Below are 101,072 nucleotides of genomic sequence, written 5' to 3'. Positions count from 1 at the left end.
GGCCGACACGCTCTGGGCACCTAAGTGCCTGTGCAAGGCGGTCTACATACTACTTTTCATTCCCGCCTAAATTCCTCCAGAAAGGATGTACACGATATCACGAAGCCAGGTCTCCCTTTTGAGTCCTACGCCCGGCACTCTTTTCTCTGGCATGTGTAAAATGGCTGGCCGCGCCCGCATCCGAAGCGCCTGCAGCAGGAAGCAGTTGAGGCCACGGACTGCAAGGTGAAAGCCAGAGCGGACCGAGGGGCGGCGAGTGGGCCGAGCCGCAACCCGCGCGTGCGCAGCGGGCTCGGACTTTACGACAGGCCGGAAACCGGCGCGCCGGGGGGGTTGTCCTGGCAACTCTGAGCTCTGAAGTTTGGAGCCGGTTTTTCCGCGCAGTGGAGGGAGGGGGCGGATCGGGGGTGCACTGCGCCTACCCCGTAGCCAGATCAGCTGTGGTCTCGGTTGGGAGCACTTTCTACCCGGCTGCCACGGCTGGGGACAGGCAACCGGAAGGGCTGGGGAGGTGAAGTGAGCTGAGCCCAGAGCGTGGACGAAGAGGGACTACCAATGCTAAGATGCCCTCCGCCCCTGTATTGGTTTTAGTGAAGTAACAGATGAATGCGCTGACCTTAAAGATTCTCAAAATAGACCCGCACATACATGGTAATTGGGATAAATAAAGCCCTTTAGTAGAGAAAGAATAATCGTTTTAGCAAATTATCTTGGAACAATTGGAAATGCAAACAAATGAACTTGCATCCTTACATGTAAAGGGTAAAAACGATGACTTTTCTAGAAGAAAACTTGGAAAGCTTTGTGACTGGGTTAAACAACAAGAGCCCTTAGATACAATACACTAAAAGTGTCATCCTTTAAAAATGTTTTTTAATGAATTGGACTTCATCAAAATTTAGAACTGCTCTTCAAGACACTTTTTAAGAAAATGAAAAGGTAAACCCACAGTCTAAAAGAAAATATTCACAAAACACAGCTGATTAAAAAGACTTCTGAAACACATAACAAACTTTCAAAACTCACTGAAGAAAACAATGAGAAAGCAGATCAAAAACTTAGTTCACAAAAGATATGGCAAATGTCAACAAAAAATTAGTCCAGCTAAGAAACGCATAAATTTATTCGAGCCAACCTGAGGATTATAATCAGGCAAGGAGTCTTTCAGAAAGCTCTAAGGATGGTCCAAAGAGGAAAGGGGTGAAGCTAGTATCTATGTGATTTTAAGTAAGGGGTAGGTGCAATCAAGGGTACAACATTGTAGAGGTTTATTGCTATTAACAAGGAACAGACATTTTAGTTAATGGTTTAGTTCTTTTCTAAGTAGGCAAGATATAAGAAACTGAATTCGTACAATTTTCTCCTGAAAATACCTAACTATCTGAGGGCAGTTCTGCCAGTCTTCCGAGAGCACAAAATGCCTCATCCAGATCTTGGCCCTGAAGTTCCTTCGCTGTGTGTTGTATGTAGGTCAGTGACTGTAGTGGCAAATGACTCAATTGTTGTAGAACTGGAAGGTGGGTAACATTCTTGGTTTTACAGTCTCCTCTCTTTCAGTTTTAATTTTGACCAAGGCTTGGAGACATTTCATGACCAGTTTGTCACACAGCAATAGGAATGTTCACACCCAGGTCAAGCAAGGATTTCACTGACAGGCCACTCAATGTGCTATTATTGGACTGTTTAACAGTAGCCAAAAGCATCTGGACCATCTTGCCTATCTCTCTAGTCTGTTATGGTTCAGGAAATGGTTTTCTTTTATTGCTTCTTCCCATATCTAGAGTTACACTATTACAGTCATCAACTTTGGGAATTTCCTGGTGTTCCAGTGGCTGGGAACAGAGGAGGGAATTCCCTGGTGGCTCAGTGGTAAAGAATCTACCTGCCAATGCAGGAGACATTAAGACTTGGGTTTGATGCCTGGGTCATGAAGATCCCCAGAGAAGGAAATGGCAATCCAGTCCAGTATTCTTGCCTGGAGAACCCTATGGACAGAGGAGCTTGGCGGGCTACAGTCCATAGGGTTGCAAAGAGTTGGACATGACTGAAGCAACTTAGCATGCACAAGTAAGTATTGAAATTAAGAACTTCCGTTAGGTGTGGCCCAGTATCTCCCTAGGTTGTCTGACCCAGTCTGTCTGCACAAATCGCTGTCTTTAAAGGACTGTTTATACTGGCCTTGCACATAAAGTTCACCAAACATACCTGCATAGTGACCCCTGACAGGATTGAGAAAGGAACATTATCTTCTAAGGAGTTACATGGCTGGTATTAGAAGGAGAAAAAGGAATCTTTATAGTTGAGCAGTTTTTCTGCCGCTGCAGAGGTCTGGTTAGTGCATAATGCAGACACATAATGCACACTTGAGGGGAGAAGAGGAAGCACAAATGGGGAAAAAACTGATGTTAAATTTTCCTGCCTTAAAATAATGAGTCTTGTTTTCTTACAAGTAATAAGCAAAGGAAAGGATGCTTAAGATTATTAGTCATTAGAGAAATGCATATTAAAGCACAAGATATCACTAGGCAGTTATTAGAATAGCTAAAACAACAAATCACCACAAAAACCCTGACAGTGCTAAGGGCTTGAAAGGATGGAGAGCACCTTGGACTTTCATACCTGATTGGTGAGAATATGAAAGTGTACATCCACTTTGAAAACAGCTGGTACTTCTTACTAAACATACACTTAACATACAGTTCAGCAATCCCTCTCCCAGGTATTCACCAAAGAGAAACGAAAACTACTTACGTTCACACAGAAACCTATACACAAATATTAAGAGCAGCTTTATTTATAATTGCCCCAAACTGGAGACCACTTGGGTGCCCCTCAACTTAGAAATGGATAAACACATGTGGTACCATGGATTACCATTCAGCAATTTAAAAAAGAAGCAAACTGCTGAAATACCCAAGAACAACGGTGGCTCTCCAGTGCCTTATGCTAAGTGGAAGAAGACAGAGACTCAAAATGCTTCATACTATTGACTCCATTTATATGACATCCTGAATAAGATGAAAATATAGAGATAGAAAACAAATTAGTGGTTTCGAAGAGGAGCTGGATACGTAATAATGTAATAATGTGTGTGGGGAGGGAGTAATGAAACTGTTCTATATCTCGTGGTGGTAATTACATGACAGTAGCTGTTCGTCAAAACTCATAAATCTGGGGCTTCCCTGGTGGCTCAGTGGTAAAGAATCTGCCTGCCAATACAAGAGACATGGGAGATGAGGGTTTGATCCCTCATCTGGGAAGATCCCATGTGGTTTTTAATTATAGGCATCCTCAAGTGTGTGAAGTAGTGACTTAAGTTTCGTTTCCCCAATGATTTAGGACACTGAACATCTTCTCATGTGCTTATTGACTATTTGTGTATGTTGTTTGGGGAAACATCTGTGCAAGTTCACTCATTTTTAAAGTTGATTGTTTTGTCTTTTTGTTGTTGAGTTATAAGAGCTCTTTTTGTGTTCTAGATACTATACTCTAATCAGATACATGATTTGCAAGTATATTCTCTCATTCTATAAGCTGTCTTTTCACTTCTTGAGAGTTTGTGCTTTTTTGCAGCACAAAAATTTTCAAATTTTATAAAGACCAATTTATTCTTTTTCTTTTTTTGCTTGTGCTTTTGTTGTCATATCTAGGAATCCATTACCAAATCCATGGTGATGAACATTTCTTCAAAGAGTTTAGTTTTTGTATGTGGCGTGAGGTAGGGGTCCAGTTTCATTCTTCATTCATATATTTTTTAATATTTTTACGTTATTAATTTTTTAATTAAAGGATAATTGCTTTACAGAATTTTGTTTTCTGTCAAACCTCAACATGAATCAGCCATTCAGTTCAGTTCAGTCGCTCAGTCGTGTCCGACTCTTTGTGACCCCATGGACTGCAGCATGCCAGGCCTCCCTGTCCATCACCAACTCCTGGAGCTTGCTCAAACTCATGTCCATTGAGTTGGTGATGCCATCCAACCACCTCATCCTCTGTCATCCCCTTCTCCTCCCGCTTTCAATCTTTCCAGCATCAGGGTCTTTTCAAGTGAGTCAGTTCTTTGCATCATGTGGCCAAAGTATTGGAATTTCAGCTCCAACATCAGTCCTTCCAAAGAATATTCAGGACTGATTTCCTTTAGGATGGACTGGTTGGATCTCCTTGCAGTCCAAGGGACTCTCAAGAGTGTCTCCAACACCACAGTTCAAAAGCATCAATTCTCCAGTGCTCAGCTTTCTTTTTAGTCCAACTCACATCCATACACAACTACGGGAAAAACCATAGCTTTGACTAGACAAACCTTTGTTGGCAAAGTAATGTCTGCTTTTTAATAAGCTGTTTTATAACTTTTTTTCCAAGGAGCAAGCATCTTTTAATTTCATGGCTGCAGTCACCATCTGCAGTGATTTTGGAGCCCAAAAAAATAAAGTCTGACACTGTTTCCAGTTTCCCCATCTATTTGCCATGAAGTGATGGGACCAGATGCCATGATCTTAGTTTTCTGATAGTTGAATTTTAAGCCAACTTTTTCACTCTCCTCTTTCACTTTCATCAAGAGGCTCTTTAGTTCCTCTTCACTTTCTGCCATAAGGGTGGTGTCATCTGCATATCTGAGGTTATTGGTATTTCTCCCGGCAATCCTGATTCCAGCTTGTGCTTCATCCAGTCCAGCATTTCTCATGATGTACTCTGCATATAAGTTAAATAAGCAGGGTGACAATATACAGCCTTGACGTACTCCTTTCCCAGTTTGGAAGCAGTCTGTTGTTCCATGTTCAGTTCTAACTGTTGCTTCTTGACCTGCATACAGATTTCTCAGAGGCAGATCACACAGTTTGTTGTGATCCACACAATCAAAGGCTTTGGTGTAGTCAATAAAGCAGAAGTAGATGTTTTTCTGGAACTCTCTTGCTTTTTCAATGACCCAATGAATGTTGGCAATTTGATCTCTGGTTCTTCTGCAGCCATAGATATACACATATCCCCTCCCATTTGATATTCCCTCCCATCTCTGTCCCCATCCCACCCCTCTAGGTTCATACAGAGCCCTGTTTGAGTTTCGAGCCATACAGCAAATTCCCTTTGGCTACCTATTTTATATACGGTAATGTAAGTTTCCATGTTACTCACAACATATATCCCACCCTCTCCTCCCCTCTCCGAATGTCCATAAGTCTATTCTCTATGTCTCTTTCTCCATTGCTGCCCTGTAAATAAATTCAGTACCATTTTTCTAGATTCTGTATATAGGCATTAGAATACGACATTCATCTTTATTGTTCTGAGTTACTTCACTCTGTATAATGGGCTCTAAGTTCATCCACTTCATTAGAACTGACTCAAATGCATTCCTTTTTATGGCTGAGTAATATTCCATTGTGTATATGTACCACAACTTCCTTATCCATTCATTTGTTGGTGGACATCTAGGTTGCTCTTCATTCATATCTTGTTATATCATTATCCCAGCACTCTTTGTTGAAGTGACTATTAGTTCCTCCATGGAATAATCTTGATAATCTTGTTGAAAATAAATTGTCCAGCGATGTATGAATTTATTCTGGGCTCTCTATTCTATTGGAGAAGGCAATGGCACCCCACTCCAGTACTCTTGCCTGGAAAATCCCATGGATGGAGGAGCCTTGTGGGTTGCTGTCTATGGGGTCACACAGAGTCGGACACAACTGAAGCGACTTAGCAGCAGCAGCTCTATTCTGTTCCACTGGTCTAGATCTCTAGTCTTGTGCCAGTTCCACACTGTTTTGGTTACTGTAGTGTTGAATTGTATATAAGAAGTTTTTAAATAGAAAATCTTAGTCTTCGAACTTTTTAAGGTTGTTTTTGGCTTTTGGATTCCTTTGTAATTCCATATTAATTTTAGGATCAGTTTTCCTGTTTCTGCCTTTGAGGCCGTTGGGATTTTTACAGGAATTGCATTGAATCTGTAGATCACCTTGGAGAGGACTGCTGTCTTAATATTAAGCCTTCAATCCACAAACATGGTCTTTTTCCATTTAAGTCTTCTTTACTTTCTTTTGTTCTCTAGTTTTTAGTGCTGTCTTGCACTTCCATGATTAATTTTATTCTTTTTGTTCTTTCCTAGTGTATAGAAATATAGTTCATTGTGTGTGTTGATCACGTGTCCTGAGACTGCTCAACTAACTTATTAGCTCTGATAGTTTTACTAGCTCAAATAGGTTCTTTTATTTCCTTTGAGTGTGAATTAATTTCTTCTCTATATAGGACCATGTCATTTGTGAACAGAGGGAATTGAAAAGTTTAACTTTTAAAGAAATTGTTTCCCACTTTGGTGATATCATTTTCATCCCCCCATCCCCAACAGTATATGAGAGTTTTGGTTTCTCCAAACCCTTCCTCACACTTGGTACAATCCACAGGATACTCCATGGCCTACTCACGGGAAAATGGATGGAAAAGTTAAGGGACCTGCCCAGTCACCCAGAACCACCTTCTTGGCATGCTCAAAGCACTGATACAGGTCTCACCATGTCTGCGTCCCTAAACGTTCATTTTCCACCCACTGATGAGGACAAGGATACCCCAAGAGGTCACCCCAGGGAGTGACTCCCCAGACTGCAAGAGCCAAATCTGTTTTGCATGCCTGTCCCAAGCCAGAGAGACCAGGGACCTTCCCAAGGTTCTGCCCCATCCCCTTGCCCACCTAGCACCCTGCCCCGGCTCTGTACATCATCCCCTGCCAAACCTGGAGGTCCAAGAGATGAGGGAGTCTTCCCTGTGACATCACAGAGCTGGTTGCCAAGGGAGCCCTGCAGACCCGCCTGCTAGGTGGCGGAGAGCAGAGCCCTGCTGCACAGGAGGCCCGGCCGCTTCGCCCCACCAGCTGGCCCTCCATGGAAGCCTTGGTCTGTGCGTTCTCTGAGCTGCGCATAAGAGAAGGTGCCGGGCTGCGGGGAGGAGAGGCAGGAGGAGAGATGCCCTCCTGTCCTGACCTGGGCCCAAAGCCACCAGGGTGGCCCTGGTGACATGCATGCTTGGGAGAAGGGAATGGCCACGGGTCCAGGCCACTTGACCCTGGACACTGGAATGCTCTTTTTAGGGCAGGGGACAATAGTGGGTGGCAGAAAGAGCCTGAAGTCCTGAAAAGGTCTTGGTGCTGAGACCAGGTTTCTCAGCCCTCCCTGTGGGCTGGGAGGGAGAGGAGTGCTAAGTTGGATGAGGCGGGTGGGAGGCAGGGGGCGGAGTCCACATGACAGACAGGTAAGCTAAGGCTCTGCAGGCCAGGGTGGGGCTCATCATGGGACTGTTCTCCCCTCATGGCCAATGGGGCCCCTCGGCCACACCCTTCTGCTCTCCCCTCCACAGATGCAGTGAGCTGGGCCCCAGGACGCACCAGTCACCCCGACACACCACCCAATATCTATGAGGGGGGGCTGGGGGCCCAGCAGAAGCAGTGCCCCAGTGCCCAGGGAAGCAAGCCCAAGAACTTCCGTCTACGCCACCTCCGGGGCCTGGCTCTCTACCTGCCAGGCCACCTGCAGCCTGCTGGCCAGTGTGAGAGCCACTGGCTGGGTCGGCTCCTGGCCGGGGGCTGCCTGCCACAGCCCGAGGGCCTGGTCTGGCCCCTAGATTTAGCACAGGGGACTGTGGGCCGAGGTAACAGCCACCACTCAGCCCTTCTGGAAGCTCAACTGCCCAGGGACAGCCGGGGAAATACAGGTGAGCCTGTCCAGGTGACACAGAGCTAGGGACAGGAGGGAGAGACCCAGGGCAGGGGTGGGCTAGGCACTCAGACGGACCCAGGTGGTCCCTCTCCACTCCTGAGCTGCCTGGGTACCTGTCCCAGCTCTCCACTCGATGAGGGACCTCGGGCTGCTTTCCCCCACTGGCTGTGCCTCAGTTTCCCCATTTGTAAAGTGAGGGGTGTAAGTTAGAGAAGGGTCTTTCCTGCTTGAAGCATGTCTCCCTCTTTCTCCTCCCCTGTGGGGTTTTCTTTAAGAACTGCCCCCCTCCCCTCTGGCTTGGAAGAATGCCAGGTTCAAGGGTCAGAGTGGGCTGGCAACCCCTGGGTCCCTCTGAACGACTCCTCTCTCTCCCTCTTTCCTCAGCTTCCAGTTCCAGCATGGACCCAGCCAAGGGTGCCCCCTCCCAGTCTGGTCCCCCTGAAGGCTTAGGGCTCAGGCCTAAGAGATCCTGGGGGGCCCCAGAGGAGACCACATGTCCCTTGTGCAAGAGAACCCGCTCTGGGGGCCTGGAGAGGCTGTAGGGATCCGAGTGCCAGGGCTGGTTCTCCCAGCTCAGGACAGGAGGGGAGAGGGTGGCCCCAGGAGCAGGAGGAGACAGGTTCGGGGTCGGGGGGAAGGGCTCAGCCCCCACCACACCGAGACACCTGGGCAGCTGCCCAGCACCAAAGCCTGGGCCAGCCTGGGGAAAGCTTGAGGGTGGAGGGAGGAGGAAGAGGTCCCACGAGAGGGACAGAGAAAAAGAAAGAAGCCGGGGCATGCCCCTGCAGCCTGCTTCAACTCACGTCAGCCACGGGTACTGGGGAGGCCAGGTGGAGTGGAGAGCTGGGCTCCTGAGGGGCCAGGGAGCCTACAGATCTAATGTCAATAAAAGCCAAGGCCTGCGCTTCAGTCCCTGGGTCTGTCTGTCGTCAGGCCAATTCGGTCAGAGAAACGGCCCCTTGGCATGTGTGCTCTGAGAGCTAAGTTCGGTGTCCCTCCCAGGAGAATCAGAGGTGCTCCCACCCTGAAGAGGGTGCTGTCTTCCTCTGGTTGGGCAGGGTCTTGGCAGGCCTACCAACAGGGCATGGTGTTCTGGGTGAAGAGGGCAGAGGACAGAGAAAGTTAGGCTGGGTTCAGGGAGGGTGTTGGGAAGGAAAGCAAGTTCCCAACCCGGTCAGAAATGTTGGCCCTGGCCCCACGCCGCCCACCACTGAGGCCACAGTGGAGTTCACGCTCCCTGGGGACCCCTGGCCGCCCTGACTCTCCAGGCAGAATGGGCACAGCCCTTCTCCGAGCGGGGCAAGGCTCCAGGCACCCAGGCATGGGCTTGCTGTACCAGGAGGTCCTCACCCTGCCCTTCTGCCATCTGGGGCTGGGCCGCTCTCTGTCTCGGGGGCCATCCTGTGTGCTGTAGGATGTCCAGTGTTGTCCCTGGCCTCCATTCACTGCATTCCAGGAGCGCCCTCCTCCTGGAATGTGGCACAACCACAGCCTCTGGGTGGCCTCATGTCCCCTGGGGGGCAGAATCACTCTGGCCGAGACCCCCTGCTCCACATCACTGGGCTTTGGCCTGTGGAGACTGGATGCGAGGATCCGGGTTTGCCTCCATGTTCCTCGCCATCTCTGGCTTCCTGTCCCGGCAGCCCGAGCCGGGCCAGGGCCCACCTGCCCCTCTCATGGGCATCTGTCAGACCACACGTGATGATGTCAAGCACATTCTGGACGTCGGGACAGTGGGCGTCCTTCCAGACACAAGGGAAGGCTCCCTCAGGCCCTGCCCCATCCCTGTATCCTCGGACGGCAGATTCTGGAGACGCTGGTCCCTGGTTGGGGTGGGGGAAGGTCCAAGTCGGGGCCACCAGCCCCAGGCCCTGTCCCGCAGGAGGGCCATCTGGGGGAGGAGCAGCCCTTGGGAACAACGCACCCAGGCTATGGAGGGGCCCGACTTCCACAGGCTGGGCTCTCAGGCCCACTGCTCACAGCTGTGTGGCTCCTGGGCAACTCCCAGCCCCTCAACCAGTTTTCCTCATTTGTCTGATGGAGGGACAGGCATGACCCGTCCCCAGCGAGGCCAGAGGCAGAGCCCCCGCCTGACCACTGCTTTGCCATCAGTTCTAGAGCCTCTTCCAGGGCTACATTCCTTAGCAGGGGAAGTTACAACTAGAATTGTAAAAAAAACAATCGCCCATTGAGCTGGAAGCCGGCTTTGGGACTTGCCAGGGGACAGGCACCTCCTGAGCCGCCCTCAGCCTCGGGGTGGGCCCAAGGAGCAGGGCCAGGAGCGCAAAGAGCCTTCAAAGACCGAATGTGACCAACTGAAGTCTATTTATTTGTTTGTAATGAGAAGAAACACTACAATCTGTTCAACACTGGGCTGGACACTGCAATGATTAGGGGGTGGGATGGAGGGGCAGGGCAAGGCCTCTGAGCTCATTACCAATGTCCAAGGCAGAACATTCTGGAAGACTCTTCCCTTACCCCAAGGGCCGGGAAAAAAAAAAAAAATTACATGGTCATTGTTGATTCAGATTAGGGAGGACACCTAGCTGGGCCTCAGCGTGAAGCTGATGTCAGCTCGGAGGAGGGGAGGCTGAAGCCCTCCTGCCCAGATGCCCTTCATCCCGGGAGCCCCCAGGCTTGGAAGTTCCAAGGGAGGGAAGGACGCGGTCACGCAGCCCCACCTGCCCTGTTCCCTCTCCAGCTCTTGGGCCAAGCACAACTCTGCACCACCCCGTCTGCTCCAGAAGGCAGGGCGAGCAGCGAGCAGCTCTAGGGGATCCGTGCACACTCCCCTCAGAGTCTCTGCTCCAGAGGCGGAGGGATCACAAGGCACGTGACTGCCCCCAGCCTCAAAGGCTGGGTCTCACTTGGTCAACGCAGTGTGCAGTGTCGTCCTCTGTCCCCTTTGTATCTGGCCAGGCCTCAGAGCTGCAGCTCAAGGGGCTGGGAGCCTGGGGGCGGGGGAGGGGGGCATGGACCCTGGGGATCCTTATCGGCACACGTCCTCAACCTGGCTCCCCACAGCAGCTCAGGTGAATGGCACGTCCACCGTCGGCCGGGCAGCTCCGGTCACCCGGGACAGAATGAAGCCAGCCCGTGGGAGGACTCATCCTCCTGGTGGGGGTGTGAGCATCCAGCCCGTTATCCTGAGGCCCATGTGGGGAGCAGAGCCTGAGAGTCGGAGCTCACAGTGTGGGTGAAGGGCCTCTCTGGCTGTCCCCCAGGAGCCCCAGCCCCAGGTAGAGGGATCAGATTGCTCCCTGCTCCCGGGCCTCTGGGGGCTGGCTCTGGACGAGGAGCTGGCATTCCCGGTATTCGACCCCTTGTTTTTTTCAGGCTCCTGTGTCTTTAGGGTCAAGTGTGTCCGTAACACTTGGGTTCCTCCCTCTGAGAAGTTAATTCTGGCTTTGGAGGAAGGAGCTGGAAGGAATGGGCTGAGGATGGGGGGAGGCTGGTGAGGGGCACAGAGAAGAAGCCCCTTCCCACGGCCTTGCGCCCGGGGCAGCAGAAAAAACAGACCACAGTGAACGCTGCCACCAGGGCCGCCCATGAGGCCGGTGTGCACACGCAGGGCTGGGCCAGGGCTCAGCAGAACTGAAGGTTTTCAGAGCGGGTAGGAAGCCTGGGAGAGCCTGTGGGGTAGACAAGAGGGGAGCAGGGTGAAGGCCAGGGTGGAAACGCTCTGCCCCCACCCCAAGGAACTGGCCTAGGAGCTCCAAGCCAGGCGCTGGCACTCCTCCAGGCCCAGAGTTCCTTCCAGGGACCACCAGCTCCCCTCGGTCCCTTGGTCCCAGCACAAACCATGGCACCAACAGGGGTGCCAGCCCAGGAGGCCACGGAGCCCTGCCATGTGGGCTCGGCCCCTGTCACAACCTGCTCCGGGTCATGTCCACGCATGAATGCATCCTGGTGTCCCCATAGCTCTCAGAAGTGGCCGTGTCTGGGCAGAGCACTCAGCCAGGAGCTCAGAGAGTGAGCAGGCGCCGCTGGCGCTGTCAAGGCCACGTGTACACCCAAGGAAGCACGGCCAGGGACACGGTGGCACCACGGCCTGGGAAGGAGAAGCTGAGCATCCGGGGCCCCGGGGGAAAGAGACTTGATCTTTCGGTAACTTTCAACTTTTGAACCACGTAAGTATGTTATTTTTTTAAAAAAAGGAGTTTAGGGCGTGAAAAGACAATGCTCTGGCCAGGGCTCAAGGACTCTGCTTTTCCTCCAAAAGTTTCCCAGAGGTGGTCAGGGATCCCCCTGGCCCTGGGCTCTGTCGCCCATGACCTGTGTGGCAGATGCCCACCTGGGGCTGCCTGTTCTCACTGCTGACAGCGCGGGGCCCCTCACTTCCCTGACCATCACCCCCTAGGCTCTCCTCCACTTCCCGCAACCCCTGCTCCGGGTACCTGGGGAGACAGGGCATGCCCCACGTTGCTCTGCTCCCGAACCCGTGTAGCACCGGCCTGCGGCTGGGGCGGGTCGACCAGCCCGGCAGGTGGCCACCAGTTCCTCTGCAGAGGACAGCCGCAGTCAGATGGCCAGGAAGGCGGCGCCCGCCAGATGCCGGGGGGGTGGGGCCCGGCGGAGGCTGCCTGGCTGGCGTCACATGGTCCGGCTGTACTCGATGCCGCCCTTGGTGGAGATGCTAGACCATGGCAAGAAGCTGCAGAGCAGGCTCTGGGCCTGGCGGTAGATCCTGTGTGGGATGGAGCAGGGGCTCAGGTTCGCTAGCGCGGAGCCCAGGTGCTGGATGTAGTCCGTGCGGCTCCGTTAAGGAAGATTCCGCCTGGCCTGCCCGCCTGCCCGCACGCCCTGGGCCGCTCGGTCAGCACGGTGACCCGCAGGGGCTGCCTGCACACAACACACCACTCCTGCGGGCGGCCATGAGCCTGCGTGGCCTCTGCAGGGCTGGGAGCCCCATCAGATGGAGGGGGCTCTGCTGTGCAAACACAGGACCTTCGAGGTGCAGCCCCACACGCCCGGACCCGACTGAGGCTGGACGCGACTGGGAGCCGGGGGCGGGGTCTGGTGGAGCAAGAGCTCCTGTTGCCCCTATGCCAGGCCCTGTCCTTGAGACGAGGAGGGGTCTGCAGTCCCCACCCCGTGGACGCCCACAGAGAGCGCCCCCCCTTCACGTGAGCCAGGCCTGCAGGCTTTTGGGTCACCCCTGTTTTTCCTGTTTATTTCCCTATGAAATGGATAAAGCCTGGAATCATTCGTTTAACTTCTGTCTCTCACATACACACATTATTTTGGGGGCCACTCCCTGTGACTGTTAGGAAGACTCCTGGCCTCCGTCGAATCTGTCAAGGGCCAGAGAGAATTGGCCCTTGAAGAGGAAGGTTGAAGAGGAGGGTGGAGGGCAGGGAAACCCAGCTGGGTCACGCACCCGATAAGGAAGGTTTGAATCCAGAGTTCAAAATCAACAAACCACTCTTTTCGCCTCCCGCGCTTGTTTTCTCCCGTCAGCACTAAAGCAGGGGTTTTTGTCTGCCTTAGTCTCTGCTGCATCCCCCTCGACCTCAAATAGGAGGCTCTCAGTAGATACTTGACGGATGGATCTTGGGCCAGGCTGACGTCCAGGGAGCACCTACTTTCCCAGCATCCACACCCAGACCATTATATCCTGTCAAGATGTGCTGGTCAGAGTTGCCCACAACACTTGGGTCCCATGAACTTGGCCTCAGGGATGCCACGTGAAGGCAACCGTGGCTTCAGTTGGCACACAGACCCCACTAGGAAGCCACCAGCCCTCACCCCCGAGAAAGGATATAAGATAGTCCAAGGGGGGTGGCCGCCGTTGATGTAGAGGACGTAGGTAAAGCCATCTTTGAGGACCCCGCGGATAGAGTAGTAGTAAGGGAGATAGTGGTGCTGCTTGAAGTCTCTGTTCTCGTAGAAGCTTATGGCTGTGTTGTTGGTGGTAAGGACGTGCAGGTAGATGGCTTTGCAGTGGTCCTGGGCAGTGGTTGATATGTGATCCTTTAGACTCTCAAGTAACAGGGACCCTGAGGGGTGACAGGAAAGGGGCGGTGGGGGGAAGGGAGCGTGAGGCAAAGGCTGATCTTCCAAAACCACCCACTGCCGGAGTCCCTAACGTCCGAACCCTTGGTGGGGCTTGTCAACTGAGGCTCGAATGTCCCGGACGAGGATGTAAGCCAGCCACAGTCCCTCCCAAGGGCTGGACCTACAGTGAAACTCACTGCCCTTCTAGCCCAGGAAAACATGGAGTGGAAGGGCCTGGTTACGAGGGAAGATCCCGACGCTCGCTGGCCGCGTGGGACAGGAGTTTGGAGCTGTGTGGGCGGCAGGGCCCCCAAGGGTGGCAGGCATCCGATAAACCATGGTTGGGACTGTTCCTTCAATTACGCACGAGAGGCACGGTCAGAAGGGCCGTTCTCTGATGAGGATGCCCAGCAGGGGTTATTCATCTGATCTCACCAGATCTGGGAAGGAGGCCACAGCAGAAAGACCCAGCGAAACGTGGAAAGAAGACAGGCTGAAGGCTGAGAGTGGGTGGGGCCGGCAGACTTGTCGGGGGCAGGGAACGAAGGAAGGGTGCGAGTCTGGCCCCAACAGAGGGCCGAAGGATACAGCAAGACAGAGACCGAGCAGGTCTTCTGAGATAGTCGGCAGGGAGCAGGGGCGAGCTGGGGGGACTTACAGGCCCCCCTTACCTATCCCGTGCTTCCTGAACTCCTTCACCACTCCCAGGCTGAGGATGTACGCGACCTGTGTGTCCACGGAGAAGCTGGAGGCCAGAATATCTCCGTCCTAGAGAGAAAGTCAGAGACCGCCGGGTCAGCAGTGGAGGCCCCGGTCCTGCTGCAGGACACGCACAGCTCCTGGGCCAACTTCTGGGACACACACCTGGGGGAACACCGGGGCAGGAGAACCCAGGACAGCGGGCAATGGAGAGCCACCCCAGCCCCATGGAAGCGAGAGGCTGCGGGCCCTTCTGTGAGAAACTGCTGCTAACAAGGCACACGCAAAGTTGCTTCTCTTGGGGCGGGTGGTAAACCAGGCGGGAGGGTTAGCAAAGCCGGACCAGAGCAGTCACGGTGGGAAGAAGCGCTGCTCAGGGGGCCCTTGGTCCGTGTCAGTCCACGTGCCAGGAGACAAGGCGGCCCCACGGGGTGTGGGCGCTGTAACTGAAGGATCCCACACGGTCCTATGGGGTCCTGGAGTACAGGGGGAGGCAGGTAGGGGCGGCCGAGCGACATGACACCCCACGCGGCCTCTTGGCTCCAGAGATGGACCACCGGACTGGGAGAGTCACGCCTCTCACCAGGACCAGGGTCTCATGTTCTTCTGCCTCACAAAGAACCGTAAGGCTCTGCCATGTGTGTGGTTTTCGCTCCCTCACTGGAAAGGACACTTGTGACTCGGCTTGTGTCCTGTCCCGTGATTGCTAAGTGGCTCCCAGGTGCTGGATCAGGGGCAGCCCGGCCCATTCTCACCCCAGCCTCCGCCCAGCAGTTAACCTGGACACAGGAGGACCCACCACTGGCCTCAGGGAGGAAGCCTCCTTCCGGCTCTTGTGACTCGAAGCCACAGGAAGCCCGTGTACCGATCACCCTCCTCCCTACTTCACGACAAGGGTCACTGTGAAGCCCACAGTCAGGTCGTGCAACTTAATGCATGTATGACTGTGTCACAAACACACAGAATGAAACCAACCACCTAGGACTCACACCTGTCCAGGCTCCCAAGAGGATGGGGCCCAGCGCAGGCAGCGTCCAGAGGTGTCAGCCCCTGAGCCATCGCTGCAGACACTCACCTCCTTGTGTATCTTGGTCCGATTCTTAATTTCAGCTACAATCATCCCCACGATGTCACCCCTGTAGGTCGCGGCGAGGGAAAAGAACTTCTTGTTGGAGGTGATATCACGATACCATGAGTCTGGGTACCTGAGGAAGAGATAAACGCACGTGGACTGGCCGAAGGTCAGGTCCAATCACCACTGTGCTTCAGAGTGGAACCACGGAGGACCCTTGGCTGCTCCGTCCAGCACTCAGGGTCTGCCCACCACCCAGTCTCCACCAAAGGGCATCACCCTCAGAGTTGCAACTTCTGATAGCCGTTATCTGTCCAGACGGGACCATTCACTGCTGAGTGGCCTTTGAGTTTTGGGCACATGAGGGCAAGGTGTGTCCAGAGCTGCTGGGGCTGCTCAGCAAGAACCCCGAGGGCAGCGGGGAACAGAGCAGTGAGGCAGTGCTGAAAAGGCAGAGTCAGCTGCAGCCCAGGAGACTCGGACAGGTGGGAGTGAGGGGTGGTTTCCTGACAGGCTAGGTTAGCCTGGGATTCCTTTCTTGGGACCAAGAGCAGAGGAGGGTCTCAGATCCCCCCTGGAGACCCAGGGAGGTGCTCTCCTCAGGTCTGCTCTGTAGAGGCCACTGCCCCACTGTCCCTGCCAGAAAGTTCCACAGAAGCTGAGCATCACCCAGCCTCCTCTCCTGGTCCGTCAGTCCCACCTTCTGACCAGCAGTGTCAAGCTGGCACAGCGGCCAGGAGTGAGCCACCACACGGCCCGAGGGGACTACAGTTCTGTCCACCATCTTTAGAACCTAAGGCCTCCAGCCCAGCCATCTCCAAGGAGGCAGGAAGGCCAGGCTCCTCAGAGGCCCAGAGACTCCGGCCGGTAAGGCTCCACCCACCCCAGGTCATCCTCAGCAGGGTCTACTGCACAGACTTGCTGGATTCCTGTCCAGCGGTGGGACTGCTGGGCTGATGGTCACTTTCTATGAAACCACCGCTAGCCCACAGCACACTCCAATCAGGGAAGTAAGGGGTGGATGACCGGCTTGAGCAGGTCTGAGGCTGAGACTCATGGAGACGTGATGTTGGCAGGATAGTGTTTATTTTCAATTTTTAAGAGTTTGTACTATTTTTCCTCACTATAAATGCTCTACGAGCACATTATAGGAAAATGCAGGAAACAGAGACAAGTAAAACCAAACAAAACTTGTAGTTGCTAATCATCCACCCAAAGAACTACCAAAAACATTTGCTACATGGCACACTTCCTCCTAAGCTTTTATCTTGTATATGCTTTCAAATAAAAGAGGGATTGTGGTATATCCTGGCTTCTCGTCTGCTTTTTTCACCTACTATTTCACACACACACAGACAAACATATAAACCTCGAGGACAGATTTCTTTGTCCCTGGCTGGATAATATTGTACTTCTGCATGTATATCCCCTGATGTAGGGAACCAATTCCTTTCTGTTAGGACACTTAGGTTGCTTCTCGATTTTCTGAATGTCACAAGCAGCACTGCATGAAGTGTCTTTGTAACTGAAGATTCTCTGCAAGGCCCTTCCCGATCTCTGTACAAGAACATGGTGAGGTGCAGAGAGACCAGGAGCGCCAGGGAGCAGGGCCTGGGGCCCCGACGGGTGAGGGGGCTCTCAGTCACCAAGGACCAACACAGCGAGCCCCCCAGCTTCAGCACTCTGTGCACAGACCCCCGGACACCCCCACCCCAATGCCCACCTGCAGACCCGCTGGACTTACTCGATGGGGAACCAGTCGCCGCACAGGTGCTTCACGGTGTCTATGTCATCGTGGCAGAGGAGGCGCAGGCTGACCTCGCTGAGCGCGCTGGACGGCACCGCCTCTGTCATTCACACCTGTGGGGGAGGGGCGTCAGGAGGGCGGCGCACGCCCCAAACCTCCTCTTCAGGCAATCTGCAGGGCTAGCAGGACGGGAACGCTCACAGTGGCCCCGTGGGTGGAGGGCCTCTCCCCTCATGAGTGTTCCCACACCAGGCATCACAGACACCCTACCCTGCAGAGAAGGCCTGGGAGGATGGGGATACCCAGAGGCCCCCTCCCTGCTCACCCGGGACGCTCCTGAGCCCTGTGGAGGGCAGCTGGCCTCTGTTCTCTCCCCGCTCAGCCCCACTGAGCTGCACACTGAGTGCCCACACCCACCCCGCTTCCCCTCACCCGCTGTTCCTCCACTGGGAGGGCACACGGCCCCGCCTCTCTGCCTGGGTCAGTGGCATCCTATGACCCAGAGCTCAACGGCCCCAGGGACCTGGTGGATTTAGAGTGGCACTTACGGGATGGGCTGTTTCTCCTCCCCATCCAGGAGATTAAGATTCATGTACAGAGAAAGACTTCAAGAGATGCCAGAAGTTCAAGTCAGGGGCCACGAGTTGCAACGACTAAATCAGGAAGCTATGCTCAATCCAGACAGGAGGGTCAAGTGTGGGCTCCGACGAAGCACCTACACCCCCAGGACCAAGCAATCGCCAAGGAAAAGCCGAACCCTGCACCCCCTGAGATCCTGCAGCCACAGGACCCCCAGGGATAGAGGCCAGGCTGCCAGTGCCTCCAGTAAAATACACAAAGCCCTTTGGTCCCAGCCTAAAGTGCTGGGTCTGAAGCAGATCAAGCCTCGAGGCTACCCGGTACACGGGCACCATGACATCTGACACACACAGAAGGGGTGGCATTCTACGTGACAGCTGCCTGCTCTCTCCAAACACTCATTGTCATTAAAAAAACAGAAGCAGACTGAAAGAGACAGGGAGACCTACAACCAAACATGATGTGCAAACTCCTTCTGGGAAACACAAAAAGTCAAACAGCATTTGGGAGAAACTTAAATGTGGGCTGGATGCAAGATGATGAATTTATTATGAAATGATTATGAACCTGTTACTGTCTCAGACGTGGAAGGTGGAGTGCTCCTGTAGACGGTCTTAGAGATGCTCTGCTGAAATACTTCAGAGCGAGGCATCACCAGGTTTAAAACTAAATAACTCAAAATTTTTTCAACTGCTTAGGAAGCAAATGTGACAAAATGCTGTTAGTGGTTGCATCTAAGTGGCAGGTTTATATAAAACAGGAACTGACTGTTTACACATTCCATTTTTCTATGTATTTGAAATTTTCCTTAACAAAAGTTGTGGTCAGGGCTGGGGAAACGATGGTTCTGTGCGGGGGCACTGCGAGGACCCAGGCAATGCCAGAGGCCAAAAGGGTGCCTGAGGCCAGAGCCCTCCTGCTGCTGGAAGTGCCACGCCCTCCTCTTGGGCAACAAGACTGCCTGCTCTCATCACCCTTGGCAGAGCTTCAGGTGTCTCACTGGTTGTGCCCAGCAGGTTCTCAACCAAGAGCTGGGGTGCTCTGAGCTCCGCAGGAGGAGGTACAGGACAGGAGGCGTCGGCTCACCCTCCGCAGTCTCTCCCCGGAGTTGGCAGGACAAGTGCCGGCGACTGACAACCCCAGCTGCAGAGCTGGGGGCGCAGTTACTCCGCGCGGCCGCAGGCAGATGCTGGGTACCTGGGGAGCTGGCACCACAGGGAGCACGGTACCTGTGGTACCTGCACCAGGAGGCTGACTACAAAGAGGCTGGGGTGGGCACTTCCCGAGGGGATGGAAATGTTTTGTATCTTGAGTTACGTACACAAACGTATATACACGTATGTTAAACTCATTGGGTGTATTCTGTTGTATGTATGTTAAACTTCCATAAAGTTGGTTTTAAAACATTTTAAAGGTTGAGGAGTGACAGCAAAGGGAGAGGCTGATAATAAACAAGCAACTTGCCCGTCCTGGGATTTATACATTTTCACCCTAGTGTCCTTGTGACGATGCTCTTGACCAAAGGGGCAGGATTTCCCTGTTCAGCGTTCATAAAGAACACTGGCCTCTAAGACACACAGCTATTTGTGGATTCTCACATCCCTATTAAAAGTACTTGGATGTTTTCAAAGGCCGTTCTTTAGATGCCTTGATTTAAAAATAGAGACGTGTCACATCTAACTAAGGGGAAATGTAGTATATTATTGTGCCTGATCTGCCCGAGCCCAACCGACAGGAGTGGAGGAGGGAGAATCCGGCACCCACATGCCAGAGAGAAAGGGATGTTTGGGGGGTGGGCGGGTGGTCAAGACGGAGGGGGTATGGTGGGCAGCGCTGGTCCACCACTGGGGGAGAGGCCAGGAGACTGACATCTGACACCTCTGGGGACCCCGCTTGTCCACCTGGAACCTTCAGCCAAGTACTGACCTCCTGTTGCTATGTGCTGCCCTACGGGCTTAAGGGACAAGGACTCAGAAGACTCACTGGAGGACAGAGGTGGCAGGTGAACCAGAGCAGAGCCCCCGGGTCAGCCCTTTGTCCTGAGCCCCAGGGGGCTGGAGCCGCAGGCACACAGGCCACCTTTCCGTGCATTTCCCTACAAAGACACAGACACACAGATCCTACGATAGCAGGGACGCACTGTGCAGGAGAAGACACAGTTCCGGCCTGCAGCAAGAGTTCTTCCGGGCTTGCTAGGTCTGCCTTCTGCCCTTGGCCTGCAGGGGTGGGCGAGTGGAACATTTCTAGAAGGGACAGAAATTGGATTCTCCAAGACGATGAAGGGCCAGCCCACTCACCTCTCCATCTGCCCTTTCTCGTCCCCGTGGGCTGTCTGCAAGAGTCATCTTCCTTCTGAGCTGAAATGACCTCTCGGGTCCCTGGGTTGATGCCATGCGGTGGCTGGGGGTGATGCCTGATCACCTGGGCGTGCGCTCCCAGACCCCACTTCCTGAGGGACTGCGCGTGCCCAACCAGAGGACAGAGTGAACTCCAACATCTCAGGCATATCCTCCACCCCACCCCCCAGCTGCCAAGTGCTGGGGATTCAGGACCTAGGGCCTCGGGATGGGACTGTTCTAGTTTCGGGAGGGGTTTCCTGGCACCATCACAATGCCCATGGGGCAGAGCACCACCCTGGCCTGTCCCTGCACTCCGGGCCCCTTCTCAAACAAAGCACGGGAAAGATCAGTGCATACTAGTCCACGGCACAGAGTTAAAGACCACCAGGGCCCTCCAATGTGAAATGCTGCAGGCATCAGGCTTATTGGCTCAACAAACCCAACAACAGATTCCAAGCTCTTGCCTTAAGGGTGGATGGCGCAAAAAAGGAAAAGTAAGCCAGTGACGGACACACGGCACCACCCTGCTCATCAGTAAAATGGGCTGAAGGGCTCAGAGCAGGGAGTGAGGGAAACCGTGTCAGTTCAGCTCATTTGTTCAAGTGAGCAGCCATCTGGGGGCGGGGCGGTGGGAGCTGTCTCTACAGCAGCCTGGAAGCCTTTCAAAGCCTGAGAGTGGGAGGAGAAATATGAATAATTTACAGCAGACAAGACACAAACACCCAGCACTGTGGGTTCAAAGCACCTCCCTCTTACAGTCCGCCACACGATGCCCCAAAGGGAGCCCACAGTCTCCTCACACACAATTTAAGACACAGCACTGCACCTGCGAACTGTTAACAGTGGGGGATTCCATTTGTGTGATATTCTAAAACTGGCTAAAGACACTGACGGTAAGAGCAATGAGAATGCGGCTGGGGGGTACAGAGGACCTCGATGGGAGGGCATAGGATGACTCATGGGGCCGGCGACAATGTTCCCATGTCCATCAGGGTCATCAACTGCGTTCACCTGCACACTTCAGATCTGCCGGCTGGGCGGCATGTGAACCATCTCTCGACTCCAAAACAAGACAACAACCAGTGGTCTGGAGCAGTCCCGGGGTCAGCCCGTGCTTCCCTCTGGGCCAGGGGTTCTATGACCACCGCCCCCATCGCAAAGAGAATCCATTCATTTATTTATCAAAGTTGAACTGAAAACCCAGGCCCCGCACTAGACACTGCGGTTGCAGTAAAGAGCAGAGATGGACATCTGTGATCACTGGCGGGGCTGGAGGGGGTGAGGAGGTGTGTGTTTTCTTGCTCTTTTACCTAAATACTCTCAGAAACGCTTCCTTTGCTTGAGGAATTCCGAGGCAAACAGCACATCAGTGAATACAAAGAATGCCATCCAGCAGGCTGGGCAGGGAGGGGTTAACACACCTGTCGGAGGGGATGCTCCCCTCCCAAGCCCTCAGGAGAAGGCAGGAGATCCCCTTGCATCACTCAAGGTGTTTTCCTTGACTATTTGATCCGCCTCCTTGAATCAAGAGTTCCAGGAGGAGAAACAGAGTCCTGAACTGTCCCACGAGCGTCAGCTCACGCCCTCCCTGCCAAAACCAAGAGGGACCACTGGCTCACAGTATCTCTTGCAGCAGTGGAGTCCAAGGGGAAGGCAAGGCTTCGAGGCCACACACACGCACTGTCCGGCGCCCCCCGCCACGTGCGGGCCCTGGGTCCCGGCAGGGCTGTGACGCGGGGACCAAAGTCCTCACAGGACATGTGCAGGGTGTCTGGCAGGCGAGTAAAAGTAAGCCTTCTACAAATGGGGCCATGACTGCCAGGTGCCAAGTTCTCTTCCAGGGACTAGTGAACGTGCAGGATGCGCACTTGAAACTCGGGCCGTCACCAGATTCTCGAGGATGAGGAGGAGAATGGATTCTTCCAGAGGCGGGCCCACTCAGCACTGCCCGGGTCTGGGGCTGGAATGGACGCCACTGGCAGCTCAGTTTTTAGGCGAAAAGCACAGCCATGGCGGTCTCGGATTCAGAAACCCTGCCTGCCTCTCACCGCTGCCCCTTCAGCAAACCAGCGCCCCCAGCCCTTTCCAGCGCTTCTGTGCTTTTTCCACCTGACTCTGCTGGGCTTTGTTGTTTTACATTTGACTTTTTAATCTCTGCGTCCCTGGGTTTGTATTTAAGATCCTTCAAAATCCAACAGATGTTAAATGTGAACGTGGGTCAAATTCGGTATAAATTAATACTTGACCATGTGGTTAACTTTCATAACAAAAATTATTTTTAAAAAGAAATTCAATCTCCTCTCAGCATTTGCCTGTGGAATTAAGGCAGATGTCTGTTTTACATCACTCACTTCTGCCTCATTTGAGTTTTCTTTTAAACAATGAGCTTGTTTTTATTATCAGAAAAAAATAAAGACTTCCAGGTGGTATGTGAAAATTCAGAACACATTTTTTATATTACAGTAATGTTTTTAATTGTAACAACTTGAGAATTTTATAATGTCTCTTCAAATTATAAGTAGAATGGTTATCCATTTTACCCTAAAATAGACTCTCAGTGCCAATGTTTAAGCCCCATACCCTTGGAATAGCACGGCATTTATGCACTGATGCCAGAAATAAACATTATAAACACAGACCCATACTTGTAATGAAGCAAAGAGGAGGCAGTTGTTAGTAAGAAAAATATTTTAAAGAGTTCCTCTGCAATCATTACAAAGAAAATTCAGTGGCCATATAAAAATCAATTTTAAAAATATTTAAAGGCTTCAGGACAACCATCTAAAAAAAACCAAAAAAGGTTTAAAAAAGAACATCCCCCATTTGTTAAATGCTGTTTAAAACTTTGTTCATGGTAAAATAAGAATCAATACACAATATGAAGCAAAAACTCAAAAGCCCCCTCCTCACTTTGTCCTCAGTAAAATGAAGGTTAATAGATTCTTGAGTTTCCTACTAGAAAGCAAACTTTTTACATAGGAGAGGGTTTACTGGGTACGGGGCCGAGGGGGCTTCTGAGGTGGGAGGTTTCACTGGTACGTAACAGCGTGATCAAATGTCAAGCAGAGTACTTTTCTATACGTTTCTACATATTTCCACAAAAAAGTTAAACACAGGAGGCCAGAAGAGAAGCAATCCTGTAATTTGAAGCTAAGAGTAGAAAGAGCAGCAAATATCTGGCCAGCAAGAGCTTCTGAATAGTTTACAACTAGAGTCACAAGGAAGCATCTAAAAAGAAACAAGTTGTTAGAAAGGAGCAAGCAACTCAGAGCTACAGGAACTATGGAAATACTGTTGTAGTAACACTGTCCAGATAAAAATCCTTTCAGCAGCTAAGGGACACTTACCCAGAGACTATTTTATAAAAAGAAATTGCTTTCTTCTCAGTTATTTTTAAGATGGGCTCAAATTTCACTACTTTTCTGCCCAAATACTTTGCTGTCCTATTTCAAGAATGCAGGAGACAAAATAGAGGAACACAATTTACTGTTTAATAACAAGAAATAGAACTGGAAGAAGTTCTTTTTTCAATGTGGTCTGTTTTCTCTGGTCTTCCTGTGGAAGCAAGCGGACAAACATTTGTTCTGAGTCCTTTTTCCCAATCAGTTCCTCTTTGCTTCTTTACAAATGCAAATCTTTTTTAATTTGGCTATGTGGCATATAGGATCTTAGTTCCCTGACCAGGGATCGAACCCACGCCCACTGCATTGGAAGCTTGGAGTCCCTACAACTGTGAATATTATTAGAATGTTTATGTCTGGCATCAGTGCACAAGAGCTGGGTTACTTCACGGGTATGGACCTTCAACGTTGACACTAAGCGAGTCTATTCACTGAAAGAGGCATTTTAAGGTCTCTACGTGGTCACACTCATAGGTGGCTCGCATCATCAGTATTCCAAGTGTTGGCCCTGCCTGAGCAGGAAGTCAGCCTCAGGTGAGGAGATGGGGAGTATGAGAGGCCCTCAGGACAGGACTAGGGACTGACTGGCCCTCATGTGAGGTGACACCCTGACCACCCAGGCTCCACTCGTGGGCACCTCGAGGTGACCGCCACATGTTGGCCAGCCTCTGCAGAGCTGCACTCAATGGACCACTCACTGGTTCAACTGCTGACACAGACCCCAAACCACTATGTGCAGAAAGCCCTGGCTCCCTGTTCAGATGTCTTCCCATCACTCCAGAGGCACCGAGCAAACATTTCAGGTTCGGAGCAGAGTGTCAGCCTACTATGCATGTGCTTACTGGGTTTTCAAACACACAGATCTCTCTTTAACCTCTCTTTAATCAGCACTGGGCTTCAGGGAACCCTGACCTGGCCTGCCAGCCAGTCTCGATCAGAAGTCATGCTAAAATCATCATATTTCGGGAAGGAGGTCTGATCCCAGAATTATCAGAGACACTTAGAAACATTTGTTGAATGAAATTCAACCTTTGATCTTGGCCAGAAAGAGACCCAGGAGTTCCAGCATCACTTTGCAGATCAGTGTTTTACTCGAAAGCGCTGCGTGTGGACAGAAGCAGGATGCAGGATCTAGATCCCAATCTTCTTTTCTGTAAACGAGGAACTGAGGTGGGTGAGCTAGGAGGACTCCGTGGGTTTCTTCCAGAAAGAGAAGTCAGGGAGGAGGTGGTGGAGGCGAAGATGTGGAGAGGGAGGAACCTCCATTTAAGAGAAGGCCTGGCAGCTGACAAGCAGCCAGCTTTCTGTTCAGGTAGGAGAGCCGTCAGCAGGGAGCAGAGACCTCGGGGCATTTTGGCAGAGATCTGTACTGCCCCAGACTCAGAGCTCTGAATACCTGTAGCTGCTGCCAGGTAAGGATTCTGGGTCCACCTGGTCTAAACACATCTCAGCTGCTAGAAGACAAACTGCTGCGAGCCAGTCCACTGAGGCTGGGACAGTCTGCGGGGCAGAGCACCAGCTGAGCAATGACGGCCCCACCCTTCTTAGTTCTAGTGTCTTCATTTCTCAAATCTCCTAACATCCAGGTATTTTCTTCCAACACAGGCAGAGGCCAAGTTGCCAAACAACATCAACAGGTCACTTCAAACAACATCTGAAGTCTGAGAGTGGGTGCGGTTAAAATAAACATTTTACAGTGATAAAGTCACTGTAAGTGATAGTGGGGAGAGGCTAAAGGTAAGACACACACACAGACCTTTTAAAATAATGTGTGTATTTTTTATTTTGGCCTGTGAACACCACACCATGCACTGACTCTTACTTACAGGTTTTAACCATCTTCATAGAAATCCAGCACTTCTGGAAACACAGTGAGATGGAACTTCAGCAAACTGTGGCCCAAAAGAGGAGCCCAGGCACACTGCTTCTCAAAGGGCCAAAGTGCACTTTAATTCTAACACACAAACTTCCAACAACAGGGGAGATGAAGACCTATGTCATGCTCAGCCATGACCACTTGTTAAACGACAGGGACTTCTATTTCAGCCACCCTTGAGTTTCTTCTGGCCTTGAACCCTTTCTTCTCAAACTGAGCTTAAAGCAATTCAGGGATTTTTGCCAGAAGAGAGGATTTGTTTTGCTCCAGCCCCTTTTAAATTCAGTGCTGTTCAAGACTACCCTTCTCCCTGCCTCACAAGCCAGTACTGTTGGCCAAAGGACTTCTAACACTTAGCTGTACATACAAAGTGCTTCACAGAATGTGGTATTTCTACCACTGACTTGCAGTCATACTGACTTTCCCGGTTCAGGCAGTTAAGCGTTAACATTAAATTTTCTGTCTTCTGTGCTCCAGTAAAATATCTGCACCCAGCAAAGTTATCTTCAGTTCTGACTCTCTGATTACAACCATTCCAGGTACCAAAGGGCTGTAGGGCTGTTATCCTTTTCCTTCAAGAGAAACTAACAAAATGGTATGGCTTAAGGACTGGGCAGAGTTAAAACAGACCAAGGAAGCAGCCAATGGCCACGTTTATGACAGAGTAACTCCTCCTCTCATCCCCAGACCCTGGGGTCCATCACCTCCTGAGCACACAGATATTTGTTGTTAGTGGTCCAGGGAAGGCGCTCAGCCTCCCTGAAAATCTTCCCAGGGGAACAAACCACAGAGGCTACAGATTCCCTCTGTTACATGGGAAGTGCCCAATCAATGGGCCAGAGCTCAGAGGTGGTGCAAGGGTCTGCACGGCCAACCTTTAAACTACCCCAAAACGTAAGGAATTGAGCTGTCTTAACCAAAATATACAGCTTAAGGAGTAAGAAGTGGAGACGACCGAGAAAGAGTTTCAGGGTTTCCAGAGTTCACGGGAGGGCAAAAAAGTCGCCAAGTAACTACAACCCATGCAACAAGTACCAAAGCAGCGATGGGGCCCGGCAAGGCAGCAAATCGCTGAACTGTGAAAAGGACGGGCCCGGCACCTCCCGCGAGGCCCGGCGGGCAGCAAGGGGCAGGCTGCCTTCTGCTTCCAAATCTCCCCCGCCAGGTCGTCCCGAGGCCTGGCACGGAGGCAGCCCAAGCAAAAGGATCGGGATCGCGCCCCTGGGGCCTCGGCCCCCTCCTCGGCCGGGGAAACGCGAGCTCTGTGATCGCCCTGAAACCCCGCGGAGATGTCTGGGCGCCGGCTGGCGGGGGCAGCTCCCCGGCCTCCCTCGAACCGACGGGACGTCCCACGCCCCGCCAGGGCCGCCTCGGGCCCCCTGCACCCCGGCAGGACCCCGCGACTGCGCTGCCGCCCCGGCCCGGAACTGCTCCCCTGCCTCCCTTGACGCCCGCCCTTGGCCGGGCCAGGCGCTCCGCCGCAGGCCCGAGCCCCGGGATGCCTCACCTCGGGCGGGAGCCGGCGGCAGCGGACAGCGTTCTAGGGCTCAGTGCATCCTTGGTTCGCCGGGAGCCAGGAAGTGGGGCCGCGCTGAGCCCGCAACCAGTTATGTAACCGGCAGGGGCCGCAGCCGGGACGGAGGCGGCGGCCCGAGGCACTTCCGCCTCCCGCGCCGGGCCGGCGGCACAGGCGGAAGCCCATTGGCCAGCGTCGTCCACGTGGGACGGCACCTCGCGACGCCGACGCCGCCATCTTAAGAGCGGGCGGGCCTCGCGCGAAGCCGGACACTGGAGTGAGTGGACACAAGAGAAGCTGAGACGTTGGCGGTGGAGCAGCGGAGGCACCTCTAGGGGGCGCGTCTGCTAGAGGCTCGCGAGGCTCTGAGAGACGGCGGAGGGGCTGGACAGGTCGGGCCGACCCTCGGGGCCCGAGCCCGGCGGGCGTGGACGCCGGGGGCGCGGTCCGGTTGGTAGCCGGCGGGCTCGGGTTCTTGGGCTGAGCGCTGAGGCTTGCAGCCCTCCACTTCCTGGCCAGCGGTCCTCTCGTTTGGTTTGGGGCTGGAGCTTTTCCATCCACAGCGCCTGACGGGGCTTCCAGCTAGGGAAGCGTGATCCGGTGGCCAACGACGGCTGGAGGGCAGCACCACCCGGCTCAGTGCCGGACGTCCGCGGCAGCCAGAGTCCAGTTTCTGCCGTGTAAAGTGGCAGGGGCGTCGGGGGGCGGGGGGGGGGGGGGGGGGGCGGGCAGGGGGAGGGGTGTCAGTTGCCCTCAAGTTGGAGGAGGGTCTACTCAGCGGTCCCCACCCCATTTGGCTCCAGGAACCGGTTTTTATGTTAGACAGTTGTTCCACGGACCAGGGATGGGGGGATGGTTTGGGGGTGATTCAAGCATATTTATTATACACTTTATTGCTATTATTATTACATCAGCTCTACCTCACATCATCAAGCATTAGGTCCTGCGGACTGGGGACCCCTGGTCTACATCACAAAACCTAACTCAAACTTTGTTACTAAGGGACTTGTGTTGAGCAAAATCTGATGTTAACTTTAAAGGATATATTTATCCTTTGCCTTCAAATACCTTTCACTGGTAATATGGCCAAAGGATGGAATAAGAAGGCTAAAATGATCAACCCTCAAAGGACCTAATTCACACCCAAATAGACATTATGACAGATTAAAACAGTCTAAAATCACACTATTTTATAAACGTTAAATGCATATTCTTTAACATTTTGGCAATGAAAAGTTACCTAAAGAGATTAGAAGTCTGAAAGGTAAGTGGTGTAAATAGATCAAGAGTAGTGTAACAAGGGGATATGTAACAACCCAGAAAGTCTATTGTCTACACAATAAGATGTTAGTGGCTGGTGGAATCTTGATTTGTGTAAAGCAGCTTATATAATATTTACATTTTCTTTTAGTAACAGTTTCTCTAAGTTCCTATTTTAAAAGCTGAAAAATTATGGACAAAATGAAAATATACAATTTACAACTCTGTAGAGTTACAGTTTTAAGTACAGGAAACATGCTGTTGTAAGCAAAAATGCTGTGGTTAATGTGCTTTGGTCCATTCAGGGCATTTCAAGCATTCTATATATTTAGTGTGTCACTATTAACTTATAATCAAACTTATTTAAAAAACTTTAGTGTGTCTATTAACTTATAATCAAACTTGTTAAAAAAACTTTAAATATAGAGTTCAAAATAACTATAAACTTTAATATAATCAAACTTGTAAAAAAAAAAAAAACTTTAGGATAGAACAATCAAGAGTGAGGAGGCTATAAAATGCATACTTGAAGTCCTACACATTTTCTAGAGATGGGCTGCAAATTTAGCTGCGGTCTTTCCAAAAATTCACTTTGAAGTGGGAACTGGTTGCAAGATCCAGCAAGTCAGTGTGTCAGAGTAATTGTCCCCTAGTATCCACTGTCTTCCTCCTCCTCCTCTTTTTTTTTTTTTTCCCCCTAATGTAGACCATTTTTTAAAAGTCTTTATTGAACTAGTTACAATATTGCTTGTCTTTTTTTATGATTTGGATTTTTGGTTGGGAGGCCTATGGGATCTTAGCTCCTCAACCAGGGACTAAACCCTTACCTTCTGCATTGAAAGGCAAAGTTTAACTACTGCACTGCCAGGAAAGTCCATCCTCTCCTTTCTTTTTTAAAAACAACTGCTTAATCACATTCTCATGCAGTAGTAGGACAGTACCCCCTTTAGCAGGCAAAGAGCTAACAAGTTAAGCTTGTATTTCTTAGCCTCCTTTGCAGCAAGATGAAACCATATGCCAAACTTTTTGCCAGTGAACAACAGTGGAAGTGATGTGAGCAACTTAGGTTCTCAAGCATGTCCTTAAGAAGAAATTGTTTAAATATTAATAACTGGTGATGCTTGGTGAAAAGTACATAGGTGTTTACTGCATTATTCTTTCAAATATTCAGAGGTTTGAAATTTTTAAATTAAAAAGATGAGATTTTAAATAAAGGAAAATTGCTAGTTTAGGGCTTTCTTGGTGGTCCAGTGATTAAGAATCCGCCTGCCAATGCAGGGGACATGAGTTTGATCCCTGCTCAGGGAAGACCCACATGCCGCAGGGTAAGTAAGCCCACGTGCTGCAACCGCTGAAGCCCAAGCACCCTAGAGCCCGTCCTCCACAACCCTAGAGCAATGAGAGGCCCTTGCACCACAACTGGAGAGAAGCCCCACTCACCACTAGAGAAAGCCTGTGTGCAGCAATGAAGACCCAGCACAGCTAAAAATGAATAATTTTTTTTAAAGGAAAGTTGCTTATTTTCCTCATCCTTTCTCTTGCCTTCCATCAGGTTCCTATCAACAGAATGTGGAGACAGTGGTAAGCCCTTTCAGTTACACAGGAGAGGCAAACCCTGCCGAGGTTCTTGCTACTCAAAGTGCTGTCTTGTGGTCCAGCAGTATTAGCATCACCTGGATGTACTTAAAATGCAGGCTCAGACCTTACGAGAACATGGGCAGGAAGGGGCATCTCCTGACCACAGGAACTGGCTCAGGGAACTCTGACTGGCACTGAGCTCAACACAGATTGGTCCTCTTAAGTCTCTGCCTTCCTTGTTTCTTTTTCTCTCTTTTTGGTATGTTTTGAGATATTTCTTCCAAGTGATCTAAGAGACCACTGGCTTTCTTTCTTTCTTTTTTTTTTTTTTCTCTCCTTCAATTTAGTTACTGAATGTAAATTTAAAAACAAAACGTGCTTTTCAGTTCCAGATTCATTTAAAGCCATGATGCACTGGGACTTCCCAATGGTCCAGTGGTTAAGACTCTGCCTTTCAAAATAAAGACAAAAAAAAAGAAGGATCTGCCTTCCAATGCAGGGGATGAGGCTTCAATCCCTGATCAGGGACCCAAGATCCCACATGGTGTGGGGTAACTAAGCCCGAGAGCTGCGACTAGTGAGTCTACACACTCTCGAGCCCAAGCTCCACAGCAAGAGAAGCTCCCTTGCACCCCAACTAGAGAAGTCCCTGCTCAATGCCCATGCACAGCCAAAATAAATAAGTGATTAAACAAATAAAACTATGATGCATTCTCTTGGATCACAATCTTCCTGACACCCAGGAAAACAGCTGGGTTTCCAAAACCAGACTTTGCAGGTAGACCTCAAAAACATTTTTCCAGGATCCTAGAAACAGAGCATGAACAAGCCACTTCATGGCAAGTTCTACAGACAGACAGCTTGCTGACCAGCATCTGCTTTGCCTGAGAGGACACGGGACTATCCTTGGAGCACTCCCAGGAGAGGAGAAAGGCTCCAGGAGACTGGCTTGAGGTGAAGTGGATTGTTCTGACTCATGGTTCTGATGGGTTTATTAACATTTGCATGGATCATACAGAAATCCACTGCACTTCTTCACACTAACAATGAAAGAGAGAGCAAAATTTAAAAATCCCTTTTGAAACTGCCCACCCCCCCAAAAAAAAATATTTAGGAATAAACCTGATTAAGGAGGTAAAAGGCTTAGATGTTGAGAACTATAAAATGATAAAAGGAAATTGAAGATTATTTAAATAAATGGAAAGAGATCCCATGCTCTTGGATTAGAAGAATTAATGTTAAAATGGTCGTGCTACTCAAAGCAATCTATGGATTTAATGTGATCCCTATTATTTAATTAACTGTGATATTTTTCACAAAATTAGAAAAAGTAATCCTAAAATTTATATGGAACCATAAAAGGCCCCAGATTACCAAAGCAACCCTGGGGGAAAAGAACAAAGCTGGAGGCATGATCCTTCCAGCAACAGTAATCAAAACAGTGTAGTATTTGCACAAAAACAGACATATGGATCAATGGAACAGAACAGAAAGCTCAGAAATAAACTACATAACTATGGTCTATTAATCTTCAACACAGGGGCAAGAATATACAACAGAAAAAACAGTCTCTTCACGAAGTGGTGTTCAGAAAGTTAGACAGCAGCATGTATATCAATGAAGTTAGAACACACCTTTACACTATACACAAAGATAAACTCAAAATGGCTTAAAGACTTAAATATAAGACACAAAACTCCTAGACGAGATCATAGGCAAAACATGCCCTGACATACATCGTAGCAATATTTTCTTAGGTCAGTCTCCCAAGGCAATAGAAATAGAAGCAAAAATAAAAAACAAATGGGACCTAATCAAGCTTACATGTTTTCACACAGCAAAGGAAACCATAAAATGAAAAGACAACTAGGAGAAAATATTTTTAAATTATGTGACTGACAAGGTCTTAATTTCAAAAAATTTACAAACAGGGACTTCCCTGGTGGTCCAATGACTAAGACTCCATGTTCCCAATGCAGCGAGCACAGTTTTCCATCCCTGGTCAGGGAACTAGATCCTGCATGCCACAGCTGAAGACCCCACACGCCACAACTAAGTCCAAGCACAGCCTAAAAAAAAAATTTTAATATACAAACAGCTCATACAACTCAAGCCACAACTAAGTCCCAGCACAGCCTAAATAATTTTTTAAAAATATACAAACAGCTCATACAACTCCACAACAACAAAAACAACCCAATCAAATGGGAAGAAGATCTAAACAGACATTTCTCCAAAGAAGACGTACAGATGGCCAACGGGCCCATGAAAGATGCTCAGCTCTGCTAATTATTAGAGAAATGCAAATCAAACCTATGAGGTACAATCTCACACAGGTCAGAATGACCCTCGTTAAAAAAATCTACAAATAAAAAGCCAGCAATTGCACTTCTAGGCATATACCTAGAGAAAACCGTACTTCAACAAGATACATGAACCCGAATGTTCATTGCAGCACTATTTACAATTGCCAGGATATGAAAGCAACCTAAATGTTCATCAACAAAGGAATGGATAGAACTTCCCTAGCTGTCCACTGGTTAAGAATTGGCCTGCCAATGCAGGGGACATGGATTTGATCCCTGATCTGGGAAGATTCCACATTCCATATAGCAACTAAGCCCATGTGCCACAACCACTGAGCCTGCGAGCTGCAACTCGTGTGCCTGTGTGCTGCAACTACTGAAGCCCATGCAGCTGGAGCCTGTGCTCTGCAACGAGAGAAGCCACTGCAATGAGAATCCCGTGCTCTGCAACGAAGAGTAGACCCTGATCACTGCAACTAGAGAAAGCCTGTGCGTAGGCAATGAAGACCCAGCACAACCAAAAGTAAATAAAAATAAATAAAATTTAAAAACCAGAGGAATGGATAAAGAAGATGTGTACCAAATATACGTCAGAATATTATTCAGCCATAAAGAGGAATGAAATTGGGTCATCTGTAGAGATGTGAATGGACCTACAGATTGTCATACAGAGTGAAGTAAGTCAGAAAGAGACAAATAGCATATATTAATGTATATATGTAGAATCTAGAAAAATGGTACAAATGATCTTATTTACAAAACAGAAATAGAGGCATAGATGTAGAAAATAAATGTATGGACACCAAGGGGGATGGGAGGTAGGATGAATTGGGAGATTGGGATTGCCATATATACACTACTGATACTGTGCATAAAATAGATAACTAATGAGAACACTGTATAGCTCAGGGAATTCTACTCAGTGCTCTGTGGGTGACCTAAATGGAAAAGAAAGCCAAAAAAGAGGGGATATATGTATATATGTATAGCTGATTCACTTTGCTGTGCAGTAGAAACTAACAACGCTGTAAAGCAGCCATACTCTAATTAATTAAAAAAGAAAAGATACATGCAGCTCAATGTTCACTGCAGCACTGTTTACAATAGCCAAGACATGGAAGCAACCTAAATGTCCATCAACAGACCAACAAGGACCTACTGTATAGCGCAGGAAACTCTACTCAGTATTTTGTAATAACCTATGTGGGTAAAGAACCTGAAAAAGATTCAATATATGTATAACTCAATCACTGTGATGTAAACCTGAAATTAACACAACATTGTAAATCACAAAACTACACAATTTGAAGTCTTTTTAATTGTCGTTGTTCAGTCGCTAAGTCGTGTCCAACTCTTTGGACTGCAGCACACCAGGCTTCCCTGTCCTTCACCCCGGAATTTGCTCTGATTCATGTCCATTGAGTCAGTGATGCTATCTAACCACATCATCCTCTGCTTTCCCCTTCTCCTTTTGCCTTCAATCTTTCCAAGCATCGGGGTCTTCTCAAGTGAGCCAGCTGTTCACCTCAAGCAGCCAAATAACAAATGTTGGAGAGGGTGCATAGAAAAGCAGAACCTCCTACAATGTTGGTAGGAATGTAAATTATGCAGCCACTATGGAGAACAATATGGAGGCGCCTTAGAAAACTAAAAATAGAGTTGTCATATGATCCAGCAATCCTAGTCTTGGGCATATATTACCAAAGGAGAAAGGGAATGGTGGAGGAATAAATTAAGAGTCTGGGATTAGCAAATACAAACTACTGTATATAAAATAAATAAACAACAAGGTCCCACTGTATACCACTTGGAAATATATTCAATATTCTGTAATAAACCACAATGAAAAGAGAAAAATCCATAAAATAGATCTGCATGGGCAAACAATCTCTCTAGAGAATTTCTGGTGATCTAGTGACTGGGACTTGGTGATTGGGATCAATCCTTGGTCAGGGAACTAGGATCCACAAGCTGGGTGGCATTCCCAAAAAACAACTACCACCACCACAACAAAAAACCAACAAAGAAGCCCCCACAACTCTCTGGATACATGTAAGTGTAAAGAAACAAAGACTTTATCACATTTGTATTGTAAAATAAGTGAAGGGGGAAAATTTGCATGGATCAAAGACCGTACAACCAGGAATCAAGTAAGTTGCTTCCAAAAAAAAAATTCCTTTGGCTGAAAAATGATGCAAGTGTACACTTGGATGACAAAGGATGATACTGATTTCTGCAATTAAAACTGAGACAGAGTCACTTAGAGAAGACTCTACACATGGACATCACCAGATGGTCAACACCGAAATCAGATTGATTATATTCTTTGCAGCCAAAGATGGAGAAGCTCTATACAGTCAACAAAAACAAGACCAGGATTTGACTGTGGCTCAGATCATGAACTCCTTATTGCCAAATTCAGACTTAAATTGAAGAAAGTAGGGAAAACCACTAGACCATTCAGGTATGACCTAAATCAAATCCCTTATGATTATACAGTGGAAGTGAGAAATAGATTTAAGGGCCTAGATCTGATAGATAGACTGCCTGATGAACTATGGACGGAAGTTCATGACATTGTACAGGGACAGGGATCAAGACCATCCCCATGGAAAAGAAATGCAAAAAAGCAAAATGGCTGTCTGGGGAGGCCTTACAAATAGCTGTGAAAAGAAGAGAAGCGAAAAGCAAAGAAGAAAAGGAAAGATATAAGCATCTGAATGCAGAGTTCCAAAGAATAGCAAGAGATAAGAAAGCCTTCCTCAGCGATCAATGCAAATAGAGGAAAACAACAGAATGGGAAAGACTAGAGATTTCTTCAAGAAAATTAGAGATACCAAGGGGACATTTCATGCAAAGATGGGCTCAATAAAGGACAGAAATGGTATGGACCTAACAGAAGCAGAAGATATTAAGAAGAGGTAGCAAGAATACACAGAAGAACTGTACAAAAAAGATCTTCACGACCCAGATAATCATGATGATGTGATCACTCATCTAGAGCCAGACATCCTGGAATGTGAAGTCAAGTGGGCCTTAGGAAGCATCACTACGAATAGAGCTAGTGGAGGTGATGGAATTCCAGTTGAGCTATTTCAAATCCTGAAAGATGATGCTGTGAAAGTGCTGCACTCAATATGCCAGCAAATGTGGAAAACTCAGCAGTGGCCACAGGACTGGAAAAGGTCAGTTTTCATTCCAATCCCAAAGAAAGGCAATGCCAAAGAATGCTCAAAATACCGCACAATTGCACTCATCTCACACGCTAGTAAAGTGATGCTCAAAATTCTCCAAGCCAGGCTTCAGCAATATGTGAACCGTGAACTTCCTGATGTTCAAGCTGGTTTTAGAAAAGGCAGAGGAACCAGAGATCAAATTGCCAACATCCACTATCATGGAAAAAGCAAGAGAGTTCCAGAAAAACATCTATTTCTGCTTTCTTGACTATGCCAAAGCCTTTGACTGTGTGGATCACAATAAACTACGGAAAATTCTGAAAGAGATAGGAATACCAGACTACCTGATCTGTCTCTTGAGAAATCTGTATGCAGGTCAGGAAGCAACAGTTAGAACTGGACATGGAACAACAGACTGGTTCCAAATAGGAAAAGGAGTACGTCAAGGCTGTACATTATCACCCTGCTTATTTAACTTATATGCAGAGTACATCATGAGAAATGCTGGACTGGAAGAAACACAAGCTGGAATCAAGATTTCTGGGAGAAATATCAATAACCTCAGATATGCAGATGACACCACCCTTATGGCAGAAAGTGAAGAGGAACTCAAAAGCCTCTTGATGAAAGTGAAAGTGGAGGGTGAGAAAGTTGGCTTAAAGCTCAACATACAGAAAATGAAGATCATGGCATCCGGTCCCATCACTTCATGGGAAATAGATGGGGAAACAGTGGAAACAGTGTCAGACTTTATTTTTGGGGGCTCCAAAATCACTGCAGATGGTGACTGCAGCCATGAAATTAAAAGATGCTTACTCCTTGGAAGGAAAGTTATGTCCAACCTAGATAGCATATTCAAAAGCAGAGACATTACTTTGCCAACAAAGGTCCATCTAGTCAAGGCTATGGTTTTTCCTGTGGTCATGTATGGATGTGAGTTGGACTGTGAAGAAGGCTGAGCACCGAAGAATTGATGCTTTTGAACTGTGGTGTTGGAGAAGACCCTTGAGAGTCCCTTGGACTGCAAGGAGATCCAACCAGTCCATTCTGAAGGAGATCAGCCCTGGGATTTCTTTGGAGGGAATGATGCTAAAGCTGAAACTTCAGTACTTTGGCCACCTCATGGGAAGAGTTGACTCACTGGAAAAGACCCTGATGCTGGGAGGGATTGGGGGCAGGAGGAGAAGGGGACGACAGAGGATGAGATGGCTGGATGGCATCACTGACTCAATGGACGTGAGTGTGGGTGAACTCTGGGAGTTGGTGATGGACAGGCAGGCCTGGCGTGCTGCGATTCATGGGGTCGCAAAGAGTCAGACACGACTGAGCGTCTGAACTGAACTGAACTGAGAGTTACTTAGCCTGGACTAACACAGGACAGTATATTGGGAGGATCTGATTCTCCATTTTTCTGTCAGTGTACCCTGAGACTGGGCTTACCCATCAGACTCACAGAAGAGTGAGGTTTAAACCAAATTCTGACTTACTTTCTGATAGTTAAGAGTTACTGGAATGCTCCTACTCCTGCTCCAGACACCTCTTCTCTTAGTGTTTCTGGGACACTAGATTGATAACCAGAAACTTGGTAAGCAGGGTATAAGAGGAAGGGAAACAGTCTTTTTTAAAAAAAATAATAATATTTATTTAACCTGGGGCCCCCACTTTGGGAGTGTGGAGTCTTAACCAGAGGACTACCAGAGAAGTCCCTCAATACATTTTTAATTATGATGGTATTTCATGCACAACTTGTATACAATGTATACAAGTTGTAGGTATACAAGTTGTATACATTGTATAAATGTATACAAGTTGTATACATTGTATAAATGTATACAAGTTGTATACATTGTATAAATGTATACAAGTTGTATACATTGTATAAATGTATACAAGTTGTATACATTGTATAAATGTATACAAGTTATATACATTGTATGCATTGTATAAATGTATACAAGTTGTATGCATTGTATAAATGTATATAAGTATGCATTGTATAAATGTATACAAGTTGTATGCATTGTATAAATGTATACAAGTTGTATGCATTGTATAAATGTATACAAGTTGTATACATTGTATACTTGTATAAATGTATCACATTTTAAAACTTACATTGGATACATTTCCGCATGTTATCAAAAACTTCTATATAGCATCTTAATTGGCTGCAATGTTTCCTCCTGCAAAAGAGGAAAAATACTTAGAAATTAAGTCATCTCCAATTTTTCTTGACTGTAATTCTTCAATGAACATCTTCATGTCTTCCCATCCATGTCCATTCATCTTTTTCCATTTTCAACATATCTCCATGGCACTTACTGCCAGCTGTCTCCAGAATCTGCTTCCTTCCTTTCTGTCACTGTAATAGCACTTGTGCTTTTTAGCTGGGTGTGAGCTGCCAGAGTACTACTAGCTTCCCTGCCTCCTTTGAGCTGGGTGTGGTTATGTGACCTCCTGACTAAGATCTAAAGACTGGAATGTGAACAGAAGAGATAGGTGCATCCTCCCAAGAAAATATATTGAGACGTACTCAGAATTTTCTAAGAAGATAATATCATCCGTGTTTTTGCAAACACCTTTGTAAACTGAAAACTTCTTTGTAACTGCCCTCTGAAGAGAGATATTCTGAGCTTTTATCACCTGGGGAAGGCAAACCTGTATTGATATACAGGCCAAAAAGTCACAAGCAATTAGTGCAGAGCTGCGGAAGGAGCTCAAATTTCTAATACCAAACGCCTACACTACGGCACCCAGTGCCAGTAAAGAGGATATATGTGGTAATGGGGCAAATCGACTGTGAAGTATTAGGTGGCCTACCATGTCCCTCGAAGCGATCGGATGGCTCTACTGCCGCTTGAGGCCCGTTGTGGCTCTGAGCTCAATCTGGGTCGGTTGGGGTGCATTCCCCGGGCACAATGCCCTTAGAATACTTTGGACATATCAGCAATCCCGCCTATGCCGACCTGAACTCTGCCCACGCAGATGATACCTCATTTACATTCCACCGCCTCGCAGTCCACCCAAGACACAGGTCAAGACTAGAACCCGTACTCCTGGCCACACAGAGACCTCACCCCGGCTCGACCGAAGTTTAGGACCCATGGGACAATGCCGGCCAAACCTACATGTCAGTACCGATACTCTTCGGGTACCGGATTCTCCTCATCTGCTTGCTCTCCTTCTTCCTTGAAACATTACGCCCCTCCCTCCGTGGTCAAGCTAACGTTCCACTTCCTCAGGTCGGCAGGTAGGGAGCTCACAGAGGAGACCCAGGTAGCGGAACCGGAAATGCTTGGGAAAACCGAGGAAAAACTATATCTCCCAGAATGCCCGGTGAGCCTCAGATCTTCTGTTAAGGCGCCCAATTGGTCGATATTCAAAAGGGACTATCCCCTCTGAGATCACGCTGGCCAATCACAGGGCAGAGCTGCGGAAAAGCACGAGGGTGGACCGCGTCCCCCGGCTTTCTTGGCGGGTCTAGCGTAAGGGAGAGTAGGAGCTTAGTTGTGCCCCGGCTCCTGGTCTCTAGTCTCAGCTGCGCGTCGCTTTTTGTTGCTTTTGCAGGCTTCCTGAGATTTTTAGTCTTGACGCGCTAGGTGGGCCCGACCAGCCCGGGAGTCTGCCTTTCCGAGGCTGCGCCCGGGAGAGGAGTTATCGCCTCAGGTCTTAAAGGGTTCAAGGAAGCGAGGGGGTGCGTGGAGGAGCTCGACAGCTGAATTGGCCCCTCCAAGGACTATTCTCTCCCCTCCGTTATCTGCCCCGAGGTCCCTGTGGCGACTGGAAGAAAGCACTACCACCACCCCACCCTCCCCCGCAAGATGGCATCCACACACCCTACAGCCGAGGCCCACGTGAGACCAGGTCCCCTTCTCTTGGTCCAAGGTCCGGTCGCTCCTTTCTGGCCTCCGCCTGGCCTCTTGTAGAAGAGGGTTAGGCATGCCGGTCGTGATGCGAGGGCTCCTGATCCCCGTGAGCCCTTTCACCAAGCTGTCTTTGTTCCTACCTAAGGCAGAAGAGATGGCTAATCAGAACCGGCCTTTTAGGACCTCCAACTGGGAACAGGGCCCATAGGAGACTACATAAGAGTACCTCCGAGTATTTCTGAAATGCTGCTCAAACCTAAACAGTTTTCTAAGCTTCATTCCACACCTGTTGAATGAACAGAAACAAACAGAAACCCCAGGTGATCTTAATCACACCAGAATTCTATAGATTTATAGAACTGGTGAACTTAGCAAAGGAGAAATAGGCCTGGATATGACTGCGCTTAACAATGAGTGTCAGGAGGAAGAAGGAGAGGGACCAGCAAAGGGAAAAATATTGGGAGAATCCTAGACCTCGTGTTCGCTTTGTGATTCTTCCTGGGCTGCTCACTCATCTCCTTTCTCTTAGAGCAAGGGTCCCCAACTTCCAGAATCTAATGCCTGATGATCTGAGGTGGAGCTGATGTAATAATAGATGTAGCTGCTGCTGCTAAGTCACTTCAGTCGTGTCCGACTCTGTGCGACCCCATAGACGGCAGCCCACTAGGCTCCCCCGTCCCTGGGATTCTCCAGGCAAGAACACTGGAGTGGGTTGCTATTTCCTTCTCCAATGCATGAAAGTGAAGTCGCTCAGTCGTGTCCGACTCTTCAGCGTCCCCATGGACTGCAGCCCACCAGGCTCCTCCATCCATGGGATTTTCCAGGCAAGAGTACTGGAGTGGGGTGCCATCGCCTTTAAATGTAATGTGCTTGAATTATCCCAAAATCCACCACCTCCCCATCCTCCCACCTCTAGCCCTGGAAAAGCTGTCTCCCACGTAACCAGTCTCTGGTGCCGAAAAGAATGAGTAGCGCTGTCTTAGAGCAACCCTACTTAACTCCCTTGCTGAGAGTTGTTCCCTCTATTCTCTTCTAACACACTCTTCCAGAACTTCTCAGGGTTTACCATTTTGGTCCTTATACTGCTGCCTCCAAAATTACATCTATTTTTACTCCCTCCTTCCTAAATCCTACCTCCAGCACTCAGAACCCACTCAGGACCCCACCCCAGCGCTCAGATACCTTTTCCAACAAGCTCTTGCCTCTGATATTTCTAGCTTTTCTCAGCATTCCCAGACTGAGTAAGGTAGTAGGTTTCTGGCTTGGCCTGAGATGGGCTGTCCTGTTGTTTCAGGGACCAGTGTTGTTTGAGGACCTGGCTGTCTATTTTTCTCAAGAGGAGTGTGCGAGTCTGCACCCTGCCCAGAGGTCCCTCAGCGGAGAAGTGACACAGGAGTGTTTCGAGGACAAGGCCTTGAGTGGTAACACAATTGTTTTTCCTGCGTTTTGGAACTTTCTAGGATTAGGATTGCATATCTCATCTATGTGTTGGTATGGGAGAGTGGGACCTATCCTTGAATGATTTATGTGGAAATGACAATAACTTGAATGAGAGTGTGATTTTCAAAGGGTGAGATGAGTCTTAGGCAAAAATCAGTAATTCCCTGGTGGTCCAGTGGTTAGGACTGCCCAGGTGGAGAACTAAAATCCAGCAAGCCAAAGGGTGTGGCCAAAAAAAAAGGGAAAAACCTGTCTATTACAGTGACTATGGTTTTGCATAAGACATGGAAGTACCTGGTAATCATTCCAAATATTTGTTATGATCAATTCATAATTTTACTTGTGAAATTCCATTAGTATGGGTTACTATTATTTGGAAATTTTTTAAAAGTTGGAAATTGCTTTAATCTTAAGGAAATGGTGTGCCTTTCTCACTTAAAAGGAGCTATATGTAGAAATGTCCTCATGCCCAAGTAGATTTTATCCTTGACTAGGGTTGACTATTTGAACTTTCCCATTACTCACATTTTATATTTTCTACTTCTTTTTCATCATGTTGTTTTCCTCTAACTTCTTGAACATGTGAGGCACATTTATAATAGCCCTTTAAATGTTCTTTCTACTAGTTTTGTCATCTGTCATTTCTGGGTCTGATTTTCTTGATTGATTTTGCTTCCAGTTACGGGTCATATTTTTCTGCTTCTTTCCATGCCCGGTAATTTTTGACTGAATGTTGAACATTGTGAGTTTTATGTTGTTGGATGCTGGTTTTTATTGTTTTTTTCAAAACAGTTTTCAGACTTTGGTGTGGGGTGCTAATTTAAGTTACTTGGAATCAATATGATCCTTTCAAGGCTTGCTTTTTGTTTTGTTAGGGTGTGTTCAGAGCAATCTTTAATCTGGGGCTGATTTGGCCTCCTGCTAAGGCAGTGTCTAAGGATACTGCCTGATGCTTTGTGCGGCAGGGACTGTCTCCACTTTGGAACATGAACTACTGAAGTGTTTTGTGAACTCTGGAGACTGCTCTTTCTATTCCTTTTTAGTGGTTCTTTCCTGGGCCTGGGGTTGTTTCCTCACATGCATGTACAGATTAATATGCAGCCAGAGTCTTAAGGGGACCCCATCTAGATGCCCAGAGCTCAGTGCCTGGACATCTGCCCTCTTCTCTGGTTTTTGCCATCACATTAGCTGCGTTGACTTTCCTGAATTTGGTCTTTTTGAATCAGCAAAACCACTGAGGACTGGGTTTCCACACACTGCCCTGCAGCCCAGATACCCTTTCTAGGCAGCGAACTGGGGCAATCATAGTGCTGTTGCTTTGGAAGGAAAAGAAAATCCCTTTTGGGTTGACATATTGGCTTTATAAATTATGAATATTTGGGAGAACACTAAAAAGGAATGATTTTTTTTTCTTTCTGGCAGGCCTGAGTTTTGTCAGCTATCCTACAACTTCCTGGTCCTCTGTGTAACTATCAATAGTTTGTTCTTACCCTAGTACTACTTGAGGGTGTTTATATTTTGTTTTGTTTTTATCAGCAGAAAATGATAAGATTGAGATTAATCAGCTGCTACATCTAGAATCTATGGGGCTTGAAGAGCTTGCCCTAGAAAAATGTTCCCTTGCTGTGCCCCTCATCTATTACCAAGAAAAATGCTCTGAGCATGGAGCTGGAAACTTTGAAAGGAAAATATCAGGTGGAATTTCTGCTTGCAAGAAAAGGTTCAGAAGCCTTTTAGTTACCATTGAAAACCACACCCCAAAGATAGAACTAGCTCAAAGTTTAAGAACCAGAGCACTTCCCAAAATTCTTCCATTTCCCAAAGAAGAAACCAAAAAGTCATACAAGTGTCCTGAATGTGACCAAAGCTTCAGTGGTAGTTCATACCTCGTTTGGCATCAGAAAACACATGTAGGAAAGAAAAAGTGTGAATGTGATGACTGTGGGAAGATTTTCAATCACAGATCCAACCTGAGAGCTCACAGGAGAATCCACACTGGTGAGAAGCCATATAAGTGCTTCTTGCCAGTGTGGAGTGCGGCACAGTGTGGCAGCAGCTTCCACCAGCCCTCGCACCTGTCTCAGCACAGGAAGACCCACCTGAAGGAGAAAATCCATAGGTGTGGCATATGTGGAAGGGGGCTCACGCAGCTCCGGGGACTGTCACAGCATCAGAAAACCCACACTGCCACAAAAGCCGGCGATAAATATGTCAGTCAGAAAACAAATCTGGCTTTGCCTGAGGAAAAGCACCGGTAAGCCGCCCAGCAGCTGTGCAGCCCCAGCAGGAAATGCTTTGGGCAGCCCTTGTATCCCTGCCCAGGAGAGGCCACAGGACAATCTGAACACTACAGCAATTGAGGGGAAATTTTGCTTTCATTCTCAAAATTCAAACCTTTAAAGTGTTCCACGTGTTCGAAGACCTTTCTTTCTGCCTCTGAGCTTATCTCTCATCAGAACATTCACAGAGGGGAAAAGCCCCATAAACCCAAAACATGCACGGAAAGTTTTATTTTGGACTCAGAGCTTACATGCCACCAGAAGAGTCACGTGAGAGAGGAACCTTTTAAATATACCAGGTGTGGGAGAAATTTCAGGTTGAAAACACATCTTACTCTCGATCAGCAAACCCATTCACAAAACACTGTGTAGATATAGCAAATTTTCATTAATGTTTGTGTTTCTCAGTATCTGTACTGAAAACTGGGGCACAATTACCCTTTATGTGCCAGGCACTGTACTAAGCACCGTACACAGATTCCATGTAATATACCATTTAATTTTCACCACAGCCTTGATTTAGACACCATAGTTTCTGTTTTATAACCAAGGAAACCTAGTTAATTTCACAGCCACTGAAGGAAGGCAGAATTCTAACTCAATTACTATCCAGATTCCATTTGTATGAACCAAAGAATGATACACAATTTCTAACTCTTGTTTAGTCTGCACACTTGATACTTTATGTTTATCATTTACTCTTCAGAATAAATCTGACAGAAAAGGACTATCCTCACTTCATAAAAGGGAAGTAGAGGGTAAAAGCGGTACTTTGCCCATACACAAAAATAGCAACGTACTGAAGCTAGCATTTAACCTTGGGTCTCTCAGCCACATTGTGTTGCAAGTTGGCATTTGCACCACGTGTTAAAACTGCAGGCAGCTGGGGACTGAGACAGGTGGGTAAGGATGCTCATCACGATGGCTGCCCTGTGCACGTGCTTCACTCCCTTAGCACTTCATCCCAAGCCTGACTTACATGTATGGTTACAAAGCAACAGAGAGACTCCCCAGGACTGCAGGTTCAAACCCCATCCCTATAATCAGAGATTGCAGACTCTACAGAGTACAGCCTTTAAGGTTTTAGTTGAGTTTTGGTTTTTTAAAAAAGGTTTTCTTCCTCACATCTAAAGGAAGATACATATAAAAAGTTGTTTAATCAAAATACTTGAAAATAAATAGGTCTCTAGATACTGTTGTTACCTATAAATACTGGAGCAAAATACTGTTATATGGAATGGTTGTTAAAGAACCAGAGGCTCTGAGCCCAAGGGGTTGAGGGAAGAGGTCAGTGTCCATCAGTGAGACCCATGCTGTTTTATGATGATGGCTTTTTTACCCTTCTGTTTACAGTGCTTTAACCTGGTGGCTCAGAGGTTAAAGCGTCCGCCTGCAAGGTGGGAGACCCAGGTTTGATCCCTGGGTTGGGAAGATCCCCTGGATAAGGAAATGGCAACCCACTCCAGTATTCTTGCCTGGAGAATCCCATGGAGGGAGGAGCCTGGTAGGCTACATTCCACAGGATAGCAAAGAGTCAGACATGACTGAGCTACTTCACTTTCTTTACAGTGTTAACTGACAGAGTCCACAGATGGTCATTAACTCAGAGATATCATTAGCCTACCATGTTAGTTTTAATGAATACTTGGATGAAAGTTAAGAATGAAAAACTAAGTGCAGAAGTTTATTACTAGGAACAATTGGTTCACAACATTTGCAGCATGGATGTTGACACATGCAGAGTGAAAACTTTGTACTGAGGAAATCAACCACTGAACAAATGCATTGGGTTTTGTTATTGATGTAGTGATAAAAATGTGTGTCAAACAAGTCTTTCATGTGATTGCTAGAATATCAGGTCTGTAACAGCCATCACTGATGAAAACAGCTTTATTCCAATAACATTCAGATTTTGTAATTGACATTTTGTAATTTTAAAAACTGTGGAATTGTTATTCTTGAACTAAAAATAATTTTGTTTACAGCTTTACTGCAGTAGGTAATAGTCTATTCACATCTCCCCATTTAACACAGAAAATGATTAATGCAGTAATTCAGGGAGTTAAAACTAAAAACAAGTGACATTTCACCACAAATGACATTCTGAGTCTGACTCTTGCAGTTCTGTATAATTAAGTAGCATTGTTCTGATAACTACAACATGTTGTATAATGATACTGCAGATTTTGCTCAAAGTAATCTGCCAATTTACTGCATATGTGTGCTAAGCAGGTTACAGTTTATCTGAATAAAGAGTCTATTTGAAATTGTTCATTAAACTTGTTATGCCTATAGGATTTCAGTTGCAAAGTGTTTTTGCTTGGACCATCTGTTTAAAAAGTGAATAAATGATCTTCATTAGAAATGTGTATATCCATTGTTTAGTTTTGCAGGTTGAGAAAGCTGTTGATCTAATATCAAGATGACTTGATATTTGATATCCATCCTTTCAGGGCCCAATCTGACTGCAGGTGTTCTTATTTTTTGACATCTTTCCTTGTGTTAGTCTGAGGAGGGTGGGGAAATGACATATGTTTATATAAACCTGAGAATATGCTGCAATCTCTAGTTCCTTTGGACCCCTTAGAAGTATGTTTGTTGGAGGCACTGGGCTGTTTAATATTTTGACTTTTACAGTTTTTGGTGTATTCGCATCAGTGCAGGCTCTCACTGAGCAGTGACTGTCTTATCTGATGTGCCAATTTGACATCTAATAAATGGTTTTTTTAAATGAACGTTGGCAATGAGGTGAACTTGAATGAAAAATTTTTTCTTTACACTTCCGTAGTTTTAGATGGCACTAAGATGAATTTTGAAGGCTGGCGGGATTGTGGTTTGCAGGGGGTTAACGAATGACTTCGGGCCATTTAATAATGGAGGTAAAACGGAAGTCAGAAGAAAATTCCAGAGCTACTCCAGGAAACTGCATTAGAAGTCAACTTCCTTTGCAGTCTCTGCTCCACGGCGGCGGTACCTCCGGCCCCGCAGGCCAGCGAAGACCCGCGTGGGCCTCCACCTGGAGCAAGGACTAGAGGCAAGACTCGCGAAGTGGGGTTCGCACGTGGGTTTGCGCGGGCTCGGAACAATCTTGCGGCCTTTGACTCGAGCCGTGCAGGGCGGTGGGAATACCAACGAGGCGAGACGCGCTAGAGCGGCCCACAGGCTGGGAACCGGACGTCGTGCGCTTACTTCCGGCGCTCTATTTGGGCGGTGCATTTTCGCGCTCGTAGAGCAGCCAAGAAGGCAATGGCACGCCACTTCAGTACTTTTGCCTGGAAAATTCCATGGATGGAGGAGCCTGGAAGGCTGCAGTCCATGGGGTCGCTGAGGGTCGGACACGACTGAGCGACTTCACTTTCACTTTTCACTTTCATGCATTGGAGAAGGAAATGGCAACCCACTCCAGTGTTCTTGCATGGAGAATCCCAGGGACGGGGGAGCCTGGTGGGCTGCCGTCTATGGGGTCGTACAGAGTAGGACACGACTGAAGCGACTTAGCAGTAGCAGAGCAGCCAAAGTGTGGGGAGCTGCAGGGTCAGTGGGCGCTTTGCCTGGCTCCCGGCCAACCCCTACTACCCAGGGAGAGGAGGCCTCTGCAGGGGCTGGGCGGCCGGGTGAGAGTGTTTGCCGAGGTTCATGGTGCCCAGGCCCCAGCGAGAGGGTTAGGCGGGTGTGACTGTCCGTCACCCCCGACCCCGGATCTCGCACGACTAGGCGCCGACTGCCCAGGGGACGGGAGAAGGAGCCTGATGCCACCTCCCTGGCCCTAACACCGTTTTGGCAACGCGAAGTTACGGGTTCGCCCTGCCTGAGTTGTCAAAGGCATACTTTGACCTCACTTGCCCTGGGTATGGTATCTTCTGCCAGCTAAGGAGTGTTGCTGCCTGTCCAGTGCTACAAATCTTGAGTGTTTAGACAGGGTAGTCAATGACTTTCAACAAGCCATGAAAGGAATTCAGGGTGGAGATCAGGAATTGGGCACTCGGCTATGGGGAAACTGGCAGAACAAACCTTCAGATAATTAAGACATTTTTAGGAGAAAATTCTATGAATCCAAATTCTTATATCTTACCGTACTTAGAAAAACACTAAAAACATTTAAGATATCTGTTCCTTTTGAATTAATAGTACCTTCTAAGAAGGGGTGTGCTGCATACCCCTGTGTTAAAATCACATATATCGTGACCTCACCTCTAATTTCTCCAGAACAGTTTCTCAGAGCTGAGAGGCTGTTTCCCCAGCTGTAGTCCTCAGTAAGACACTGAATAAACTTGATCCACAACTTTTAAGTTGTGTGTTGTTTTAAAAGTTGACACTTCTATCTAGAATTAATGCCAGTCTTGCATGACTTCTGTGTGCTCCCAGATGACTTCTAACATGCTTCTGGTTTGAGTGTATCCTGGGATCACCTGCATGCATGGTTCCCTGCTTCCATGACTACAAATACCTCCCTTTATGTCTAGCCCCAATTTTTCCTGTGTCCTGCACCCTAAATCCCTGTATTCAACTGCCAATAAAAGATCTTCCTTTGGGGTCTCTGAGGCATCAAAACACATGCCCAGTGGAATACTACTCTGCCGTAAAAATGAAATGATGCCATTTGCAACAACATGGATGGACCTAGAGATTGGCATACTAAGTGAAGTAAGTCAGAGAAAGGCAAATATCATATATTACTCATATGTGGAACCTAATTTTTTAAAAAAAATGATACAAATGAACTTATTTAGAAAATAAATAAAAAGAAAAGAAAAAAAAATTTTACATACTCACAGATGTAAAAAATAAACTTATGGTTACCAAAGTTTGTGGGGGGGTGCGGCAGTAAATCAGGAGCTTGGGATGAGCGTACACACATTACTGTATATAAAATAGGTAACCAACAAGGACCAACTGTATAGCACAGAGAACTCTACTCAATATTCTGTGAAAATCTATTTGAGAAGAGAATCTGAAAAAGAATGAATATATGCAGATGTATAACTGAATCACTTTGCTATACACTTGAAACTAACACATTGTTAATTAACTATACGCCAATAAAATTTAAAAAACAAAAAGCAAAAAAACCCCAGATATCCAAAACCAAACTCACGCTTTTAGTCTTTGATCTGTTTGCCTCTAGTACCTGGCGCCATGTGCATACAATTGCTCATGCTACCAACCAATACTCCTTCCTTTGTGCCTTAAACTTTCAATCATCAAGTCCTGTGAATTCTACCTCAAACCTGTATCTCAAATCTAACTTCTTCTGTATCCACCCTTATCCAACAGCACTGGCCTGGACTGACAGGAAGGCAAGGACAGGGTTTCAACGTTGTGGGGTTGACTGTAGCCAGATGCTGCAGATTAGCACAAGCCCGGAGATGACAGACACTCAGGAGATTACTGCAACAGAGTGAGTGAAAGATGAGGGTCTGAAGGAGGGGTCATGGGAATGAGGAAGATGGTGTGGCTTCAAGACAGATTGAGGAGGAAAAAGTGATGATTTGGTGGAGTGAGAGAGCAGGGAGTCAGAGATGACTCGGAAGTTTCTGGTTTAGGTGACTTGGTGGTTGGTGGCTTTGTAGAGAGAAAGCTTGCCTCTCATGAGTTTACAGTTTCTCTAAGCTTTCTAGGGAAATTGTTAATCAAAAATGAGGGGGACAGCATAGCTGTGTTCAGTGCGATAGAGAAGAGGTATGTTATGCTATGAGAGAGGTTGCACCTGTCCAGCAAGACAAGCTGACAGCTAAACACTGACTTGACGACATGATTGGAGGCTTATGGAAAGGGCACAGGGTCCTAATGGAGAACTCTGCAAAGGTCTTAGCTAATGTGTCAGCTGACCCCATGTATAGTAAGCTTTTCCTGCTCACTTGTACTGTTTTTGGTGAAAAACAGCCAGAAATGGGAGAACCCAGATGCCCAAGCACACCTTACAGAGAGACCAGGTTCAGTCCCAAGTGGTATGAGGCTATCCCCTGAGCCATAAGATGGTTGCAAACTCTGATGCCCTGGAATTCCATTCCCCCGGACTGGAGAGCCTCCTGATAAAAGAAACCACCTGGGGGCAGGAGTCCAACCTACAAGCCCACCATCGTGGTCCTGAAAGACTCCTGTCAGTGCATTAGGCCCCTCTGCCAGGATAAGGCAACTGGGCCAGAGAGGCTCTTAGTCACCTCCAGAGACTGTGCCATCAGTGGCTAAGGCCAGAGATGCCCACGCAGGAGCAGATGCTGAAGCTCCTGGAGCTGGAACACTCTGGCCCATCCTAAGAGATCCACATGGGTTCAGTGTCACACCCAGAGGGTGACAAGAGGCAGCAACCCGGATGGAGGATTTGCAGTGACAGCCCAGGAACCAGGATCCTGAGTGAGAAGGGCCAGAGACCCAGAGAGTGAACACAAGGTGGGTAGTAAACTCTTCTCCTTGGGATGTTACACCTCTGCTTTCTCTTCCCTGGGGATCCTGTGTCCAAGGCCTCCAACAAGAATCTACACCATTGAGCTGAGGGTCACCTTTATTTTGGTCCAAGAAAGAACCAAATTTTTGAGGTTTGATGGGCAGCTCAGAGTAGACCTGAAAATAAAACTAGGGAGCATTCTGTTTAGACCCTCATTTTACTGATAAGGCAACTGAGGTGCGAGCATCGGAGAGCTCAGTAAGTGGCTGCCTGCAGCACTGGAAATGGACCCGGGCTCTTCAGCCTCCCCCAGTGCTGATCTTATTGTCCCAGGCTGTCTCCTGGTCAAGTTCAACTGCAGCAACATGTGTGTGATTAGCTAACTCCCTGTGAAGAAGCAACTTTTGTGTCTCTCAAGGACATGGATCTGGTTGTACAACTTTGTGACTATAATTTTTTTTAAAAAACCCACTGAACTTTGTACTTTAAAGGGATCAATTTGGGGGCTTCCCTGTGGTCCAATGGCTATGACTTCATGCTCCCAAAGGAGGGGGTCCAGGTTCAAACCCTGGTCAGGGAACTAGATCCCACATGTTGCAACTAAGAGTTCACTTGCTGCAATGAAGACTCAAGATGTCACGTGCTACAATTAAGACCCAGCGATGCCAAATAAGTAAATAAAATATTTTCAAAAAAGAATGAAGTTATGGTATATAAATTATATCTCAACTGAAAAAATTGTCTTTGAATTAAAAAAAATTGAAATAAGTATTTTAAAGCTGCTGTAAAATATTTCAACGTAATATACAAAATAATGTATCAGAGACATAAAAATAATTTATGCTATCAGCATGACATATTTTTGTATTTTTGTGCAGACCTGATAGTAAAGCTGCTTTTGCCTTTTCTGTGCAGAGTATCTTGTAAGATGAGCTATTAGAACCATTAACATTCGCAACTACTGATCTATGTGCATTGCAATTTTCTCAATAGTATGCAACCAAACTAAAAATTAAATAAACCAGATGTTAATATAAGAATGCAGTTCCCAAAAGGATTTTTAAAAATACTGAAAAGACATGTGTCCTGGTTTAGGCACTATTTCCTTGAGTAAAACCCACCTGTTGCAAGGGGAAAGTGTCTTATAGTTTCAAAGGACTGAGCATAGGAGAGTTTTCCCTGGGGTTTGGGGCAAGGCTCCAGACTGAACAGGAAATCAAGATGAAAGAGGAGCAGGTGCATGAATATGCTGCGGGGGAGCACTTCCCACTCAGCTCCTCAGCAGACTCAGGGTGAACAGTCCTTTGGGATCTAACTAGTTGCCCCCACCGACTCCGCCCACCCCTTACTCTTTATTCTTATTTTTTTTAACGTTTATTTTTATTTATTTATTTTGGCTGCACCCGGTCTTAGTGGCATGCAGGATCTGGTTCCTTGACCAGGGATCCAACCCAGGCCCCCTGCATTGGGAGGGTGAAGTCTTAACCACTGGACCACCAGGGGAGCCCCCATGAGTCCTTAGCTCTTTAGAAGCAAACTTCTCCATCAGAATTTTCTCCTTAGCTCTGGTTTCTCCCTCTGAAGGCATGTGTCTGATTTCTGGTGTGATCCTTGACCTCCGATTCTCACAATCCTGGATCAGAGAGGACTCTTATCATCTCTTCCAGAAGAGAGCCTGTTTCCCAGGAAATCATCCTGCACAGTGTGGTAAATGCCTCAGAAGTGGACACACAGAGGCATGTGCTCTGGAGGTGTCTGTGTCACTGAGGTACCCTGAAGACACATTGCGCTGGTGGACTTCTTCCGTGCATTCAGGAGTTCAGATGGACCGATGTTTGTGGAGCCTTCCTGTGGGTCTGTAACATGAGCCCCCTCCTTCCTGGACCTCTGCACCAGCCCATCCCCTCTCCAAGGTATTCACAGAAGCAACCAGGGCTCCAGGTGCACAAGCCTGAGTGGCTGGAAGTCCAGCTTCTTAGAACTTAAAGCAACTAGGATGCCCCTCCAAATAAAATGTTGCACCGTATGATGAGTTCCCCTGTCCATGAAAATTTCTAACAAGAGCTCAGATGACAGCTCATCAGGGTGTGGAAAAAGAAACTATGCAACAGGCAGTTTGGAGAATCTTGGTTTTTCCTCCAGTAAGATGCTGTGATTTTTGAAAAGGTTTGTAAAGAGTATGGGACAGTTGATCACCTCCCACTTTTTCTGTTGGTCAGTTCTGCCAGAGGCAGCCGTGCCCACTGGTCCACACTGCCATAGTGGCTGGACCAGACCTCAGAGCCACCCTGAGGGGTCTGGGTCTCTTAATGGGTGAGGCATTTATGCCCCATGGAGACTTTTGCCTTCGAGTGCAGGGGCATCCACCATGATGGAGGCAAATACCTCGGATCCTTGCATTTAAACTTTATAAAGTTGAAGAAACAGGTTTGAAAGGGGAACTAAAGCTGGGGTTGAGTCTAGGTCTGCCCAAAGCCAAATTTCATGCACACTAGGTGCTGTGATCTGAATGTCTGTGTTTCCCCTAATTCCTGTGCTGAAAACCTAACCCCCAACATGATGGTCTTAGGAGGTAGGTCACGAGGATGGAGCCCTCATGAATGGGATTAGTGCCCTCAAGAGAGATCCCACAGAACTCCCTCAGCCTTTCCACCACGAGGAGACACAGCAATAGGACAGCCCACCTGCGAAGCAAAAGATAAAACAAACACCTGAAAACTCTTCTTCTGAACACTGTCTTTAGCCTGGACAGCCCCATTTCATATGAACTATGCAGCTCTCTGCAGCGTCACCTCCTGGGCTCTGCCATTTCCTGAGACTGTGCCTCTCGCAGGTTTTTGTGGCTCTGGCCTCCCTTCCACTGCTGAAAACACACTGCTCCTGTCCTCCCAACAAGGCTGATGTAATTGTTGGGAAGGGGACCTCAGACTAGTCTGAAGGGCCACCAAAAATGATGGGGCAGACCACTGGGCTCCCATTAATTATCTCTTAGCCCAACAGACAAAATGTTTTGTCCTCTTGCATTCAACATACTGCCACCTTTTGTCATTCTTGGAAACTTAACTGAGACATAATTTACATGTCGTAAAATTAATGAACGTGTCAGTGATTTTTAGTACATGTTCTGAAATAATTTGGATTTAGAATATTTTCATCATTCCAATCATTTTGTTGTGCTTAAAGCTACTGGCCTGAGTGAGAAAAGACACTAGGAAGGACTCCCTTTGCGTCTCCTTGGCAGTCTTACTTCTGGTAGCTTCTCTCTATCGCTACGGGTGGGGGCTATGGCAGCCATGATTTTATTTCACCAAATCAAAAGTGCTTTGATATAAAAAGATCCCTCAGTGCGTGTATATGTGTGTTTATTTTGTTAACACCACCAATACTTGAAGACCCCTCCTCACACAAGCAGATCCACACTTCCACTTCACGCGTCTTTGTTATGAACAGCCAGGAATGACAGGAAGAATATTAGGGAATTTACATTCCAGTGAACTTCTGCTTTGAAATTCTTGCAGATCACTCATTTTTATTAAAAGAGTATGCGCATGATAAAGATTGTCAGGTATGGAAGCAAACGCATAACTATATGTAAGATTTATCCTTGAACATAGTTACAGGATAAATAAAGCAGCAGGGGGAGAGTTAACATCAAGGTGTGGGGCACACCTGCAGGATTGTCCTGATTCTCCCTCAGTGGGACTCCCCGCTCTCCACCCGACACCTCAGTGCTCTCTGACCCAAGGCCCAGACCTGCCACTTCTTCCCCATCACCAGACATGTCAGGTCCCCTTCAGCCTCCTCCTGGACAGGCACCCCTTGCTTTCTTCCTCGTAAATCTGTGATTTACACGCGAGCAAGGGGAAGGAGGAATGCAAGTACCTCCCTTGTGAACAGCGAGGACCCAGGCCTGCCTGCCCTCAGTCCCCGTGGTGAAGCCTGTGATGCTGGTGAAGGTTGGAGCTCTGGCGAAAGCTTTTCCCACACTGACCACACTGGTATGGCTTCTCCCCCGTGTGGATCCGCTGGTGCAGCTTCAGGGTGGATTGCCGGCCAAAGCAGTTCCCACACTCTCCGCAAGTGTAGGGCCTCTCCCCCGTGTGGACTCGCTGGTGCCTTTTCAGCTCTGAATTCCACGTGAAGCTTTTCCCACATTCATCACATTTGTAAGGTTTCTTGGCCGAGCGGGCCGGCTGGTGACTGAGACGCTGCAGGTGGTTGCTCAGGCTCCTTCTACTCCCCTTGCTCTTCTTCAGCTCTCTCAGTGGGTGGCTTTTCAGAGGGGCACCGATGTACTCCAGTTCCCTGCAATGTCTCTGGTAGTGAGCAAAGGGCTTCTGGGCGCTGGGGGTGCTGAACTGCCTCTGGGATAGCCGGGGCTCACTCAGACTTGCCCCTCTGGGTTCGGGACTCTGCAGGCCACTCCCTTTCGGTCTGCCCACTGACAACACACATGGCTTTGCCCCTTTAGCCCCTTCTTGCTGTGGATTCTCCTTGTTGTCACTTTTCGTCCTGGGGGTCTCTACAATTAGAAAGAATATGCTTCATTTCTGGGCTTCGAAGAAAGAACCTCAGCAAAAGAGCTCTGAATGCACACAAAGTTTCTAGAAGTGCGGTTCTCCACTGGGCTGCTCACATTAGATTCATCTGGGGCACCTGTCAACCAAACAGGCTGCCCTGCTTCCCCACAGCTGCTGGGTCAGAAGCTCTGGAGGTAGGGCCTGGAAGTCTGCAGGTAACAGGGGGAGCCTGGGGGTATTTGACTTATACTAAAGTTAGGGACCATGTTCTCCAACCCCTGCCTCCTTCCTACGTTTGGGAAAAGGTTTAGGAAAGGAGAAATAGGGGGAAGCAAGCCCATCAGAAACTTCAACACTACAAATACACCCTCACTTATATGGACACTGACCACCACTCTCTCTTCAAATAATGATAAATCTAGTGAGTGTGGTGTTTTTGCTCATTACAAGGTTGACAGATAGCATATGTCAACTGGGATATGGGCCAGTCAGGTACTCTCATTACAGAAACTCTATAACTTCTGACTACCAGGATTAAGGATTAGGAGAGAAATGAGTTTGAGTGGCCTGTGGGCAAGTTGGAGGATTCCTGCCATGTGGAAGACCTATTCAACATGGCAGCCACTAGCCACATGTGGCTACTGAGTACTTGGAACATGGCTTGTGTGACTGAGAAACTGAATTTTTATTTAACTTTAAGATTTAAAAAGCAGCCCACACAATTATGGTCAATTGCTTTTCAACAAGGTTGTCATGGTAATTCAGTGGGGGTAAAGATGTCTTTTCAACAAGTGGCGCTGGAACAACTGGATTTCTATACATAAAAGAATGAAGTTGGACCCTGACTCACAACACAAAAATTAAGTCAAAATGGATCAAAGACATACATGTAACAGCTAAATCTCTCTCTTTGAATAGAACAAAGGTGTAAGTCTTTGTGACATTGGATTAGGCAACAGTATTTTAGATATGTCACCAAAAGTACAAGCAAACAAAAAGATAAACTGGATCTCCTCAACATTTAAAACATTTGTGCTTCAAAGGATACTATCAAGAAAGTAAAAAGATAATCCACAGAATGGGAGAAAACATTTGAAAATTATATATGAGAGTCTGGTGTCCAGATTATGTAAAGAACTTTTGTAACAACAATAAAAAGACCAACCTAGTTTAAAAATGAGCAAAGGATCTGAAATGACATTTCTCCAAAGAAGATATATTAATACAATTGGCCAATAGGCACACAAAAAGATGCTCAGCAGCAGTAGTCATGAGGGAAATAATTCAAAAGCTCCAAGAGACTCCATTTCACACCTAATAGAATGGATATAATCAAAAGCACCAACAGTAACAAGTGTCAACAGGATGTAGAGAAACTGGAATCCTCACAGACTGCTGGAAATAAAATAGTGCAGCCATCTCGGAAAAGTCCAACATCAAAAAGTTAAACAGAGAGTTACCACAGGACCTGGGCTTCCCTTGAGGCTCAGCTGGTAAAGAATCTGCCTGCAATGTGGGAGACCTGGGTTCGATTCCTGGGTTGAGAAGATCCCCTGGAGAAGGGAAAGGCTACCCACTCCAGTATTCTGGCCTAGACAATTCCATGGCCTGTGTAGTCCATAGGGTCACAAAGAGTAGGACACAACTGAGCGACTTTCACTGTCACTTTCACCATGCTGCTGCTGCTGCTAAGTCGCTTCAGTCATGTCCGACCCTGTGCGACCCCACAGACAGCAGCCCACCAGGCTCCCTCGTCTCTGGGATTCTCCATGCAAGAACACTGGAGTGGGTTGCCATTTCCTTCTCCAGTGCATGAAAGTGAAAGGTGAAAGTGAAGTCGCTCAGTCGTGTCCGACTCTTAGCGACTCCATGGACTGCAGCCTACCAGGCTTCTCCGTCCATGGGATTCTCCAGGCAAGAGTACTGGAGTGGGGTGCCATTGCCTTCTCCGCACTTTCACCATAGGACCCAGCAATTCCACTCCTGGAATTGGTACTGGAATTTCTCTTGGTATAGACCCAAGAGAAATGAAAACAGACACCCGCACGAAAACTTGTACACAAATGTTCACAGCAATATTATTCATATCAGCTAAAAAGTGGAAACAACACAAGTGTCTATCAACTGAAAACAAACAAAATGCCCACAGAGTGGAATATCATTCAGCCCTAAAAAGGAATGAAGTACTGACACATGCTGAATATGTTAATAGCTCAGTTGTGTCCAACTATTTACAACCCCAGGGACTGTAGCCCGCCAGGCACCTTTGTCCATGGGATTCCCGAGGTAAGAATATTGGAGTGGGTAGCTATCCCCTTCTCCAGGGGATCTTCCTGACCCAGGGATCGAACCCGGATCTCCTGCATTGCAGGCAGATTCTCTGCATTGCAGGCAGGTACCATTTGAACCACCAGGGAAGCACACTGCTATAACATGGGTGAACCTTGAGCATGAGACTTCATCCACTCTGGAATCAAATAAAAGGAGATATAGACAGCATGCAACCCAGCTGCCTCTGCTAAGGCAGAAGGGAGTACATATGGTCAACTTTCTTCAGGATCATGAAGGCCAGGTTATGGGGCAGAACCTCAGCCTGGACCACAGAGCCTTCTTGCTGGATGCCCTAGGTCTCCATTCCTGAGTTTTGAGAATAATCAAATCAAAGTGTTTCATTAACGTCACAGGAGGAGGAAGGGGCAGAAAATAATGCCAAGAGAGTCTTTTTGCTCTAATGAGCAGAACCTTGTTTAGGGCCTTTCTAAACACGGGGCCGTTTTAAGTGATGAAACTCAGCCACAGCTTGAATGGAAGTTCATCAGTGGTCATATGTGAATTTATCTTCACTATGGCATCATCGACTCAATAGACATGAGTTTGAGCAAGCTCTGAGAGTTGGAAGTTGGTGATGGACAAGGAAGCCTGGTGTCCTGCAGTCCATGGGGTCGCAAAGAGTAGGACATGACTGAGCAACTGAACTGATCAGCAGCTCTGAAAGGGACAGAAAAGCAGGCACTAAAACAATCCTCTGTGTACTGGACTGTCAAAGAGTCATGAGAAGAAAACGGTAACAGCACACTTACATATAGTATTACCTCAATTCTAATTAATGGAGTTTGTTAGGGAATCAAGATCTACTATTACATACCATGGAGCAAGTGTCTTTTCTCCAGATGCTTGCTCCATATTGCTCCATACAATATTGAAGAAAAGCTCAATAGCTAATCTGTGGCTTTTCAGAACCCTGAGATGCTTTGATAGAGATGAAGCGCTGATGAGAGGAAGAGAAGACACACAGAGTGTTTACCTGTCTCAGCCAATCTGGAGGTTGGTTCCTGGAGGAGCAGGGATTTTTCCCAATGAGGGGGACTCCGCTGATCCTGAGATCCTGCCTGGAATGTCTCCTCCCTGGGATATCTCCTGGGAGTTTGTGGTTGAAAGTCTGGCAGTTCCTGTTCTCCCAGCTGGGATCCAGTTTTCTCCAAAAGCACCTTCTGGCCCTCCATACAAACAGCCACCTAGGAACAAGTCCCTCACATTAGAGAACAACTGGAGGACTGACTGAGGGCAGCTTGACCTTTCACTGCTCTGTAATGACTGTTGTTCCCTGGAAATTTCTGATAATGTCCAGGGAGGGTGGGGTCTGGGGGGGTAGGTGTCAATCTTGATAGAGACTGCTGAAACTCTCAAAGGAAGCAAAGGGAAGGATATATAGAATGACCAAAAGGAACCTGCTCCAAATCAGCCGATACTTCCTGAGTAAATGTCCCCACATCTTGGCCCCTTTTCAAGGTCTGGGTCAAAATCATCAGAGAGCAGGCACAAATATCAGGGTCAACCACGACACCCATCCAGCAGGTTCCTACCCTATACTGCCCTGCTTCTGCTGGAAACAGGCTCTGTAGGATTAGGAAGCAGTATGGGAAGAGGCATTAAAAACCACCCTTGCTGCTAAGTCGCTTCAGTCGTGTCTGACTCTGTGCGACCCCAGAGACGGCAGCCCACCAGGCTCCCCCGTTCCTGGGATTCTCCAGGCAAGAACACCGGAGTGGGTTGCCATTTCCTTCTCCAATGCATGAAAGTGAAAAGTGAAAGTGAAGTCGCTCAGTCGTGTCTGACTCTTAGGGACCCCACGGACTGCAGCCTACCAGGCTCCTCCGTCCATGGGATTTTCCAGGCAAGAGTACTGGAGTGGTGTGCCATTGCCTTCTCTGAAAAATCACCCTTATCTATAAATTATTCTGCCCAAGACACTCTTGATTAAGGAAATCTAAATAGTGATATGGCTCTAAGAGAACTGCGCTAACCCTGTTCCCTAACTGCTTCCTCCCTAGGCCCCTACTGGGGTCTAACTTGGGGGTGGGGGTTGGAAGGCATACTGGCCAATTGAGCTGGAGTTCCCTGAGTCAAAGGCAATATGCTGGGACAAGAGCTAGCAAAATGCCCCCCAGATCAAATTCCTACCAACAGTATGACTCTTGTCTACTAAGAATCTTGATTGTAGGAAAGCTTCAAGAGGGATGGGTTGGGGGAGATCTGTCAGCAAAGATTCAAGAGCTCTACTTTCTCACTGGAGTGCCTGTGGCTGTGTTTTCTGAAAACTTGTTACACCTCCCGTCCCAGCAGGGGTGAGGGGGGTAGGGTTCCAAACAGAGGCCAGAAGCAACGTTTGAAATTCTGGACTCCTCTCTCTAGGGAAGGGTCCAGAGACCAAACACGAACCAGATGAAAAAGAAATCCTGGGGACGACAAGAAAGCACCCGCCTTACCCACTGCTTTGGTCCCTTGGCTGCTCGATGAAAATCTTCCACAAGGGTCACGATCTCCTTGCTGCTAACTGGACATCGATGCCTGGCCCGAGCCTGGATCTCCGCGGGCAGGATATTCAGGAACTGCTCCAGCACCAACAGCTCCAAAATCTGCTCCTTGGTGTGCACCTCGGGCTGCAGCCACTGACGGCACAGCTGCCGGAGGTGGGAGAGTGCCTCCTGGGGTCCAGACGCCTCTTGATAACAAAACCGTCTAAAACTCTGGCGGGAGAGCTCGGGATCGGGCCAGTCTTCTTGCAGAGCGGGTTCCCGTTTTTCTTCTAGCTTTGCTATTATATGTCTCTCCTGCTTGGAGAAAGCCTGAATATGGGACTGCGAGCTCAAAGTTATCTCCATCTTAGCCGCCATTTTTGGGCTCAGGAGCCAGCTTCTCTCTCCTTGTAAACAGGTCAAGCCTTCGGGACCATGGCCCTGAATACTAGAAAGATGCTAGAAACGAAGGTCCTCTGAGGATGTTGGAAAGGAAAGGATGCAGACAGAGGCTCCTCGTTCGCTGGCCTTGAGCCCAAACTTCTGACGACAACACAGTCCCTGGGAGTGGGAAGTTTTTGTTTTCCTGCCAGCGTCTTGAAATGTCTTGCAAAGGCGAAAAGTCATAATGTCCTAAAAGGAAACTGGGGAAAATATTGCTTGCATTTTAGCGACAAGCACAACAGGTCTCAGGGGAAATGCGCAACGGAAACAAATGAGCTGGCAGGAATTCCTGGGAAAACTTTAGATTGTCATCCAGGTAGCCTACACCACCTCTCTCGCATCCTCCTCAGGCCGACCTCCAGCATCTCGCCGGGCGTTACAGGGCGAGCCCAGGCGTGCCCCGGCGCACACCGAGGCTTGGTAGTTAGCGGAAACCTCCTGCGGGCGAGCAAAGTTCACGGAGGCGCGCCGGCTGCCCGCCCCCGAAGCACCGAGGCCCAGCTGCTCCGGCCTCTGAGGACGCCGGGCTTCGCGCCCTAGCTGGCCGGAGCTCGGCCAAGCTGCAGCACTCTGGCGCGTGGCTCGATTACGTGGCCTGTACGAGCTGGGGGTGGCGCCTGCGACGGCAGCGCGATCGACAGCCCTGCAACCCGCGCCCACCTGCACGCGACTCACCTCTCTGGGGACCCGGGAGCCACGGCTGGGGGCGGGGCAGAAGCCTCTTGTCGCGGACACTCCCACGAGCTGCTGTGGAATTCCGTCACGGGAGGGCCCGCCTCCTGCGCAGAGGGATTGGCTCCTCGGAAGCGTCCTAGCTCGCCTATTGGCTTCTGAGTCTACCGATGCTGGCCGCTGTCGCAGTGCAAGTAGGGAGTTGCAGTCCGTTTCCACGACTCGCGAGCAAGCGCAGTGGACCTATCCGAGCCCGCGCTCTGGGCGCCGACTTCCGGCCCGGAGGCTGAGCGAGTCTGGGGAGTCGCGGGTGCGTCTACCCGTGATCGCTCAGCTTCCTGGCGTCCCGGGGCTCTTCGCTGGCAGTCGTTGCAGAGGCGGTTGGGCCAGGACTGTCCCAGTCCCTGTGCTCGACCGCAGACTCCCTCCGGCCAGTGACTCTGCCTCCGCTAGTGCAGTGGCGGTCTGTGGTCTTGTTTCCTAGTCTTCAGCCGCAGGTCCTAACCCAGCACCGAGTGCACCAGGAGTACTCAGGGGGCCATCCTGGATGACGAGTGAAAAGTTAATCGGCCAGACTCCACATCCTCATTGTACTTTCCGCTGAGCGTTTTGGGTGTGGCCAGAGAGAAACACATTTTTGAGAGAGGAGTATTTTTAAATGAACTATGAATGGGATATTAGGAATCAGAGTGCAGGCTCTGCCTTCTGCATGGAACTAGAGTGGCATTCATTGAATTATTCTTCATCGAGAGAAGGTGTGGGGTGTATGGAAAGGTGTAAGGCAAGGAGTATACTTTCTAGTCCTGGCCTTGCTGCTGAGAGACTATGCTCGGTGATGCTCCTTCGTTAAAAAGCACTGCTCACAGTACAGTGCTTTGGAAGAAAGGCAACCTGAATCCGTTTTTTACTAGTTGGTGATGGACAGGGAGGCCTGGCGTGCTGCGATTCATGGGGTCGCGAAGAGTCGGACATGACTGAGCGACTGAACTGAACTGAACTGAAACAGACTTGGGCCTTTGGAGGAGGAGTGGAATGGAAAGTGGCACATAATTGTAGAAAGCTTCTATCTTACATCCTCCCAATTTAGCAATTTCCAGGAAATTTGGAATTTTTCTCACCCCAGCTGTATGTAAAATCCCAGGGAATTCTGACAGGCCCAGCCTATGTGAGTTGCCCACTCCTGGGGTTGGAGGAAGGGTACTGTAATGAATAGCCCCACCAGAGGCAGTGGAATAGAGAGGGACTTTTTCACAAAGGGAGAAAGATGCTTCTGTCCAAAGTGGGGAAGGAATGCTGGAAAATAAATGCATTTCTTATCCACACTGTGTGTGTAGTGGTGGTGGTGGTGGGAGGAGGGTGTGATATTAATGAAGAGGTTAATACTTTTCCCTCCTAAGAAAATGAGGAATTGGGAAGCTGGATCCAAGCTTCTGGGAGTAGGCAGGACAGGGACAAGCCATAGGCATGTGGGGAGCATGAGTAGGGACAGATGGATAACACTGAGGAACCATTTGGGGAATTTATCCACAGAAATCAGGCTAGCAAGAAAAGGATGCTTTCTGATATTTTTGGTGCTTTGGCTCCTTGGCTTGGATTGGAGAAGGAGTAAAGGAAAGGACAGAAATAAACAGTAAGAACTAGAGTGAAGGAAGAGGGGGTGATTTTATGTTGTCTTTTCTTCTATTCTTCTCAGCCTCGCTTCAAAGTTGAGCCTTTTTCAACTATGAGTCTGGGTCTGCCCATCTATGACAGGCTCAGGTCTCTGATTCTAGAAAGACACATTTCACTGGTATCCAGGAGACCTGCTTCCCAGTGATAAGAGATGGAATCTGAACTGCAGGATGGTAGTAACAGCCAGTGAACCAAGCAGGTTGAAGCAAAGCATGACTGCAGTAAAGAGCCCCCAGGCACAACCATCCTCAAGCAAGGACTCCACACAGGACAGCAATCAGCCCTGCATGGCAAGCCAGAGCCCCGACTATGAAGCTTGCCATCAGCACTTTGGGCAGTGTTGCTTCCAGGAAGTGGAGGTGAGGAGCACCTGGTCCCCATGAGAAGGTAGCTGGTCCCCATAAAGGTTTTAGCAAACTCTGAGAACTCTGCTGTCAGTGGCTGAGGCCTACTGCTACTGCTGCTGCTAAGTTGCTTCAGTCGTGTCCGACTCTGTGTGACCCCGTAGACGGCAGCCCACCAGGCTCCCCCGTCCCTGAGATTCTCCAGGCAAGAATACTGGAGTGGGTTGCCATTTCCTTCTCCAATGCATGAAAGTGAAAAGTGAAAGTGAAGTCGCTCAGTCGTGTCCGACTCTTAGCGACCCCATGGACTGCAGCCTACCAGGCTCCTCCATCCATGGGATTTTCCAGGCAAGAGTACTGGAGTGGGTTGCCATTGCCTTCTCCAGGCTGAGGCCTAAGACACACTCAGAAGAGCAAATCCTAGAGCTGCTGGTTATGGAGCAGTTTCTGCCAGAAAAGGTTCAGAGCTGGATGAGGGAGCAGTGCCCAGAGAATGGTGAGAAAGTTGTGGCTCTGGTTGAGGATGTACAGAGAGCAGCCAGGCAACAGGTAAGAAAAGGCAGTCAGAACCCTGTGGTTTTTGTCATGAAGAAGTTGGTGTGAGCAGCACAGGAATCCAGTTACTGGAGAGGTGCTTAGTTGAGAAATTCCAGAATTCATCTGCTGCCCAGAGAGTATTATTAATAGCTATATTGCATTGATCTTATGTCCTTCATCAATGGGAAAAATTTCTCAAATTTCTCATTTGCTGAAATAACTTAGACATTCATATATTCAGTGAATGCTTAGAGTCACTAATTAAAGTGGTAAAACACTCATCAGAGTTCTCCAAAACAAGGCCAGCGAAAGAACAATTCTTCACTCAGCAGGTCAGGAAAATTAGAGATGTCGGTGAATTTAAATCTAATCTCTCTTGCTAGAAGGTTCCTTGAAGGAATGTGCCATGTGTTGTACACTAAACAAAGTCACACTAGAGCCAGTCCCTGCTGTCTGGATTAAGTGGTCAGTTTGAAACAGTAATGAGTTTCACATGATGCCCGCATGTGGCGGGAAAGATTCAGTCTGAGATCTGATCAGTGTAACATTCTCGTATATTTCAGAAGAAGGGGGTGGTGTGAAAGGCATAGGAAAAGGAAAAGTAACATGAAGGCTTCAGTTGTGGGTCAGGGGAGGGCTAGCCTGAGTGTGACTGTGTCTGGAGCAGGAGGCAGCCCACTGGCGCTCTGAGTCTGCATGGCTGGATTGGGATGTGCTTGTGTTTTCCAGGGAGGAGGCGGATGTGCATACCAGCTGTAGGAGGAAGAGTTGGGGGATGGGGTTGTAGATAAAATTTCATAAGATTGAGGGTTGAGAGGTTCTGACATAACTTGGAGGGAGGAGCAGTGTGGTGACGATGCATCAGAAATGGGGGAGATTAATATAAAATCCATGGTTGGGCGACTGTTGATAGTAACTAGGCTGGATGTAGAAGTGCAGGAGAGCATCTGTATGAAGTCAGAGTTTGGAGAGGAGACTAAGCAAGGCAGAATCCCTCTGTTATCACAGTCATCCTAGACCCCTTGCCACTTATGTATGGACCATCTCTCCCTACTGTCCAGCACCACCTCAGAACCAGACGCTTCATGTGAATGACAACAACACAGGAATGTAAGCGTTAAAACAGCTCTTTGAAACCCCTTAGGGAGGGAAAGGGAAGCAGGAAGTAGAAGTGAGACTCCAGCTGCCTCTCATCATCTCTCCTCTGTCACTTTAGGCAGGAATTTGTAGTGACAGATGATGGGGTCTGTCCCCAGGTCCTGGAATCGGGGAAGGATCTGAAAATGCCCATCGATGAGACAGCTCTCTTGGGGGCAACAGAGAATCACTGAGATCCCACCCCAAAAGAGTTGGACTTGACTTAGTGACTAAACAACAGACACCTGAACAGGGGGTTCATCCAGGGGAATGGACTGTGAAGGGGTCACAGAGCTCAGCCCAGAGACCGTGGGGGCAGTCAGAAGCTTAAGCAGGAGCCTCCGCCCTCCCCTGGGGTGGGAGGGACAATCATCTACTGGAAAGTGCAGGTCTGAGCTGGAGTTGGACCCTGGCCTCCAGGTTAAATGCCTTGGAGATACATCCAAAAATCAATACTTCAAATTTTAGTTGATGGTACTAGCACTTAAAATGGGGGCAGGGATCCTTTGTGTGTTAACTTAATTTTTTTATTACAGTTTAATATTACTGCCTCTGAATCAGGTATTATTAAAGCATGTTGACCTCACCTTCTGCAAAGCAGTTCTTCATGAACTTGAAAACATAACCCCCTTCTCCATCTAGCTTAATTTCTTCCTAAATACATTTCTTCTACTTTTTTTCTTCCATGGCTCTTTTTTTTGAAATTTGTCTTAGTGTTTTAGGAAAATTTTAATCAAAAATTTAACTAAAATTAATTGAGGTGAAATTAATCACCTAATGTAAAATTAGTCATCTCAAGTGAACCATTCAGCTGCATTTAGTACAGTCACAAGGTTGTACTATGATCACCTCTAGTGTGTTTCAAAACAGTTTTCACTCCCTCCCCCTCCACCTCTCCCAAATAAACCCCATGCTCATTAAGGAGTTGCTCCTCATTCTCTCTCTATGGATTTGCCTGATTTGGACATTTTACAGGAAGAATCCTACAATACATGACCTTTTGTTTCTAGCCTCTCTCATTTATGTTTCCAGTCTACAAAGTATCACTCCTTGGTCTGTTTTTAGGGCTGTGTAATATGTCACTGGAGAAGGAAATGGCAACCCACTCCAGTATTCTTGCCTGGAGAATCCCAAGAACAGAGGAGCCTGGTGGGCTACTGTTCATAGGGTCACAAAGAGTCGGACACGACTGAGTGACTAGGCACGATATGCCACTGCATAGCCAGCCAAGGGTCTGTCTTTGTAAGTCTCCTTCTGTGAAGCACTTTGGCTGCATACATTTCTAGATTAGCTGAAGGCTACTGCTGCCTTTTCTGCTTAATTCAAAACTGTCATTACAGGTTATTAAGTAAGTAATTTTTTAAAGCCACCTCATCTTTATGTAACTCAGATCCTAGAGAAAAACACTGTGTCTTCATGCGGTTTAAAAAGGCAAGCTTCTGTTGATGAAATGGAAAACCTTCTGAGTTTACCTGCTTTTGTATTTTTCAAGCGAAGTGAATACACTATCAGTATCTCTGAAAACCTTGCTGTTTAGAATTTATTTTACTTTGAATCCTTGGGAACATCTGTGCTCTTTGGTGTCTGATTTCTGAGGCTCAGGGGTCTGAGTAAAGGGGACAGGACTCATCATGTTCCACGTTCGGCTCTGACAGCTTGCTGTGCCCGCAGGTGGCTCAGATCCCAGGTGGTGAAGCCTCCCCAGGGGTCACCGAACTCTGAGTGTCCTCTGAAGTTCCGCTAGTAAGTTAGCAAAATGTACCATTTCCTTTGTACTATTCTTGAAGGTGGGGGTCTGAGAAATAATTCATTCTCTTGGTCTGAAAAAATAAAAGGATTGAGTTCCTGTGGTATTTTTAAGAGCATTATGATTATCTCTGGGTGGTTGGGCAAGGAAACATTCTCTCCCCCCGCTATATATATATACCATGCACATATTTCTTTAAAATGAAAAAAAAAACTTTTTATTTTAAAAAAGCTATTGTGTCAGGAGGGATCTAGTAAAAGAAACTTTTTAATACAGAGACAGGCAATTGGCTATGGCAGTGGTCCTGAAACCTGACTCACTGGAGGGCATGTTAAACAGAACCCCAGGCCTCACCCCAGAGCTGCTGATTCTTTAGATCTGAGGTGGAGCCCAGGAATATGCATCTCTGGTGCGCTGCCAGGTGCTGCTGGGGCTGCAGGCTTTGGCACCCCACTTACAACCTCTGCTCTGTGACTGTTATGTGGAGACTGCCCTCTGGCAGTGGCTGTTTTCTCCCCTAGCCTGGCTTACTCCAAAGGTCTCTGGGAACCTTCCACAGAAGAGGGATCTCAGAGACCAGGAGACAGGTGCTGGGGCCCAGGTGAGCTGTGTTTGACACCTTTTGTCTCTTTAAGTTTCCATTTCACCTTGCACTCCCACTCTCCCTAAAAATCTTTTTTTCTGGAGATGTTAGAAAAATTATGTGGTCCACTGAGTTTCTCTTGGGTTGTCCCCTTGTTCTGTCCACTGACATCATGACATGGCTCTTTACCCACCCTGATCCTTCTCTGGGAGGCCTGACCTCTCACTGCCTTGCTCTCTCCCTGATTTGATAACCATGGTCCTGCTCTGCCCCAGTGACAACTGGCCTGGATCAGAGAACACGCAGAGACCCCAGATAGTAAGGGAAGCAGGGCAAGGGAAAAGCCTAAGACTTCTTCCACAAGGGAGACTAGAGTGAAAGCCCACAAGACACCAGCAACTGGGGAAGAAAAATCAAGGATGAAGCACAAGAGCCTGACTCAGCAGATGGGACAGAGGCAGGCAAGACAGAGATATCAAGAACAAAAGAGAACTGGAAATGGGATGATACAAAGGAAGAAGAAATTAATGAGCCTCTTCCGAGGTCCCAGTAAGTCTCTGGGTGCTCCGAGCTAAAAAGAGGCTGGGCAGGCACGCCAGTGTCAGGAAGGCAACAAGGAGCTTCTCCACGTAGAGTAAGGAGAAACCTGCATCCCAGCAGAGGATGAACCCCTATAGGCTTCATACTGGGAGGATACCTGCACACATCTTCTGTGTGGGAAAAACTGCTCTCACTGATCTCAGAGTTGTCTCTCTCACCACCACCCAGTTCCCAAACTGGAAAAGGATTCTAAATGTCATAATGTGGGAAAAGCTTTAGTCAAAGTTCTTATCTTGCTTGACACCAAAGAATCCAGAGAGAAACCTCCCAAATGCAGTGAGTGTGGGAAAGGCTTCAGCGAGTGCTCCAGCCTCAATGCTCACTTGAGAACTCACACAGGAGAGAGACCCTACCAGTGTAGGGAATGTGGGAAAAGCTTCAACCAGAGCTGCAGCCTCACTGTTCCCCAGAGGACCCACATGGGGGAGAAGCCATATTAGTGTGCGGTCTGTGGGAAAAGATTCAACAACAGCTTCCAGTTCATCACTTATGGTGAGTCCACGCTGAGGAGAGCCCCACAGTTGTGGGCAGTGTGAGGAAAGCTTCAACAACGGCTCCCCCTTGAGAGCCCACCACAACCCCACACGAGGGAAAAGCCTCACCAGTGCTCTCAGAGTGAGAAAAGCTTCACCAAGAGTCCTGCCCTGAATGGTCCAGTGGTTTTCCCCACTTTCTTCAATTTAAGTCTGAATTTGGCAATAAGAAGTTCATGATCTGAGCCACAGTCAGCTCCCGGTCTTGTTTTTGCTGACTGTATAGAGCTTCTCCATCTTTGGCTGCAAAGAATATAATCAATCTGATTTTGGTGTTGACCATCTGGTGATGTCCATGTGTAGAGTCGTCTCTTGTGTTGTTGGAAGAGGGTGTTTGCTATGACCAGTGCATTCTCTTGGAAGAACTCTATATTAGCCTTTGCCCTGCTTCATTCTGTACTCTAAGGCGAAATTTGCCTGTTACTCCAGGTGTTTCTTGACTTCCTACTTTTGCATTCCAGTCCCCTATAGTGAAAAGGACATCTTTTCAGGGTGTTAGTTCTAGAAGGTCTTGTAGGTCTTCATTGAACCATTCAACTCAGCTTCTTCAGCATTACTGGTTGGGGCATAGACTTGGATTACTGTGATATTGAATGGTTTGCCTTGGAAATGAACAGAGATCTTTCTGTTGTTTTTGAGATTGCATCCAAGTAGTGCACTTTGAACTGTTTTGTTGACTAAGATGGCTACTCCATTTCCTCTAAGGGATTTTTGCCCACAGTAGTAGGTATAATGATCATCTGAGTCAAATTCACCCATTCCAGTCCATCGTAGTTCGCTGATTCCTAGAATGTCGATGTTCACTCTTGCCATTTCCTGTTTGACCACTTCCAATTTGCCTTGATTCATGGACCTAATATTCCAGGTTCCCATGCAATGTTGCTCTTTACAGCATTGGACCTTGCTTCTATCACCAGTACCATCCAGAATTGGGTGTTGTTTTTGCTTTGGCTCCATCCCTTCATTCTTTCTGGAGTTATTTCTCCACTGATCTCCAGTAGCATATTGGGCATCTACCAACCTGGAGAGTTCATCTTTCAGTGTCCTATCTTTTTGCCTTTCCATACTGTTCATGGGGTTCTCAAGACAAGAATACTGAAGTGGTTTTCCATTCCCTTCTCCAGTGGACCACATTCTGTCGGACCTCTCCACCATGACCTGGCCGTCTTGGGTGGCCCCACAGGGCATGGTTTAGTTTCACTGAGTTAGACAAGGCTGTGGTCCATGTGATCAGATTGGCTAGTTAGTTGTCTGTGATCGTGGTTTCAATCTGTCTGCCCTCTGATGCCCTCTCTCAGTGCCTACAGTCTTACTTGGGTTTCTTTTACCTTGGACGTGGGGTATCTCCTCTCGGCCGCCACCCCTAGCCTTGGATGTGGGATAGCTCCTATCAGCTGTTCCTGTGCCATTGCAGCCTTATGACTATACAGTGGAAGTGCGAAATAGATTTAAGGGACTAGATCTGATAGACAGAGTGCCTGATGAACTATGGACGGAGGTTCATGACATTGTACAGGAGACAGGAATCAAGACCATCCCCAAGAAAAAGAAATGCAAAAAAGCAAAATGGCTGTCTGAGGAGGCCTTACACTCCCACTCCTGGGTGTGTGGTGATCAGGGAAACTGGGATACAGCTGCTGGACTCCTGGAATTCTTCGAGTGCCTCCACTCTCCAAACCACCTTACCCTCTAGTCTGCTGGGCAGGAGAAGGAACCCAGAGTACTAGAGCACCCAGGCCTTGCCTGTCAGTGTTTTAGGAGTGTCTGGAGCAGACAGAACTGGAGAATATCTTCAGTTATTCATTCATTCAAAAAATATCTGATTGCCTATAAAGTACCAGGTATTACATAGAAGCCAAATGGAAGGCAGTGAGTGAAACACACTGTATTTTCCGTCCAGAACCAGCCTCACTGGGTCCCTCAGAAATAGAGTATATCAGGCAGCACCACCCAGCCCGCAAGCCTCAGGATCTGAGTCCCAGCTCTGCAGGGCCACCCTTCCAAGCTTCCAAGTTCTGATGAACCCAACCTGTCTCCTGTAATCCCATTACTCCCTGCGTGGTCACAGCTTCCTATGGTTGCCCCCTCTGTTACCTTAGTGTCTACATCCCACTGACAAATCAGCCTGATCACTTCACCAGCCAGTTGAGAATAAATTTGAAGTAGGCTGTACAAAAGGCAACATCCCAGGTCTATCCATTTCCTCAGGTGTGTGACTTATACTCCTGGTTTGCTTCAGCCCTTCAGATACCAATTAAAAAGCCCAGTTTTCCCCTGTACATTTAATACTAGGGCTCTCCATATAGTGTCTATACCTCCCTTCCTCACTGAAACATTTTAACTAATTGATACAATTTTTCAGTTGACAGTATTCCTTTTATCCCAAGGACTGCTAACCACTTCCTACAGACAAGATTGAAAAATATTCTCACAACCCAGAGTACACTGAAGTCTACACACCTTACCTTTTCACACATCTGCTCTGGTTCCTCAGCCTAAAATGGCAGACGGGGTCACAGCCAAAGCCAGAGCCAACCTTTCAGGCCTCCTACCAGACTTCTCTTGTCACCTCCCTTCTGCCTCTGCTGTGAGGGACTGCCTTACCAGTCAGTTTGGGGACAGCCAGGACTTCTGGGGTCCTGGGCAAGACTGTGCCCGTGGCATTGCTGACATAACAGGCAAATTCTTGCTTTCATCATCATCAGCTCCAGCTTCCATGCATTCCTGTTGCTCATCCTCAGCTTGGCTTCTGGGTAGAGACCAAGAAAAGGACAGAGGGGTTTCACATGTGCAGGTCACAGGATGCTAGCATTTAACCTGGCTCTGTAGGACTTTGAACTTACGCCACCCTGTTCTGGCATCTGGAGGAAGCTGTGCTCCTGAAACTGCTTGGGCATTCCCTGTACAGTTGGCCATTCCAGTGGCACTTCTGGAGTTTTCCATAAATTGGGGATTTACTGAGATTTGCAAATCAAGTCTGGGTTTCCTAGTAGTCCCAAGGCACACCTGCTATCATGGGTCAAGTGACTTGCATAGTGACTACGTGAAAGAGCTAGATTTTGAACCTGAGTCAAATCAACTTCGAAACCTTGAATTTTTCACTCTCTCAACATTCTGGCTACCAATTTCTGTGAAACCTTGAAACACAGACCTTATACTACATGCTCAAACCACCAGGGCAGCCTTGTTGTGGCAGGGGCCATAGGCCCAGCCTCCTTGGGAGGAGGAAGGCACAGCTGAGGTTTCATGTCACACCCATTACGACCAACTACCTTCCAAGGATGCTGTCATCCCTGGCACTAATTAAGAGCTAGTTAATCACACAGTATAGATTAGACATGATCCAAAGAACTTTTATAGCCCAAGGTGAGAAAAAGCAGAAAGAGACCAATTAAAAAGAAACAAAAGGAGACATCAGAGATCTCACTTTTTGCAGAGGATGGTCAAGAGGTGCCCCTTCCATGGAGGCATGGTATGTGTGACTGGATAGAACAGAAGAGTAAGAATCCCAGTGCCCTCCCTGACAGCGGCAGGGTCTTATTGGTCTGGCCAGCTAGGCCTCTCCAATAAAAACTTCATTTCTACTTCACTTTGCTAAGTTTGGGTGAGAAGGCACAGATTTTTTTCTCCCATTCAAGTCAGTGTTACCTAATGGAAATGTTTTGACTATTAGGTGGATCCAGTGTCCAGTCCCAGCTCAGCTCCATAGTAACTGACCTTAGGGAAAATATTCAACTTCTCTAAGCTACTGTTTGTCATGTGAGCATAACTATGCTGGCCTTGCAGCATAGTGAAAAAGATTAGAAATACTATTTGTAAAGCATCTGGCCCAGGGCTTTGGCACATACAAGATGCAGAGTAAATGGTTTGTGGTGGTAGTAACAGAAGCTCCACCTTAAAGGAACTCCTTGGTAGCATATCTCACTACTTGATATGTATTTATTTGTTTAATGTCTATCATCTGTATAAGAATGTAAGGTTCTTGGAGAATGGGTGATTTGTTCATTGCTGAATCACAGCACCAGATAAATATTTTGTAAAGGAATGAAAGGGCAAAACAAGACAAGGAAGTCTGGGTCTTTATACCTGATTAACTGGGTGTCCAGTACTTAAGCATTATAAAGACTATGAAAGGAGACAGACTGGTCTCTGGCTGAAATGTCCCTGAGCTCTCTCTTTCTCCCCTTGGTGTCCATTCCATGGCTCCAGGGCGGGATTTCCGAGCTTCACCACCATTGACATTTGGGACTAGACGGGTCTTTGTTGTCTGTGTCGATGGGTGGCCTATGCATCACAGGATGTCTAGCCGCACCCTTGGCCTCCACCTACTAGCTATGAGGAGCACCTGCCAGACCTGGCAATGATTGCAGATTCTGCCAAATATCTTTGAGTGGCAACATGGCCCACGGTTAAGAACCCCTGGTCTTGGGGCACTATCATTAGGCCAGGCTGGTACAAGGGTCTCCCATCTGCCACATGGTCTTCCTACAGGGCGAGCAGATTCTTGACTTTCTACAAATCTAATCCAATTGAATAAACTTCTCTGCTCAAAAGCCTTCAAGACTACCTAAGACTGCTGAAATAAGCCCAGACCACCTAACTTGCAGGGCTCTCCCTTGCATTCAAGACCTAACCTACACCTCCAGCCTCACTGCCCACTCTCCTATACACAGCCTACAATCCAGCACAAGTGAGCTGCTCCCATGTCTTGGAACAGGCTTTGTGCTTTCCAGCCTTAGTGCCTTTGCCCCTCCCCACCCAAACTTCACAAGACATGATTTCATTCTTTCCAAAAAAACTGAACACTGTGGGCTGCTAGTCTCTATTCCACCCATAAGGTATCTGATGTCTTCAGTTCAGTTCAGTTGCTCAGTCGTGTCTAACTCTTTGCAACCCCATAGACTGCAGCACACCAGGCCTCCCTGTCCATCACCAACTCCCGGAGCTTGCTCAAACTCATGTTCACCGAGTCAGTGATACCATCCAACCATCTCATCCTCTGTTGTCCCCTTCTCCTGCTTTCAATCTTTCCCAGCATCAGGGTCTTTTCAAATGAGTCAGTTCTTCACATCAAGTGGCCAAAGTATTGGAGTTTCAGCTTCAACATCAGTCCTTCCAATGAATATTCAGGACTGATTTCCTTTAGGATGGACTGGTTGGATCTCCTTGCAGTTCAAGAGACTCTCAAGAGTCTTATTCAATACCACAGTTCAAAAGCATCAATTCTTCAGCACTCAGCTTTCTTTATAGTCCAACTCTCACATCTATACATGACTACTAGAAAAACCATAGCTTTGACTTGAAGGACCTTTGTTGACAAAGTAATGTCTCTGCTTTTTAATATGCTGTCTAGGTTGGTCATAGCTTTTATTCTAAGGAGCAAGCGTTTTTTAATTTCATGGCTGCAGTCGCCATCTGCAGTGATTTTGGAGCCCAAGAAAATAAAGTCTGTCACTGTTTCTATTGTTTGACCCATCTATTTGCCATGAAGTGATGGGACCGGATACCATGATCTTTCTGAATGTTGAGTTTTAAGCCAACTTTTGTACTCTCCTCTTTCACTTTCATCAAGAGGCTCTTTAGTTCCTCACTTTCTTCCATAAGGGTGGTGTTATCTGGATATCTGAGGTTATTGATGTTTCTCCTAGCAATCTTGATTCCAGCTTGTGCTTCATCCAGCCCAGCGTTTCTCATGATGTACTCTGTGTACGGTGTACTCTTTATACACATACACAGTAGCATTTGAACTGTGGTGCTGGAGAAGACTCTTGAAGAGTCCCTTGGATGGCAAGGAGATCAAACCAGTCAATCCTAAAAGAAATCAACCCTGAATATTTATTGGAAGGGCCAACAATAAAGCTGAAGCTCCAATATTTGGCCATGGGACTTGAAGAACCAACTCACTGGAAAAGACTCTGATGCTAGGAAAGACTGAGGTCAGGAGGAGACAGGGGTGCCAGAGGATGAGATGGTTGTATTGCATCACCAAATCAACGGACAAGTTTGAGCAAACTCCACGAGATAGTGAAGGATAGGGAAGCCTGGCGTTCTGCAGTCCGTGGGGCCACAAAGAGTGGGAACCGACTTAGCGACTGAACAATAACAACACAGTAACTTATCCTGACATCAATCCTATAAAGCCAATTCTGTTATCATCTTCTAGATGAGAAAATTGCAACAGTGTTTAAGTGACTGTGTAATCACAGAAGTAGGACTAGAACTCGCCTCTAACCCAACGCTTTTTCCCCTACATTTTAATTTTTCATATACCAAAAGTACTGCAAAACATTCTCACTTAAAAAAATGAATTCTCTCATCTCTTATCTCCAAAATTACACTCCCTTTCAAGAGGAAATAACTGTTTAGTGTGTGTATCTTGCTGAACCATAATCTGCAATTTTGCCTGCTTAGTATATCTTCAAGCTTTTGTTTCAATATATCAACCTCATTTTTTTTTAACTCCTGTGTTTAACGTTCCCCATTACAAGTTCACTCTTAAATCATTTTCCTTTTGATGAACATTCAGATACTTTCCTAATTTTCACATGTGTGTGTGATTCTGGATTGGGATATTCTGGATATATTGTGAAGAGGGAGCTGATGGGTTGGGATGACAGTGTGAGGAAAAGAATAGTGGCGGCTTCTCCCTGCCTTTATTCTGACCCCACATCATCCATCTATCAGTTATAAACAAGCTGGTTGCACAGTGAGAGTAGCTCTCCATCAGCATATAAATGGAGAGAACTGGGATGTGAAACAGACTAATAAACCTCCTCAGGGTAAACATTCCATCTTTTGATTAAGTATAACTCATCTTTGTTAGATCAGTAAGGACATGGCAACCCACTCCAGTGTTCTTGCCTGGAGAATCCCAGGGACGGGGGAGCCTGGTGGGCTGCCGTCTATGGGGTCACACAGAGTCGGACACGACTGAAGTGACTTAGCAACAAGCACTCGAACATGCACTACCTGTTTTGATCCTTACATTGTTCCTGCCATCTACTATATTCATTTTTCAGGTGATGAAAAAGAGTGTCATAGAGGGTTAATAAAACATAAACCTGGGACATCTTGATGTGGAAGCAAGCAAGAAATGCTCAAGGCATATGGGGACAAGTCAAAAAAACAAAAGTCAGCTTGAATGGACTCCCAGTGGTTAAACAGGGGAGAACAATATAATGATATTAACAAGTTATAAACCATAGAATAAAACAGGAAACATTGATTCTGTAAGATATACATAAATAAAAGAGTAAACTGAGTTTAATTAGTATCAGGATATGTAAGTAGTTTGAAAGTGCATGTGCGCATGCTAAGTCACTTCAGTCATTTCCAACTCTTTGTGCCCCCATGGACAGTAGTTTGCCAGGCTCCTCTGTCCATGGGATTCTCCAGGCAAGAATACTGGAGTGGGTTTTCACGCCTTCCTCCAGTGTATCTTCCTAACCCAGGGATTGAACCCACATCTCTTAGGTCTCCTGCGTTGATAAGCGGGTTCTTTACCACTAGTGACACCTGGGAAGCCTCGGTTTCAAAGTACCTCCCCATAAAATACTTAATTACAAAGTAGGAAATAATGGAACAGTCTAACAGACACCATCCTCACTTAGTGATCCAAGTAACATCATTAACAATGAGAGACACTGAAATTTACACCACTTAGCTTGCTTGGGCTGCCACAACTGACTACCATAGACTGAGTGACTTGAAAAACAGGAATTAATTTTCTCACAATTATGGACCCTGGAAACCCAAGGTTAAGGTTCTGGAAGAACTGTTCCCGGTGAGGGCTTGTTCCTGGCTTACAGAAGCTTGCTTTCCTTTCAGTGTGTGGAGAAAGACCTTCCTCTCCTTCCTCTCCTTGTAAGGTCACCAATCCCATCAGACTGGGGAGCGGGCACACCCTTGTGATATCCCTTAACTCTAATTACTTCCTAAAGGTCTTATGACCAAATGCAATTAATTGTATTGGGGCTTAGGGCTTCAATGTATGAGTTTGGGGTATGGTAGATAATTCAGTCCGTAGCATCACCTGATAGCATGCAATGAGAAGAAGGCAACATCACGTCTGAGGAGTTCCTGACAAAGATAACCTGAATCTAACTATAAGGAGCCATAAACTCAAACAGGGATATGTCCCACTGAATAACTCGATGATCTTTTAAAGTGTCAGGGTCCCAAAAGTGAAGAAAAGATGGAGGAACCATTTCAGACTGACAGAGACTAAGGAGACATGACAGTTACATGCGATATGTGATTTGGAACAGAATCCTTTTGCTATGAAAGACACACAGGGACCACTGATAAAAGCAGAATGGGGTCTCAGGATTAAATAGTATAATGTATTGATGCTCATTTAGTAATTTTGATGTCTACATGGAGGTCCTATAGGAGAATGTCCTTGTTTGTTATAGATACACCATAAAATATTTGAGGGAAGACAGAGTATCATATTGTCAACTTACTCTCAAATGATCTGGGGAGGGGAAAACCCTTTATATCATGCTTCCAACTTTTCTGTAGGTTTATGATTATCTCAAAAAGAAAAAAAATTGGAAGAGGCACAAGTTTTAGAGTCAAATGCATTTGGGTCTTATTCCCAGCCCTACTACTGTGTGCTGTGAGCATGTTTCCCCTTGGGCTACAATGTGCTCATCTTAAAATGGGGATGGTATAGGTTATCATGAGGATTAGAGGAGATTCATGTAAAGAGTTTAGATTGTTACCTAGCCCAGGGTAAGTACCCAGTAAAGTCAATGTGTTCAAATCATCTTTATAGTCAAATAAACGACCTTTTCACCCAATCATTAGCCTGTAATTTCACACTCACATAATACAGCATAAGTTTACCAAGCCAAAGTCACTTTTCAGTTCCTATTTCTCATCATCTCCTTTATTCCAACGTCTAACCACAGCTGTGGGATTGAGCTTGAAGGCTGTGAAGACAGGGGAAGGACTGACTATTTTCATTGGAAGTTTCAAAACTTAGTCACCGAACTCATTTTGCCAGTTTACAGTGGAGGTTAGGATCTGAACAGATTCTGAAGGGCTCTCTGAGACGGGATATTAAACTTACTTAAATCCACTGACCAGACCAGCATCTTCAAATGCTGTACAGTTCTATTTTACTAACGTTGGTGAACCTTTTATACTTCTTGGTATTTCATTTTTCTTTTTTTTTTTGAATTTCCGACTGAATAAGGCATCAAACATATTTTTTTCATCTGAAACCTAGAAATGGAACATAAAAGTCCTCAAAACAAGGAGCTGCCCTCACATTTAATTGTTTTTCCCAATTTTTTAAAAATTAATTTTTAATTGGAGGATAATTGCTTTGCAATGTTGTGTTGGCTTCAGCTCTTCCTATTTTTGACTTTGTTTCATGCCCACCATTGAGAATGGAGGACAAACACATGTGCACTTTGATGATGGTGTATGTTGTCCCCATGATGCATTCACGTCTCAAGCTTTTTCTCCTCCCTCTAATTCTGTCTTACCATGCCCCTAACTGCAAGTTAGATTTAAACTGTCCTGTACTTTCCATAGGGAAACTCTGCAGAACTCTGAAGTGTTTGAACAGAATGCCTATTTATTTTCTTTATATTTTCCCCCAAGTAAGTTTGCAGTGGCTGAGCGGGTAAAGAATCTTCCCTGCAATGCAGGAGGCACAGGTGACACTGGTTTGATCCCTGGGTCAGGAAGATCCCCTAGAGGAGGAAATGGCAACCCACTCCACTCCAGTATTCTTGCCTGAAAATTCTCATGGACAGAGGAGCCTGGCGGGCTACAGTCCAAAGGGTTGCAAAGAGTCAGACAAAACTGAACAACTGAACATACACATAACTCCTTGGAAAGTACTGTTCTCATAAATTAATCAGTTGGCATTCTGGTTTATATATCACCTTTAGGAGCTTGGTCATTGTGATTCTGCGTCCTGAGAAACGCATCTTATCTGAGTGTGCTGATGAATAGAAATTTTGAGTCTGCAAGACTCCAGACTTTAATGAGTTGACCAAGATAATGTTGATAAGTGGTAAGTCCTGGAGACATAGCTCAGTATTACTGTGTAAGGAACTGAGAAAATAGGTCATGGCCCTGATCTGAAACTGGAAAAACAGATTCAGGCTGGGACAATATAATTAGATGTCTTTGGGAGGCATGGAAATATGGAAAGAGGGGAAATTTGTCATTGTTTGTTCAGCATTGTCCAATTGACCAGATGACCCCAAAGTGGCAAATGTGAAAATGGTTCACTTGATGTATTTAGCTCCTAGTGTGAAAAAGGAAGACTCATGAGCCTTGTTAATTAACTCACAAAAGTATTTAGAGCATCTACTATGTATAAAGCATGTGTTTAGGTGCTGTGGGAGGAACAAGACTCTAGAAAATAGCCCTAAAATGAATTGATCTCCTTTTCTCTGGTAATGTTTTGCCAAGCAACTTTCTCATATCAACCCAGCTTTCCTCCCTGGGAAAAGAACACATGGGCTGTGGTGGCAGGAGTGGATTTCCTTGGCAATTCTAGTGATGTGAAGAATCACAAACTGGCATTCTGATTCCAGTACCTGAGTTCTTTGCTGAGTTATGGTGTGCAGGACTGATTACTGAATTCCAGAAACTTAAGGGGTGAAGGACTAGATCATGAGACAGAGGAGATGCTTTACAGATGGACAGTCTTTCCTGGGCTCTTAAACTTGCTTAAGGAATCGCAGAGCATTCCATAACCACTGACCACACTAGCATATCCAAATGCTGGTAGCAAACCTGATGGCTGGGACTTTGGTGAAGAAATGATTTATTTTTATTTCTTTATTTTTGGCCACAGAGGATGCAGGATCTTAGTTCTCTGACCAGGGATTGAACCCCTGTTCCCTACAGTGGAAGCACATAGTCTTAACCACTGGACACAGGGAAGGCCCAGTGAGAAAATGATTTAAATGAAACTATTTAATTGAAAGAAAAATAGTCTTGGGAATTCCCTGGTGGTCCAGTGGTTAGGACTCCATGCTTCCACTCCAGAGGGCATGGGTTCCATCCCTGGTAGGGGAATTAAGTTTCTACAAGTCTCAGGGCCTAGCCAAAAAAAGAAAAATGGTCTTCCTTCAGGATTGGATGAGGCAAAAGGGAAAGTGGGATGTAGACATAAAGGAGAGGGTAAACAATGACAGAGGCATGTGGGTAGGGAGTGAGGGCAGACAGACTGAAATATTAAGAAGAGACAAAGAGATGGAAAAAGATGATGGATGGATCAGGTGCAAAGGTGAAGTTCTTGGGTTCTGGCCTGATTTTATGGAACTATATAAGATACTGCAAGTGGAGAATTAGGAAAAGTACAGAATTTAGAAATGTACAAAATTCTCTAAAATACAATACTACACATGTAATATTTATTACCCATAATGAATATGTAAAAATAACATGTGAACAGAAGTAACCATGAGCTAAGTCAACAACCTCTGAGCCTTGATGGCAGCCTCTGCTCTGTTATCTGTGGTCCACAGGAGGATATTTGGTAAATAAGTGTAAAACCTAAGAAATAACACTAGCCATGGGTCAACAGCTTAGTGCTGTGGAGAATAAGCTCGTACCGGGGTTAGTACTCCTCATGTTGCCCTGGCCAGAGAGAGAATGAGAAAAAGCATGTAGAGAGGAAAAGGTGGTAAATGATGAAGGCATTTTCCTTTCTTTTAGCTGACTTCTCTTCCCTTCCCCAGCAGCCTCCTCAGTGCCCCCTTCACCTCCTTGTTCCTCAGAGTGTAAATGAGAGGGTTCACCATGGGTGTGACCACAGAGTAGAAGAGGGAGATGAATTTGCCCTGGTCCTGCTTGCTGGTCTTGGCTGGAAGCAGATACCCATAGATAGCGGAGCCATAGAAGAGGAGCACCACCACCAAATGGGAGAGGCACGTGTTAAAGGCCTTCCTCCGTCCCTCAGCTGAACGGATCTTCAGCACTGCCTGAGCTATGTAGCAATAGGAGATCAGGATGACGCTCAGTGGGACAGCAGTGAAGAATGTGCAGACGCTGTTGAGCACAGCCTCATTGAGACTCGTGTCAACACATGCCAGTTTGATCATAGCAGGCACCTCACACAGGAAGCTGTCTACCCTCCGGTGCCCACACAAAGGAAGCTGCAGAGTGAATGTTGACTGGACCACAGAGTTGCCCAAGCCACCCAACCAGGCAATGGCAGCCAGCAGCCAGCAGAGCCGAGGATTCATAATGGTGGTGTAGTGCAGGGGTCGGCACACCGCAACGAAGCGGTCAAATGCCATCACCACCAACAGGATGCACTCGGTGGCCCCTAGCCAGAGGAAAACATAGAGCTGGGTCACACAGCCACCATAGCTGATGGTCTTGTCTGCTCCCCACAAGTTGGTCAGCATTTGGGGGACTGAGCTAGTAGTAAAGGCAAGGTCCAGGGAGGAGAGGTTGCTGAGGAAGAAGTACATGGGTGTGTGGAGCCGGGCATCCAGGTTGAAAAGCAGGATGATGGCTGAGTTCCCAAACAAGGTCAGCAAGTAGGAGAAGAGGATGCCTACAAAAAAGATCGTCTCCAGCTGGGGATGGTCAGACACACCCATCAGAATGAAGCCTTCCAAGGAGCTGCTGTTGGCCCTTTCCATCTTTGGTTGCCTTCAGTTACTTGGGGAATCTGTCCAGGGAAAACCAGGAGTAAAGCAAGTGAAGAGGAAGCTGCTGGATTAGGTGGATCTGCATCGGTGTGGTTCTGATGTCATTGAGCTTCTTAGTTAAGTACCAGTTTAAACTTTATGATTGCAAGTGTTCATGCAATCCTCAAATACTGCCAGTCCTACAATGAATGGAAACTTTATTCCATGTGAATATCAAACGTGAGTTATTACAGGAATGAAAAAAGTGCCTTATAGAGAACAAAAAGATTGGATCTTCAGTTCAACACAGTGATGACAACAGGATAGAAGGAGTTGACCATTGGAGCTAAATGTGGAAATTCTAAAAATACAGATTTATCCAGCCAAAGTTTTGGTGTACTCAGGGAAAGATTGTGCAGACTTGCTGTATTTGGAAAAGCTCCCCAGAAGGTTCTAATAACTTTTTTCCTGTCTTTTCTATATCCCTAACCAGCCCCCAAGTGAAAACTCCTGGTCTAGAAAGATGCAGTTTGAGGGAGAAGGTGATAAGTTTATAAAATCATGCAAAGAATGGGCAGCATGGACAGACTGACTCACCAAATACAGAAGATACCAATATGTGAGCTTAAAAGAGGTAAATGTAGGACAAAACTTCACTCGAGCCCAAGCATGTGCAGGTGGAACAGGCTAAAGATAGAAACAACGCTTGCTCCAAAGGCAGTTAAATCAGTTATCCAGTGCCCATAATTAGTAAAGGATAATAGAAGATTTCAGAGGCCATCTCTGAAACTTTGAGGTATATGACCACTGTACCCACCTTAAACGATGGAGTAATTCTTAATATCTCATAAACAAAAATTACCTATTGTTAATAATGGACCAGTTGCCATCTCCTTTCATTGGGCAAGACCTAGGCTTTTCTGAAAATCATGAACCAAAGCCCTTCCCCCTTCTTTGACTAATAAACAAAAGGATCTGAGAAGAAAACAAAAACAGTATCGGGTGAGCTGTCCTCATCCGGACACTGAAGACTGGCAGTAAATGCTCTGCCTCCTCCTCTGGACCATAACCTGTCCACAGGAACCTTGGCTGCCACACCCGAAGAGTAGCTTCATGGGAGGTGTTCTTCAAGGGATATGTGCGAGTGTGCCATCTGGTCCTGGTGCTCCAGACAGGGATCACTTGGCCACATCTCTTGGCCAAAACCCGACGAACTGTCCTTTCCATCAGTAAACAGCAGAAACACTGGAGATTCTGATGCTAGATCCCACCCAGAAGTGAGGTAGGAAATCTCTTCTAATTGTCTGTTTCTTTAGATCAGAAATGTAGTCCTTCTACTGGGTCAGGGATGATATAGATTTCAGAACACTTTTCAACCCTCCTTCCTTTCTCTACCTAATACCTTAAGAAGTGACTGCCTATTCTATTCATTTGGGTCTTAAGGGAGCTGAGTTACTAATCTGATAGCTCATATTTCTGTTCTTCCTAACACCCATCTCCCTACTTCCTCCTAGAAGTTCCTGTCCCCTTGTGTCCCTTGAGGAGAAAGACACACAGACAGACATGGCCTGTCTTCTTCCATAAGTTATCTGGTCTCCAGGTGGCTGATGCTGTGTGGCTGCTCAGTGATCCCCAAATTCCTTTTGGTCCCCACTCTGTGCATAACAAGGAATAAACCAGTCAGCACGGGGAAAGGACAGGGCATACCTGGAGTGGGAGGTTGCTGACCCCTGCCACTCAGCAAATTCAGGAGGGAACACCATATCTGCTGGATTCTTGGCCTGATCTGCACAAACTCCCCAAGCAAACACGACTGTAATAACTTCAAGTTTGAATTCAGCAACTTGACGCTCTTCAGGATGTTTTCCTCCCTTAAAGGGTCTCTCAACTTGTAATTGAGAGTTCTTGTTCTCAATTACAATAGTTCTCTTGTAAGCTGGAATGTTAAGCTGATCTGGCACTATTCGCGTTTTAAGAGGAGCTCAGAGAGGACAACACTGAACTCAGAGCATGTGCCATTTATGGTGTAATTTAGGAGCACCTACATGGAGTTTGTTTGGGTACAGAAGGATTTTTAGGAATCACTCATGTGTGCATAAATGGTTCCCATCTTGGCCTGTCTGTAAATTTGTTTCGAACTTTCAAGATACTGAGAAAAGCAACCAAGACTTGCTTCTTAGTTAATCCGGGATGCTGTAGTTGCCCACCTTCGCCCAGGCTTCTGCCCGTTCTTCCCCTAAATCTCACCACAATTCTCAGTTGGCCACTTGCAAATTAGCCTCAACAGATATGGAATTTGGAGTTGGCTTTCTCCTATTATGGAAATTGCTCCTGAGCTGTTGGCACTCCCCATATGTGGGTACAAGTTCTCAGAATTCAAGCCTTCCTTTAACATCAGCTTCAGCAATAAACAGAAAGGGAATCGTAAAAAATAAAAACAAATAAGGAAACCTAATCCTGAATTCCTTTCCCTTGCAGAGAAGTTTTTATATATGATTTATTTTTAAATATTTAATTTATTTAGAGACACTTGACAGTGATACTCCTGAGAGCTCAGTTTGTGCCTATCTTGCATCTAAGTTCTAAGTTCATCTTTTCATGGTGACCTGGTCAAGACTGGAGATAAGGTTTTCAATGTAGGATAACATTGTGGTAGTATGGCACACAAGGGCCACACAGCAGAATAAACTTTGCCTAGAAGGATGAAGATTGTATGTATGGATGTGAGAGTTGGACTGTGAAAAAAGCTGAGCGCCGAAGAATTGATGCTTTTGAACTGTGGTGCTGGAGAAGACTCTTGAGAGTCCCTTGGACTGCAAGGAGATCCAACCAGTCCAGTCTAAAGGAGATCAGTCCTGGATAATCATTGGAAGGACTGATGCTGAAGCTGAAACTCCAATACTTTGGCCACCTCATGCGAAGAATTGACTCATTGGAGAAGACTTTGATGCTGGGAGGGATTGGGGGCAGGAGGAGAAGGGGGCAACAGAGGATGAGATGGCTGGATGGCATCACCGACTCAATGGACATGAGTTTGAGTGAACTCCGGGAGTTGGTGATGGACAGGGAGGCCCGGTGCGCTGAGATTCATGGGGTTGCAAAGAGTCAGACACGACTGAGCAACTGAACTGAACTGAACTGAGAAGAATGAAGTCTAAGGTGGATTTGAAGTGTTTGATGGAGTGAACAAGAATTTCACCCACAAATCTCAGAATTCAAGAATTAGAAAAGAGGAGTTTTAATTTTAAAGGAAGTAAGTATAGGATCAATAAAAGAAAAAAATGGCATAGTTCATAGTAAAACTATGGAAACTATTACTCTTTAGAGGCATCACGGTATATATTAAAATTTAAGGAACATAAAGGGAGATGAAGGGAATCAATGATGTCTAGAGGGGACTCTACATCTGATGTTTGCATCAGGGAATACAACCACGCTCCCTTAAATTGATTTCTGATGCTACTGTTGGAAAAAGAATGCTGGATGCAGGATGGCTCAGAGGGCAATTCTAATGAGCGTAGGATCTTACAAAATTAAAAGAGGGTTAAATGGCAGTACATCAAATATGTATGAAAACTCCCCACCACAAACTCAGACTGGAAAAAGCTGGATAAGCGTGGTGCTCCAGGAATAGCTCTCCGTGGTACAATCCTCTGCAAACGGAGGGCCGTTTGCAGCAGGTTTTCAAAAGGAAAATCGGACAGAGGAGTGCTTGATGTGAGGGTCAGGAAGTAAGCTTTCTGCCCTGTCTTGCATAGGCAGTTCCTTATTGGAAGGTCTTACCTGACTTGCCTGACATTTTAGAAAGGACACGGAGCATGTGCAGATTTTTAGGGAAGAAAAAGCAAGAGAAAATAGGTATTATGGAAAATGTCCAAGACATTAACTTGTTTAAGAAGAAGTGATTAAAGAGAGGTGTTTTTTTTTCTTCCAGTTAATGTCTTTGCTATACGGTGGGATTTCAAAGACAGCTGCTCGTACAGCAGGTGCTCTCCCTATCTATGAAAAGCAAAAACAGGCTTAAATTAAAAGCAAGAGAAACTGTGCTTTGACATTCTGAAATTTTGGCATGAAAAAAATATTGGCAAATTCTTTGGCAAGAGAAAAAGGAATTAAAGATTTTGCTTAGAAATTTGTCTAAGTTTAGAGATTTGTCTGACCAGGGGCACTGGGCCATCCCAAAGTCTGCCATGACCCTTTTCTGCTGGAGGATTCTGTTCCTAGGACACATATGTGCACACAAAAGCGTCTTTATTTGGGGGTGGTGTGATCAGGATAAGAATTTTCCAGTTTCTCTCCTAGACATCCTAGAAATGAATTTTATTCCATAAAAATTCTTAATTTGTAGTTTTATAATTCCCCTGTGAAGTTTAAATATCTTCCTTTCCTATCTCTTTTCTTAGCTGGTATGTCTGTGTGCCAGTCGTGTCTAACTCTTTTGTGATCCCATGGGCTGTAGCCTGCCAGGCTCCTCTGTCTGTGGAATTTTCCAGGCAAGAACACGGAAGAGGGTCACCATTTCCTACTCAAGGGGATCTTCCTGACCCAGGGATGGAACCTGCGTCTCAGGTATTGAACCCACAACATCTCCAGCATTGGCAGGCAGGTTCTTCACCCCTGTGCCCCAAGGAAGCGCTCTCAGCTGATAGAGGAGGTCACAAATGCACTTGGGGACCCACACCATGTCCTCCAAACTTTCTCCAGGAAGTAAGAACACAAAGTCAGCGCTTGTAAAGGTCATTTCATCTGCTCCCTCTCCTCTCTTCAATTCCCCTGACTGCTCTTTCCTTATCCATCTTCTTCTCCTCTTATACCCTGGATTCTCATTAGTAGAAATCTATGAATCTTCTACGGAAACATACCTTTGGCTTCAAGAGCCCATGTGACTCTGTCACACTGTCACTGGTGCTTGCTGGATCGAGTAGGGGGGAGAGTGTGAAATTAGGAAGGAAGCTGTGCTGTGTGGCTACTCTCCAGCCTCAAGAAGAGGGCTTTTAACCATGGGGTTGGCCCTGGCCCTCTGAGGAGTGCTGGCTCTGACACCTGGAAGCCCAGCTCACTCCTGCTCATTCTGCAGAGCCCAAGGGGGGACCTCTGTCCCCCACAGGCAATTAGCACAAAGCACTTGCATGGCCAGGATGCAGGAACAAGGCAGTCCCTGAAGAACCGACTGGTTCTTTCACCTGAACTCCATCCCCAAACACAGATTACTAATTGAAATAGCAGTGAGAATAACTGCATTCCTTAAATTATTACTAGTTACATAATTTTATCCTTTTCCAGGTACTTTCACAAGATCCAGCTTAGTTCTTACAATGCTTTCTATGGCAGGTGGTCTTATCCTCACTTGGTAGACAAGTAAACCAAGTATAAAATGGGAATAAAATGACTCTTTAGTGTTAAACAGTGTTTTCTCATTAGGCATAAACATACCACTCTATGCAGAAGCTAGTATTTTTTAAGTATGATTGATTTACAATATTATGTTAGTTTCAGGGGTACAACATGTTGTTGTTCCATCGCTATGTCATGTCCAACTCTTTGTGACCACATGGACCATAGCAAGCCAGGCTCCTCTGTCCTCCACTACCTCCCAGGGTTTGCTCACATTCATGTCCATTGAGTCAGTAATGCTATCTAACCATCTCATCTCATCCTCTGCTGCCCACTTCTCCTCCTGCTCTCAATCATTCCCAGCATCAGAGTCCTTTCCAATGAGTTGGCCCTTGGCATCAGGTGGACAAAGTACTGGAGCTGCAGCTTCAGCAACAATCCTCCCAATGAACACTCGGAGTTAATTTCCTTTAGGATTGACTGGTTTGATCTCCTTGGAGTCCAAGGGACTCTCATAGCATAGTGACTAGATATTTTTTATAGACTATGCTCCATTTAAAGTTATTACAAAATAATGGCTGTATTTCCCTGTGCTGTACAATATATGCTTATTGTTTATTTTACATATAGCCATTTGTAAAATGGGGCCAACCCCATGGTTAAAAGCCCTCTTCTTGAGGCTGGAGAGTAGCCACGCAGCACAGCTTCCTTCCTAATTTCACACTCTCCCCCCTACTCGATCCAGCAAGCACCAGTGACAGTGTGACAGAGTCACATGGGCTCTTGAAGCCAAAGGTATGTTTCCGTAGAAGATTCATAGATTTCTACTAATGAGAATCCAGGGTATAAGAGGAGAAGAAGATGGATAAGGAAAGAGCAATCAGGGGAATTGAAGAGAGGAGAGGGAGCAGATGAAATGACCTTTACAAGCGCTGACTTTGTGTTCTTACTTCCTGGAGAAAGTTTGGAGGACATGGTGTGGGTCCCCAAGTGCATTTGTGACCTCCTCTATCAGCTGAGAGCGCTTCCTTGGTGGCACAGGGGTAAAGAACCTGCCTGCCAATGCTGGAGATGTTGTGGGTTCAATACCTGAGACGCAGGGTCCATCCCTGGGTCATCTTAATTCGTTACCTCTATCTTACAGTTCCCCTTTCCTTCTCCCACTGGTAACCGCTAGTTTCTTCTCTATGTCTATGAGTCTATTTCTGTTTTGATATATTCATTCATTTTATTTTTTAGATCCAACATCTAAGTGATAACATAGAGTATTTGTCTCTCTCTGTCTGACATTTCACTAGACATAATGCTCTTTAGATCATCCACGTTGTTGCAAATGGAAGAATTTCATTATATTTTATGACTAAGTTACATAGGCATTATAAAAATATACCATACCTTCATCCATTCATCTGTTGATGGGCAGTTAGGTTGTTTCTATATCTTAGCTATTATAAAGAATGCTACTGTGAACATTGAAGTGCATACATCTTTTCAAATTCATGTTTTCATTTTGTTTTGATATATACCTGGGAGCAGAATTGCTGATCATATGATAGTTCTGTTTTTAGTTTTTTGAGGAACCTCCATACTGTTTTCCATAATTGCTGCACCAGTTTACATTTCTAACAACAGTGTACTAGGGGTCCCTTTTCTCCACACCCTCATCAACATTTGTTATTTGTAGACTTTTTTATATTAATAATAGCCATTCTGACAGGTATGAGGTGATTACCTCGTGCTTTGGATTTGCATTTCTTTATGAAATGGCAACCCACTCCAGTGTTCTTGCCTGGAGAATCCCAGGGATGGGGAAGCCTGGTGGGCTGCCGTCTATGGGGTCGCACAGAGTCGGACACGACTGAAGCGACTTAGCAATGATTAGAGGCAATGCCAAAGAATGCTCAAACTACTGCACAATTGCACTCATCTCACACGCTAGTAAAGTAATGCTTAAAATTCTCCAAGCCAGGCTTCAGCAATATGTGAACCGTGAACTTCCTGATGTTCAAGCTGGTTTTAGAAAAGGCAGAGGAACCAGAGATCAAATTGCCAACATCCGCTGGATCATGGAAAAAGCAAGAGAGTTCCAGAAAAACATCTACTTCTGCTTTATTGACTATGCAAAAGCCTTTGACTGTGTGGATCACAATAAACTGTGGAAAATTCTGAAAGAGATGGGAATAACAGACCACCTGATCTGCCTCTTGAGAAACCTATATTCAGGTCAGGAAGCAACAGTTAGAACTGGACATGGAACAACAGACTGGTTCCAAATAGGAAAAGGAGTATGTCAAGGCTGTGTATTGTCACCCTGCTTATTTAACTTATATGCAGAGTACATCATGAGAAACGCTGGACTGGAAGAAACACAAGCTGGAATCAAGATTGCTGGGAGAAATATCAATAACCTCAGATATGCAGATGACACCACCCTTATGGCAGAAAGTGAAGAGGAACTCAAAAGCCTCTTGATCAAAGTGAAAGTGGAGAGTGAAAAAGTTGGCTTAAAGCTCAACATTCAGAAAACGAAGATCATGGCATCTGGTCCCATCACTTCATGGGAAATAGATGGGGAAACAGTGGAAACTGTGTCAGACTTGATTTTTGGGGGCTCCAAAATCACTGCAGATGGTGACTGCAGCCATGAAATTAAAAGACGCTTACTCCTTGGAAGAAAAGTTATGACTAACCTAGATAGCATATTCAAAAGCAGAGATGTTACTTTGCCAACAAAGGTCCATCTAGTCAAGGCTATGGTTTTTCCTGTGGTCATGTATGGATGTGAGAGTTGGACTGTGAAGAAGGCTGAGCGCCGAAGAATTGATGCTTTTGAACTGTGGTGTTGGAGAAGACTCCTGAGAGTCCCTTGGACTGCAAGGAGATCCAACCGGTCCATTCTGAAGGAGATCAGCCCTGGGATTTCTTTGGAGGGAATGATGCTAAAGCTGAAACTCCAATACTTTGGCCACCTCATGCGAAGAGTTGACTCATTGGAAAAGACTCTGATGCTGGGAGGGATTGCGGGCAGGAGGAGAAGGGGACGACAGAGGATGAGATGGCTGGATGGCATCACTGACTCGATGGACGTGGGTTTGAGTGAACTCCAGGAGTTGGTGATGGACAGGGAGACCTGGTGTGCTGTGATTCATGGGGTCGCAAAGTGTCGGACATGACTGAGCGACTGAATTGAACTGAATTAGTGATGTTGAGCGTTTTTTCATGTTTGTTGGCTATGTGTATATCTACTTTTAAAAATGTCTGTTTGGGGCTTCCCTGATGTTCCAGTGGTTCAAAATCCACCTGCCAATGCAGGGGACATGGATTTGATCCCTGGTCCAAGAAGATCCCACATGCTGTGAGGCAACTAAGCCCATGTGCCAAAACTACTGAAGCCTGTGCTTAGAGCCTGTATTCTGCAACAGAAGCCCACGCACCAACTAGAGAAAGACCACGTGCAACAGCAAAAACCCAGTGCAGCCAGAAATAACAAATCATTTTTAAAAACTAAAAAGAATATGTCAGTGATAAAAATAGTCATCCCTGAAAAAAAAATGTGTATTCGTGGCTTCTGCCCATTTTTAAATTGGGTTATTTGTTTTTTTAAATTGAGTTGTTTGAGCTGTTTATATATGATGGATATAAACCCCTTACCAGTCATGTAATTTGCAATTATTTTCCCCAATAGATTGTCTTTTCATTTTGTCAATGGTTTCCTTTGCTGCACAAAAACTTCTAAGTTTAATTAGGTCCCATTTATTTATTTTTGCTTTTTTTTTTAACCTTTGTTTTAGGAGACAAATCCAAAAAAAAATATTGCTATGATTTATATAAAGGAGTATTCTGCTACACTCTTCTAGGAATTTTATGGCTTGAGGTTTTAAGTCCTTAATCTTTTGAGTTCATTTTTGTATATAGTGTGAGAAAATGTTCTAATTTCATTTTTTATACATGTAGCTGCCCAGTTTTCCCAGCACCACTTATTAAAGAAACAGTCTTTTCTCAATTGTATAGTCTTCCCTCCTTTGTCATACATTAATTGATCATAAGTGCATGGATTTCTTTCTGAGCTATTTTGTTCCATTGATCTATATGTCTATTTTTGTGCCAGAACTATACTGTTTTCAGTACTGTAGCTTTTTAGTATAGTCTGAACTCAAGGAGTGTGATACCTCCAGCTTTGTTCTTTTATCTCAAGATTGCTTTAGTAATTCAGGGTCTTTGTGGTTCCATATAAATCTCAGGATTATTTATTCCAGTTCTATGAAAAATATCATGGGTATTTTGATAGGGATTGCATTAAATCTGTAGATCGCTTTGGGTAGTACAGACATTTTAACAATATGATTTCTTCCAATCCATGAACACAAGATATCTTTCCATTTCTTTATAGCATCTTCATTTTCCTTTTATATATATTGCCATTTCCTTCTACATTTTATAGTTCTGAGACTATACATCTTTCACCTCCTTGGTTAAGTTTATTACTAGATCTTTTATTCTTTTTGATGAGGAAGTTAGTATTTTTAACTCATCATCAGGAAGTTGTTGGCTTTGAGTGTTTATTTGTGGGGGAATAGAGTAAAAGGGATTGCCACTATCTCTGGACTTAAGAGGATCATAAGTCTCAGCCTTAGACATTCACCTCATTCTATATGAAGAGGCATAATCTACAAATGATGCTAAATAAACACTTAAAGGCTAACTGGCAACCTGATTCGGCCATTAAATGTCATTGAGGATAAATTACCCCCAAAACTGCTGACTTAGAAACCATGTCACTCAACTGAGGGTAGACAGTGTCCCAGGTGCTGCTGGGGTATGGAGGCAAGCAGGATGGCATGGTCCCTGCCCAGGGTGGCTCCCTGCCCTGTGGGCCTATCTGCAACATGACTGCGGTAACCACAAGCACTGCAGGTTTGCTGTGTGCCAGATGCTCTGCTCAGGAGTCTACACTACCATGATGACCACACTCCTTCCTGTTTTACAAGAGAGGAACTAAGGCTCAGAAGTAGTAGATAATTGTCCAGGGCACATGGACTAGTTGGTACATGGCAGAGCCCCTTTATCTTTCTAAACTTTATCTCTATTTTGACTACAGAGTCCACACTCATGAAAAACTGGAGAAGGCAATGGCAACCCACTCCAGTACTCTTGCCTGGAAAATCCCATGGACAAAAGAACCTGGTAGGCTGCAGTCCATGGGATGGCTAAGAGTCGGACACGACTGAGCAACTTCACTTCCACTTTTCACTTTCATGGATTGGAGAAGGAAATGGCAACCCACTCCAGTGTTCTTGCCTGGAGAATCCCAGGGACAGGGGAGCCTGGTGGGCTGCCATCTATGGGGTCACACAGAGTCGGACACGACTGAAGCGATTTAGCAGCAGCAGCATGAATAACTAGAGAATCTCAATGTCCATCAGTGGGGAATTCAGTAAATGATCTACCTCTGTGGAATACTGTATAAAATGTGATTACAGGTCTCTGTAAGACCACTCTTTTGCTAATTCTTATTTTATTTACTTTTCCATTTTATTGCCAATCGCACTCTCATTCCCCTTCACTCTCTCATAGGCACTTCCTCTGTCTGATGTGTTTGACAAGTAAGTGTGTGGGTATGCATTGTTATCCATCTAAAACATGTAATGTTGTTTTCTGTATGTGATGTTTTAAATTTGCTTGATGTTATTATGGTATACCTCCCATTCTGCTTCTTATCTTTCAACTCCTTTTCCCCATAATGTTATTACTTATGTTTCAAAAGAGATATCCATGTTGTTATGTGGACATTTAGTTTAGTGAGTTTTCCCAAAAAATATGTATTTATTTTTATTTATTTGTTTGCCTGTGCCAGGTCTTTGTTGCAGCATGTGGATCTAGTTCCCCTGACCAGGGATTAATCCTGGGCCTCCTGCATTGGGAGCATGGAGTCTCCAGCCACTGGACCACCCGCGAAGTCCTTAGTTTAGTGTTTGTAATGCTTAATATGCCTTTATTCATCCATTCTATTAGGGATCAACATATAGATTACCTCAATTTCCTGCAACCACAGACAATGCTACAGTGAATGTTCATACACAGGTCCCTTTGTGGACATGAGCCTCTATCACAGAGGCTCCATATAGCCACAAAAACTGCCGAACTCTTCCAAAGGATGTAACAGCATACAACTCCCAAAGCTATAAATTAAGGGTCCTGATTCCCACAACCCCATCCTAGCTAACACCTACTACCACCAAATCTTCTAATTTATGCTAATTTTATGGGTATAAAATGCTACCTCAGATTAGTTCGCATTTCTCTGATTACTAGTGAGATTGACCATTTTTTTAATAAACATTTTGGCAGTTTTTATTTCTCCTTCTATAAACTGCCTTTTCACATCCTCTGCCCACTTTAATTTTAGTTCTTATATGTTTTTCTGGTTTATTTGCAGTAGATCTTAGAATGGTCTAGATAAACTTTGCCAGGTAGATATATTGTAAATACTTCCCCCTAGGTTAGTCTATGCTGACCTCTGAAGATACATCCTTAATTTTGATATAATCTGATTAATACATCATATGACATCACATCACATCAGATAGCCCCAACAATATAGGTGCTTTTTGTATTTAGTTCAATTCAGTCGCTCAGTCATGTCTGACTCTTTGCGACCCCATGGACTGCAGCATGCCAGGCTTCCCTGGCCATCACCAACTCCCGGAGCCTACCAAAACTCATGTCCATTGAGTTGGTAATGCCATTCAACCATCTCATCCTCTGTCGTCCCCTTCTCCTCCAGCCCTCAATCTTTCCCAGCAGCAGGGTCTTTTCAAATGAGTCAGTTCTTTGCATCAGGTGGTCAAAGTATTGGCATTTCAGCTTCAACATTGGTCCTTCCAATGAATATTCAGGACTGATTTCCTTAGGATTGACCAGTTGGATCTCCTTGCAGTCCAGGGGACTCTCAAGAGTCTTCTCCAACACCACAGTTCAAAACCATCAATTCTTTGGCACTCAGCTTTCTTTATAGTCCAACTCTCACATCTATGCATGACTACTGGAAAAACCATAGCTTTGGCTAGATGGACCTTTGCTGGTAAAATAATGCCTCTGCTTTTTAATATGCTTTCTAGGTTGGTCATAGCTTTTCTTCTAAGGAGCAAGCATCTTTTAATTTTATGACTGCAGTCACCATCTGCAGTGATTTTGGAGCCCCCCAAAATAAAGTTCCTCACTGTTTCCATTGTTTTCCCATCTATTTGCCATGAAGTGATGGGACCAGATGCCATGATCTTAGTTTTCTGATAGTTGAATTTTAAGCCAGCTTTTTCACTGTCCTCTTTCACTTTTATCAAGAGGCTCTTTCGTTCCTCTTCACTTTCTGCCATAAGAGTGATGTCCTCTGCAGATCAGAGATTATTGATATTTCTCCCAGAAATCTTGATTCCAGATTGTACTTCATCCAGTCCAGCATTTCTCATGATGTACTCTGCATATAAGTTAAATAAGCAGGGTGACAATATACAGCCTTGATGTACTCCTTTCCCAATTTGGAACCAGTCTGTTGTTCCATGTCCGGTACTAACTGTTGCTTCCTGACCTGTGTACAGATTTCTCAGGAGGCAGGTAAGGTGGTCTTGGATTCCCATCTCTTGAAGAATTTTCCAGTTTGTTGTGATCCACACAGTCAAAGGCTTTGGCATAGCCAATAAAGCAGAAGTAGATGTTTTTCTGGAACTCTCTTGCTTTTTTGATGACCCAAGAGCTGTTGGCAATTTGGTCTCTGGTTCCTCTGCCTTTTCTAAAACCAACTTGAACATCTGGAAGTTCACAGTTCACGTACTGTTGAAACCTGGCTTGGAGAATGTTGAGAATTACTTTGCTAGTATGTGAAATGAATGCAATTGTATGGTAGTTTGAACATTCTTTGGCATTGCCTTTCTTTTGGATTGGAATGAAAACTGATCTTTTCCAGTCCTGTGGCCACTGCTGAGTTTTCCACATTTGCTGGCGTATTGAGTGCAGCACTTTCACAGCATCATCTTTTGGAATTTGAAATAGCTCAACTGGAATTCCATCACCTCCACTAGTTTTGTTTTTAGTGATGCATCCTAAGGCCCACTTGACTTTACATTCCAGGATGTCTGGCTCTAGGTGAGTGATCACACCATCGTGGTTATCTGGGTCATGAAGATCTTTTCTGTATAGTTCTTCTGTGTATTCTTGCCACTTCTTCTTAATATATTCTGCTTCTGTTAGGTCCATACCATTTTTGTCCTTTATTGTGCTTATCTTTGAATGAAATGTTCCCTTGGTATCTCCAATTTTCTCAAAGAGATCTCTAGTCTTTCCCATTCTATTGTTTTCCTCTATTTCTTTGCATTGATCACTAAAGAAGGGTTTCTTATCTCTCCTTGTGATTCTTTGGGAACTTTGCATTCAAATGGGTATATCTTTCCTTTTCTCCTTTGCCTTTAGCTTCTCTTCTTTTCTCAGCTATTTGTAAAGCCTCCTCAGACAGCCATTTTGCTTTTTTGCATTTCTTTTTCTTGGGGATAGTCTTTGTCACTGCCTCCTGTACAATGCCACAAATCTCAGTCCATAGTTCTTCAGGCATTCTGTCTATCAGATCTAATCCCTTGAACCTATTTCTCACTTCCACTGTATAATTGTAAGGGATTTGATTTAGGTCATACCTGAATGGTCTAGTGGTTTTCCCCACTTTCTTCAATTTAAGTCTGAATTTGGCAATAAGGAGTTCATGGTCTGAGCCACAGTCAGCTCCCGGTCTTGTTTTTGCTGACTGTATAGAGCTTCTCCATCTTTGGCTGCAAAGAATATAATCAATATGATTTCAGTATTGACCATTTGGTGATGTCCATGTGTAGACTCTTCTCTTGTGTTGTTGGAAGAGGGTGTTTGCTATGATCAGTGTGTTCTCATGGCAAAACTCTGTTAAACTTTGACCTGCTTCATTTTGTACTCCAAGGCCAAATTTGCCTGTTACTCCAGGTAACTGTTGACTTCCTACTTTTGCATTCCATTCTCCTATAATGAAAAGGATATCTTTTTTTGGGTGTTAGTTATAGAAGGTCTTGTAGGTCTTCATAGAACCGTTCAACTTTAGCTTCTTCAGCATTACTGGTCAGGGCATAGGCTTGGATTACTGTGATACTGAATGGTTTGCCTTGGAAACGAACAGAGATCATTCTGTCATTTTTGAGATTGCATCCAAGTACTGTATTTCGGACTCTTCCATTGACTATGATGGCTACTCCATTTCTTCTAAGGGATTCTTGCCCACAGTAGTAGATATAATGGTCATCTGAGTTAAATTCACCCATTCCAGTCCATTTTAGTTCACTGATTCCTAAAATGTCAATGTTCACTCTTGCCATCTCGTGTTCGACCACCTCCAATTTTCCTTGAATCATGGACCTAACATTCCAGGTTCCTATGCAATATTGCTCTTTATACCATTGGACTTTACTTCCATCACCCGTCACACCCAGAACTGGGTGTTCTTTTTGCCTTGGCTCCATCTCTTCATCTTTCTGGAGTTATTTCTCCAGTCTTCTCCAGTAGCATATTGGGCATCTACCGACCTGGGGAGTTCATCTTTCAGTGTCATACCTTTTTGCCTTTTCATACTGTTCATGGGGTTCTCAAAGGAAGAATACTGAAGTGGTTTGCCATTCCCTTCTCCAGTGGACCACGTTTTGTCAGAACTCTCTGCTTTTTATATTACTAAGAAAGAAATAGAAAGGAGGCATAGACTAGCCAAACAGAAGTCCCTGCCCCCAAGAAGTATGATTAACTTCTTCTGAAATAGACTTCTATATTGTTTGGCTAAATACAATAAGAATGTTTTCCTTTACAATTAGAAAAATCCAATTAGGAAAAGTTTTTAGTGTCTTTTAAATTTTTTATTAAATTAAAATTTTTTTATTTCTTTACTTTTGGCTGTGCCAGGTCCTCATTGCTGCACAGGCTTTTTTCTAGCTGTGGCGAGCTACTCTTTAGTTATGGTGAGCAGGCTTCTCATAGAGGTGGGTTTTCATTGAGGTGGCTTCTCTTGTGCGCATGGACTCTAGAGCACAGGCTCAGTAGTTGTGGCCACACACAGGCTTAAGTTGCCCCACAGCATGTGGGATTTTCCCGGACCAGGGATGGAACCTGTGTCTCCTGCATTGGCAGGCAGGTTCTTTACCACTGAGTCACCAGGGAGGCCCCCAGTGTCTTTCAAATTTTTATTAAGATAAAATTCACATAACAAAATTCACATTTTTAACCATTTTAAATGTTCATTCCAGTGACTTTTAGTATATTCAGAAGATTGTCCAATAATTACCCCTGTTTACTTCCACAATATTTTCATTATCACAAAACTCCCCACCCATTACATAGTTACTCCCCATTCTCCCTTGTTCCATCCTCTGGCAACCACTAGTCTCCCTTCTGTCTCTATGGAATTGCCACTTCCAGGTATTTCATATATATGGAATCATATAATCTGTGACCTTTTGGGACCTGCGTTTTTTCACTTAGCACACTGTTTTCAAGCTTCATCCATGCTGTCATATGTATGTATCAGTACTAAATTCATTCTGTTCATTCAATCATCAGTTGATGAACACTTGGGTAATTTAACCTTTAGATTGTCGTGAATCGTGCTCCTGTGAGCACTGATGTGCAAGTTTGTTTTTGAAAATATGTCTTCAGTTCTTTCCAGTATATACGTAGGAGTGGAATTATGGGTTCATATAGTAATTCTGTGTTCACCTTTTTGAGAAACTTTATAAGAAACTACCAAGCTGTCTTCCAGAGTAGTTGTATCATTTTATTACCTCCACCAATGGATGAGTTGATCCAGTTTTTCCACATTCTTGTCAGCAATTGATGTTGTCAATATTTTCTTTTTTGCTCATTCTGTGTATCATGATATCTCACTGTGGTTTTAATTTCATTTCTCTGATAGCTATGATACTGATAACTACCATTTGCTATTTTCCATCTGTATATCCTCTTTGTTGAAATGTCTGTTTACATTTTTCACCCACTTTAAAACCGGGTTTTGAGATTGCTTCGTATATTCTGGATACAAGTCCTTTGTCAGATAGGTGATATTCAAATATATTTTCCCTGTCAACAGCTCGTCTTTTTATTCTTATTTTTTATAACAGATTTAGTGATATAATTCACAAACTATACAATTCACCTATTTATACAATGGATAGATTTGGGGATATTTATAGAGTTGTGCAAACCATCTGCATAATAAATTTTAGAACATTTTCATCATCTTCAAATGAAACTTCATATCTATTACCTTTCTTGCTCAATATTCCTCCCTCTCCCTCAGCTCAAGATAACAACCAGTCTATTTTCTGCCCACAGAAATTTATCCATTCTGGACATTTCATGTAAAAAGATTCATATTGTATGTGATCCTGTGTGATTGGCTTCTTTGCATTATCATGTTTTCAAGGCTTGTTCATTTTAAGGCATAACTTAGTATTCTACTCCTTTATTTCTGAATGATATTTGGGTTGTTTCCACTTTTGAGTATTATCAAAAATGCTGCTAATGGACATTTGTCAGTGGCTTTTTGTGTAGACATGTTTTGATTCCTTTGTATACATACATAGTTATGGAACTGCTAGGTCATATAGATGTTTAGTCTTTTGAAGAACTACCAGACTCTTTTCAAAGCAGGCTTCTCATTATTCTAAGTGTATTTCATATGAAATTTTAAAAATTTTAACCAAGTTTTTTCTTTTATGTATTATGCTTTGATGTCATGTCAAGGAACTCGTGGCTTAATGGCAGAGTCACAAAGATTTTTACCTGCATACATCTAAAAGTTGTATTATTTTAGATTTTATATTTGGGACTATGAGCCATTATAGGTTACTTTTGTATAAGGTGTGGGGTTTATTTATTTTTATATGTGTATTTATTTATTTGGCCACGCCAGGTCTTTAGTTGCAGTATGTGGGGTCTGTAGTTGCAGCGCATGAACTCTTCCTTGCAGCATATGGGATCTAGCTCCCTGACCAGGGATCCAACCCAGGGCCCCTGCGTTGGGAGCTCAGAGTCTTACCCATTGAATCACCAGGGAAGTCTCTGTTTTATTTTTTAACATTCATTTATTTGTGGCAAGAGGGACCTTTGTTGCAGCATGCAGATCTTTCATTGTAATGTGTGGGCTTCTCTAATTACCACCTGCGGCTTCTCTCTAGCTGTGGCACACAAACTCAGTAGTTGTGGCTCATTGGCACAGCTGCCCCATGCATGTCACTGGAAGGTAGATAGATTCTTAAGCACTGGGCCACCAGGGAAGTTCCTAATGTGTGAGGTTTAGACAGAGATTCATTTTTTGCATATGGATGTCCAAACATAATTTATTGAAGTCTAACCTTTCTCTACTGACTTGCTTTTGCATCTTTGTCAAAAATAAACTGGCTACAAAGATACCACCAGGAAAGAAAACTACCAGCTGATATCTCTTCTGCATCCAGTTACAAGAATTCTCAACAAAATACTAACAAACCAGATCCAACAGCTCATTAAGAAGATGATTACTGGACCTGGCAGTCCAGTGGTTAAAAGTCTGAGCCCACAATTCAGGGGGCACAGAATCAATCCCTGGTCAGAGAACTAAAGTTTCTACTATCATAATGACATGATACTGACCTAAGGGGAGACATATAGACATCTAGAATAGAATTCAGTTCAGTGGCTCAGTCGTGTCTGATTCTTTGCAACCCATGGAAGGCAGCATGCCAGGCTTCCCTGTGCATCACCAGCTCCTGGAGCTTGTTCAAACTCATGTCCATCGAGTCGGTATTGCCATCCAACCATCTCATCCTCTGTCGTCTGCTTCACCTCCTGCTTTCATCCTTTCCCCGTATCAGGGTCTTTTCAAATGAGTCAGTTTTCGAATCAGGTGGCCAAAGTATTGGAGTTTCAGCTTCAACATCAGTCCTTCCAATGAATATTCAGGACTGACTTCCTTTAGGATTGACTGGTTTGATTTCCTTGCAGTCCAAGGGACTATCAAGAGTCTTCTCCAACACCATAATTCAAAAGCATCAATTCTTTGGCACTCAGCTTTCTTTATACTCCAACTCTCACATCCATACATGACTACTGGAGAAACCATAGCTCAGACTATATGGACTTCTGTCGGCAAAGTAATCTCTCTGGTTTTTAATATGCTGTCTAGGTTGGTCATAACTCTTCTTTAAAGGAGGAAGCGTCTTTTAATTTCATGACTGCAGTCACCATCTGCAGTGATTTTGGAGCCCCCAAAATTAAGTCTTTCACTGTTTCCATTGTTTTCTCATCTATTTGCCATGAAGTGATGGGACCAGATGCCATGATCTTAGCTTTTTGAATGTTGAGTTTTAAGCCAGCTTTTTCACGTTCCTCTTTCACTTTCATCAAGAGGCTCTTTAGTTCCTCTTCGCTTTCTGCCAAAAGGGTCATGTCATCTGCATATCTGAGGTTATTGATATTTCTCCCAGAAATCTTGATTCCAGCTGTGCTTCATCCCTCCCAGCATTTCACATGATGTACTCTGCATATAAGTTAAATAAACAGGGTGACAATATATAGCCTTGATGTACTCCTTTCCCAATTTGGAACCAGTCTGTTGTTCCATATCTGGTTCTAAGTGTTGCTTCTGGACCTGCATACAGATTTCTCAGGAGGCAGGTAAGGTGGTCTGGGATTCCCATCTCTTGAAGAATTTTCCAGTTTGTTGTGATCCACACAGTCAAAGGCTTTGGCACAGTCAATAAAACAGAAGTAGATGTTTTTCTGGAACTCTCTTGCTTTTTTGATGATCCAGGGGATGTTGGCAATTTGATCTCTGGTTCCTCTGCCTTTTCTAAAAACCAGCTTGAGCATCTGGAAGTTCACGGTTCACGTACTATTGAAACCTGGCTTGGAGAATGTTGAGCATTACTTTGCTAGCATGTGAGATGAGTGTAGTTGTGCGGTTTGAACATTCTTTGGCATTGCCTTTCTTTGGGATTGGAGTGAAAACTGATCTTTTCCAGTCCCGTGGCCACTGCTGAGTTTTCCAGATTTGGTGGCATATTGTTCCATGTCCAGTTCTAACTGTTGTTTCTTGACCTGCAAACAGATTTCTCAGGAGGCAGGTAAGGAGATATGGTATTCCCATCTCTTTGAGAATTTTCCACAGTTTGTTGTGATCCACACAGTCAAAGGATTTGGCATAGTCAATCAAGCAGAGGTAGATGTTTTTCTGGAACTCTCTTGCTTTTACTATGATCCAATGGATGTTGGCATGACCCCAGAAATAAACTCATATACCATGGCCAACTGATTTTCAATAAAGGTTACAAGATTATTCAATGAGGGAAAGAAGAGGTTCTTCAACTAATGATGTTGGGTCAACTGCGTAGCCATATGCAAAAGAAGCAAGTTGGACCAATACCTCATACTATACACAAAAATTAATGAAGATGGATCCATGACCTAAATATAAGAGTTAAAACTGTAAAACCTTTAGAAAAAAACATACAGGTATATCATCATCAACTTGGATTTGACAATGGATTTTTAGATATAACACCAAAGCTACAGCAACAAAATAAAAAAAAAAGATAAACTGGACCTCATCAACATTTTGAAATTTTGTGCACAACAGGGCATTGTCAAGAAAATGAAAAGAAAATCTACAGAAAAGGAAAAAATACTTAAAAATCATGCATTGTATAAGGGTTAATATTCAGAAAATATAATGAATTTCCACAATTAAAAAGACAAACAACCCAATTTTAAAATGGCCAAAGAGGACTTCTCTGATGGTCCAGTGGTTGAGAGTCTGCCTCCAAGGCAGAGGACACAAGCTGGATCCCTTGTCCGGGAAGATGCCACAGGCCGTGAAGCAACTAAGCCTGTGCACCGCAACTACTGAGCCTATGCTCTAGAGTCTGTGCTCAGAAACAAGAAACGCCATTGCAATGAGAAGCCCAAGCACCACACCTGGAGAGTAGCCCTGCTCGCTGCAACTAGAGAAAGCCCACAAGGAGCAACACAGACCCAGTGCAGCCAATCAATCAATCAATAAATAAATATAAAACTATATAAAATAAAATGGCCAAAGGACTCAAAGAGACATTTCTTCAAAGAAGAGAACAAACATATAAAAAGCTGCTCATATCATTAGTCACTGGGGGAATGAAGATCAAAAACTTAATGAAAAAGCACTTTATACTCATTTAAATAGCTACAATAATGCAAAATAGAAAAATAGCTAGTGTTGGCAAGAAGAAAGAAAAAAAAGGAACCCCTGATGAGAACATATAAGCATACCCTGGAGATACTGAGGGTTCAGTTCCAGACCCTGCAACAAAGCAAACATCACAGCAGAGATAGTGACAGAATTTTCTTGTTTTCCCAGTGCATATAAAAGTTATAGTTACACAATACTGCAATCTTTTTTTTTTTTTTTTTTTGCTCTTAGTTCCCTGACCAGGAATTGAACCCGTGCTCCCTGCAGTGGAATTGTGAAGTCTTAGCCAGGGGGCCACCAGGGAAGACCCATTAGGTATGCAATAGCATTATATCTAAAAAATGCTGTAACAATTACAACAGTACCAGTTGTAATAGATCACTGATCATAGATCACCATAACAAATATAATAACGTAACAGCTTAAAATGCTGTGAGAATTGTCAAAACATGACATGGAAACAAAAAGTGAGAAAATGTTGTTGGGATAATGGTGCTATTAGATTTGCTGACACAGGGTTGTGACAAACTTTCAATTTGTAAAAATGCATTATCTGTGATGGGCAATAAAACAGTGTAATAAAAACAAGGTATGCTTATAAAATAGTTCAGACCCAATAGAAAAGTTTGTTGCTCAAAAATTAAACATAAAACTGGGAATTTCCTAACCTTTTCTCCAGTGGTTCAGCAGTAAAAGAATCTGCCTGCAATGCAGGAGATGCAGGAGACACGGGTTTGATCCCTGGATCAGGAAAATCCCCTGGAGGAGGGCATGGCAACCCATTCCAATATTCTTACCTAGAGAATCCCATGGACAGAGACTGGCAGGCTACAGTCCATAGAGTTGCAAAGAGTGGGACGTGACTAAAGTGACTGAGCATGCATGGGAATTCCCTGGAGGGCTAGTGATTAGGACTGGATGCTTTCACTGCCGTGGCCCAGGTTCAAGACCTGGTTGGAGAACTGGAATCCTGCAAGCCACTTGGTGGTACAGCAAAAAAATAAGTTAAACATAAAACTAAAATATGTCCCCACAGTACCCCTTCTGGGTATATACCCAGGAGAACTG

General features: G+C 46.1%; 6 protein-coding genes across 11 annotated transcripts; 3 read left to right on the top strand and 3 right to left on the bottom strand.

Moving 5' to 3' along the window:
* The first annotated feature begins 6,773 nt into the window (after positions 1–6,773).
* On the top strand, positions 6,774–8,612 carry C25H16orf90 (chromosome 25 C16orf90 homolog). Of its 2 annotated transcripts, none has more exons than XM_024985063.2 (3): positions 6,774–6,918; positions 7,345–7,698; positions 8,088–8,612. In XM_024985063.2, exons 1-3 carry the CDS (start codon positions 6,873–6,875, stop codon positions 8,243–8,245), a joined length of 558 nt encoding a protein of 185 aa, XP_024840831.1. In that variant the 5' UTR covers positions 6,774–6,872; the 3' UTR covers positions 8,246–8,612. The 2 variants fall into 2 exon arrangements, with proteins under 2 accessions (XP_024840831.1, NP_001193407.1); NM_001206478.1 differs by having other exon boundaries at positions 6,833–6,888; positions 8,088–8,606.
* A 1,397-nt stretch (positions 8,613–10,009) lies between these two features.
* NAA60 (N-alpha-acetyltransferase 60, NatF catalytic subunit) lies at positions 10,010–27,057 on the bottom strand. 2 transcript variants are annotated; one of them, NR_198923.1, is made up of 7 exons: positions 26,921–27,057; positions 17,216–17,331; positions 15,475–15,604; positions 14,372–14,468; positions 13,468–13,702; positions 12,101–12,453; positions 10,010–11,335 (listed from the first exon to the last, which is right to left on the bottom strand). NR_198923.1 is itself a non-coding variant. In NM_001435431.1 (6 exons), the coding sequence occupies exons 2-6, from the start codon at positions 17,323–17,325 to the stop codon at positions 12,297–12,299; spliced, it is 729 nt and encodes a 242-aa protein (NP_001422360.1). In that variant the 5' UTR covers positions 17,326–17,331; positions 26,921–27,057; the 3' UTR covers positions 10,010–12,296. The 2 variants fall into 2 exon arrangements, 1 of the variants encoding a protein (NP_001422360.1); NM_001435431.1 differs by having other exon boundaries at positions 10,010–12,453.
* Positions 27,058–40,160: 13,103 nt separating this feature from the next.
* Positions 40,161–45,569, top strand: ZNF597 (zinc finger protein 597; the record flags this gene model as incomplete). Its single annotated transcript, XM_024985297.2, has 2 exons — positions 40,161–40,536; positions 42,092–45,569. Coding segments are annotated over 2 exons (1,098 nt in total), but the record flags the coding sequence as incomplete, so codon positions are not given.
* Positions 45,570–52,728: 7,159 nt separating this feature from the next.
* ZNF174 (zinc finger protein 174) lies at positions 52,729–59,702 on the bottom strand. Of its 3 annotated transcripts, XM_005224432.5 has the most exons (4): positions 58,506–59,702; positions 57,044–57,254; positions 56,716–56,727; positions 53,748–56,582 (listed from the first exon to the last, which is right to left on the bottom strand). In XM_005224432.5, the coding sequence occupies exons 1-4, from the start codon at positions 58,911–58,913 to the stop codon at positions 56,515–56,517; spliced, it is 699 nt and encodes a 232-aa protein (XP_005224489.1). In that variant the 5' UTR covers positions 58,914–59,702; the 3' UTR covers positions 53,748–56,514.
* A 6,223-nt stretch (positions 59,703–65,925) lies between these two features.
* ZSCAN32 (zinc finger and SCAN domain containing 32) lies at positions 65,926–68,822 on the top strand. Its single transcript, XM_024985454.1, is given in 6 exon segments — positions 65,926–65,988; positions 66,044–66,307; positions 66,309–66,468; positions 66,471–66,525; positions 66,527–66,921; positions 68,704–68,822. Coding segments are annotated over 6 exon segments (1,056 nt in total).
* Positions 68,823–78,149: 9,327 nt separating this feature from the next.
* Positions 78,150–84,970, bottom strand: OR2C1 (olfactory receptor family 2 subfamily C member 1). 2 transcript variants are annotated; one of them, XM_059881138.1, is made up of 2 exons: positions 84,956–84,970; positions 78,150–79,429 (listed from the first exon to the last, which is right to left on the bottom strand). In XM_059881138.1, exons 1-2 carry the CDS (start codon positions 84,968–84,970, stop codon positions 78,491–78,493), a joined length of 954 nt encoding a protein of 317 aa, XP_059737121.1. In that variant the 3' UTR covers positions 78,150–78,490. The 2 variants fall into 2 exon arrangements, with proteins under 2 accessions (XP_059737121.1, NP_001377667.1); NM_001390738.1 differs by lacking the exon at positions 84,956–84,970 and having other exon boundaries at positions 78,491–79,429.
* Between the last annotated feature and the right edge of the window lie 16,102 nt (positions 84,971–101,072).

Source organism: Bos taurus, chromosome 25 (assembly GCF_002263795.3).
Source record: "Bos taurus isolate L1 Dominette 01449 registration number 42190680 breed Hereford chromosome 25, ARS-UCD2.0, whole genome shotgun sequence".
Taxonomy (NCBI): Eukaryota; Metazoa; Chordata; class Mammalia; order Artiodactyla; family Bovidae; genus Bos; species Bos taurus.
Note: the sequence above shows the minus strand (reverse complement) of the source record. Positions and strands in the feature narration are given on the sequence as shown.

What these genes read in the sequence shown, in the direction of transcription:
- ZNF174 (XM_010819081.3), bottom strand. Translation starts at nt 58,913, where the DNA reads ATGGCGGCTAAGATGGAGATAACTTTGAGCTCGCAGTCCCATATTCAG. An exon ending in CCAAGGGACCAAAGCAGTGG is followed by an intron (nt 57,255 to 58,505) that starts GTAAGGCGGGTG and finishes ACTTGTTCCTAG; the next exon opens with GTGGCTGTTTGTATGGAGGG. An exon ending in CTCCAGATTGGCTGAGACAG is followed by an intron (nt 53,742 to 57,043) that starts GTAAACACTCTG and finishes TTCTAATTGTAG; the next exon opens with AGACCCCCAGGACGAAAAGT.
- C25H16orf90 (XM_024985063.2), top strand. Translation starts at nt 6,873, where the DNA reads ATGGAAGCCTTGGTCTGTGCGTTCTCTGAGCTGCGCATAAGAGAAG. An exon ending in TGAGCTGCGCATAAGAGAAG is followed by an intron (nt 6,919 to 7,344) that starts GTGCCGGGCTGC and finishes TCCCCTCCACAG; the next exon opens with ATGCAGTGAGCTGGGCCCCA. An exon ending in GGACAGCCGGGGAAATACAG is followed by an intron (nt 7,699 to 8,087) that starts GTGAGCCTGTCC and finishes CTCTTTCCTCAG; the next exon opens with CTTCCAGTTCCAGCATGGAC.
- NAA60 (NM_001435431.1), bottom strand. Translation starts at nt 17,325, where the DNA reads ATGACAGAGGCGGTGCCGTCCAGCGCGCTCAGCGAGGTCAGCCTGCGC. An exon ending in GGCGACTGGTTCCCCATCGA is followed by an intron (nt 15,605 to 17,215) that starts GTAAGTCCAGCG and finishes TCTCTTCCTCAG; the next exon opens with GTACCCAGACTCATGGTATC. An exon ending in GGACCAAGATACACAAGGAG is followed by an intron (nt 14,469 to 15,474) that starts GTGAGTGTCTGC and finishes CTTTCTCTCTAG; the next exon opens with GACGGAGATATTCTGGCCTC.